Source organism: Crocodylus siamensis, chromosome 7 (assembly GCF_052110815.1).
Source record: "Crocodylus siamensis isolate JL-2025a chromosome 7, ASM5211081v1, whole genome shotgun sequence".
NCBI lineage: Eukaryota > Metazoa > Chordata > Crocodylia > Crocodylidae > Crocodylus > Crocodylus siamensis.
The window spans coordinates 88,562,656-88,678,257 of record NC_143401.1 but is presented as its reverse complement, the minus strand read 5'-3'; the positions used below and the strand labels follow the sequence as shown (position 1 = coordinate 88,678,257).

The 115,602-nt window shown below is 42.9% G+C and overlaps 1 protein-coding gene and 1 long non-coding RNA gene across 4 annotated transcripts; one reads left to right on the top strand and one right to left on the bottom strand.

The window, feature by feature from the left end:
- Positions 1 to 11,297: 11,297 nt before the first annotated feature.
- LOC149860099 (uncharacterized) lies at positions 11,298 to 34,252 on the bottom strand. 2 transcript variants are annotated; one of them, XR_016443439.1, is made up of 5 exons: positions 34,114 to 34,252; positions 25,114 to 26,174; positions 19,150 to 19,264; positions 15,486 to 18,734; positions 11,298 to 12,722 (listed from the first exon to the last, which is right to left on the bottom strand). It is a non-coding gene; the product is annotated as an uncharacterized LOC149860099 (long non-coding RNA). The 2 variants fall into 2 exon arrangements; XR_016443438.1 differs by having other exon boundaries at positions 15,486 to 19,264.
- Positions 33,906 to 83,352, top strand: FHIP2A (FHF complex subunit HOOK interacting protein 2A). Of its 2 annotated transcripts, XM_090056829.1 has the most exons (18): positions 33,906 to 34,213; positions 44,649 to 44,727; positions 51,369 to 51,538; positions 54,685 to 54,789; positions 55,391 to 55,513; positions 58,677 to 58,715; positions 60,295 to 60,588; positions 61,082 to 61,278; positions 62,573 to 62,687; positions 62,807 to 62,883; positions 62,973 to 63,165; positions 64,517 to 64,686; positions 66,028 to 66,171; positions 68,749 to 68,839; positions 70,335 to 70,478; positions 77,074 to 77,214; positions 78,576 to 78,679; positions 78,790 to 83,352. In XM_090056829.1, exons 1-18 carry the CDS (start codon positions 33,956 to 33,958, stop codon positions 78,893 to 78,895), a joined length of 2,550 nt encoding a protein of 849 aa, XP_089912955.1. In that variant the 5' UTR covers positions 33,906 to 33,955; the 3' UTR covers positions 78,896 to 83,352. The 2 variants fall into 2 exon arrangements, with proteins under 2 accessions (XP_089912955.1, XP_089912956.1); XM_090056830.1 differs by lacking the exon at positions 58,677 to 58,715 and having other exon boundaries at positions 33,908 to 34,213.
- Positions 83,353 to 115,602: the final 32,250 nt, after the last annotated feature.

The following is a 115,602-nucleotide window of genomic DNA, read 5'->3' as shown; positions in this document are numbered from 1 at the left end:
TTTCAGATTCTTAAAACAATTTATGGTTCTTGAGCATCTAGACAGTACTTCCAATGCTTCACTGAAAGTTATTTCCACCCCTGAGTTAATTTTCACCAGAGTTAACACTTCTAGCTAGAGTTAAAAACAATCTTCAGGGCTGTGAAATAAGAGCTACATTACCAGGAGCAGCTAACAACCAGAAGAATTACAAAAGAAAAGCTAGCTTGATTAGCAGAACTATTACAAACAATTAAAAAGGACAGAGGGTTTTTAACACCTATGGAATGAAGAGTTTAGAAGGAATCGAGATGATAATGAATCATGAGACCAAGTGACTTGGTCACTGCTGCCTGAATAGAAATGCTGCAGCTACTGCAAGGCACTTTGTTTTAAACTTGGGTGGTCCAGGAATCACAGGGGAGTGCAACTGCACCACTGTACCCCCCTTGGATCTGTCACTGGGCACATGACACACTAACAAACTCATGTCCTCCATCTGAAAAATGCAGCTCTGAGTCCTCAAGGTCTCTCTCTGTCCACACTGGGCAGTAGTGGATGTCCCTGGAGAGGTTTTCCCATGGCAAGCAAGCACAAGTGGGCAGGGCTACACTTTTCACAAGCAGCCTTGAGAGTACCAGGGATGTATGCAGACAACCATTCAGGAGGCTAGATTGATATCTAAATTGCCAATTTAATCAGCCAATGGGAAAAAAACATTCTTTTTAAAGCCACAGTAATGTAGATTGCAACAGGAACCTGCACAGAATCACTTTAGTAGACTACCACAGGACAGTAAGAAAAGGAATAAAGTCAGGGCAGATTCTTACCAATTTCAGAATGAGAAATCATGAAGTAGAGATGGAGAGCAGAAAACCCAAAGCTCAGTTAGAAACCAGCGAGGAACCAACATGCAGCCAACAGAACACAAGAGGCTGGGACAAGTGAATAAGAATAAGTACAAGCAAACAAGGAAAAGACACAACGCAGGAACCAAGAAAACTTTTAATGAAAACACAGTAGGGAACATCTGAGTGAAACCTGGGAGTAAGGAGAAAGATGGCAGAAATAGCATCATGCTATGCACTCTGCCCCCCCAGTCTGCAGACTGCAGTCTGCAATCTGTCTATCAGAAATAGATGCTGGGATGATGTAGCTGGGGATGGGCCTGCTTTGAGCAGGGGGTTGGACTGGATGACCTCCTGAGGTCCCTTTGAACCATAATTTTCTCTGAATCTACTGAAAAGTGGATGCAGAGGTCAAATCTGCCAGTGTACAGGCCTGTACTGGTGGATCAAACCTGCGCCTGATGCATAACTGAATCTGCATTTATTCTTTGGGGGTACATTCATGTTAGAAGCTCCTCTTGTTACTCACTAATCTACACATGTGTAAAAAGTCTGGTCTACAACAATAATGCATGCATGCTCAGAAGGGAACTGCGTGCAAAAAAACCCAGTTTAACCATTTCTGCAACAGCTTCTGTGTGCGTAAGGTTGTATTTCTGCAAAAGTGGCTTTTAGAGATACCCATTTCCATGCCCTATCCATTGTCCTCGGTGCCTTATATAATTCACTGCAATTGTATTCATTGTGTCACCCTGTTTTCTTGCTATTGCAAATACCACTGAATCCTGAAGCAAGAGTGAAATAAATAATCAGTTCTCCTCCTTCCCTATGCCCCAGGCACCCGCCTGGGCTGTTGACCTATTGCTACAGTAAAGCCATGTGTGATCATGCATTAACATCTATTTCAAAACCAGTTCTCCTTGCCATTTTGCATGTGCAATCATTACATTTTTTCCAAACAACTCAACTTTACCTTCTTGAGCGTTAGGATTTTCTTCAGTCAGCATGATAAGACAATAGCCATTTTGCATTTTCAATTATCAAACCATTTCCTCTGCACTTCCCTGAATGGGTTTCTAACTAGGTGGTATCATAGGTTATTTTCAAAGTAGCCTTAAAAAGAGGCTTGGTAACAGACCAAATGTAGCTTTTCAATATGGAATCTCTTATTTTTTTAAGGTTGCCTTTGTTAAAGGTCAAAATATGGGAGTCATTTATATGGAGGATATGGATAACATGAAATACAACTAAGTCATTCCCATAAAGTCTTTAATGTAAGCAAGTACCAGCACAAAGACTGATCAAAAACACTTTAAAATCGTGGGTGAACTCATTGTAGCAGCTCAGGCAATCATTTACCAGATATTTTTGTCAAGCACTTAAAACTGCTGTTTCTTGAGAATAACATCAGGTGTTTTAGCTTAACAGAAAAAGTACATGATAATGTAGATGCATAGTAAAATTATGTATTGTACAGATTTTTATCTAAAGCTAATCAACACATCTAATACACACATACAAAATCTGCTTCATTTGCAAGGAAAAAAAGGAATGTATTGCCCTTACACAATCCAGAGATTTAAATACCAAGAAAGGACCCAAAGGGTCCTGACCTGAAACAAAGACAATTTTGAATTTACGATGACCCTCCAATAATTACATTCTATCTATGGAAAATTATAGGCAATTAATAACTTTCCATGTATCAAATCTAATTATTGGGAAGTTGTCTTAATGTGACTCCCCACAGGAGCCTCCTTGTCCTCTCCTGCCTCCCCCCACCCACCTGCTTGCTATCCTATGCAGTGGCTCTGGCTCTGGGGATGGAGCACACAGTGGTTCTGGCGCAGGCTACGGAGCACTGCTGGCAGCAGCTTCAGTCCCAACCCAATCCCAGGTTGAGGTCAGGTCCAGAGCTAAAGCACCTCCCCTGCTGCCACAGGTGACTGGTAAAGGAGATACAAGGGGGCACCCCCCACAAGATTGGCCCCCGACTCAGCACTGCTCAGGACGAGGCATTTTTTTTGCCACGTGGGCTGGCAGTGCTTGTGTGTGTGTGTGGGGGGGGCACTTAGTCGTAGCACAGAAGTATAAGAGTGGATATGGGGCTTTTGGCCTGCCCCTGGGCCAGCCCACAAACTGTGTCCCCCCAGACTCAGGAGGCACCAGTCACCCCTGCTGGCTGCTGTGCAGTCTCCCTTGTACCCCCAAATCCCAAACCATGTGGTCTCCACTGGACCGGAAACAGAGTTGGTGCCAGAGCAGGAGCTTGAGCCGGAGCCAGAGCTACAGCCACAGCCACAGCCGTAGCCACAGCCGGCGCCTGCCCTGGGACATACTCGAATCCAAGATGAGGTTCCCCCCCATCTCCATATTAAATGGGGGGGAGGCAACTGTCTTGGATTCTAGCAAATATGGTACATACTCTTAAAATACTCAAGTAAAACCGTCCCTGAAAAAAATCAGACTTGCATTCTTAGAGCATGCACAAAAATACTACAGCACAAAAGTTAAGACTTTTGGAGGCCCAATTGTAAATTGACCCCATATAAGTCAAGTGCAAATTTTATGGTTCTTTTAGAGAAAAAGAGGTGGACTTATAATCAGAATAATAGAGTATATGGGCAAGATAAGATTTAGCATTTTAATTATTCATTCTCCTGCTTTCGAGTGCCTGACTGCTTTTCAACAAGGTGTTAGGATTGTGATATTCCTCTCTTTCACATATTTATCCTCAGAACCTTCCTATGAAGAAGGGAAGAGCTATTTTTCCTATTTTACAGATGAGGAAACAAAGCTCAGCAAGACTGCAAGTACATTCATAAGGCACAAGACAGTAGCACAGAGATGCCCTGAGCTAGGTCAGTACGTGCATCTCCACACAGTGCTGCCTTGCATTATGTAGATTTTGCAAACATATGTTGGCACCTAAAGATGGAGATTTTAAAATGCCATAGTGCCCATCTGCATGTCAAGGTATCTAAACACCTTCAAGGCCCTAAGTGGTGTACTGAAGGTCACCCAGGAGGTCTATAAAGCAGGAAACAGCACAGGGGTTCCCCTAATCCAGCAACTGGGGTGATGCTCCTTCTTCTTCCCCACAGTATATTTTACTGTTGCTTAGCAGCCTTAATATTTTTTAATACAGCTTTAATAATTTTCAGAATTACCCAAGAATTATTTTACCTCTCCCCCCCTGCCCTTTTGTGTCGCTAAATGACAATACAGCTCTGTACCCATTAAATAAATTGGTTTCAGGGAACATAAGACAATTAAAGGAATAAAAAGGTTGTGCCAGTCCAATAAAGGTTGAATACTGACATCCCTCATCTCTTTGTAGCTTTAAACTGTTATGGAAACAATACATCATTGCCACTGGAATGTCTACATTGCCCCATTATCAGCCTGATTCACTGCCAATTGATACTGCTGAGAGTCTTTCCTTGGATTGCAAATGGGCTTTGGATCAAGGCCCACGTACTTAAAGGGCATGCGAGATGCTTACTGACAGGAGCACAGCAAACAAACAGTACAGCCCCCAGTATTTTTGCTTCAGTCTTTCACACAATTTGTTGCTGTCAGGAAGTCTCAAAAAAGAGACTCTTCAGAATGGACTTTCTTTTTTCTCTGCTAGTTTTGAGAGAGAGAGAGTTAGTTTTCAGGTGATGGCAATTCCTTAAATATTTGACCTTAAACATTTCCCATTGTATGATTCAGTATCAAAATTAAGGCTATCAGCACATACAAGCTGTTCATCACTGATATCCTGCAAATTATAATGCACGATTTAAAAACAAAGTGACCATACATCACGGGCAAACCAGAATAGTCTTGGCTTCCTTAGTTCAGTCCTGGCTGGTTGGTCAAAAGTCCCAGAGTGGAGTCCAGCAAGGATGCAGCATGGCATGGCACACCAAGTAGGCATGGTGCACTAAAGCAGGTGCCACCCCTGCTCCAGTCCACCCACCTGGCTCCCACCTGGCACCAGCAGAGCCTGCCTGCTCCTCTGCCTGGCACATCATGCCGCTCCACCACCAGACTGCTCCAGGACTTTTGACTGACTGGCTGAGACCCGACTACAGAAGCTGGGACTGTCCCAGCTTGCCCAGGATGAATGGTCACCCTAGTTAAAAATTAATAGTGAATGTGGCAGGAACAGCTTGGAAAGTCTGCTCTTGTTTTGAGTTTTGTAACATAATGGGATGTTAATGAACCAATAAGAACATTAGACATTTCAGTTATGACATGCAATGATAAGAATATGTATGTGAAGGCAATGAGAAATCAAAAAAATCAGACCTGAAATATTAATGCAAAACCCAGATTCCACAATATTAGGGGGGTTTTTTAAAGCCAAGCTACTAAAATCAAGAGACTGCATCAGAGGTTCAACTTCATTTTTAAAGGTATGTTTTCAGTTTTGCATGGCTGTAGTCAAGGTTTTGAGACAGGAAGTGAATGTAGCCCAATGGCTTAAAACCAGAAGGCAACAAAGAGAATCCATTGCAACAAAGCAAATGTGAACATGGTTTCATACTGGGTTTTTTTCTTCTTTTTCTTTACTGGATACCTTTACCTCTTTATCATAAGATAGAATTTGGATCCAACATCTGCAGAAACACACCTCTACCATTTTGAATACAAGTAAGATCTCTGTTAGTAGGGAAGGAGGGTGGCAGACTTACCATGTATCAGTCTGAACCCTTTGAAACTGTTTTGTATCCGCTCTCTCCCACAATAAGCAAAAATTATGCAATAGTACTGCCCCCTCCCTTATGTTCCATCTCCATCCTTAAGATCAACTGAGAGCAACCCCCTGCAAGTACCATCTGTGCACCAGGATGGTTCAGTGAAAACATGTGGAAGGTTACTCCCAGTACCTGCTCCTCAATGTTGCAACTCCTTCACCTTTAAGGCCCGCCGTAACCTAAGCTTAGACATCTTCTGGAAGTGCTTTAGGACCTTTTTCTTTGGGCAGTCCTAAGTTCTGGAGCTTGGGAAATTATTATTATTATTATTTGCTATTTTATGTTTTAATTTATCTTTGTAAGCCATCCTAGGCCCTTTTTGGTGGAGGGTGGCATATAACTCTAATAAATACATACATTTAGCTATTGTTTCCTACCTGCATCAACTACCCAGTTTAGCTTCCACTGAAACAGGCAGTGAGGACATACAAAACAGTTGCAACAGTTCAGCTGCTGTGCGTTCATAAAAGGTAGCCCTTCCCTTCTCTTCTTTAATTCAGTATAACTATTTTGTTTGTCCACATTCAAGATCTTTGTTCTATGGCCAACATTGGGTAACACATTCACATAGTATAAAGACTTCCACTGATTTCAACAGACTTTGGATAGGACCTGTTTTCACAGAAGTTATGGCAAGTCCCCTGTTTATATCAAGGAGTGCAGAATTAATACCAATACTATCTGCAACAGTCAATACTTAATAACATTTTACTTAATAACACTTACTAAAGCTTATTTAAAGCTTATTAAGCTTTACTTAATAACACTTCTTTTTCTTCAAATCTAGCCAGCAAATTAATTTAAAAAGTGAGATATGGCTTTCTTGAGTGAGTACAAGTCCTGTTACTACATATACTAAATATTAAACCTATTACTAACACTACCCAGTCAACCCTATTACACAACCACAAGACAGTACCCTAGCCTGCCACAAGTAAAGCAGTGGGACAACGGTGACCAGTGTCCTGCTGTTGCAAGGGCTGTTAAAATATACTTGACAGATCCAGGGGAGAGAACTGAATTGAATTTTCCATGCAATTTCTCTACTTTTGTATGTTTTTGCACTGAAAGAGTGCAGCGGGGCTGATATTTGGTAAACAAGATTTATCCAAGAAGCCATTTTCTTTCGCCTAGCATCAGTCTGAAGCGCACAGAAATTCTACAGTAATTCCCTGCAGTGCCTTCTCTTATCTATTCTGGACAGAGTCATAGCAGGGAGGTAGAGATGCCAACGAATTAGTGATTTCTCCTGGCTTAGTATGCTGCTAAAACAAAAAGTGTGGTCATACCGCCCTCTGCAGGACATGTCCTCATGCATGATGGAGAGTTACTGTGAAGGCTGCTCTGAATTCATGCAGTACAAAACTTCTGTGCACAATCTACATTGCATATCAGTTTGCACAAATAATAAGTATTCTTAAATATGATCAACCCATTTCCTATCCCATAGTTCTTGATATGGAAGATCTAAAAAAATAGATTTGCTTTGTGTAAAGAAAGTCAAAATACAAAGTCCTGCAGCAGGCGTATACATTCTGGCTCTGCAAAACCCCAGCCAAACCAGGCTATCTTGACATTTACAGTTTATTATGGGCCACATTATCCACACTGCGCCATTTATAAAACACACTATCTGATCTTCTCAAGATATATTTCTGTCATTTGGGTTTGGTTGAGAAGCCCATATAAAGGAAAGTTACCCCCACTCAGAAATGTTATACGTGAAAACAAACATTATCCTTACATTGCAGTTCTGATAATGAAATATTTGTATTATATGAGCATCCAAAGGTTCTGATCAGCCATAAGGCTCTATTAACATAGGCTCTGTACAAACACAGGGCTGCCTACATTAGCATTTCAGAAGCTGGGGTGAGGGCCACACTGTTATAGGGTATCAGTAGAAAAGGTAACCAGGTTTGGGGCAGGGACACGGAACAAGAAAATTCAGGGCTACTCCATCAGTTGCAAAACTGTTGAGTTCACCTTCCTGCCTTGCTCCTGCTACGGCTTCTAACTCAGCCTCATGTAGCTCCAAAAAGAACTGGACTGGGCCTTTATGGATCAGCTCACACATCCAGGATTTGTGATGCATCAGGAAGCAATTCAAAAGGACCAAATTCTGTGCGTCTGTACTGGAAACAGAGTTTGGGTACGAACAGCCCCACAGTGTTACTAACAGGCAGCCCTCACTTTGATCAGGAACAGCACTAGGTAACCGGAGTTGGAAGAGTGAATAAAAAAACCCCTACAAGTAAAAAACCCCTATGTAACTGTGTGTCTACTTAAAAACCCCTTAATAATATTTTCTGAGCACATTGCACACAATTACAAACTACTATTAGGGATCCCAGCGCATGACAAGAGAACTCAATTAGGTGATCTCAGGTTGCCATTGCCTCGGGGGAAGTGATTTTCACAGTTCAGTTCCACTTCCCATGGAAGATCGATCTCCAAGCTCACAAGTCTCCCTCCACCTTGTATCCCTGGCATTCATTACCAAAGCTATTACAGGAGGTCATGGTCACAAGGACAAGACAAGGTCTGAGGTATTCACACCATGGAGGACTTATGCAGCTGTGTGTGAATGTGTGTCTGATTTGCACAGACAGAATGGGACAGACATGTATCCTCCCTTTATGCAGACCATAATTCCTGTCACAAAGACCTGAACTTGGAATCCAAGCTTATTTTACCTAAAGAAATTTCTTCCTTCTGGAAATCACAGAGTCATAGAAAAGTAGGGTTGGAAGGGACCTCACGAGGTCATGTAGTCCAACCCCTGCTCAAAGCAGGACCACCTCCAACTAGATCATTGCAGCCAGGGCTTTGTTGAGCTGGGCCTTAAAAACCACCAAGGATGGAGATTCCACCACCACTCTCAATATCCCATCCCAGTGCTTCACCACTCTCCTAGTGAGAACGTTTTTCCTAATATCCAACTTAAACCTCCCTTGCTGCAACTTGAAATGACTGTATACCCTGCTACTTACAGTCTAAAAATGAAGTTTAGCTGAGCACTTCTGTCCCCTTTTGGTGATAATGTCTCCCTGTTAACATGCCATGAAATAACTAAACCAAGTTACCATCTGATGCTACTTGCTATTCTAAAGCTAGGTCTACTATAAGACATTGCCAGTATAGCTATACTAGCTAAGAGTACACCCCTAAATGACACCAGTATGCATGGCAGTTTGAAAACCCTTAGGTAGATTGCAACATACCCCAGCAAAAGAGTCCTACTGCTAATATAGCTTATGTCATCTGGGGAGAAGACTTTCATAGTTTCTAGGGTCGGAAGGGACCTGAGTAGATCATCTAGTCCGACCCCCTGCCATGGCAGGAAAGCGTACTGGGGTCAAACGACCCCGGCAAGGTGTTCATCTAACCTCCTCTTAAACACCCCCAGGGTAGGAGCCTGCACCACTTCTCTTGGAAGTTGGTTCCAGACCCTAGCCGCCCTGACCGTGAAGTCGCGCCTCCTGATATCTAGCCTAAACCTACCCCCTGCCAGCTTGTGACCGTTATTCCTGGTCACTCCTGGCAGTGTTTGGGGGAACAGGGACTCCCCCAGTGCCTGCTGATCCCCCCTGACTAGTTTATAACAGGCCACTAGATCCCCCCTCAGCCTTCTCTTGTGGAGGCTGAACAGGTTCAGGTCCTGTAGCCTCTCCTCATAGGGCCTGCCCTGCTGTCCCTGATCATGTGCGTGGCCTCCTCTGGACCCTCTCCATGCTGTCTACATCCCTCTTGAAGTGCAGGGCCCAGAACTGGACACAGTACTCCAGCTGTGTGTGGCCTGACCAGTGCTGCATAGAGGGGGAGGATCACCTCTTTGGACCTGCTCGAGATGCATCTGTGGATGCATGCCAAGGTGCGGTTGGCCTTCCTGACTGCCTCTCCACACTGTCGGCCCATGTTCATCTTGGAGTCAATGATGACCCCCAGATCCTTTTCCGCCTCCGTGCTGACACGAGGGGAGTTCCCCAACCTGTAGGTATGGTGCCGGTTGTTCCTCCCGAGGTGCATCATTTTGCACTTGTCTGTGTTGAATCCCATCCTATTCTCGTCCGCCCACCCTTGTAACCTGTCTAGGTCCGATTGTAGCCTGTTGCTTCCTTCTAGCGTGCCCACATCCCCCTACATCTTACTGTCATCAGCAAATTTGAACAGGGTGTTTTTACCCCAAAGTCCAAGTCACTGATGAAGATGTCGAACAGTGCGGGCCCAAGGACCGAGCCCTGGGGGACCCCACTGCCCACGTCCTTCCAGGTTGAGAAGGACCCATCCACCACCACCCTCTGGGTGCAGCCCTCCAGCCAGTTGGTGACTCATTTGACTGTGGGGTGTCGACACCACAGCCCCCCAGTTTCTTAATGAGAACAGGGTGAGAGACAGTGTCAAAAGCCTTCTGGAAGTCCAGGAAGACGATATCCACTGCTCCCCCTGCATCTAATGATTTGGTGATCTGATCATAAAAGGCCACCAGGTTGGTCTGACAGGACCTGCCACTGATGAACCCGTGTTGGTTGCCCCAAGCATGCAGTCCCCAACTATCCTCCTTAGCTCGTTGAAGTCCGTCCTCCTGAAATCTAGGGCTGCTGCCTTACTGCATGCCTTTGCCACCTTGTGCTGGATGGTGAATTCCAGCAGGCGATGATCGCTGTCGCCCAGGTGGTCGAGCACCCACAGCCCCCTCACCAGGTCATCTCCCGTGGCCAGCACTAGGTCCAACTTATTCCTATCAGTAAAAGGAACAACTTTGATTCTCTGAGCTATGTCTCCAATGATAGAGGTGAGGTTGGCCAATTTTTTATAGCTTTGACTCACCTTTGGACTGCTTGTGCTTTTAGAGCATTGAAAGTTTCCCAACTATTTAACATACAAGAGGGGTGACAGAAGTGCAAGGGAAAATTTCAGTTAAAACTATGCACAGCTGTTGGAGGCAGGTGACAGCTAAAAGCGCAGTAGCTAATAATGGACAAAACCAGGCTTCAGCCCAAGTTATTACAGCAGGGCCTTTACCATGGCCTTAGTATCCATTTCAGCAACTCATATTAGAGTATGGCATGGTCCATCCAGCATCCTTATGCCAGGTGGAGAAGATACAGGTATAAAACTGGATGCACAGACTTCACAACAGATGAAGATTGCCCCATGGCAGGGAACACTTCAGCTCACAATTTAGAGCTAGCTCAAGCCCATTTACACTGCTAGAGTCCAAAGATATAGTTCAAAGGCTCCACTCCTGCTCCCAGAAGATTCCAAGACCACTGATTCCTGGGTTACATATACAGTAAAGAATTTATAATCTCATGAATAAAGAAGGCAGGGATTTTTAGGCCTCTAAGATTTTAGGATTGCTAGATAATTGTACCGTGATTAATAATTTAATATTTGTTATAGAGCTACTGCCAAGTAGTTCCATTGTGTATACTGTAGGCAGATGCTTCAGTGTTAAGACATTTTAACAATGCCTAAATTTAAAGAAACCTAGATTTCATGAAAGAACATATACTGTGCCTCCATACAAAGGGATTTATATTTTGACTCAGACACATATTTCCTCTTAATTCTGAACTATGCTAAAAGGACGCTGTCCCGTTTCTGTATTCCAATAGCTATGGCTCACAACAATTTTGTACAAGTCAAATTAGATTCACTATCTGGATCAGAATTTGCTTATGATGAAACAGATTATCTGATGATGTTTTAGGGATTGAGAGATTACAACCCTTAATCCAAAGTAATGATAAAATCTTACTACACATTATAAAGGAAAATCCATACAGCCAGAACAGAATTGGATGTTTATTCAAAGCTCAGGAATCTCTTTGCACAGTAAAGACTAGGACTAAAATTCTCCTCCCAGGTCCACATACATTCCGATATACTGCACCACCCTCCCTGGGGGTACAAAAGAAGTATGGCTTGGAGGTAGGGGGCAACAGAAAATCACCTCCTTAATCTGTAATATTTTCAGCCATTGCAAATGCTAGAATTTCAAAAACAACATTAATCCTTAACTCTGTCACCTCATTTTGCCTGATTTAAATACCTCATTCAAGGAGTACTGGAGTGCTTAAAGGATCAACATCTCTACAGTACCTTTGTGAAAACCACCATATATTTTCATTAGGAAAGATAAAATAAATAAAATTTCACCACGCATCCTCAAAGGCAGAATTTTTCCTCAGTGCTACTTATGTGTACTGAAGTAACACCCAAGGATATTAGTTACAGGTAGTGCTGGGCCCTGTACAAACCCACCGTACGAGACCCACAATTTCTCATTATTCTTTCCTTAAAGTTTTAAGTTTCGTGTTTTGGGGGACAGAAATACAGCACCATCTTATTCAATTGATCTGCTCCTTATGTGCATTCAGAGGCTTATCTGCTTATTATACTGACCAAAAATGTATAATTTTTATTACTTTTACACAGTCCTGTTCACACAGAACAGCACATACATCTCTGGCTTCTCCTTTGGCTTGTGGAACACCAATACAAGGATAGGCTTATCTGACTGCACAAAGTGTTCAGGTAGGCAGTGGTGATAATGCTTATTTTCTGGCTTCTGCACTTTCCCTTTCTTCAGATCTCAGATTCAGTTTGTGGGCAGTAACAAAACATCTATTTATGTAGTGATTCCCATGTTATTTTTTAAGTTATTCTTCACAAGTGCTCTGATTGCTACTTTTCTGATTTTCCTTGGGAGAGGTTGATAGCTTGATGTTTTCTAGCCAATCACTGGCAGGGGTCAGAAGAAAATGTCTTCCCTGCATGTACAGATTTAGCCAGAATTTTTTTCCACCTTCCTCTGAAGCACGGATCAGCACAAAAGTAACTAGAAAATATTTCATGGCATGCAAAAAAACGGAGATCAGACTAGATGACCTAATGGCCCTTTCTGACACCTTAAATTCTATGCTATTGTGACAGAGGGAGAAGTTTTAGATATAATATAGCCCGTAATTGGTAATAAACAGTAAAACTTATGTATGAAGTCATAGTGTCAGATATTCAGGTGGTGTCTACCAGCTGACAGCGCTCTGTTGATTTCCACAGATCTACTTCAGTTTAGAATTTCAGAGTATCATTTGTTATTCTTCTAATAGGTGTAGGTTTGTCTCTCCCATGGGCAGATCTAGGAGTTTGAAAAGAAGTGCAGATGGTGTGGTGTATCATCACATGTAGCACAATGCATATTTTTCTCCAAGTAAAAATAAACTAGAAGTTTTGCTAATATGCTAGAGGTCTAGGGAAATAATACTAAATACTAATAAGATTGAAGCAAAAACAAATATAACTATTGGAATGTGCATTAACTTGCTATAACATATATTTTGTATAAAAAACCCCACAACAAACTAGGCAAAAATAATCCAAAGATGCTGTTTCTTTAATCCGGTTGCCATTAGAATTAAATCCACATTTATTTGAAATTCCTAAAACAAAGTATAGCCTTCTTGAGCATGTTGACAGTGTAATGCTTCACTTTAAGTTATTTCCACATTAGTTGATGTTTACCTGAGTTAACGTTTTTAGTTAGAGGTAAAAACAGTCTTCAGGGCTGTGAAATAGGAGCTACATTATCAAGAGCAGCTAATGGAGAGAAGAACTGCAGAATAAAGGCTGGTTTGAATAGTGGAACATCAGGACCATTAAAAATGGAGACAAAGTCCTTAACATCTGTGGGATGAAGAATTTAGAAGGAATCAGGTAGATTATAAGGAACCATGATGTCAGGTGACTCCCTCACTGCTGCTGTCACTACCAAGTGGTTTGTTTTAAAATGTGGGTGGACAATAATCAAAAAAGAGGTGGAAGTGCACCCCCCTGAATCCACTCCTGGTCCTTCCTCTACTATTTATTGTCAGGAAAGTGAGTAAAAATAAAGGATTCCTCAATTAGTTCTTCCTGAGAAGTTTGCATACACTTGTAGTTAAGCTGCTAGTAACAATGAGAGGCAGAGCTGGCCTAAGGGGTGAGTGGCATGGGAGAATGCCTGTGACGGCTTGGGCAGGGGGCTGCCAATGGCATGGTGCAGCTCTGCAGGCAGAGGGTGGGTGGGGACAGCAAGGTGCATCTCTGGTCTTACTATATAGGCAGTTAAGGGAGTTGATTGTTAACCCTGTGAAGTAAAGAACAATGGATCTGTAGAAGACCTAGCTGTACCATAATAGTCTCTCTCTGTCTCTGGACCAGAAGAGAATTTAAGTCTCCTTTAAATTCACCCACCACAACTTAGATGGAAAGGAAGGAGCCAAACTAGTATGGCCCTGGGAGATAAAGTTCATGTTATTCTCTGCAATTTAACAAGCTGGCTCCTCTTCACAGGGCTCCACTATCCCCATACCCCATCCTTACCACACCAGATATTGTCAGCATTGATCACAATAGCTCTCCCCCAGGAAGCTGTAATCTCTATGCTACCTTGCTTAATGTCCTGGCAGCCAGTCTCTTGCTACTGACCTCTTGTCCCCTTCTTCACCCCACGGGTCTAAATTATACAGTCACACACAAGCTCCACACCCTTCTCCTTCAGGCCAATGCCCCAAACTCACATTTTTGCTCAGTCTTTCTTTCTTCCTTATTCAGGTCTCTGGGACAAAGACCTGCACTCACTGGACTCAAACCTAATGGCTCAGATGCAGCAACTCCCTCTTCATCCCCACTCCTCAGGTAAGTCCAACCACAGAACTGGCTTTCTGGTCAGGCCCAGAGAGTGATAGTCAATGGAGCCATGTCAGCATGGTGGATGGTGACCAGTGGCATCCTGTAGGGCTCTGTACTTGGACCAGTACTCTTTAATATAGTTATAAACAATCTAGATTCATGTGTTAGAAGTGGAGTGGCTAAATTCACTGATGACACCAAATTATGGGGGAAGGTGGTCACACTAGAGGATAGGGACCAATTGGGGCTGACCTGGACAGGCTTGCAAGGTGGGCAAATCAAAACCTGATGGCATTCAACATGGAGAAATGCAAGGTGCTCCACCTTGGGAAATAAAATCCACATCATACTTATAGGCTCAGCAGTGCTACACTCGCTAGCACCACAACTAAAAGAGACTTGGGGTCATGACTGACCACAAAACGAACATGAGCGACCAATGCGATGCCTCAGCTGGCAAAGCAAACAAAACCCTGGCTTGCATCTACCGATGTATCTCAAACAAGACCCAGGAAGTCATCCTCCTGCTTTACTTGGCCTTGGTGAGGCTGCAGCTGGAATACTGTGTCCAGTTCTGGGCTTTGTACTTTAAAAGGGATGTGGAGAAGCTTGAGAGAGTCCAGAGGAGAGCCACACACATGATTAGAGGACAAGAGAACAGGCCTTATAAGGAGAGGCTGAGAGTCATGGAACTCTTCAGCCTGGAGAAGCAAAGGCTCAGGGGGTCTTGGTGGCAGACTATAAGTATATATGCGGCGTGCATCAGGAACTAGAAGAACATCTGTTCACCAGAGCACCCCAAGGGAAGGCAAGGTCTAACAGTCACAAACTCCAGGAAGATGGTTTTAGACTGGACATAAGAAAAAACTTCTTTACCATCCATGTCCCCAGAGTCTGGAATAGATTCCCCACAGAAGTGGTACAAGCACCTGCTCTGGACACTTTCAAGAAACACTTGGATGCCTGTCTTGCTGGGATCATTTGGCCCCAGCTGATTTTCTGCCCCTTGGGCAGGGGGCTGGACCTGATGATCTAGTAAGGTCCCTTCCAGCCCTAATGTCTATGAAAACTATGAAAGTCTGTGTGCCAAACCCTCTTCTGCCGATCTCCAGTTGGCCCTATACTGTCACTGCACCTCCATCCTCCCTCGTACTTCCCCTTATGCTGCGCCCCTCTCTGGGGGAGAGCCAACTGCTCGGTCTGCTCTCTTTTAACTTCCTGCACCGATTACCTGTGTGCCTGGCTGGAGCTTTCCATTTGCTGCTCTTCTGACTTCGCCAGCTGATCACATTAATTACCATCCAGGGACTTCCGTTCGGCTTTTCTCCTGCCCAGGCTCACTGCCACGGTAAGTTTCCTTTTCCCCTTTGTTCCTTCAGAGTTTCATGACAGGGTATGCTTATGGTCCTGTCACAGGGTCATCAATGGGCTATTAACTCCCTTAGCTGCCTGAATAGTAGTATATACTACTACTATATATGCTGTATATGCTGGGGGAGGGTGGCAGTAGGAGCAGGACCAGAAGGGCTAGAGTAGAAATACTCATTTTAATTTTCACTGACCATGACCCCTGCAAGCATCTGAGAGCGTGTCCAAGGGTGTGCTGGGATGCTTGTTGTAATTTTCACTAGCTATGAAATCTGGAAGGAAACAAAATGTCACAAGTACCTAAGAAGAGGAAACAGGAAATTAAAAGCTTGGTTAATGACTGCAATGAAAAAAGATGTAGACATGATGAAAAAATACTTGAATTCTGTTAACGACAACCCATGCAGTAGTAGTGAGACGGTCACAGTGGAAACATCAGATGAAAAATACATAGATGATCCACGATTCTACTTCCAAGAATCATCCAAGAGAAACAAAGAGACCCAAGCAAAACAGAAATTCTTCACCTGGACCAGAATAATGTCGATGCCACTAGTGACAGATGAAACAACTCCCATTATAAGTGCTGGCGATGCCATTTCTGATCCTGGACTTCTGATCCAATCTAATGCCTGAAATTCAAGGTCTGCTAGTGATCAGTGGTCTACCAAAAGTAAAGGACATGGATTTTTCTGTGGATGATCAGAATCACCATTTTTCTATGATGTTTTTATACAAAAAACTTAAAAATGGTGAAGTTCTGAAGTGGCACTGGCTGCCTTACTCAGAGTCCACTGACAAGGTTTTCTGTTTCTGCTGCAAGCTCTTCAACTTGAATGCAAAATCATCCCTCTTGGGCTTTCTATATATCATGATGCAATTCCCTGACAAAGAAACTTTGAGGAAGCACTGTAAGGACCTTCATTGTGCACCGACATATGGAGAGAGCTCTGACATTAATCATGTCAACCCCTCGAACAACTTCGTTATCTCCAAAGTCTACTTCCATTGGACTACAGTGCTCCTTAAGAAGTTTTACAATCTATTTACAGTGGAGGTGCACTGATATATCGGTGCCATATCAGATTGGCACCAATAAAAGGAAAATGAACATTATCGGCTATCAGCTTTTTTTGGCTGGTGTAGCCAGTAATGTTATCGATAAATATAATATGCCTTCTGGCCAGGGCCCCTGGATACCATGTGCATGCATGCACCTGCATGCATGCACTTGGCCAAGAATGCAGCCAGGCAGTGTGGAGAGCAATGCCCTGCCAGTAAGTCTATGGAGGGGCAGGAGCATGGGGGTGGCAGATCAAAGCCACCATGGGGAGGGAGGGAGTTCAGCAGGGGCTGGGGTGCTGCCCAACCAGGGTGGTCAATGGGACCTGGGGTCAGAGCAGAGAGTAGGATAGAATTGTGAGCAAGTTGTGCCTCCTGCTGGTGGATGGGCAGGGGACATGCACCTGATGCAGGGCCCCTGGGCCAAAGTCAGCAGAGCAGAGAGCCCTGAGCCCAGAGCCAGCAGCCCTCATCTGCCCTCACCCCACTTGGCTCCACTCATTAAAAGTGTCCCTGCATTTTTAAAAAAGGTGGCGATGGTGCTTGAACTTTAGTTCATTTGATAAGCTTTAGTTCAAGTGCCCCCGCCATCATTTTTAAATGCCAGGACACTGGATGAGCTGCCTGAGGCTCCGTCCTGCTCCCTACCCCCGTCCCAGATCCCATTCACCACCCTGGCTGGGCAGCGCCTCCAGCTCCAACCATTGCCCCTGTCCCTGCCCTATTCCTTCCCTCACCAAGGGGGGTCTCAATCTGTCCCCCACCCCACATGCCCCTTCCCTTTCCCATGCCCCTTCCACTCCACAGACTTACCTGCAGGGCACTGATCTCCATGCTGCCCAGCCGCATTCCTGTAAATCAGTTATCTGATTGATATCAGTCGATACAGCTGGTTAATAATTGGGTATCAGTGTTGGCCAAGAAAACCTTTCAACGGTGCACCCCTAATTTACTGCAGTGAACTTCAAGACAACTTCCCAAACACATGAATAGCACTCAGGATCCTGTTAACCATTCCCTTAATGGTGGCAAGCAATGAACAAAGCTTTTCAAAGTTGAAGCTCACAAAAACATATTTGTGATCAACCATGGGAGATGACAGGCTATCTTTGCTGGCCATCCGATCTATTAAGAATGCTGTGGCTCAAAATATAGACCTGTCACAAACAATATCAGAGTTTGCAGCAGCAAAGGCACTCAGAGTTGTCTTCCAAGCCTTGGAAACTTGGTGAACAAAGTTTTTCATTTGTTATTATTCTTTACTAGGTTAGTGCTTTATTTAATGTCTAGTGTATCACTTAGCTATAATGCTATTTTTATGACTTGCAAGCATGTGCAAGCATTTGCCAGCAAATTTTATTTTTATCCAAATTCAAATGCAATTTTATTCAAATAACAATCATAATATTATTTAAATCAAATTTATTTTATTTTAATTTAATTTAATTTTGTGTCATTTCCTCTTTTGTATTTTTTTCAATTATGTATGAAAACCTGTTGAGATTACCACTTAATTTCTGAACTGGGGGTGAGGGGAGGGGAGGGTGGTGTAGAACACCAAAATACAAATTCACCCAGAGCATAATTTTCCCTAAAGTTGGCTCTGATGAGACGCAAGGATTTTGTGGGATGATATCTTTTATTGGACCACCTGTATAATTGGGAGAGATGTTAAAATGGGGAGTTAAAAAGTCAGAGGTATTCATGACTCCTGGAAAGTTCTGATTTGTTAACTAATATTGCAATCCAACAAGATCAATTTTACACCTGCAACAGATAGAACTTGCCTCAACATCAGTGCATATTTTATGCATAAATTAAAGCATAGGAGTTTTCCTTATCCAAGATATATATTATGAGAATCCAAGCACCACATAAATCAGCTACGACACCACACCCGTACTCATACACCTTGGTAGACAACACCTGCAGGAAAGCAAGAGAATTCACAGAATGCTTTAATGGAGACTTACCATAATCTGGAAGGTGTTTAGTGGGAGTGCAAGGAATTCAGAGGGTTCTTGACTCAAACAAACCTGGAAGTTTAGAACTAAAATAAAGGTTAAAGTCACTTGTGTTATGGCTAATTATAATAGGAAAATGTGTTTGTAACTTTAATCATTTATATTTTCCACTGATTTCTTACACTGAGGTGGCCAACCTACATCACATGTTCTTCAAGTGGCACAGGCAGTCTCTGTGGCAGACTGGGGAGGGGACAGACAGCACAGTGGCAGAGTGAGCAGAAACCAGAAAGCAGAGCAGCAGATCAGGCAGTGCAAGGGGCTCGGAGTGGCACTCGGGGAAGATGCAGAGCTAATTCATGACACACTTGCCTAAAAAGTTTGGCTCTCACTGTCTATTGCCATAAATACAAAGTGACTTCCAGGTATTGCCTTATAGAGTTAGGCAATGTCACCACCAATCTGGTAATTGGACAGCCACCTGTAGCAATATCTACTTACCACAGCAAGTTCAGTATCCATTTCTCACCATTCCAATTTATACAATCATGTAGAAATAGGGTCTAGGTCCGGAGTAGAAACAGGTCAACAGGACCCAAATCTGAAGCTCTAGATCCTGAAGCAAATATAGAATAGTCAGATGTAACTTATCAATTACACTGTAAAGTATCATCAAATTATGCTCATTTTCCTACACACTACTGTATACCAGATGCCAGCGTTACCCATCTAGAGTGAGTTGTCATGGTACAAAGAGTTGTGCGGTTGGATGAAATTGCAAGTGATTTGCTGGAAAGCAGAAAACATTCTGGAAAGCAGAAAACAGCCTGGGAAGCTTGGGTGGCTAATGAAAATTTCAGCATGACTGTAGTATGGCTGCTTGAAAACAAGTCTGAATTGATGTCATACCTCTAAACCTCCCAAGGCTCAGTGGGGCCCTGGAAGTGTAGAAGATGCAAAACAAAAGACAAAAAAAATATCCAAGCAGGAAGCTTAAAATGCTGTGGTATTTATTCCTTTAATGTAACAAATCAATTTTCTCTCCTCCATGGTCCTTTGTTACACATTTTCATCAATAAAGATGAGGGGACACCAAATCTGAACACTGCTTATTTGGGGACTTAGATGACTGACTTTCTTTGAAATGAAATAAGCAAGAACCCCACACTACAGAAAGGATGTGGACAAATTGGAGAAAGTCCAACAGATGGCACCAAAAATGGTGAGGGGAGCCGGGGACAAGACTTTTGAGGAGAGACTGAGGGAACAAGGCTTATTTAGTCTAAAGGAGACTGAGAGGGGACTTAATAGCAGCTGTCAACTGGGTTCTTAGGGGGTTTCAAAAGAGGATGGAGCTGGACTGCTCTCAGTGGTGGCAGATGACAGGACAAGGAACAATGGGCTCAAGTTGCAGCAAGGGAAGTTTAGGTTAGCTGGCTAGGCAGCAGTCAGGAGTCTGGCCTCAGCTCAGTCACTGCCTACACGTGTGTTTCAGTGCAGTAAATAACCCTGTTGTAAGACAGTACTGTCCCTGACAGTACTATATTATGGCTGATTTAATTAGTTTACTGCACTCTAATACTGGCACATGTGTAGATGGTGATGCTTTCCTGTGGATCTGCAGTAAAGTGCACGTGTAGATGTACCCAGCATGTCTTAACAATAGTAAGGATTTGATGCTTAGAGTCTTGCCAGGGGCTTGTGGGGGACCTATTAACACAGGAGCCACAGAAATAGTTACTTATTAAGTCCATAGTTTGATCCTTTTAGTTGCATCTTACTTCTTTTGCAGCCTTACTGACTTCATACAGTGGGATGCTACTCAGTGGACACATCTACACATGCCTCTGACTGCGCATTTGGTACTACCTAGTCCCAGCAGCACATGGTTATTTTTAGATGCTACATAGCCAGGCATCACACTTTATGCCTGCTGACGCTACATTGCCATAGCTCATCATTATGGCGATGTAGTGTCTCATGTAGATGTGCCCAGCATGAACAAAGAGGGAAGCAGAATCTCCAGTGCTTTCACTTTCTGTTTGGAGTCAGTTTGCCTAATGAGACTTGGCTGCCCATTGAAATACTTCAGTATATTCCAGGCTGTGAAATTTCAGGATGCACTGTCACAACCTGTTGCCTCTGAGACCTACAGCTTTCACGGTCTCTCATTTTAAGTGACCTGATGGGTACTGAAAGCTTGCCTACTATCTCTCCCAGCTAAGCACCAAATCCTCGCTATCATTAAGACATGCTGGGTGCATCTATATGTGCACTTTACTGCAGAGTAGACTAATTAGCTCCGCAGTAAAGTATCACTATCTACATGTGTGCTGGGATTAGAGTGCAGTAAACTAATCAAATCCTCCATAATATAGTACTGTCGGGGACAGTACAGTCTTACAGCAGGATCATTTAATGCCACAAAACACACGTGTAGATGGTGACTGGGCAGGGGCCAGACTCCTGACTGCTGTCTAGTTACCTGGCTCTGCAGGACCAGCACCTTTGTGCCTCAGCCAATCCCCCCACCGCCCAATGCCACCACCCAGAGCCCAGAGTTGACCACCACTTGCCAGCCTGGCTCTACTCTGCCCTGGGCTCGAATTACTGTTGTCCCATGTGCACATGTACATGCTTTGACAAGGAGCATTTTACTAGGGCTGTGTGAAATGGCACCATTCCCTTGAGTTTTGATGGTTTGAGGGAACAGTGTTTCGTATCAAATTTCATTTAGAGTCGAAACAGCTGTTCCATTCCATTCCGTTGAAACAGAAAGCTGTTTTGACACTGTTTCGAGTGTTGCTGGAGATGGGAAGTCAGATCAGCTGGGCTGACTTCCCATCCCCAGCACTACATTGCAATGGGGTGGGTAGCAGCCCAGCTGGGCTGCTTCCCGATAGGTGCCCCCACTAGATCACACTGGGGGTGAGAGGCAGCCCAGCTGGGATGACACCTGCCCCCCGAGTGATCAAGTGTAGGGCCCCGAGAAGTAGCCCAGCTAGGCTGCCTCCCAACCCCAGCGTGATCAAGCCGATGGAGATGCTGGATCTTGTGCTGGGAATAGGAAGTCAGCCCAGCTGGACTGACTTCCCATTCCTGGCCTATGGTCAAAACATTTCAACTTTCAAAATGTTCTGACCAGCCGCATTTTGTTTCAGGGCTATTTTGACCAGCTTTGTTTTGTTCCAATTTTGCTGTTTTGACCTCGAAATTGGTTGAAACAGTGTCAGAACAAAATGGCTGGCAAAATTTCACACAGTCCTACATTTTTCTCTGGCCCAAACTGGTCTGAAGTTTATCATGTGGCATTAATTGCACATGTAGATGCACCCACTTTCTTCTATAGGTAGACCCATTGTTTTATTAGTCTTATTTTTAAGACTGATGCCTTACTCTGTCTGAGCAAGGGTAACCCAATCTAATGTTAAATGAATAAAAATGTAATTGCTGCAAGTGGTAGAAGGTACCAGAATCACTGTTAAATGAGCAAGTTCATTCTGCATTACTATTGCCCCCCATAATTTTTTATTTTATTTTTTAAAACACTTCTACCAAAAGACTACCTAAAGTAGTCTTAGCTACTTTTAACTACAACACATAGTAAGAACAATTATACAACACTGTACAACAAATGTCAGGAACAGATTAGCTGCATTTGGATAACAATTCAATGTAAAAATACAGAAACTTCCCATTCAAAATCTTGATAGGACTAACACCAACTACAGCTCTTTAGGGCAGGGAAGAATGTTTTGCCAAGGCAGAGTTAAACAAGGCAGAGTCCTTCAACTTCTTCAGAATGATATTTGCAATCTAAATATGTGCATGCATTTCAATTAAAAACAGCTAATATGTTTCAAGTTCATGTACACTCATGCCTTACTTAGATCTTCTGTTGAAGATTTTCAAACACCAGATTAGATTTTTTTAAACATGGTCTCCTGTTTTGCAGCTGCAATTATGGACAGATTCCAGTGAAGTCATTTAGATAACTACTGTGAGCTCAATCCAGTACTAGACATCTAACTAAGTTTATTTACACCTGCATACAATTGTAGGGATAAAACTGTAGATACTTAGAACTGCTCAGAGGATCAATATATTCCAAGGGAAATTTGCTGAAATCTAAATGCACGGAAAAATAGATTCACACAACAAAAAAATAAGATCTGATCTATTGTTTGTTCCTACCATCACTAGCGTATCTGTCTGTGACAATAGATAAGAATACTGCTTACACCAATTTGAGCTGTAATCAAAAGCAAAAACTGCAATAAAAGAGAGCCATGAATCCAATTACCTCCTTCTCTGTATGTTCATTTGACCATATTGCTAAACAAAACTAAAACTGACCAGACTTGAGAGTGAGTGCGTGTGCGTGTGCGTGTGCATGCGCATGCGCATATGTATTTGCTGAAAGTAATTTTCCTGTATTAATGCTTGTGGAGAAGGTAGGTAATATTATGCTGGACTGTGTTGATACAGGATTAGGATGAAAGTATTTCCAATGGAATAAAGATCATGGTTCCTATGCAAACTGCACCTTAGATTCCCTTATGGTCACCTTAGGGCACCCCCATTTAGGTAGCACCTGGTAGTGACACTCGAAACAGTAGCACCCCCATTAGTTTCATAGTTTCATAGTAGCTAGAGTCGGAAGGGACCTAGGTAGATCATCTAGTCCGACCCCCTGCCTTAGCAGGAAAGAGCACCGGGGTCAGATGACCCCGGCAAGGTGCTCATCTAACTTCCTTTTAAAAATCCCCAGGCTAGGAGCCTGCACCACTTCCCCTGGAAGCTGGTTCCAGGCCCTAGCCACCCTGACTGTGAAGTAGCGCCTCCTAATATCTAATCTAAACTTACCCTCCGCCAGTTTGTGACCGTTATTCCTGGTCACTCCTGGCAGCGCACGGGGGAACAGGGACTCCCCCAATACCTGCTGATCCCCCCTGACCAGTTTGTAGCAGGCCACAAGGTCCCCCCTTAGCCTTCTCTTGTGGAGGCTAAACAGGTTCAGGTCCCGTAGCCTATCCTCATAAGGCCTGCCCTGCTGACCCCTGATCATACGAGTGGCCCTCCTCTGAACTCTTTCCATATCGTCCACGTCCCTCTTGAAGTGTGGCGCCCAGAACTGGACGCAGTACTCCAGCTGCGGCCTGACCAGTGCCGCATAGAGGGGGAGGATCACCTCCCTGGACCTGCTCGAGATGCATCTGTGGATGCATGACAGGGTACGGTTGGCCTTCTTGACTGCCTCCCCACACTGCCGGCCCATGTTCATCGTGGAGTCAATGACGACTCCAAGATCCTTTTCCGTCTCCGTGCTGGCAAGAGGGGAGTTCCCCAACCTGTAAGTGTGGTGCCGGTTCTTCCTCCCCATGTGCAACACCTTGCACTTATCAGTGTTAAACCCCATCTTATTCTCATCCGCCCACCGTTGCAACCTGTCAAGGTCAGCTTGTAGCCTATTGCACCCTTCTAGTGCACCCACATCCCCCCACATCTTAGTGTCATCAGCAAACTTGAACAGGGTGCTTTCTACCCCCTCATCCAAGTCACTGATGAAGATGTTGAACAGTGCAGGCCCGAGGACCGAGCCCTGCGGAACCCCACTGCCCACATCCTTCCAGGTCGAGAAGAACCCATCCACTACCACCCTCTGGGTGCGGCCCTCCAACCAGTTGGCGACCCATTTGACCGTGTGGGCATCGACACCACAGTCTCCCAGCTTTTTGATGAGGACAGGGTGAGAGACAGTGTCGAAAGCCTTCCGGAAGTCCAAAAAGACTACATCCACAGCAACCCCTGCGTCTAATGATTTGGTGACCTGATCGTAAAAGGCCACCAGGTTGGTCTGACAAGACCTGCCACTGATAAACCCATGTTGGTTGCCCCTGAGCATGCATTCCCCCGCAAGGCCCTCCTGGATGTGTGCCAGGATAATTTTTTCAAAGAGCTTACCCGGGATTGAGGTCAGACTAACTGGCCTGTAATTTCCTGGGTCCTCTTTTTTTCCCTTTTTGAAGATAGGGACCACATTGGCCCTCTTCCAGTCCTCCGGCACCTCGCCAGAGCACCACGAGTGCTCATAGAGCCGTGCCAGGGGTCCTGCAATGACCTCAGCCAGTTCCTGTAGAACCCTAGGGTGAAGATCGTCCGGACCAGCGGACTTGAACACGTCCAGCTTCTCCAGAAGTACCCTAACTAACTCCTCGCTAACCCTTGGCCCAGGCGTGTCTCTCCCGGGGCCCGAGGGGGGCCCAGCAGGGAGGTGGCTGAACTGGTCCCTACTTAGGAAGACAGAGGCACTTCAGTTCAGCACCTGCAAATCTTTTCTCTAAAGGACAAAAATAGTGTTAACCAGTGAGCAGACAGCTTTCATAAAGCAAAGTATTAGTTATTTGGAACAAAGGCCTTCAGAGAAAACAGCGCACACAACAATAGGCAGCACATCTAGCTTACCAGGTGTTCACCCATCTTCCACATGGAGACCCTGGCAAATCTGCAGTACTCTGTACCCTCCCACAGGGCCCATTTTTGTTTCTCTCAGTCTCACGCCTGTCAGTTTTCAAATAATGTCTCTGTCTTGTAGGTCAGGGGCTGTTATTTCACACAGTTTCAAGTGCTTTGTCTCCTTTGAACTTGGTTGAGTCAGTCTGCATCCCTCTTCCCCAGGGAGGCGAAGCTTCAAGACTTGTCAGCTGCATTGTTTTGCAAAAAGGGATAAGCATCGTCTTTAGTTTCTGGATGAAGCATCCTTTATTTTACCAGTCTAGCCAGGAACAGGATTCCTAATGAGACCATAACGATCCATATACACATTGTGTATACAAGCAGTCCTTGGGCTTACGACACAGTTGGTTCCTGAAAACTGCATCTTAAGTAGAAACGCTGTAACTTGGAACCAATTTTCCCATAGGAAAGAAGGTTATAAATGGGGGATTGGTTCCTGAACCAAGACTCGATACCCTATTTTCACCAACATAACCCAGAATTTTGTACTCAATTATAGATGAGTAACATAGCTACATTAATGCATTTATATTGTAAATAGCAATCGTACTGATTTGGAAGGACTTCTTTGAGGTGACTTCGCTGGACTTTTTGAAGGGTTCTTGGCTGGAGTCTTCTCAGGAGTCTTGGCTGTAGGTTTTTCTGGAGTCTTGTCTGTTTTCTTAAAGAAAGGGTGCACAGAAGTTTGGACAGATGTTTTCCAGGGAGATGGGCGACGCAGCAAACTTGTTCACTGGTGTGGTGTCGTGACAGATCAAGCATTGTAAAGTCGAAACTGATGTCAGAAAGTTGAAACAAGGTGTCAATTTATAAACATTGCAAGTGTGAAGCATTGCAACTCGAAACATAGTAAGTCGAGGACTCCCTGTAGTCAATACTTCTGTCTCTAAGAATTCCAGAGAGTCTATCACATTTCAATACAACAATCTTTGAATGGTCCACGACTCCAGGGCTTCTGTCAAATCATAAGTCACCTTCTGAGGAGCAAATACTAGCAGGAACATTTCACACTGTAGGGGAAAAAAATCTAGATGTTTCAAGATGTACACCCCAAATCAAAGGCCTGTATTGAAAATTAGGGCTCGACTCCACACCCATACTAGAATTAGACCTTTTAATGCTTTCTGCAAACACAAAGCAACTCAATTACCTTCTTAAAAAGGTTTTTTTTTGATTTGTCAGTGTCCCATGAACACAAGTCCCTTTCACTTAAAAAAACTTTAATAAGTTTGGAACCTGATGTCAGATCAATTTATCTATTCTATTAACCCCCTCCTGTGAGAAGAATGCCAGGCCCTGTTGTATCACAAACTCTAGTTTTAATCAGGATGGGAAGTGGTGGGATCAATGAACAGAAACAAAATAGAACATCAAGCAATAAAATCTGCACAGCAGGGGAAAATCTTATAATGAATATTGATGTGAAGCTCAAAAGGAGTAACAAACCAAACTTCCTCAGCCTGGGGATTAATCAAGCCATCCAGGCCTGCATAAAGAACCTTATCTTCCCACAGACATCTTCAACCCTTCTCTTTAGCAGAACTTCTTATACCCCTCCCCCTAAACAGCTGGGCAAGAGAACAAGCCAGGGATGCTGAAGCTTGTATACTGTATACTTGTATACTGAGAAAATTCAAACAGTACCATACAATGATTCTAATATTCACAATGAGAACTATTGGGTGGGGCAGGGAAGTAAATTGGCTCTCTATCACCACATGAGACTTTTATCAAGCATTCAATCTTTTTCCTCTTTTCTGTTCAGCTGTGACTTTTTTCAAATTTTTCACTTGATGCAAATTTATTCTCTGCCCTTTCTATCGAATCTGCTCCTTTCCTACATGTGCAATGTTCCCTTATGCAACAATGTTAGGTAAGCAAATGTAAGGATGCAAATGCATGACTTTTTCATGCTGTCAACCTTAGCTGTAATCTAAGACGCGTGTACTGTCATTCCAAGATAGTACTGTTCTTGTTACGCAGACATCATCACACAGCTTAAGTGCCAAAATTTGGCTCTTACACACATTTTTAACAAATAGTTCTTCTTTCAGGGCTTTTAGAAATGTCAGAGAATCACAGAAAAGTAGGACATTGGAAGGAACCTCCAGAGGTCATCTAGTCCAACCGCCTGCTGGATCAGTGAAAGCGGGTTTGGTTCAAGAGACAGAAATGGCTCCCTGCAGGGCTGGGAACTTAAATTGTTTAGCACTGTGCTAGCAGTGAACAGAACATGAAATGGCATATAACAGACAGTGACACCAACAAGTTAGCTTCTTTGCCCAAGGTAAGAAAAACTTACAGCTTATACAGTAAAAGGTCCACCAGATTCTTAAATTTCTGTACGATTATGGTTTAATAATTGCAGCTCATAGAATCAGACTCATAGAAAGTTAGGGTTGGAAGGGACCTAGGTCATCTAGTCCCAACCCCTGCTCAGAGCAGAACCATCCCCAACAAGATCATCCCAACCAAAGCTTTGTCTAGCGGGGTTTTGAAAACCCCCAAGGATGGAGATGCCACCACCTCTCTGGGTAACCTGTTCCAGTGTTTTACTGCTGTCCTAGTGAGAAAATTCTTCCTAATACCTAACCTGAACTTTCCTTGCTGCAACTTGAGACCATTGCTCCTTGTTCTGTCACCTGCCACCACTGAGAACAGTCCAGCTCCATCTTCTTTTGAACCCCGCTTCAGTTAGTTGAAGGTTGCTATTAACTCCCCTCTCAGTCTCCTTCCTCTTCTCTAGACGAAATAAGACCAGTTCCCTCAGCCGCTGCTCATAAGTTATGTCCCCCAGCCCCTCACCATTGTGTCACCCTTCCCTGGACTCTCTCCAATTTGTCCACATCCTTTTTGTAGTGGGGGGCCCAAAACTGAACACAATATTCCAGATGTAGCCTCGCCAGTACTGAACAAAAGGGAATAATCACTTCCCTTGACCTACTGGCAACACACCTACCAATGTTATTAGTAACGCAGAGAAGGAGTTTAAAAAGAAGTGTTAGGAGGCAGTCTCTCTCCTACTGCAGCCCCTGAACCGGCTGGGAGAATTCCCCCATCACAGACAAGGCGTAGGGCCATTGCAGCTATCCTATAGGGCCCACCCTACAAAAACAGACATAGGGTGGGACACCCATTGCCAGCGGAGGGCAGGCTGGCAGAACTCAGAAACTCCACCGAGGGCCACGTCAGCACTTGGAGCACTGATTCTCAACCAGGGTGCTACCCTGGGGTGTCCTGAGATCCTTTCAAGGGCGACGTGGGGAGCCATGCAATGTCAGCATTGTTAGGTGAGCAAACATGATTCACAAGATAAACCCAGAGATTTCAAATAGGATTCCATAGTGTTAAAACCATTCTGACATGCTGTGGTCTTTCCCAGTTCTTTGCAACAGACAAATGGCTCTATCAGTTTTCACTTGCTTTTTGACTACAGAAAAATAAGAGCTGGCATTTTCTGAGGGGTGCCACAAATGTGTTATGAGGTTGAAAATCACTGCCTTAGAGTAACCCTGAATCAGAAAGAAGCAAAAGTAGTTGAAAGCCACCCTAGGCCCTTGGTATATGTTGATTTAATGGCACAATGGGATCTGATCCCCCATTCCAACCATCACACCTTCTGCCATGCCACACATGCCTGGCAAGAAGTGCAATTTTGGGATTAGGCATCAGATCCCAGTCACGTTGTTATTACTTGACAGTGCAGTGGGAACCTGGGATAACAATTCTGGGCTCTACCTGCACTGACACATTCAAAGCCAGATATCACAACCCTTCACACAAAGCTAACAATTATCTGACAGATTCTAAGACTTATGGCTGTCTGGGGACTGAGGAGAAAACTCAAATTATTGTCAGCCCCAAACTCTGAGACAGTCCCAGCTCCCAGGTCTGATATACCCAGGGGTGTCAGGGAAGACAACTGGCCGATTCTTGGGTCCGGCCAAAACAGACCTAGGTTTGACACTTGGGGCTGACCAGGCCAGGGCTGATGGTCAGCCAGCTGTAAATAACATCTGCCAAGAAAGATGCTAGGTGCTGGTTTTAAAGTCCCCAGGGAAGATCCTTCAGCTCCCCCCTCAATCGAGCCTAGGGCATGGGCCCACAATCAGCTGACTGCCTGTCCTGGCCACATGTTAGTTAAATTTAAGGTGCCATTAACTAGCCATAAGTATGTTCTACATCATATTTAGAATACTTTAGTAGCTTGTTTCCCATTTTACGGTGCCTTAAGTTGGGGGTACATATAGCACCCTACTAATTTCTACTGCAATTAATATGCTAACCATGGCATAAATGTAATGCATAGAGAGAATCTTAGTTGGCCCCATAGCTGAGTGTCTTGTGCTAAGCCTCTGAAAGGTGCAGCACAAAAATCTCACCTCAACCTATACATTATTTCGCATGAACCCTCTGACCATTTGTTGAAACTCTGGGTGTTAACCTAGTTATCAGGGACATAAACAGTTATGGTGCAGTTACACATGACTCAGTGAATGTGCTTTTATCACTCCTAGACCTCTCTTTAGCAAAAAGCTAAACTATTTGCGTTACAGACAAATGTATCCATTACAGATTGGGGTGGGGGCATCAGGCAAAATGAAGCTCCTCAAATGTAAGAGGGTAGTTCATTATTTCACTCTATTTAAATTCATTTAATCCGAGCAATTTCATATTCAAATAAACTTTTTGACTCTCCACCACATCTTAACCTATCATCAAACAATAACTAAGCTGGCATGTACTCCAGCAAAGAGGAACAACCCACGCTTCAAAATATTGTGTTGCCCACAAATGCGATATACACTGCAAGGCTCTGTTCCAAATGAAGTTAATGGCAAAACTTCTGTAGAAACAGGATCAGGACCTAAACCAGGAGGTGAAAACAGGATTGTTACATGACGTATCACTGACTCTAGTTTCAAAAGTGAAGCATCACAATGTTGTTTTTTACTTTCATTGATATTAACTTGGCAGCAGTTTGAAGTGGCATAGTGATAGTTGTTTGTAACTGTACTTGCCTCAGCATTTCCAGTACTACAAGGCCCTACTTTTATATTAATTTAAAGAGACATAAAAATTAGGGCTGTCAAATGATTAAAAATTTGATCGTGATTAGTTGTGCAATTAAAAAAATTAGTTGCGATTAATTGTGATTGTAATCGCACAGCTGGAAAACTCAAAATTAAGCACAGAAAAACTAAAGGTATGTAAAAATAATGCAGGTACTTTGTGTGGGTGGGGGGTGGGGGGGCTGTGGCTTGGGAGCGAGGGGCAGACACACACATAGACACTGCCTAGCAGATATGAGTGGGGGAGGAAAGGGGTGTGCTGGGGCAGATCAAGGCTGCCATGGTGAGGGAGGAAGTAGGACAGGAGCAGGGGGCAGGGGCTGGGGTGAATGGGACCCTGGGGCCGGGGCAGGTCATGGGATGGAGCTGCGGGAGGCTCGTCCAGGGATGTGGGGGGCCACTCCCACCACTACATGCACCCCCAGGGGAGGCTTGGGGGGCATGTGCCCCCTGGACTTGTGCACAAGGCGGAGGTGAGTTGCCACTATGTGCTGGGCTCTGCACCCTGTTCCCACTGAGCCCAGCACACAGTGGTGGGAGTGGCCCCCCCTGCAGGCGGCAGCTGCTCATCTGTGTCTATGTCCGTGCACACCCTTTCTGCCCCTGCTCCGGCAGTCCCAAGCCTGTGCCCAGGCTGCCCTGTGGTACCCTGTGCTACCACCACTGCCTGGCAAGCCAGCTTGGCAGTGGCAGCGACAGCAGAAGAGAAAAGCCCGGGCACAGGATCCAAAACCATGAACACAATTAACGCGTTAAAAAAATTAAACACGAACAACGATTAACGCGTTGTGTACATTAACTGCAATTAATAGCCCTAATAAAAATACATGGTTATAACAGGTAATGTAAGCTTTGAGGAACACATTTTGCCAAGCAGCTACAGATCCAGGCCCTATGTACTGGAGATTAGCTGTAGTTATTCACAGTAACTCAATTTATTGTGTTAATAGGATTAGGAGTAATCATATAATGGGAAGATTCTTTCTTCTTTACAGGGTGAGATTCGGAGCTGAGCAGTCTTAACGTGGTCATAAAAGTGTCTCCTCAAGCTGGATTCGAAGCACATTTTAATGTTCCAAGTGTTTTTAAAACTGTTTTATGCACATCAGGCGCTCCTAGAATAATAAGAGGCCCTCAAGCACTTAGAAAAGCTGTGTTTTACCATCTGTGATCAAGTGATTTATGACTTCATAAATTATGAAGTATGCTTAGAAATACTCTCATTGTTATAAAACTGCCTCATTGTATATCTTCATGGCACCTAAACTCCTCAGCTTTTTTTGTTCATTCTGTTATCCATCTAGATGGAAAAGTCTCAGTCAGGAGCAAAATGCTATTTTTGCAAAGACAAATGCACTTGCAAGTGTCCTTTAAAGACAACACATTCTCCCAGACACCTCAGTAAAAAGAAAAATATAAGACCTCAAGGATGATCTGAGAAATGCGCACAGAAGAAAACATGTTCCGAGAGAAGACAGTATAGAGGACCAAACACCACATTTAAATTAGGATTCATGAGCTAGGATATAAAATCAGAATGTCATACTCCCCTACATCCACAATAATCCTTACCAGTGTCACAGGGAGGTTTGCTGGGGGATCAAGGAAAGACCCTAGCCTTGTGATATCCCAGCTGTTACATCTTGTTTATTCAGGACCTTATTGTCACATTCAGTGAGAAAAATCTGCTCCCCTATACGGTTCTCTGTGTCCAGTATTTCTCTTCCTTTTCTATTTTTTTTGCCTCCCTCTTTCTCCCTCTACCCTGCTTGTGCTTTCTTTGTTCTTCCCTTTGTGCTTTCTTCCCTACAGCAACTCAATGCGCATTTCACTAAAATAATTGGCAATAAAAGAGTTAACGCTGACAGTGAGATATCAACACTGGACTTTAAATGTGACACTCCAATCAGATAAATGGAGGCTAGGAGTTCACACAGCCGACTTGTTGTCAGAATTACTGCCTGCAGATGCAAAGCGGCTTCACTGTGTCTGCTCTGTTTGGAAATATTTCTTCCAAAGTGAAGGCTAGAAACAAACTTCTTTTAAAAAGAAATTATCCTTCTTCTTTTATTTCTTTTAAAAGAAAGCTGGGGCTAGGTCCTGCTGTCCATATAAATGCATCAAACAGGCTGAATTTGGCAGATGGGCCATTCTGTTGACATCCCTTTCCTGGATAATGTATTAAATGTCATTATTAGTAGCCTCTCAGCAGCACTTAAGTGTCACAATCTTGTGCCAGGATCCCATCAGGTGAGGCGCTGCATAAATACATGCTAAAGAGATAGCTGAATAGCAAGCTGTCTGGGGCAGGGACCATGCCAGTGAGCAGACTGAAAAGCTTTTTATCTTAATCACACAATATAGACACTTTCCACCATCTGATCAAATGGTTTAATTACTACAATAGAGCGTGAAGACATCTTGATTTCCTTAGTTCATTGTCCATGTTCAGCGCTGACATCTACTAAGAAAATGCTGTAAACTAGGGACTGAGAGTAGACAAAAATTATGTTGAAGCTTTTTTAAAACAAAAAAAACTCACCTGTTTCTTTTACTTACATTCTTTTTGGGAGATCATTTACAATATCCACCACTTTTTTTACACAAGGAGCAATATACAACTTGTATTAACTCCCAAATAGTAGTTTTGCTCATTTGTAACCCTCACTTGTCACATCATAGTAAATTTAGGCCCCAAACCCACAAAACTCTTAGTGGCAAAATTAAATAGCTTGGTGTTGGCAGCTGCAAGACAACAAAAATCAGGAGTCAGATCTGCTCAAGAGATTTAAAAATCATAGTTACACTCCTGAAACTCACAGTATTTATTTATAGCTATGGGTAGGTAGGTAGCCTGTTGATCTCTCATTTTTAAGTGGCGTGCTGAGGCCTAGTGCAGGTCACAATTAGCATCCCTCAGGCTCCCAGATGCACTGAAAAAAATAACGTTGACTTTTTGAACACTACAGAAGCTCTTGGACCTGTAGTAGTCTTGTCACCTAAATAATACTGCTCTTCCAAAATCAACCCTAATCTCTTAACCCCAGTATCAACCCAGCATCCACACGCCCCTGCCCCCGCACTCAATTCTGCCTCTTCCTCACCTTCCCTTTACTCATTTTAGGGTTCTCCAAACACCCACTACAGCCTGGAGGAGACCTGGGCAGCAAGAGCAGGGTCTAATTCCCACCTCCAAAGCTGGAGACCTCCAGGCAAGAAAAGCAGAGAAGGCTCCCCCTTATTCACAACTGGGAGCAGAGCAGCCCGGAGGGCTGGGGGCTCCCCTCTCCCAGCACAAAGGCGCCCCAGCCCGGCTGCTACTCCCCCAGGAGTGGGGCAGGCCCAGGGCAGCTCCCCTGCCGGCAGGTCGGATGCTTCCCCTTTCCAGGGCCCCCTCAAAACGCAGGCGGACCCTTCCCCTCCCCTGAGGTTGCTTCCAGCCCCCCTCAAAACACAGTCAGATGCTTCTCCTCTCTCGTGGCTGCTTCCAGCCCCCCTTAAAACATAGCTGGATGCTTCCCCACGCCCAGGTTGTTTCCAACCCCCCTCAAAACACAGTCAGACCCTCCCCGCAGGTTGTTTCCAGCCCCCTCAAAACACAGTCAGACCCTCCCCCCAAGTTGTTTCCAGCTCCCTCCAAACACAGTCGGACTCCCCCCGGGTGTTTCCAGCCCCCTCCACATGCCGCGGACCCGCTCCCAGCCCCCCACACGGCGGGGATGGCGGCCGGGCCAAAGCGGCGGCGGTGGCGGCCCCTGCAGGCCGCGCGGGGGGAGCGCGGGGCCTGCTCGCAGGCGGGCGGGCCGGCCGCAGTGCCACGGTGTCCGGGGGCGGGCGTCGCGCTGCGCCGAGCCGGGCCGGGCCGGGCCGGACTCACCCTGGAGCAGCTCTCGCGTGCGTCGCGGCAACGGCTGCGGCAGTCCCGGGACAGGATGCTGTCCAAGCTTACCGCCATCCTGCAGCACGCCGTGGAGGCGGTAAGGGCCCCGCGCCGCCTCGGGCCTAGCGCGGCCCGGCCCGGCCGGCTCTCGGGCGCCGCGGCCTTCCCCCGCGCCGGGCTGCGTTTCTTTGGGGTGTGCCAGGGTTTGGGGTTTCGGAAAGAGGGTGTTTGTGTGCGAGTGAAGACGGGCCGGGGGGGGGGGTGAAACCAGACCCAACCCAACCCCCGCGAGAAGAGGGGGCCGCCGAGGGCACAGACGCACATTTATTTGGGGTCGGGACAAATTCAGCACAAATCGGGGAAGATGACGGCAACCCATGAAAAGTGTGTGAACAGGGGGGCAGCCGGGTCCGTCTAAGGTCACTGGCGGACGAGGGTCTCTGGGTGAAACCGATGTCTTTTAAGACATAAACATGAAATAACCTTTTTATTAGACTATCCTAAACTATGGAAGGGTCTTTGGGTGAATCCGGTATCTTTTATTACATTATGAATCCAGTATCTTTTATGACATAAATATGTAATAATATACTCCGTTTTGTGGTTCATTCTTAGTGTTTATAGGCCTAAAAATCAAGAGCTTTAATGCTAAGAATGAACCACAAAAACTAGAGGATATTATTACATATTTATGTCATAAAAGACATTGGATTCACCCAAACACTCCTCCATAGTTGAAGTGGGTCTAATAAAAGGTACATGAACTGCAGAGAGGTCGTCAGCCTGCCAAAAGCTTGCTAAAAATAATTTTCCCCAACTATTTAAGTTGGTTTTAATACAAGCTATTGGAGTCACCCAAAGAGCCTGGTTAGACTGACACAGCGACAACCTCCACCCCCATCCACATGTAGCATTCGTAGGGGTCTGCACCTCTGTGGGAAATTGTTTAGCAGATGGGGAAAAGGTTGAAAACAGAGTAATCCTGGTATTTATTAAAGGTGCTGCTTTAATATGTAAATACTCTCTTTTAAAAAAATTTCTATCTGATGTGAGATGCTTCTTTCCGTGTCGATTTAGCTGTGATCATACATACGTTTAAGCACCTGCTTCACTTAAGGCAGGTGGGGGGGTCCCGCTGACTCCGGTAGGATTGCATAGGTGTTTTTTAATGCTTATGTGTTTGAAATCAATGGCCTGGTGGGCAACAGGACTAGGTGTTTATTGTCTTCTTTTTTTTTTAAACCCACCATTTCATTACAAAGTTACATTTTAAGTTAAGATAGTGGCTTCCTTACAAGTCCTGTGTTTATGACTCTCCCTATGCAGCTGTATATAGGGTCAACAAAAATTGGTGATGGCCTAAAAAGTCTGTCAACATGAGTGTTTAGTATGATTACTTGAATAAGTAAGTGCTGTAGGACTGGGCAAAAAAAGTGATCATCTTTCTGGCTCTGCAACAAAAGGTGGCTATTAAATATTCCCAGGATCGTGTTTACTTGATTGATTAGCCTGGTGCACAAAAAAGTAAATGAAAAGACCTGATTTCATTTTAGCCCCATCAGAAGAACTAGGAAAAAAATTGGGGTGGCAAATGGGAAAGGATAAAAATTAACATATAAACAAGGAGCGAGACAAATGACAAAACAACTGTAAGTCTGTGATTTTTTGTATGACGTTGCTGTGCACCAGTGCTCCACTTGTTCTTGCTCAGTTGGTCACTTCCCTTTCACAGTTTGCTGGCCTCATTCTGCAGAAACTGTTGTGAAACTTCTCGGAGTAGGAAGGACTATGGTCAGTGATGGGTAGGGTAGAGGCCTAAAAATCAAGAGCTCTAATGCTGAAAATGAACCACAAAGTCACAGAAACTAGAGGATATTAGGTATGGCTTTAGTACCTTCTGGGAGTCAAGTGGTTTAGGCACCAGAAACGTATGAGTTACTTTTCAGCTTATTGCTTCCCTCTACTTCACAGTTTGGACTTGTTTGATTGTAAAGTACTCTGAAAATGAAAATCGTGCTGAAATTTTAGATTACTGAAGCCTGTGACTGTCTAGTGTTTAGAACTGCAGAGACCTCCTCAGCCTGACAAAGGGTTTTTAAACCTGAAAGCTTGCTAAAAAATTGTTTCCAGCTATTTAAGTTGGTCTAATAAAAGATATCAGATTCACCCAAAGAACTTTGTCAGGACTAGAAGTTGCTTTTTTTACTACTTACTCCTATTTTTGCTGCTGCTGTGGCAGCCCCAGCTGAGATCGTTTTTAGATCTTGCCTCATCCGACAGAATTGGTAACTAACACTTACATCCTCAAAGCTATTTAGGTTGAAATTGGAGTGATTTCAGTGAGAATTTGGCACCTAAATACCATTTAAAGGCCCAATGGCAGGACCAGGGTCCTTCCTAATTGTGCAAATCTGTGAAGAAGAAAGGGCTAGAACTGGACCTGTCTGTCAGGGGACTGTGAATATTGTGTAAGCCAGAAAGGAATTTAGATTGACATTCTGCTTTTAGTTTCAGCTTGTAAGGCTGGCTATTAAAAATTACTTTTTTTTTCCTGTGAAATGTGCAGGCTCTTGGAAGACAAATGTGGTGGAATTAATTTTTTTTTTCCAGTCATTTCTCAGGGTAGAATTTTAAAGGCTTATCAGTGGTTGCACATCATTCCCAGGTAGGGTGGCCATCATAGAGGACAGTCCGGTTGTCCTCTGTCCTCTGCTGATACGAAACCAGATACCTTTATGAAAAATAGAAGACATAAAGGTATCCAGTTTTGTATCAACAGAGGACAGAGTAGCAGAAAACCAGAATGTCATCTATGATGGCCACCCTATTCCCAGGACAGTGAGGAATGGCATTGTCTGCTTTAAAACTTCTCATACCATTTGTCTGCTACTAGCAGATGAAAAAAATACCACCAGAGTGGTATTTCCACTTTTCCAGGTCTGAAATGGTGCTCCCTCTGTGGGTAGCCTGAATCTCCTCTCACATTAGAAAGGAGCGCAAAAAATTCTAGCTGGAAAACTTCTGGATTAACCCCTGCCACATTCTCCTGTGTTCTAACTACTAGGAACTACTAGGAATTTTCAGGATTTATTTTTGCAGTGTATCCAAATATTAACACATACCTTTCCCAAGCCCTCACCAAGCCAACAGAGTGAAAGAGCAGCATAAGCCATTAGCAGCAACAAGCAAGAAAACTAACCCATCCCATCAAATCTCACACAAAACTTAACTGCTGGCAAAACTTCCCTCTTCAGGAGCCCAAGCAAATTGCCCTGAAAGTCAAGAAATCGAGGACTGGTTCTGATCCAGGGGTTGGGGGAAGAAGATGCATTGGTTCCAGAGTCTCCCGTCTTTGGAAAGCCTGTGGAAACAGGATTTTTTGGAACATACTGGCGCACTAGTGCAGTAGCTTGTCTCTAGACATAAGCCATAGCTGGTGCTGGAATGCAGATTTTCTTCCTCCTCTCAGGAATGCTCATAGGTGTAATTGTACTTGCAGGGAGGGAGGGGGTGCTGACTTCCTGACCCTTCAGGTATGCAGTTTTATTCATCTTAATTAATGTTTCTGGCCTATAATTTAGGTACAGGAACAATTAACTTTGAGACACGTAGCACCGCAGTATGAGTTTCCACTCTGCCAGCTAAGAGCTGATCACCCTAATTATCTTAACTTTTATATATCAAGTAATCTAGCCACAGTGGCTGGCTCTATGACCCCTGACAAGGAATTCCAAAGGTTGATTGTGCAAACTAGCATTTGCTTTTAGTATGTCCCAAATGACTGACCTTTAATTTCATTGTGTGTCGCCTTTATGCTGGCAGTGCGATGAGATTAAAATGAGGGGCCATCATTTTTAAATTAAATCTTTCTTTCATTTTGGACACCTCTATCAAACGGCTTTTAGTTTTTCACCATTTTTTCCTAAATAATCTTGGGTTACAGTGACTCTCTCTCTTTATTTATGTGTTGAAGTGCTTTCTAATATAACCTTAAAAATTCCTTCTTTTACAGTCTCTTATTATGAGTTGTTTCTGCTTGCGCCTCGGGTGTCTTTTCAGCAGTTCCCAATTCCTGCACAAGATTGAGATGCTATCATCTGGATGACCACGCTCCGTTGTGTGATACATTATCCTGATGGAATGATCACGGGGGCTACAATAGCCTTGTACAATAAAGCCAGCTAAAAAGAGATGCATCCTTAAATTGGGTGCTGGGGAAGAGAAAAAGGTTCCTGTTGGCCTGTGTTATTTTTAGTGCTAAATTGATAGTGGGGCTGTTGTTATTTTAGTGCCAAATTCAGTGGGGCTGTTAGTGTTTGATGAGGTTGGTTGTAACGAACCAGTGAGAGGTTCTGTCTAGCAAGTTGCAGAGATGTTTCTATCCTGTCTTTTACTCAGATGTGCTCCCTAAATGTAGATATTTAGGGAATGCTGAATCTTTAGGATTGTCGAAAAGTAAATTACAATGCACGATAATTGGGGCTGCAAGGTGGATTTTCTCCCTCTTATCCTGTGAAACTTGTATCTGTTTCCTTGGAAGGAAATAGCATCTCTGTGGAGTGGTAGGTCTAAATTCCAAAGAGGACACGCTCTTAGTTTTCTTAGGATTCATTTGTTGAATGGCTAAGTCTCTCTTAATGGCAAATATTTGGAATATCTGTCCAAGACTAGGCAGTGCCTTACAGAGGCAGGCTGTGCTAGTGGGCATTGTGTTGGCTTCTGAACTGGAAGCAATACGGCCCCGTTCGTGCAGTGTTGTGTGTGGGCCGGTGAGCTCCGCTCCAGAGGTTAGCGAGCTTGCATGAGGTGTTTTGGCACTTGCAGTGTATAGACATACTCCTGGAGGCTTTTTTGAGACATTTACAAAGAAAACTGTGAACTTTGAACGCTTGGAACTGCTAGCCACTTCACTCCTAAGCAGGATTATTCGGTGTCACTGTAAAGGTGTTTGGCAGCAACACCAGGTTTTAGCTGCTGGTAGGGTCAGTGAATGCTTGTTAAATCACCTCACAAGGCTTGTCTCTCAACTGAATCTGATTATAAAGTACCTTCCTCATTTCTGGCACTGTTTTCCCTCTGTCCTTGCCATGCCTGGTTCCTTCTAGGCAAAACTGATCTTTAAAAGAAAAGCCTGGTCACTGGTTAAGAATTACTTCAACTTGTTTATGCTGCTCTCAGGTCTCCGACTGGAAGTGCTCAGAGTAAAATTTTGTCTTCTCCATCTTCCTTTGACACAATGGCCTCACCTGGTCTCTGCTGCAAATAAGACCTACACCTCCTGTTGCAATTCATTAGTGAAATGGGAAGTAAATACACATACATTCAACTTTACATTTGACACTAGTGGACCCTTGCAAACCAGTGGGTGACTTGGCCAGGTGAAGAAGGGGCAGGAAGCTCCAAGCACTAACTCCTTGTCAGGCCGGCTGAGGAAAGAGAATGTGCACTTCCCGGTCATCCCTCATTCACCCAACTTGCCTTTCTTGCTTCACCCTGGGTACACATACTATCAGCCTTTACCCATTGCTGTTTTAGTGCCCAAGGAGCACTAAAGGGATATCCTTACCCCCAGTGTCCATGGCACCCCGCAGGCATGTTACAGATGAGCTGAGACAGCTTTCCAGAAAATATGAATTAAAAATGTGCGAGCAAATATTTTTTAAATCTATGAAGAAACCGTAGGTGAATATTTTCTAATTCATTGGCGTCTTGTTGCTTTGCGTGGGTTTTTTCAAGTCTCAGTTCTGTAGTTTTTAAGAAACGTTTGGGCAGCTTCTAGCAGTTGCCAAAAAGATCAGTAATTCCCATTCGATCACTGTGCTATCTGGGATGTCTGAACGGACTACTGACTGAGACACAGTCACCCAGATACTGTACTGAAAGCTCAGATGACAAATGAGGACACTGGCTTGCTCAGGGAGCCTTGGCTGTTGGAGATGGTGACTAGATGGGCTAGTTAATCACTGCCCTCTGTAGTGGGCACTTCTGCTTTAACAGGTAGTTCAGTGTGTTCTGGTCATCTGATACACCTACATCCATGTCTTTCTGTTATAACTGGGACTTTTATTTTTTTTCTGCGGGAGGAAACCTTTCCTTCGTAATAAAGGATTCTGGCTCAGCATTGGTGGTAACATATGGAAATATAAGTATTAATAAAAATGAATAGCTTTAATTCGCATTCAGAGAGATTCCAAATATGACTTAAATGAACAAATGCAAAGAGCCCATTTTTCACTTCTAGCATCTGTTGTATCTCCTTGAAATTTGAGTAAGGGCAACAGCTTGTTAGTGGCCTTTAAAACCAGGCCAGAAACTTGGCAACAAGTGTGTTTCAGCAAAGAGACTGATGGACATTGTGGCAATAGTAACATCCAGTTAGTAGTAGCAGACAGCAAGTGTTTAATGGAGAATGACCTTGCCTTTTGCTCTGATATGGGATGCCACTCAATCAGTTAATGTTCTTGGGGTCCTTGCACTTATGTTAGCTTTGTCCCTGCTGTATAAACAGATATGGGGAATGGTAGGCCTGGTTTACATGCAGATTTAGTACCAGTATAATCATTTCATTCAAGGGGGTGATGTTTTTTAATGAAATACTTATACAGATGGGACCCCTAGTACAGATGTGGTTACACTAGTCAAGATTATTCCCCTTCCCAGAATGGAGTAGCTATACTGGTATACAATATCTTTATGTTGAGGTAATTGTGTGACAGGGGTTGGTGCTGCTTTAACTATACTAGGCTATTTAACTATTTAACTATACTAGACCTGTGGCTACCAGTTTGGCACCATTTCCCAGCACCAAATCTTCTCTAAACAAACAGGAGAAAAAATCTGAAACCTTCACAAGAGAAATACTTGCCTTCAGATTGCTGTCTGAATCAAAAAGGCCATGGTCCAGTAAACCAGTTCTCTCCTTGTCTCCCTGCCACCTATTCCTTTTCCCCCCTTCTCATTCTCTCTCTCTCAAGATCAAATCATTTGCGAAACCAAAGCAAACCTCTTAAATAAGAGAAGATCCAGAGGATGTCTGAGCACTGTGGACACGTTCACAGGGGTTTGAAGGCTCAGTCAGGCAAAACTCAAGGAGAATTTTAACTGAGTAAGAAGATCAGGATGTGATCTAAAGTTACCTTTTCACCTCTACAGAGCAGTCCCTTGAGGCAATGTGTTGCAGAGGGCCAGTGCTGCTACTGCTCCTGCTCTCTCCATGGATAAATTATTATCCATGTTGGAAATTGCAGTCCTCAGTCCAGCACCCTTCAGAAACACTGAATTCACCCAGAAACAGAGGAGGCTAGAGTAGAGGCAGAGAGGAGAATCGCATCCATCAAGGATACATTTTTAATGTCATCTGTCTGGAGTTACTTTTGAAAATCATGTGGTCTGAAAAGCCAAGGGCAGAAGCTTTTTATTCCCAAGAAATGCTTTCTGCAGTGATTTCTAAAGCACAACTAAGCTTTGAATATATTTTATTATAGAAATGTGTAAATTGATAACAGTGACTCCAGCCATCCCTCCTGGTTCAGTAGAGTAAACAAAACCTTATATTTACAGAAGTGTCCTCTCCCTGCAATTACACCTGTGTGCTTCAGTAATGAAAGGAGCTGTGTAGCAAAATAAATATCCTTTTTTTTGTTCACAATGTAAGGTTCCCTGATGCCTTATATTTCATGATAGTGGGTGCCCTGCCACGTTGTTCTTGCTGCCCTAGGCAGGGCAAAAAAAACACGGAAAAGTAATTGTGCGCAGCAGTGGCTGGGAATGGGTAACGAATGTAAATTTGATTGCTTAGTTGACATTTGTGAGGGGATGTTTTAATAGCACTTGGGCAGTAGTTAGTTATCATGTGCTGCTGTTTTTTCTTGTCTTGCATTTCAGTGCCCTAGTGCAAAAGGTCAGCAACATTATGAACTCCACTTCCATTTTGGCGTACAATACACTGTTAGTATATTGAGTTTGACATTTTTATCAATAATTAATGCAAACCTCACTGACTAGAGAAAAATGGGGTTTCTCTTTCGCAGCCGAAGCATATAAGGTGCTGTTACACAAAGGTCTGAGGCCCCACAGTTCCTGTTGACTCTTCTGAAGGTTGAAGACACACAGCATCTTGTGGAAGCCGGCCTTACTGGGCCAGACTGGAAAACCAGGGAGGGAGTAGCCAACCTGCAGCACTTCATTGTATGGCACTACACTCGTAAGAACAGAGGCTCCTGCCACACCTACATGAAGTGTGATGAATCAGTTAATCATGTCTTAAGTTGTAACCCAGCCACACATTAGAGCAATTAATGGTGTTATAAAGCAAGGAATAAGCCACAAAGTTATGCCACAAAAAATGTGGAATATGTAGCTGGTTTCTATGATGCTGTTAATTGGATATGTTCACCCCCATGGCTGGGAGCCTAACTCAGTTGGCAGGGCTCCCAGCCACGAGAGTTTGCTACTTGAGTTAAGGATCCTGAGGAAGGGAAAGGAGAGGAGCAGAGACTCTGGACTTCAGAAAAGATTATTTCGACTCAGGGAACGGAGAGGCAGAATCCCCTGGGAGGCCAGTCTTAGGGGGAAGGGAGTCTGGGAGAGTTGGCTGTACTTTGAAGAAACCTTACTGAGGGCAGAAAAGTGAACCATCCCAGTGCGCAGGGAGACTAGCAGGCAGAAGACCAGTGTTGCTTAGCAGGGAAGTCTTCAGTGTGATAAAACACATAAAGGAAGCATATGAGAAGTGGTAACGTGGGCAAACAACTAAGGAGGAATGTAAGTGTATTGCTCAGGTATACAGGGATGAAAGCAGGAAGGCCAAAGCACAATTGGAGTTGCAGCTAGCAAGGCTGTAAAAGGTAACAAGAAGAGTTTCTACAGGTATGTCAGCAGGGGGTTGAACTAGATGACTTCCTGAGGTCCCTTCCAGCACTAACTTTCTGTATTTCTATAATTCTGTACTTGCCAGTGCAGGAGGAGCCCAGTATCGTGGTCCTGGGCTCTCCTGCGCCAGCAATAAAGTATGATGGGATCTGATGCACAATTATGCTTCCTAATCATGCACAGCAGGCAGGAAGCATGATTATGTGGATCGTGCATCAGATCCCATCACACCCTGCGTGTGTGGAAGGGGCCCTTAGGACCCCTTTTAGAAACATGGCAGAGGCAGCCGGTGTATGTGAGGTGCAGCAGATCAGGGAGGGGGAAAAGCAGTACAGTGGCAGGTAGGGCAAGGAGCAGAAAGCAGAGCAACAGATCAGCAGGGAGCATGGGGAAGGGGGCAGAAGAACAGTAGATCAGGAAGGTGATCAGAGTGGCTCTTGGGGAGGGTGTGGAGCTAATTTCTGGCACCCCTGCCAAAAAGTTGGCCCCCACCAGCCTAGCAGGGTTTGCACCTCGAGTCTGAAATATGTAGACACTAAAAACACACAAACTCTTAACACAGGCCTTTCAAACACAGACACTTGATTCAGCCTTTCACAGGTCTAACAAATATAACTAGATATATTTGGGAATCATTTTAAAAAGGTCCTCTCCTTTCTTGCTGTTGTGCTGCATTCTACTGAGTGATTGTGCAGCCTGCCCTAGAAGAATTTGGATGTCTTTGTCAGCAATGTGCTGGGTGAATTATTCTGGTATTCTTTCCTTAGAAAGATGTATAGGAAGTAGAGCCCAATAACAGTATGTGGAAGTCGTGAAATTTTTGTTGAGGGATGTTCTATTCCAGTTGTGAGTGGTTCTACATCTTTTCTATTATGATATGTGGTTTGTGAACCCTAAATGTTATATAGCATTTACACATGATGCACAGACAGCCTAACAGCCATGTAGCCCTTGATCCCCTTGTTTCCAGTTGCCACCGCAAGTGGCCAGACTCTTCATTGCAAAGCCAAGAAGCTTATAAAAGTATCTGGAAATTCAGAGAAGGAGCTAATGTATCAACTTTTATGAGGGGGTGTTGCTCTGCACTGATGTATAAAACTAGGACCTGCTTTAGGAACCATGGGTCCCAACAGTTAGCAGGGAAGACTATCTGGGCAAGAACTGAGTGAAGTAGTGCTGCAGTTTGTGCTTTGTGTGGAAGAGAACTAAAGGGAAAGGGTGAAAGGAGTTTAGCTTGTTTTCTTTTTTCCTTGCCTCTTCCCCCTCACAGATTTACTGGCCGGATGCTGCTCTTCAGACTGCAAGCTCCATATCGGCCATCGGTTCAGCGCTGGCCAATATGGCTGGTTAATAATCTGCCATTGGTATTGGCCAAAAAAGTCTTTATCGGCGCACCCCTAAAAGAAATGAAAAGTACTCTCCTACATATGCAATTGCTTTAATTGCTGGTTTAATTGTGTGGTTACAAGTGGGTATAGAAGTATCTGCAGGACATTGTGTCTGTAAGATGTGGTTTTCTCTGAATAATTTTAAATGCATAACAATATGGGAAAAGATTGTATTCTGTAGCACTAGTCTCCTAGAGCTATTACTCCAGTTCACTCATACAGGAAGTGTATTTTTATCATTTCTAACCAGTTGTTTTTTTTCTATTTCTCTAGCTTGCGCCTTCTCTTCCATTACAAGAAGATTTTGTTTACCACTGGAAAGCAATTACCCATTACTACATAGAAACTACAGGTAAAAGAATCCATTTTTGCATCTTTACTATGGCAGGAGGGTAATTAGAATACTGAAAAGTGAAGATCTAAAAACCTTTCTGTATTTCCCAATTAAGTGAGTTTTTCTTACTCTTGTCAAAATAACAGTAAATAATTTTTTTTCAAATGTCCTTTACCTGTCATTTCATCAGCTAGCCCTCGATACGAGGATGATGTCTACCAGGGGGGTATTACTGGTGAGTTTTAAGGTGGCTGAAGAGTCCAACCATGCTCTGCAAGTTTGTTCGCAGACATGACAAGGAGCAGGGAAGTGTTGGGGGGAGTGGGAGGTGGGGCACAACTGTTGGCCAGGATGTTGTGTGCTTTTCTTCCCCCTCTGCCGTTTATTGGCTTTCTGAGCAAGACGATTCTCTTCAAAGGGGGCTGTGGCTTGATGTATGGTGCAGTGCCATTAAGACCTGTTACCAGCCAGCACTTCCCAATGTGTAGGGTTGATACCACCTTTCTTAAGATATGCTTTTAGGGTGTCCTTGTAGTGCTTTCTGTGTCCTTTGTGGGTTCTCTTACCATGTGTAAGTTGAGAGAAAAGGACTTGCTTCAGGAGACAAGTGTCAGCCACCTGCATGCAGCGCCCAGCCCAGTGGAGTTGATGTTTCATGATCTTTGCCTCAATGCTGGTTACATTAGCTGCAAAAAGGATGCTGGCATTGGTGCAGTGATCTTCCTATGTAAGACAGGATCTTTCTAAGGCACCGCCGATGGAACCATTCCAGGTCCTTAAGATAGCTTTGATATGTCAGCCACATCTCACACACGTAGAGGAGCACGGGGATAACCATTACATTGTACACCAGGATCTTAGCTTCCATCTATTGATTACAGTCAGCAAAGACACAGCAGTGGTCTAAAGCCACAGTGGATTTCTGGAAGGACATCTTCAGCAAGGGGGAGGAGGTGATTCAGAAGGATGCAAGTAAGAATCTTCCTGGCAGAGGAGACGATGGCAGTGCTTCTGTAATTCCTGCGCACTGACTTGTTCCATTTCTTGAAGATGGCTACAAAGTTGGTGTTGTTTAAGTCAGATGGAACTTCCATGTTAATTCATATTTTGATGAGAAGTTGGTGAAATATTTGCACTAGTGCTGTTCCATCAGCTTTGAAGTCCTCTTCAGGGGTGCTGTGTGGGCCTGGCACCTTATTGTTCTTGGTCTGAGTGGTGGCAATCCAGATATCTTTGAAGGGTGGAGGATCAGCAAGAGGTTCTGTTACTGAGTGTTGAGGGATGGCTTCCATCATGGCAGCTGAGACCTCAGATTCATGGTTGAGTAGAGTCTTGAAGTACTCCTTCCAGTGTTGCTTGATGGATAACATGGTCCGTGAGAAGAGTGGAAGCTGTCCTGAGATCGCAAGGGAGTTGGGCCATTGACATATCGCCCGTGGATGGCTTTTATTGCTTGAAAGAAGCTTCTCATGTCATATTGATCACTAAAACTTGGAATTTTTCTGGCCTTCACTTGACATCTCTGGTTTGTGATGTCCCATAGTCTCCTCTGAACTGCAGTTTTGAGCCAGTGGTAAGTCTCTCATTTTTGCTGGTTGAAGGGTTCATTTTGCCAACTACAGAATGTGAGTCACTTTTGATGGGTAAGTGCTAGGATTTTCTCATTGTTCTTGTGAAATCAGTGTTGATGATGGTAAGTGCAGTATCCAATTGATTCAGCATATGCCTTTTGAATAATGTTTTTAAGCTCCTGCCATTATGCCTAGATGTCCATGTCATCAGGTAGGTCAGAGAGCCTCTCTGTAAGGTGTTGCTGAAGAGCCTCGCATCTAACTTGGTCTTGGAGTATCTTGATGTTAAATCTCTTCCACATTCCTTTTGGTTGGTTTATGTTGTTGTGGTGTATGCTGCATGTCCATGATTGATCTTTCTAAACAGTGGTCCTTCCAGCAGTCATCTGCGCCTGTCAGGACTCAGGTGATATGGACATCAGTATGAGCACAGGTTCTGACAATATAGTCAAGAAGGTGCCAGTGGTTGGAGCGTGGATGTTTATTATATTTGTCACACTGTCTTAAGTTGGTATTCGTGATGAGCAAGTCATGCTCTGAACATTTGCTGAGGAGGAGGAGTGACTTTCCCCACTCCCTCTTTCCCAATGATGCCACTCCAGAGTTTGGAGTGTTACCCAACTCTTGCGTTGAAGTCACCCATGAGGATGAGCTTGTCTTCTTTGGCAGTGGCATTCAGGACTGTTTCAAGAGTGCAGTAGAACTGTTCCATGTTGACCTCTTCATTGTCAAGTGCGGGGGTGTATGCACTGATGATTGTAGCATATTGGTTGTTACTGAGCTTGAGGCAGAGAGCCATAAGACGTATGTTAATGCCTATAGGGAGTTCTGAAAGCTGGCTGACAATCTTGTTCTGGATGGCAAAGCCAACCCCATGAATGCCTCTCTTCAGATGACTTTCTAAAAAAAGGTGTAGCCACCTCCTTTCAACTGGCCTTTATCTGCCCAGTGGGTCTTGCTTAGGGCAGCAGTATCGATGTCATGTCTTGTAAGATCTCTAGCTTGTGGTTCTTCTTTCAGGACACTCGCTATTCAGGAGGTCCATGAGAGTGCAGACATTACATCTGGTGAACTTCAGTACTTTATTTTGCTGGTTTGGCTGCAAGGAGAATGATCCCACTGGAAGTGGCAATCCAGCCAGGGGGGTTTGAGACGGTCTATATTTAGGGCACCTTTTCTAGTCCCTTCCCCATTCAGGATGAGCAGAGGGGATCCTAAAGAGGACTGCTTAGTCGCGGCCGCAGCTGGCCAATTGTACTTCTGTCTCAGTAAGTGCAAAATGACCATCACATGACTGCAAATGTGCAGATTTGTGACTAGGGAGTCTCAGAAATCACTGTTCGTGCCCCCACCATGACTCATCCATCACCATAAGACTTGGTTTGTGGGAGATGTTAACATCCTTGGCAGAGGCCTGCACATGACATCTTTTAAAGTGAGGAGGCTGGTGCGCAAGCGACATCTACACAAGTTTGATAGGAGGGAACCCAGTGGCAAAGACATCCAAGACAACTGGAGACCTCTATCCTGCTGCAGCCCTCATCTGCCTTCACATCCACAGAGAAGCAGCAGGTCCTCAAGTACGCCTCTTCCGCTGTTGGGGTCTTTAGGAGTTTGGACCATGCTTAGTCTGGGACCTCACTTCAGATCTGTTCACCAGGGGACACCCTACCAGGAGTACAAGACTCCAGACAACTTAACTCTGAGGGTCATTGGAATACACAAGCCTCTCCACCATGACAAGGTTATGGTCCAAGGACAGGTCTTTACCTGTAATCCACTGTTGGCAAATCACTTTGGTAGACAAAGGCCATGAGCAGGAGAAATTTCCACTACTAGAAAAGTTTCCAGGAAAGGGAGCAGTATAGGCATTCAGCCTGCAACGATCCCCACCCCCTGCTTCTCACGGGATGGGATGTTCGCAGCCTGGGGAAGGCTTAGGGGGTGCTGGCTACTCCATTCCTCCCAGTCCCAAGGGGGAGTAGAGTGGCAGGGGAAAAGCTCCCCCCACTTCTCCAGACTGAGGACTCCTGGGAGTCTTTCTCTACCACCCCACTCTCTACCCATAAGCTGGTCCAGGAAGGGGCTGGAGCAGTGGGGTGGAACTCCCAGCCTTTTCCTCAGACCAGTTCTTGGTTTGGGGAAACATGGAGAGCATTGCCCATTACCCTGGGCAGCGCAATTTAAAGCCCACGAGGCCAGGACCTGGGGAAAGGAGAACCCATTTCCTACCCACACTGGCATTTAAATCACTGCCCAGGTGCAACGTGAAGCCAGAGGTGTGAGGAAGCAGGCTTGGCGAGAGCCTGGTTCCCAGCCTTGCCATTGCCATTCCCACTACCCAGCTGCAGTGCCTGGTTTGAGAGAGGCAGGGAGTAGCAGTGGACTGGTCTGGGAGGGGAGGGAGGCAGTAGGGCAAAGCCCCCAAAGGAGGCAGTCTCCATGCTGGAAAGAGGAAGGGAGCATTGCCCCATTGCTTCCTGACCAGACCAGACCAGACCGGGAGCGGAGTGTACAAGCATTCATTCTTGTGGAGAGTTTTCTTGTAAAGGAAATCTTCCAACTTGACACCCAGATCTTCTGGGGCCATGTTTCTTCCAGGAGGGATTGAATGAGTACTTGTTTCTACCAGGGTAATGGCAATCCTCCTACTTGAAAATTCAGTGCCTTTTCATGGCCAAAGAGTGAATAACAACAAAAAATAGGCAGTATACTGAGAAAACTACATTTTTATATCAGACCTAATTTCTGGTCTCACCTGTTCAGTACAGTCATAACACACATCTGAAAAAATGTAATCTTCCCTGATAAAAATCCTTCTGGTACCTGGTATATTTTCTTTTCTTTCTCAGGTTTTGCCAAATACCTTAACAGCCTAAGTCAGTCCATGCACTGTTCAGTATTTGGCACCTTTCTGTTTTGGTAGGGTTTTTTTTTTTCATTTCAACATAATTTCTCTCTAGTAATGGGATTTTTAAATTGCAGCTCTGGTTGCTTCCTGACCAGACTGAACCATATTTTGTAAAAGATGTAGATGCTCCACTGTGCTCTTTTCATTTTAATTTAAAAGCTGGATATTCAGGTGAATTATGGCTCTGTTAATCACATTTCCAGTAGTCCCATGATTTCTTAGAACAAATACATAAATAATTACCATTCTAATCACTGATTCCAGTCTAATGTTCTGAAAGACAAATATTACCCTCCCTTATTCACTGTATTACATCTGCATATTTATTGGAGTGGCTAATGAATCTCATATTCTCATCTTCAAAGCCTTCAGGACTTTTGTTTTCTTGTTTAAATCAATATTTACCTCCTAAGGGCTGAAAACCTGACCCTTTTGTTCAGATTGCCAGGTTTAGTCATACTTTGTGGGGCCTCCTAGAGTGAAGACAAGATGATACATGGGTATTGAAGTATGCTAAAGACTTATTTGCAAAAATCTTTCTTTTCTCCCTGTTACCTCTCCTTTACCACCAGCTTACCCCAAAAAAGAAAAACTTCCTGAAGCAGCAGTTCTCAACCTTTTTTGTACCAGAACCCATTTGTAAACATAGATTGCCAGTCCTGACTCAGTGCCCCTCACTCCTGACCCACTGCACCTTGCCCCTAAGCCCCAGCCCCACAGTATGGGACAGAGGGGTGTGGGCATGGGGGTGGGGCATAAGCAGCCCCTTGCAGGCTGGAACTCTTTCAGCCTGCAAAGAAAAAGCCAGTTTCCCACACTTTTCTCCTTTAAAAGAGAATTCATTTGTAAAGTTTGTTCAATCCATATTTAAAGTTGGTCTATGACCCTTTCATATATTCTTGCAACCCATTTTTGGGTCGTGACTTACAGGTTAAGAAATGCTGTCCTAAAGGATCTTCAGAGTTATGGGGTTAGGCATATATTGCCTTTGACCCTAATAGGAATTTTACCATGACTCTAGTGGAAACAGCATTAGGTCCCAGAAGATCCAGTTTCACCAAATTAGTGTAAGATAACTGATGCCTATGTGAAAAGTTTTGAAACTGCTCTGATGTGGCTGTTGTCTACTGTGACCTTGTTTCTCTCTGTATTCAAGGAAGTTATATTTAGGTTGTTGCATAAGAACAAATGACTAATTTGACTGTTATTTGTCCAATCAGAATCTGGCTCAGGAAGTGTTGTTTCTAGATTCCTAGAGATAAGATTGTGCTGAACAGTACCTTGGGTTAATGCCATCTCCCAGTTATGTTGGTGTAAATTAAGAGTAACTCCATGGATTTCCATGTAATTGATTGGAAACTTGCCCTTTTCCATTACAGAGTTGATGGGTAAAATTTAAATAAAACACTACAGTGTTTTAATAAAGAGAAGATAAGAACCCTGCCCAAGACCCTCATTAAAATGACCTGTATTTACATTATTTGTGCAATAAAAATATAAATAGCTTCTCTATCTCCCTTGTGACGGTTGAAGCTAATCTTCACTGATGTCCACAGATTCCAAGCTATTGTGTGAAGGGACAGCACAGCAGGGAGCTGCAGTAGATGAGCTAGATAAAAGGTGTGATCTATGCTGTTAAAACTGAGGCTGAATGGTAAAAGTGAGGTAGATGCTATTCTGGGACCTAGAAGAGCAGGGTTCAATTCCTGTCTTTTATTACTGTCCACAAACTCCAGTCTCTTTCTCCCCGTCTCTTTGATCATGTGAATAATGTCTCAAAATGTGCATTTCACATTAAGATTAAACCAATACATAATGTGTACAGCTGTCCACATTTTCAGAACCAACGGGGAGACCAGTTTAAGGGTCCACTTCCAAGGGTCCAATTTTTCAGGTGGTAGGTTGGTAACACTTCTGGAAAACTGAGAGCCTTTAAGGTCTTTCAGGTTGAGCACCAGGATCTCTAGTCCATACTGAAAATTTAGGCTGAATGTGTTGGTACATAGGAAGAAACTAGGTAATAAATGAATACATGCTCTAACAAATTTTCTCCTAATATTCTTTAAGATAATTTTGAATAACACAGTGGTCATTTCTTAAGCAGGATTTTATAACAGAACTTGAAGGAAAGTAAACATTCTCTTTTTGTCATTTTTTTCTCTGTTTGTTTTATTTAGATGACAAAGCTCCTGTTACTGATACCAACATTCCTTCTCATCTGGAGCAGATGTTGGATATCCTAGTTCAAGAAGAAAATGAGAGGGAATCGGGAGAGACAGGGCCTTGTATGGAGTATTTGCTACATCACAAGATCTTAGAGACATTGTATACTCTAGGCAAAGCGGATGTAAGTTCTCCTCTAACAATGAAACTTCACATTTGTAGGAAGTGATGCTTCAAGGCACTTAACATGTTTGTCGTTCATGAATTTAGTAAGTGTTGAGGATGCTCAGCTTCTGGCAAGATGGGACTTTGAGGCACTATGAAATCCTTGCACTTTGGTCTTTAGATAGTCTAAAAGAACAGAGAGAAATTTGAGCTAGGTGTTTGGGGTTCTCAAGTCTTCTTGTTTTCTCAACTCCAGTGGTACAAAAGGGATGTTAAGTTGCTTAGGGGCTCAGAGTTTCCCAGGCTGCATTCTCCCTGCTCCTGTGTTAGGTATAGAGCTAAAATGCAAGTTGCTCTAGCTTGGAATTTTGACATGAGAGAATCTGGTCCCGAATCTACTATAATACATGTCAGGCTGGTTTAACATCCCCAGCAATTGGGAGTGGGAAGATACAAAGTCACTTTTGCTGTATGCTCAACTGGCAGGTGTCTAGAACTATGCTGTGTTGCGCATGGCCATACAGCTCAATATATTTGACACTGCCTTTTCAGCTTCCCATAATTTAGGTTTGCAAGAGGCCAATTATTTTTAAGCGTAAAGAACTGATGGTTCCAGATTTGTAGTTAGATGAAGATTGCATTAATTAACACTTTTTACGTGTAGGAAGAACCTTGCGTCAACAATAATTAAATTTGTCAGTAGTGAACTTTTATATATCTGGAGCACTAGTATGAATCCAGCCCAGGTCAGTAACAATAAGCTTTTTGTGGTTCCTTTGTGACTTAACATGAAATAGGTTTAGTAGTCTCCGTGTACTTCCCAGTACCAGCTGTCCACAAAAACCACTACCCCTCTGTTGACATTCTCCTTGATTGTCTTGTCAGCGGAAAAGCCAAGAAGTGAACAGATGATGAAATTAACTAGTAGTGTTATGCTCATGTCACAGTGCAAGTGCATTAGTTAGGCACCGCTGCAGTCCCGTGGCCTGTTCTGGGCAAATGGAGAGCTGTGCTTGTCAGTCTTGCACCTTACACAAATTCACACATATTCTTTGCTTTGTCTGCTTAAGTTTTATGTACATTTAGAGTATGTACTAGCTGTCCGATCCCAGAATACTGCAGTGTCTTCCTTCTGAAATCACTTTTACCCGTATCTCTATTACTGGACTGTCCTGCGTCTTGGCTAATGAAGTGCCATAATGGATGCCTTAATGGGCAGATTCATTAGCTCAGACATATGGTTGGGACAGCAGAGCAACACAATCTGTGAGAAAAATGTAATGCAGTTGAGATGTGCAAACTTCATAGCTGGCAAGATGCTTCTAAGAGTTGAGGGAAGTCATGACACTTAAAAGAGTAGGCCTGCACAAATGGTTCCTATACAGCATTTCATTTAGACTTCATCGCTCATGAATTGCATGTAGGATGTCACAGGTGACTCCAATTAAAGAATAATTCACTTCGTGATAAAGATTTAGGTCATTGGCCAGCAAACTTTTATAGGCTACAGGATAGAATGATGCAGTCTGGGTCAGAGGTGGAAGTGTGGGTGCCAAGCCCCAGCCATGGGTGGCATTTTCCTTGCAGCGGCATGGGAAGAGTGACTGCTGCCAAAGCCCCCACTGCTGAATACTGCTGAAGTCCTGCACTTGCAGGCTGGATCAAATGGCTCCATGGCCATAGGTTACTAACCTCTGATTTAGCCTTATTCTTTTGTTCCACCATTAGGGTGCATCTCCACCAGGGGCCTTTTGACTAATTGTTTACCAGCCAACTCAGATTAGTGGATATGTTAGTCTGGGCACTATGAATGTTTGCTTTGGTCAGCAGTGTCAAAGCACCTGGGTGAGAGCAACAGTGCTGGAAACCTAGCAGCACCATGGGAAGAAGCCCAGCACAGCAGCTTTACTGCAGCCACTGCCACGCATCTAGGATGCTGGGCCTCTTCCCGCCGTGTCCTAAAACAAGCGTTGCGTGTGCTGGATCCAGCACTGGGGGGAGGACAGTCCATGAGCATGATTCATTTAGTGGGGCAGGCCCCCATATCATTCATCCAGCCTCTGAACCAGTCTTGTACCCCCACAGGGCCAGATGTGTTTGACACCTTTGCCCTAGGGCAAATTACAAACATTTATTGAGATTACTGTACAAATTAATTAGTTTCCAGTCATGTGAACAGAGCTTAAAACTAACCTTACAGTTTAGGTAGACCCTTAGATGAGCTTCATATAAGTAGGGGTCGTGTAACCGGGAACTGTAACCCTGTTACATGGAAAATAGGGCCAAGAAATAAAAATCAGCAAAGCCCCTTTACAGCCAGAACTTTTGTAGCCTGAAGGGGGGTGGTATCACCAGCAGCAGAAGCAAACCCAGCCAGAGCAGCCAGAGTGATAGAGGTCCAGCTTTTTGCTGCAGGTGAGAACAGAAACCTCCTGAGGTGAGATGACTGACACTGGGCTCTGGACTCACACTTGCAGAGCCCAGTTTATAAACAGCTGGCTACCAAACACAGTAGCAAAAGGGGAGGGGAGATTAGCAATACCCGGGGGCGGAGAACAGGAAGCCTGGCCAGCTGGGACTGACTGGGAAATAAACCAGTCCAGAGCAGAGGATGGAGTGGGACATATGGGAGGAGACAGCGCAGGGAGAAGAAAGCAAAGCAGGTTGGGTAGGGGAAAGGGATGGGGGTGGGCACTTGGGGAGGGCGCAGAGCTAATTTATGGCATACGTGCCAAAAAGGTTGACTTCCATGGTGGCATCAGCCTAAATTTCCCTAAAACCCATTCCCCATGTTCTGTTATGTAACTGAAAGCGATTGATGTAAGCCCTAGGATATCACGCTGCCAAGTTTTGTGAAAACAATAGACTAATCAGAAGCTAGGGCAACTCCATCAAAGCTAGTATACCTGTCCCACTTAATTTGGACATTGACTTGCCACAGTACAGACGACTGAAAATGTCTATGTTCACAACAGAAAATATTTAGACTTAGAGGTGATATTTTCCTTTGGTTTTGCACAACAATGTTAAAAATAACTGGTTCATTTATGGTGAATTTATTCAAGTAATTTGGTTAAAAATATTCAAATTTAATGTGAACTTTTGTTCAGATCAGTTGATGCGTTGTTTTTATTTCATGTTCATTGTATTTCTCTTGTGCTGTAGTGTCCTCCAGGAATGAAACAGCAAGTTCTGGCTTTCTATACAAAACTTCTAGGGAGAATACGACAACCTCTTCTCCCACATATAAACGTACATAGACCAGTGCAGGTACTGTGCACATCAGAAATATATACTTCATCTCTCATGTGACTTTTTTTTTTAAACTTAAACATAATAACCATTTTAACTGTCATATCTACTTGAATCTAAGATGACCCTAAATTTAAGATGCCCCCCAGTAGTTATAATTTTTACACGGAAAATGTATGAATTTGTTATAATTTTTCACGAGTAGAATCTAATTATTGGAGGGTCATCTTTAATTCATCCCTACCACCGCTGCAGGGGGGACAGGCAATGGGGAGGCAGGTGATGTGGGGAGGTCAGAGAGCTTGTGCCTGTCCCCCTGCCGCCTCTGCTCCCTGCTTTCCTCCCAAGCCTGCTCCACACCAGCAGTCTTCATCCCCATTCTATCCTGGGGCACAGAGCACAGCTACAGCCTGGCCCTGGCCCTAGTCATGCTTACTGCTCACCACTGCTATGGAGCTATGCTCGGTGCCCGAGGCTGCAGCATGAATGGAGCCTGCCGGTGCAGAGCAAAGGTAAACGGGAGAGAGAGAAGGGCAGGTGGGGGGAGCAGATGCTGCATGGAGGCTATGTGTCCATGCGTGTGTCCATTTTTTAATCCTCCCTTTTCATTTTTTGACAGAAATTAATCCGGCTTTGTGGTGAAGTTTTAGCAACACCAACAGAAAATGAAGAAATTCAGTTTCTCTGCATAGTATGTGCAAAGCTGAAACAGGATCCATACCTGGTCAACTTCTTCCTTGAGGTGAGTAGGTCAAATCCCTAGTTTGCAGGTACATTTAAAAACAAGTATACTAGAGACAAAAGCTTCCTATGAAATGGAGATACTTACTGTATCCTATCCTGAAATAAGCAAGAGAGTTTTCTTTATTTTTGCTTGTAGAGGCTTGAGTAGTTTCATTCTTTTTTGCCACAATTTCATTCAGAACTCACAACTTTTCCAGCTTAAATCTCTGTAGAGCACAACCTTTACAGGCCACAAATTAAAATATGTAAGTAAATAAAGAGTCCGGTGGCAAAGTAACAATGTGACGGGGGACTCCTGCCTTCAGGAATGAACTTGGGCATTTGCCTTGTTTTTCCTCTCAGGCTAGTTGAGACCAAGGAACAGGTCCCGTATGGCATTGAGTACATCTTGCAAGGTGCTGAATGCCTTGCAGGATTGAGCCCTTACTTGGTTGTGAGACATGGTTTGAAGCATTAACTACAAAATTGCTGACTTACAGTCTCCAACGTGGCATTGTTTTCTAGCTGAAAAGAAGATGAGTTTCTACAGTCTGTCCCTGTAACTTAATATATAACATTGGTATACATGAGAGTGTGAGTAGAAATAATTTGTAAGTTGAATTCCTGCTCTTATCTGGACGGAATAAATAAAAGCATAGATTACAGAATGTAGCCTCCATTTAAAAAATCCTCATGATTATTTGATCTGGTGTTTACTATTTTGTCACAAGAAGCATTAGATATAACATATGTAAAGATATATAATGTGTGCAAGGAATATTTCATAGGCTTTCCCAAAAAAGGATTCATTTTCTATTTTTCACCCCAAACAATAATTTTATGCTTTCATCTCCAGTGTAGTTATTACTGTTCAGACCTCAAATAATAAGGGGATTCAGGTTTAAAGTTGCGTATTACAGCTTTCTGTAGAAGTTACCCAGATAGCTGTCTGAGGTCACCAGACCTGTAGAAGCTGTGCAGTCAGTACAGGTGTTGCTTCTATTACAATGCTAGAATTGCTGAAATCCGGGCAGCATTCAGAAGCCAGCCTGGAGGGATGTTACTTGGAGACTATTCCAGCAGGCTAAAATGGGAAAACTTAAACATGGTTGGGAAAAATCATATGATCCGCATCGCAACCAAGGTTTGGGCGAGCATAATGGTTAAAGCAGGGGGAGGGGGAAACTGCTGACAAGATATAGGCCAAAATGGAAGTCCAAATAAGAAGATCAGATTCAGAAGATTCATGCTGAAATCATGGAGCTGCAGGCAAAGCTGGTCACCAGCTGGAGATGGCAAGAGCTGGAGACATGACATAGTATGGGGCTTACTATGAAGGAGTTTTAGAAACCAACAGCAGACTGGCTGCCCAAGCTGTAAGTCTGTGACAAAGTGGGAAATGACACAGCAGCAAGAAACACTGATGGTGGCCTTGTCCAAGGCACCTATCATTTACGACTAGGTAGAGAAGTGATGTGGTCCAATAAATGATCATTGCACACAAAATAGTTTTTTGTGATTGCTGAAACACTGCCTTAGAATGACTCAAATGTGCAACAGAGACAAATTAAATAGATGCTTGCTGGTAATCGGATCAATTGTGTGGTCACATGGGAGTAGGGTTTCCTTAGATATGGCTTTGCTAATTCTTCTCAGCCTAATCAGAATAGAGAAAATAAGACACTCGGTGATTGCTATGCTAATAATCTCACTGAAATAAAATCTGAGACTCATAAGAAGCAAAACAATTTATCAAATGTGATTATGCTGCTTGACTTTCAGAATATCAGAATGAGAAGAAGCTTTAGCATGTGGCAGATTTAAAAAGCAGGATGATACTGAATTGCCAAGAGAATTTTAGCTTCACTGAGTTTTGTGTTAGAGTTGCGTCTTAGCTTAAAGAGGTGACTGGAAGCTCTGTAATCCTTGAAATGATACTTTTAAATAGTGGCCGGAAGCAGAACTCTTTACCAATTTCAGGAAAGACATTACTTTATAGAGCATTTTACATGTCCCTATTCAAGAAACAGACCTTTCTTGAAATGCACACTGTTGGGTCTACCAGTCATGCTTCAAGGAATTTCAGTATCCTTATGTTGTGACTTGATATCTAGCTCACCTTGAAAGACCTGAGAGAGTAAACTTTCTGCTTGGCGTTTTTCTTGCAAATCCCATTAACACAGACAGTATTTGTAGCTGAAACTTTGGTATCACATTCTTCATCTACACTTCTGTACCTGCGTGCTTATATATAGATATAAACGTACCCTCCTCTTGGAAGCTTCTTACTGTGCTTGTACTATATTTTATAGACCTGTACATATGAAAAAGGTAGTCATGCATTTGATTTTGTTTTCAGTAGTTTGCTGTTCACTACTTTAACTGACGTACTTTGTTACAAAATCTTTCTTCTATTTTAGCTGGGAGCCTCATGGCACATCTGCATCTCTTGGGAAAATTAAACCAATTTAGGTAGACGGCAATTGATAAGACTTCACGAAAATACTTTTTGAAACCTACTCAAGTCTCAGCCTCTAGGTTCTAATGACAGCCAGTTCCAAAGGCTAATTGTGTGTTGTTTAAAAAGAGCTTCTGTTCCTTGTTTTTACATTCTCTCATTTAATTATGTTTCCCCTAGCTTTTTTGCATCAAGAAAATGGATAAACAGGAATGCATGATTTATCTTCTTATCCGAGTTATTATTTTATACACCTTTTTTTCATATCCTGTCTGTCTTCAGCCCTTTCTAAATAGTCCCCATTTTGGTAATCTCCTGCTAGAGAAGATATTGCAGCTACTGATGGATTCCACTTCCATCCTCTTGATATTTTGATTTCTGCTGTGTCATTTTAGGGCTGAGCTGACTAAATGGTTGGGGGTGAATTTTGGATATTACAAGCTGACAATGCATTTATTTTTGATCCCAGCCATATTTTGAGCTGACTGTCTCACTAAGCTTTGATGCCACAGCTTTTTCACAACATGTTATTAAATTAGTTTTAACTTTCGTAGGGTGGAGTTGTATGAGCTGCAGCAGAATCTGGCTTTCTGATGTTATATGTGAAGAAAATGGATCACTGTGTTTTTAAGTTGCCTGTTCCTCACTGTGTTTTCTGCTCACTTAGAGGAATAGTATGATTAGAAAGCATTAAACATATATTGTATGAAACCTTTTCTATTAGGTCATTCAAGATCCTGTCCTGCACTCTTACAGGAAGCAGGTGAGCAGCTCACCTGCAGAACTGCATGACTAACCAAATGCAACTTATATACGTGTCTGACGTGTAGTATGCTGTCTATTACCTGCTAGAAAAATATGTGGTGAGCCGTCTTCAAACTGAAAGGGGTGCTTATATCTTTGGGGCCTTTTGCCTTCTCATACAGGGGTCATAGTTCATGTATGATAAAGGCACTTTCCATTTATAGACAACATGAGAGATACTCTAAGAACAAGTAATTTCATTGCTAAAAATAGTTGATATAAAATATTTGGCTTTGTACACTGATCACTTTGTGTCCTTATGCTATTGGCAGTATAGGAAAGCCCTTCTTGGAGAAAAGACCATTTTTTGTGTATGCTAAAACCATAATTTTTCCAGTGGATCCCAAATTAATTCTTCTGTACTAGATTGTATGTAGCACTGCTGTACAGTGTATCCCAAATTCGTACTTCTTGTACCATGTACTAGATTAATTCTGATATTGGCAAACCTGGGTTGCTTTTCCTCTGTATTACTACATCGTTTCATTCACTATAATCTCTTCACAAAGAATGCACATCAGTTGGGCAGGTGTTCAGAGCATTTCTGTAGTTGGCATCTGACTCCCATGTAGTTAGGACCTGCTGGTTTTGTATGTAGTAAAAACTATTAACTGATCTGCTAGCTCTTTAAACTTGGTAATACTTCAGACTTGTTTGTAATAATCAGGACTTTATTATAGATGAAGGAAACCCTTTGGATTTATAGTCTTTTATTATGGTCTGTCTTGTGGTAAAGTCTTAATTTACGAGTATAAAGCAGTATTACACATTTATGCATAGGGCAGAAGAAGAGGCTCCTTGCAACCAATCTCCTTGGTTCTGTAGAACACACAGGTCTTAGTGTGTCTTCACTTATTTGAAACAGAGAAGTAGGGTTGTCTTCTTTCAAGATGACAAAGCGGGTAGGCAAACACCTGAGAAAGTTCTGTATGATGGTCTTATAGTCCCAGGTGCCCAGTAAAGGATTTTAGCTTCCCTTTCTCATGAAATTTAGAAGGAGACAGTAAAAGTACAGCATCGATTGAGAGCAACTTGTAGGTCCTTTTTTCCCGTGCTTCCATTTGAAATCAAACCTATAGGAGCAAACAATCAGTTTGTGACATGCCTGGAGTTAGAAATGGTTTTTGCAGAGTCACAGAGATGAGTTGGATTGAGGTCTTGTCCTGAAAAAAGCCACATTTTCCATCAAATGTGTTGGGGTCAAAATGGACTGCCTAGAGTAAATATAAATTCATATCGGAGATGGGATAAATCAAATGACTTTCCTCCTCAGCTGCTTGATAAGAGGGGAAAAAAAGTCATCTCTTTGCAAATGGCACAGAGATGCTTTAAAACAGATTGACATAAAGTTTGGACAGGCTACCAAGCTGTGTTAGCTTTAAACAGTTACATGCTCCTGCCACTCTTAATGTTCTGTATGGCTAACGCATCCAGCCTTGTAGAAAACTGCTTCATATGTTATGGTTGGAAACCCTTTTTTTTAAGTAAATTTCTGCTCTTAGACCAACAGAAATTTTACCTAGTAATGTCCTTTTCAGAATAAGATAAAAGCAATGACTTCCAGAGGATCAGCAAGTGTAATTTCAGAAGAGGTGCTAAAAGGCCAAGATTCCTTGATAACAGGCAGAGGACAGTCTGTGCAACCTGAAGAGAGATCTGCTACTGCTAGAGCAGAGCACACAGAGAAAGCTGATGACCTTCCTCAACAGGCAGATGATCTATCATTCAGTCTGGATGAACTAAATGTCACTTCATCTCCTGAAGCCTCAGCTGTTCGTCCAAACCACGACTACAATTTAGTGAATTCTTTGCTGAATCTCACAAGAAGCCCGGTGAGTAGTTTTCATTCCCTTTCAATGGGACTGAAAATGAGTAGAGCATTTGGGATGTTGCAAAACCTCAGAAATAAGTTTAGGATTTGTGTCTCAGTCAGCTTTTCCCCTAATTCATATTGAAGTAAAAGATTCTTTCTGATAATGTCAAGGAAAGTTGGGATAGACTTGACTTGCTATTAGTTACCGAATATAGCAGGGAGTATAAAACTTTTTGGACTTCCCTGTAATTGTGAGGTGATGGTTGGTTTAAGCCTAATCTAATGTGCAACTGTATAGATTTTAGGTTTACAATTACCATGTCAAAAACCTTCTTCAAGAAAGAAGTTTTTTAATGGTAAGATTTAAATCCAATAGAAATATTTGTTCCACATTTTGAACAAGAAACATCAAGAAATGCATTCAACCTGTTTTTTGAAGACTTTTTTCTGATGTTTGGCTTTGAAAGAGTTTTGTTCTTGGTTTGTTTAACTATCTTGTGTTTGCTGTGCAGGATGGTCGAATAGCAGTGAAGGCATGTGAAGGACTCATGCTGTTAGTGAGTTTGCCCGAGCCAGCAGCAGCCAGGTGCTTGATCGAAAGCACTTGTTTATGTGAATTGCTTACAGACAGGCTTGCCACACTCTACAAAGCCCTGCCTCAATTGGTAGATCCTTTAGATATTGAAACAGTAGAGGCAATTAACTGGGGGTAAGTATGTTGTTTCTCTTTTTAATGTGTGAGGACTTTGCATCATGCACTGAAACAGAGTTTCTATGGTTAGATTAGATATTTAGCACAGGTAAAGCAAACACACAAGCAGGTTCAGTAAGAGTTTGAATATTATATGGAACTTTGAAGACTTGGACTATCCAGTGCATTTCTTATTTTTGAGAGACGGCTACTAGTTTATGGGCAGTTGGTCATCCTAAGAGCACATACCCCATTGCATTTGGTTAGATTTCAGTTAAAATCTATGATAATTCATGAGTCTTCTGCCTTTGAACTAATAGCATGCATAGTTTGTGCTATATATAAGTAGATACAAAAGTGCTGCTTAAAAGTATATTTATGTTTTAAGTATATTATGCTTATATTAAGTATATTATGCTTAAAAGTATATTATGGAGCTCCTGTGCTAAAGTAGCAGTAAAACGCATCAATTCTGGATGAACTAAGTATATATTACTACAGGCATGATTATTTCAAAGGCAGTGTTTTCAAATTTGCCCCTCAATTCCATATGCTTAGAGAAAGCAGGGTCTGACAGGTAGGGTGTGGGGCTGCAGGGGAGAGAAGTTGGGGAGACAGTGGGCAAGGGGGCCACTTGCCTCCCCCCAGATTTATTTTCTGTGCTGTAGTAATGGGAGAGAAACAATTTCATGGAAAACCTCCAATAATCAGATTCTGTGCCTGGAATTTGTTATAATACATTTGTAAATTGTCCATATATAGAACCTAATAATAATATAATTATATAAATATATAGTATATAATTCTATATATGGGAGGGGGATTTTCTTACGTTAAGGGTCATCTCATATTTGGCTAAATACAGTATTTTTCTTAAAGAGATCCTTTAGGTCAGCTACTAGGTGTGGGGTTGGCTGCATGGAATTCTCCTATGCAACAAAGAAGAATTATTTCCTTTACCACACCACAGGAATTAATTTGTCAGTTTAATGAAAATTTAGTGTAATGGGATGATCAATAGTCCTTGATGTTTTAATAGATTTTAAAATCAATCTAAGTATTGTGAAGTAGAATTATTTGGGTGAACGTACTGTGTATACTTGAACATGTCATTTAAGTCAATAGAGTGGTTTGGTAGCACTCCAGTATAATTGGGAGGCCAAGAGCAAAACCGTTATCCCTCGTCTCTTTCTGCGCAGTGCTATTAGAAGAGATAGGGAATTTTGCCAGTGTGTTCAGTGTGAGCAGTATTGGGTCCACTATTTGTTTAATGCACCTAGAGTAAATGTGTCTGTTTCCCTTTGTCCTCCAGTTTGGATTCATACAACTACAAAGAAGATGCTTCTGCATTTCCAGGGAAAAGAGCCCTCATTTCCTTTTTCTCCTGGTTCGACTATTGTGATCAGCTCATTAAGGAAGCGCAAAAGGTTTGAAATGTTTTCTAGCCTAAACATGGATAATCCAGACTAAGTTCAGAAAAGACATTGTTCCACTTGTTCTGTAGCCTTTGAGTTTGAAAGCTAGTGTTTTGTACCCTGTGTTTCAGACTGCTGCTGTCACTATGGCAAGAGCCGTGCGAGAACGATTTTTTGTTGGTGTCATAGAACCTCAGCTGATGCAAACGTGAGTGGCCTCTTCCATGTGGAAAACATGTCATGTTGACATTTTCAGAGTGAATCCCTTATCTTAATAACATTTAGCTTATTGTTCAGTTCAGAGATCGGGATCCTCACATCAACTGCACTTTTACATCGTATTGTCCGCCAAGTCACGTCAGATGTCTTGCTGCAAGAAATGGTTTACTTCCTACTTGGAGAGCACAGGGAGCCAGAAACCCTGACAGACATCAATAGACATCCATTGCGACATAGGTTAATTGAGCACTGTGATCATATTTCTGATGAGGTGAGCAATCACAAAGTCAGTGTGTGTATCTCCAGTGCAGTTGTTGTCTGAACAGTGACTGCAGAAATGGCATTATGAAGTTCCATGCTTAGTTGTGTTGTTAATATCTAGCTAAGTTTTACCAGTGAGAGGCAGGGGAGATTTTTTTCACTGCCCATCCTATACAACTTCCACTAGAGAGTGAAAGTCGGACTGTTCTGTCTGACCAGCACATCACTACCAAATAAAGTGCTTTTTTGCCTAATTTGCATACACCTATCCATGTCTTTTTGGGGCTTGCATTCATGTAAGTTGCTGCAAAATCTGGTCCCTCCTTTGGAGTTCATTTTAGATTTTTGTTAATGATGTCATATTCCCTTTTCTCTTTGCCATGCTGGTTCTGTCAGGCTGCCATTAAAGGACAATAAAACTTATTTTTGTTGCTCAAGTCAATAGATAGAACTGAGAATGTGCACACTGTAGATATGCTGACTCTAAAGTGCTAGAGTTACAGTAAGTGCTGATCCTTCAAGCTACTCCATTCAGAGATCTGTTGAAATAATCTGACTTCACTGAGACTCCCCATGGAACAGCTTGCAGTCACCCTTTTCAAAAAGAAATGCTTATATGGTAAATTCTTATAGAATCCATTTTTCCTTCCTTGCACATTCCTGAATTTGTGTATTCTGTCTTATGTCACCCCTTGCACTCTAAGTTTAAATACTGTATGCCTTTGTCCTTTCCTTTTTCAATGCATCACTCAGTGCTTTACATGCTCATTTTACCTAGCTATTAAATGCACTAGCAGACACCTATAAACCAGGGCATCAACATAAACTGATTTTTCAGACATGAAAAGGCACCTCAGAAATCCCTCTGCAGCCCACTGGAGGTCAGCTTTCAGTCCTGTTGAAGATCATTCTCCTTTTGTGTAGGTGCCTGGTTTGAATATTTCAGATCACAAAGCAAATCAGAGTATACCTGTACTGCTTCCCTGTTGCTTTTAGGCCTTGAACCCAGTGTGTGCGTCTGCCGTGGCTCATAGAATTGAAGCTTAAGTTTGTGAGTGCTTTTGCAGGAGCACCATGAATATGGCACAATTCATCTGTCTTAAAGAGCTGTGTCAATCTGCTGCTGTATAAAAATGAAGGTTTTAATTAATACACAGACCACTGTATTCTTTCCCCACATCTGCATGTATGCAGCACCTTGCACAATGATGTTCTGCTCCTGATAGGCACCTTTTGTAATACGTATGAATAATAACAGCAATATCCCAGTCTTAGTAAATACAGCCACTCTTATTAAGATGAGAAAAGCAATTTAAAGGTGTTATGTGGGTTTACGTGAATAATTTATTTTTATGTTGCAGATCAGCATCATGACTTTAAGAATGTTTGAGCACCTTTTGCAAAAACCCAACGAACACATTCTTTACAACTTGGTTCTAAGGAATTTAGAGGAAAGAAATTACATGGAATATAAACCACCCTGTCAGGAAGACAAAGATATAGTGGAGAATGGGCAGATAGCAGGAGCAGTGTAAGTTTTCCTGTTTTGTGAGTGAGAAACTTTACATCAGCCGAGCACTTTTCAGTTCTTTACTTTCAGAGTAAAACTCCTTTATGATCAATGCTTTTGTTTACTGAAGGAGAAGGAAAAAATGATTTATCCTTTGTGTTAGCATCATTGTAGTAACTACTGCAGTCTGTAACCATATTTAAGATACAATTTACTAGATCAACAGCAGGTGGAAAAGAGGCTAGCAAGTAGCAAAAACCTCTTCCTTAAAGAGTAAGATACACAAAGGTCCGCATTTAGCAAGTTACTTGCATATATCCCAGACTTTAAATTCACATAGCCCCGTTGGCTTCAGTAGGACTTATCATTGGAGGTTAGCCCCATGTCTAAGAATCTTGCTGAATCTGGACCATAGTGTCCTTTAATCTTTAAGCATTTCAAACACCCTTCAAAGGTGGTATACAGGCAGTCCTCAGACTTACGACACAATTGGTTCCTGAAAAACCATGTCTTAAGTCAATACATTGCAACTCGGAACCAATTTTCTCATAAGAAACAATGTTACAAATGGGGGATTGGTTCCTGAACCAAGGCCTGATACCCTATTTTCACCAGACGTACCCCAGAATTTTCTACTCGATCAATTATAGAAGATTAATATAGCTACTTTAATGTATTTATATTGTAAATAGCAATCATATTTATTTGGAAGGACTTCTTTGAGGTGATGTTGCTGGACTTTTTGAAAGGCTCCTGGTTGGACTTTTGAAGGGTTCTTGTCTGGAGTCTTCTCAGGAAACTCGGCTGCAGGTTTTTCTGGAGTCTTGTCTGCTTTCTTAAACAAAGTGTCCAAGGCAGTTTGGACAGATGTTCTCCAGGGAGATGAGCGACCCAGCGAACTTGTTTGCTGGCGTGGCGTTGCATCTGATCAAGTGTCGTAAAGTCGAAACTGGTGTCATAAAGTTGAAAAACTTGAATTTATAATCATTGTAAATGTGAAATGTTGTAACTCAAAACGTTGTAAGTCAGGGACTGCCTGTATAAGTATTATTGTCCCCTTCATATGTACAGGGGGAAACTGAGTCAAAATATTAAAGTAACTTGATACAGAGGGATTCATTGTATCAGAATTAGATACAAGAAATTCCTGGCTCTGTAGCACAGACCACTAAATAAGCCTCTGCCTAAAAAGATGGGCATCATTTTTCCCTCTAAATACCGATACTGTTGCATAATCATTCATTGAAATTTTGTCCAAATTGTGGCAACCTAGAGAGCCTATGCCTGTCAATTAGAAGTCTTCGTATCTTCCATAATATATTAATGAATTATTCTGTGCTTGTGTCTAATATCATGTTACAGAGACCTGGAAGAAGATCCATTATTTACTGATCTCTCCCCGGATAACACATTGTTGAATCAGGAGTGGCTGAGTGCCTCTCCACCAATCAGTCCAGAACATCCAAGAAATGACGGGAAGACTGAAGTTCACAAAATTGTAAATAGGTGAGTTGGAAAGAAGAAATAAAAAGTGTGTGTGTGTGTGAGTGAGAGAGAGAGAGAGAGTGCATAAAATAAATTTAATTTAGATGGTTAGTTGGCATCATGCTGTTTTGTGTAAGCTGGTGGAACGACTCAGTAGAAATAAACAGTTTAGCAATTTCAGTCAGTGGGTTCCTCCTCAAGGGTTAGAGTTTGTAACAAACAAGTAAAATAATTCAATATAAGGTAGCCAGCTAACATAAGGCAGAACTTCCTAGCCAGAGACTCTACATAGTCTTTTTGGCCTTTTAGCTATGAAGCTGCTGGGTTATAAAGATATGTCCCCTTTCATGAGCATTTGTTGTGTTCATCTTTCCCTTAAGTAGCCAGTCTCCTAAATCTTGACAATCCTGCACTGAAGACAGTGGGAATTTTGCATAGCTCAGCCCATAGTTGTCCCCTGAACAATTGTAGTGGGTGCAGTGGGTAGTGGAGGATGAATTATAGTTCATCCATTGTTCCCATTCTCAGGAAATGATGCCACATCTCTCTCTCCTGTAATTTATGGCTGTGCATACTCTGAACTAGAAATGAGAAGTCTTGGTGTAATTTATGTCAGCTTGTCTGTACACACATGGAGATTGCAGTAGGATCTAAAATAGTAAAATGTCCATCTATCCTGATAACCTGCACAGATTGCAGTATTACTGTGCTTTGCAGCTAGGCAGCAGGGGATAGGTAATATAACTTAGTTGTCGTTAGCAAATAGCTGTCCTTGAATGGTTGCTGACTGACAACTAAAGCAGCATAGCCAACACTGATAGAGTTTTACCCCTGATTCAGGAGAGATTCTTCACTGGATTAGATGGAGTGTTATCCCTGTCTAAGGTGTTGCATCTTTTTTTTTCCCCACTACTTTTTTTACAGCAGTTTAATGCCAATTACATCTCTGTAAGTGTTCTGTCCTTCCATAGACGCAAAGAGGACAAATTATTAAAAGTGTTTTAGTATTGGTATTTTTCTTGATGGTAATAATATGAAGAGTGGGGTCAGATGCCATCTAATAACTTAATCCACATTAGCAAGGTAGCACCAGTGTTTTGGTGTTAGTCATATCATAAATTACAACATGCCATGAGCTCAGCTAATTTATGGTGCCATAAAACAGCTAACAAGCCACAAACATGTTCCTCATATAATGTAAAATATCTTTGCGGCTGTTTTCTATGGTGCCTTAAATTGAATGTGTAGCATGTGTCCTGGACCTGGAGCTGTCCTGACCAATGCAGATTATCACCTGTTTATTGGCTTTGGCACCAGATAGCCCTGGGCCCAGCTTGAGACCAGCAGATCTTGGCAGTCAAGCTGGAGACTGCCCTGGGTCTCAAAATGGCTGAGTGTCAGGATCAGTCATGGGCCATGCCTGGGGCTAAGATGTAGCTGCCCACACCCAATCTGTGGGATTAGGATTGAGGCAGCCCCAGGACCTGGTTCAGTCCAGCGGTTGCAGAGTTGGGACTGGAGGAATCTTATGCCCCATCTCATATCTAACCTACCAGGGTGCATGATTTTGGGAAGGAGTATACAATTCCTCTCATCCTGGTTGTGCCATTATTTTAACATCTGCCAGGGACCCAAGGGAAGTAAATTGTTTGAATACCAGACTGAATAGTTGTAGTGTGTTTTGTTTTGTTTTCCCCAGACACTGTTGTCCAGTTATATTTGCATTAGTTAGTGGAATGGAAATCTCCTGGGTATTTGAAATGCTTTGCAGAAGATTTCGCTTTTTTCTTTGTTAATAAGAAGCACATGGGGGATGTCCGCTGGTACTCTGCTTTCCCTTGCACACACAATTCTCACTGGTATCACTGGCCATTCTCTGCCTGTAGGGAGACACTGGCAACCATTTGTGAAAGTCAGATTTTCTTTAACTTACCTCGGATGGAGTAATTCTTGCTTATTTCCTTGTAATGAGTTAGCGTTTCCTAGAACTAAGACTCAATTCAATGTCTGCTGAAGGCTTATAGCCATTACACAAAACTCAACAAATGGCAGCAATATTTGTAGCTGGAACATCTACCAACAAATAATCCATTATCTTCTTTACTGTATTTCATCATAACAAACTGAAAATAAATTATTTATTCAATAAAAGCACTTAAAATTAACTTAATTTAGCTTTAAATATGGATTCTGTTCTCTTGGACTTGATGAGTGGACCAATAGACTTTCTCTGGATTTGGCCTTGATGTGGTTTAATCTTGAGCAAATGCTGGGAAGTGGCTATGATTTTCCACCTTCTTTTTACTAGCCAGCTTTCAGAAGTAACAAACCCTGCACTTTTTTCCCCGTATTTTGTACTAGAGAAACAAACTTTTGTACATCTAAGCACACAAACACTTCAGAATATAAACCAGTGGTTATATGACTAAATGTACTGACCATAGATTTCATGGTGCTATTTCTTCATGTAATGTTACCTTGTTAACCCACTTTGTACATTAAACAGATGATTCAGTCTTGTAACCACTGCTGATGAAATTCTGGCCTGCTATCATACAGACTAACATTTATTTATCAATGTATTTATATTTCTTTTAGCTTTCTCTGTCTTGTACCTGATGAAGCCAAATCTTCATACCACGTAGAGGGTACAGGTTATGACACCTACCTCAGAGATGCCCACAGACAGGTATGGTACAAAACTCATCTTTTCCTCTCACTAATCACTGCAGGAATTTGAATTGCTCATTAGAATTTACACATGGTTTTGGAAAAGTTTAGTCCTATGGAAAATATCTTTCAAAATAAGCTGGTGATAGAAGAATGCAAATTCAGTCGATATGGACTAATCAGAACTTACCTGTAGAGTTTTTAATTGAGTTGAAATCCAGTTACCACAAATATAATGGGAATTATGAATGATTTTAAGCACATTAATATTCATACAAGAAATATAATAAGAGGAAACCTGCACTGCAGACTGGTTCTTAAATTGCTTTTGTGTTTATTTGCATTCACTAGATGAATTGTCTGGCAGGATCTTTGGAAGAACTGAGGGGATGTAAAAATTCTGTATATGAGTTACAGAACCCAGGGCTTTCAAAACAAAGGTTCAGTGTAAATAACGTGTAGCCTCAGGCATGCAGGCTTGAAGTTGAGAATGCTGGTGGGAAGGGAAAACATCAATGTTTAATATTTTGAAATAACAAATGGAGTTTTTGTTTTGAAAATATAATGAAAAATCTCCTTGGGCAGAGAATAATTGACATTTGTTTGTAGTGTTCCCAAGGAAGGCCTGTGAATTCCTATAGAAGAACAAATTTGTACAAGAGAAATTAAAGAAACAAGGACAAAAATATGTGTAGCAGTGCTAGTAATATTTTCCACTGTCTGAATGGTGGTAAGAACACTTAAAAACAGAAAGCTCTGCCTTCTGCATTGATAGGAGAGTTTTATCCATCACCTTTCCTGAAGAGAAAGGAAAATGGAAAGTGAAAACTTGGGGAGAGCAGCTATTTCCATACAGTTCTCATAAAATTCTAATTTTGGATGCAGGAAAGTGCATATTATCTCCCTCCTTGGGGAAAAAAATCTTCTGAGAGCTATAAGAGAGGAGAAATGGTGTCTGCCATATATTCACAAAGATATGCCTGTTGTTTCAAATGTTTAACTTGAAAGGAAAATCTCCATGCTGGTATGATTCCACCCAAGTAGTTGTTCTAATTCCTTAAGTCTGTACTTTGAGGAAAATTCACAAGGGATTTTTCTCTCGCACCTGTTTTATTCCAACATAAATTCACTGACTGCCATTACTCCTGCTTCAGATGAATCCCAAGCAGTATGTATGCATCACTGTGACCATCCCATACTGGGATATGCCCGTATGCCAAGCCAGCAAAAATGTCAGGGCTCCATTCTCCCTGAAAGATGTTTGTAGAAGTCCCATAAGGTTGCACACATCATTGGGGGAAATGGGTATTTGCATGGAGGCTGATATTTTTTTGTCACGGAGTGTTTTCAAAACAGGATGGTTGTAAGAAGAGAAGTTCTCCCGTAGCCACCACTCATAGTTCTGTGCATCACTGGGTAGGAACAAGACGTGAAATGGTTTCTACAAATGATCTTGCTTCTGCAGTCTGCACTGTGTTTTGTTTAAAGTTAAGTATGTTTTGCTTTCTTCCTAGTTCCGGGATTATTGTGCGATCTGCCTACGATGGGAGTGGCCAGGTTCTCCCAGGTCTTTGGAAAAGTGCAATTTAGAAGCACCATTTTTTGAGGGACATTTCTTGAAAGTTTTGTTTGACCGAATGGGCAGGATTCTCGATCAGGTAACAGAAAGCACATTATGACTCTCATTTCTGATGCTATTATTTTCTTATTAACGACTAGTTTCCACAAGGTCACATCAATGCCTATACTACATGCTCAACAGTATATTATTGTGTAACTCCCCCACCATATTCTGTATAATTTGACTTCTCTAGGTAGTAGGAACATTAAGGTTTTAGTTTGGCAGTCTTCTCCAATTGCCAGAGGAGTTAGTCTACATCATATCCTTGCTGTTGGGATTTCTAGACTGGTAAGTTACGTAGGAACTGGCACTCTATAAATACTAAAAGTAGATTAACTTCACTTACACTAAACTCCATTTACTTCTGTTAACAGACTTTTTTGTGTATTAAATGTTTTCTCTAATCTTACATTTATTTAAATTAAAATACAGATTGTTAGAAATGTCCCCAAAGTTTAAGGTGGGTAAGGAACTACTGTTGTCAAATTAACAAAAATTCAAGTATTTCTTGCATGATTGTCCTCCCAGCAGAAAGTGGATGTTATAGGAAGGAATAAGGGATGGAAGAAAACATGTTTAATAGCTAAAAAGCTGCTTGTATTTTTAACAGGTTGTAAAAAATATGACCTTTGCATATGTTAGCTTCATTAAGCCTATTCTGATTTTTCCAGCATTTATATTTACATTTTTCTAACAGTTCAGGTCCAGTATATACTAATAAACTTTACTGTATAATAACTGTCCATTATATTAAAACTAAAACAGTATCATTATATATTTTACACCATGCTGTCCTTATACTAGAGAGCTAAGAACATTTCTAGAGGGTATGGATTTCCTCCCCACCAACTCCAATAGACCTAAAAATAAGTCTTTCCCTACCATTTCATTATATTCTAATATTAATATAGCTGTTACAAGCAGAAGAAATTGGTGATGCCTTTTTGTTTAACCCCATTTTATGATATTTTTTCCTTTCTCTTTTTTCTTTCTCTTCTCTTTTCTGCCTTTATCTTCTCTGTGGCTCTGTCTTCACTAGAGGAGGGAAAAAGGGTGATTTTTTTTGTGTGTACGAAAACTGTAGACTTTGTTAGGATTTTACCTCAAGTTCCTGAAGTTGAGCTAGCTCTTAGAGTTAAGACCCCTTGCACACTTCTTTCTCAAGAAAACAAGACCTGAAAGTCTATATTATCTCCAGAGTAGTGTTACATGCTATACAAGTGGTGCTTTCAAGTGTTCATTGAAAAGTGAAACCTTCTTCCTTGACAATTTTTGTAAGTGCAGATTAGACAAATACTTGTGTGGGATGGCTTAGTTGAGGGTGTTTTTGCTTTGAACAGGGATTGCACTAGACAACCTTCTTAGGTCCCTTCCAGCCCTGCTTTACTGTGGTTCTGTGATTCCCTGAAAACAACTTTGCAGCTAGCTCCATGTGTAAGATGGTGCTGCCAGGAGAGATGGGAAGAGCCAGAAGAGCAGATGGGGGCTCATAGACCCTGGCAGAAGGCAACAGCAGCCAGAAGCTGTGACCTGCCCATGTTTGGAGAAAAGACCACACATGAGTTGAATTTAATTTATAAAGTCGAGGAGATTTCAAAAGGAGAGGTGGTAGCATTTCATCGTTACGCCACTGAGAGCCTATACACGAGTGCAGAGGCTGCTCCAACCTGCTGGAATTCCAGCACATTGGAGCAGACTCGATGAATTTAGTCAAACAAACTTTAGTTCAAGTGCACCTGCTGCCATTTTTAAGCACAGGACCATTAAAGCATGAGATGCAGCAGTGCTTAATTAGAGCAGCTCTGAGAGCCACTCTAATTAAAGCACTGCTCCCCCCACTTTGTCTACATACTGCAGAATGTATCCTTATATCATGTCATCTTCAGTGTACTCCATCCAGACTAAGTAAGCCCTTGGGCAGATTTTGTACTGTAACACTGAATTTCTTTGAGTTTTATTATAGTTAGATGTTTATTGCATTAGATTAATCTTATTTTTCCACATTGGAAAAGACTGAGATTTCAAAGTCAGGTATGCATGCTAATGCATATATATCATTAACCACTTGATTTTAATACAACTATGTTTTGTATGACTTTGGGTGCATCAGAAATTCCATATTTTTGGGGGAAGAGGAAACATTCCTCTGGCAAATGGTTTTTGTATCTGTTGTACTTGTTGCATCCCGTTTAACTTAAAAAACATGTTGTATACTCTTAAGGTCTTGTTTTCAATACACACGTATTCCACACATCACTAACTGAAGTGTTATTAAAACTGAGTCATAAATAAATCCACGTATCATCAGCTCTTAGGAAGCATAAATCTCATACATTTGAAAATTTTGTTTGGGCAATGAGAGAGAAATAGTAAATTGTAAAAGGGACAAAATATATCCCTCTGGGACCCCTGAAGAACAAATGCCTACTATTGGAACAAAAATAGCATCTGTTATTGAAGCACAATGCCAATTTGATGTAGTACCTGTCAGCATGGCCCAATTTCAGAGTTAGTCAAGCAAGATGTTACGGTCTGTGGCATCAAAAACAATACTCGACTCCAAAAGAATTAAAACAAACAACCTGAACTGGGCAGCACGAGTAAATTGCTAGAGTGACTTCCTACCAGAACCTGCCCTTAAAACCAAATTGAAAAGTGTCCTGTGAATAATTAGTAGTGAAGTGCTAATGTAACCCAGAAAAATAACCCTCAGCTCTATCAGATGATTTTGACATGATCCATGCTATTGGAAATGCCAGCCCCAAATGGAAAATTTAGAAGAGCATTTAATTATGGACACAGCAGCTGCAGGTTGTGTTAATCGCTCTTTAAGCATTGTCACAATAATATAATACTCTTATGTAGTATTTTTTTATTTGCAGATCATAGAAGGCTTTACAGAGGTCAGTATTCTTAGCTTTGCTTTATTTAGTGAGGCAGAGAGACAGGTCCAAAGCCACCAAGGAGGCCAGTGGCAAAGCTGTGACTAGAACCAGGTCTCTTGAATCCCAGTTCGGTGCTTTATAACTAAGTTACGTTTCCCTCTGTTAGTAGTATAAACTGTACAGTACAACCCTGTTATAACAAACCTTTGCCTTCAGCTTCCCTAACTGATTGGAACCAATCCTTTTCATCATTACGAGACAGCAAATTGACTAACCCTATGATGGGAACACCTTTTAAAGAACTTTTCTCTCACTCTCCCACAGGGGTTTGTCAAATAATGAGGCTGAACTGTGTTTGCATGATGCTTAGCTCTTTGTTTCTTAAGAGCTCATGTGGTCAAGTAGTTTCTTTCCTTCCTGTAGTCTGAGTGCTGTGGAAAGGAGTTGGCTTGACCTGATTCTGGCTGGTACATCCTGGGAGTAATTTATTCACGATCTCACCCGTTCCTGCAGCCTCTCCGTGTTTCTTCAGAGTTGAGCTTCCAGCCCATGTGGCTGTGATGAAAACTGGGGGCTGGGTTAGCTGATGCATTGGTGCCTGACTATGTCTGCTGACAAGCAGAGAAACAAATGCTCTGTGAGAAGAAACTCCTATCCTGAAAGCTTCAACTACTTCAAAACCCAATACTTCCACCTGCTGAACAGGCATCGCTGCCATGCCTCATCCTCTGCTCTCACCTTATTGAATACTATGTCCCGTCCAGGGTTTCAGTCCTCTTCTCATCAAAGTCTTCCATAGGATTGAGCTCAGGTCGCTTTAAAGCTTCCTGAAGCAGCTCTGTTCCTCTGGCGCAACAAAACCATCAACCTCAAGAGGAGGGAAACACCATGCACAACGAGTTGTGCTTTCACAGTAGATGAACCCAGATTGTGCACTTGTTTCTGGAAGGAATTGGGATGATCTTGAATATCTGCCTTCAGAATAACTTGGCCTTGTTTGGGAACACCATCTTCAGCTTACAAACATCCTGATCATTTTTGCACTTTTGATCTAGAGGTCTTAAAATCCTTTACAAACGAAGATAAGGATCAGTTCCCTATCACATCGATGGAGGCTGAGGTACAAAAATAGTTCCCACTGATTGGGGGTAGAAAGAAAAGAGAGTCTTGTAAGTTCACTTCAACCAGTCTGTGAAACACCTGGCTTCCCCCTTGAGTGACATGTTATAACCACAGGGGAGAGGTGTGAACTGTCACCTGATGTCTCGGTAGGACGCAACTGAGAAGTGTAATGATAACAATTTAAATGTCGTTATAAACTGGTTCTCCAGTGATCATTTTAAAAAGTCAAAATATCACCTCAGTAGCTGAAGAATAAGTACCAGGAACAGATATATGAAAATACCAGTTTTATGGAAATGTATTCCACTAAGGGAATTCTTATTCCTACCCATTGTTTCCATGCTTTTCTCTGAAGGCTGTCATTACCAGGCCAGGCAGACACAGATTTCTCAAGTTCCTGATGGTGGTTACATTTTTATTTGCTCTTTAGAAAGGAGCACAAAATACCCTTCCTACTACGAGTTGGCCAAGCTGCTTTCCTGGCCCTGAATCCCACAGTGCAGTACTTGCTTTTGCCACGAGATGGCCTAGCCATCTGTAAATGTCCTTCCTATTTCGGAGTGAAAGAGAAGGAAAAGAAAGAAGAGATCAGCCCTAAGCATTGCATAGTTTCCTATCTGTATGTTTCTAGTGTGCGTATCATTGTCGTTCATAGTCATCCAATAAAAGTCAGCAGCCGTTTTATCGAGATGGATTCTATTATGCAATTTCTGAATAGCTTGGCAGCGGTTTCTCCTGAACGGGATGTAATCTGTTCCAGCAGAGACAAAAACTGAGAGAGTCTGCTAAAATAAACTGAAATTCTCAGCCTGACTGAGTCACGGCCCTGTTCACACTATAAAGATCTGTGAACTGATTCTGCACTGATGTTTAGGGGACACCACGTGATTGCCAGAATCTTCCAATATGCCGTAATACCTCCCTCTGAGATATTACTCCTCCCTAGATCTCATGGCTCTGTATAGGAGAGCAAGTATTATTATGTCCGTTTCCCAGTGCAGGACAGTGGCTTTGGATTGCATAGAAGATAACTTGTAGTTGACCCTATCTTTATTTAGAAAGGACCTGCATGTATGAGAGCCTGCTTGTGACTTTGGATAGGAAGAAAGCTAGTGCTTGAAGGCTGCACAAAGGCAAGAACTTTAATGATTTTAAAATCAGCACTGGAACATGCATCCTAGAAGGCAAAATGCTGGAAAAGGTGTATGTTATTACAGGATGCTTTCCAAGCAGTGTACCAACATGTTAATCAAGTTTTATGGAGAAGTTTGAGGTTTAAAATAATTGAAAATAGACTGTGTATGTGCAAAAGCTCCTTTTAAAGCAAAGGAGGATTTAAGTCCACTAACACCTAATGGCAACTTTAAAAGAGGATAGTATTTTTATTGCCTATGCTGCAATTATTCAGAAAGCTTTTGTGTTAAAAGGAACAAAAATACATGCATGTAAAGATATCTACATTGACGAAGCAGCTAAAACTGGAGTTTAGTTGACCTGAAATATTGAGGCCAAATCCTACAGGAAAATAGTGCTCAACCTTTCTACAGGGTAAAGTTTTGAAAGTTAGGACAGGCCTCCTTGATTCTTCATCACTGAGCAGCTCTGCCTTGTTTTAAACCACAGCTACAAACTGCACTCATTTTGCTGTAGTCAACCTCTCCTGTCCACCCCTCTAATTCTCCATCACCAGCTTTCATGCTCATCGTAGCTGCGGCAGCTGTTGAAGCTGCCACTTCAGCACAAGTCATCTCCTTCGTTCCTTAAGACTTCTCTTTGACACTTGGGCTGATGTCAGGCAGCATCACTCCATACATGCCTATCATGCTAGTTTTCTGCTGATTCTTTACTACTCCAGATACTCAGTGCCATCAATACTTAAATATCCTGACATGGACTTCTTTAGCGATATCCCTGCAGCTCCTCAATCTTGGGGTCTTTGCAGTTATATTTCCTGTATCAGTGAACTACTCCCATTGCAACATGATGGATAGTGTGTGCTTTGTTCAAAAATGTAATGATAAGATCAACAAAGGCTATGGCAAAACTAAGGGCACACCCATGGCTAATAAAAAGATTGGAAAAGAGAATATTTCAAACATGAGATCACAGAAGGAGAACATGTAAAAAAGGTCAGGCACATTCAGTTTAATGGAAAGGTGTAAAGCAGTCACAATTACTGCCTGTTCCAACAGCCAGCCTTTGGGGCTTTTTCCATTTAGAAATCTGTTGATGCTGATTTGTTTGTGACTTAACCTAATTATTTTATCTGTTCCTCTCAGTCTGTTTTAGGCCCTTAGATGGCTCCCAAGCTCCTGTAATCTCAATCAGCTTCTCAATACACAAGTGATCAAATATTTAGATCCTGTATAATCTTTAGCTAGCACCTCACTATATTTATTGTCTGTTTATTTATTTATGTGCGTGGGTAGCCTGATCTTCTGAATCAAAGACCTTGAATAATGATGATATTTGTTGCAGAGCAGCGTGCAGTGTGTTGTGGCTGGGGGATGGCAGGACTTCCCTGCTATTTTAACTGGATTCCTCCCTGCTTCAGTAGCAACCTAAACATGGATTATAGGAAGAAGAGCCGTAATGAAACTAACTGATGACTCCTTTTGTTCACAGCCATACGATGTAAATTTACAGGTTACGTCTGTGTTGTCCAAACTCTCCCTGTTTCCTCATCCACATATACATGAATACCTTTTGGATCCCTATGTAAATTTGGCTTCAGGTTGTCGATCTCTCTTCTCTGTTATTGTCAGGGTGAGTAAATGAAGAGGTAATGTTTATATGTGCTTACGCCATGGTGAGAAACTTTGAATCTCTGTAACTAATTTTAAAGGGTGGGTAATGTTGACTTTAGAGTGGCAACAGTTCAGTCTCTTGCAAGGAATATAAAGATTTTTTACATGTCCTACAAGGGAAATTCACTTTCCACTGAATCAGCTGGTTGTATCTGAAGATGTTTCATCGCCATGTTCATGCAATCTCATCATATGGATGTAGAATTCCCCTTACATCTTCAGTAATATTGTTTTAATGCTGGGTAGGCCATACTGCTGTCATTCATGTGGTAGTGTCACATGCTGCTGTAAGTACAAGCATCCATCTGTCCTGAAACTGGATTATGAAGGAGTTGGCTTGGATTCAGGCCCAAGTAAGCTCCACTTCTGAACACTGCTTTGCATGCAGCACTATAACACATGGTCTTGTGTCCTAGCCAAGTGAGACTCCCTCCCTCTGCCCTGCCTGTAGAGCCCAGTCCACTATAAAATAGCTCCTACTTATCTCCCTCCAATCTCATCTCTCCCTATAGCACACTGCCATCTTCACTTGACTAAGCAAGCCTCTTCTCTGACCACAGTCCCTTCTCTCCTGAGCCAGGGGTGAATCCTTTGATAACGCTTTTCAGAGGGAGCTGTTCATTCTCCTACAGTGCCAAGCACATTGCTGGCACTTAAGTCTCCTGTCCCTTCATGTCACTGACTTCACACCCCCTATAATGTTGCACCTTAATACCTCCCTTTCTGCAATCTTATCTAAAACGATTATAATATTGGCCAACTCTGTTTACCTGTGTTAGTTAGACACATTCACCATGGCTACAGGAAATTTCCATTTGTGGTAGCTATGAAGAAGGGTTTACAGTGCTTACACCTTACATCTGTCTTTATCTGCTGTCCCCACATCTCTAATTCTTTCTAAGATTTTTTGGGTTTATGCAGTGCAGTTCTTTTGTCACTATCTAGTGACCAGACCTCATGGGTTCATAGTCTGCATGCGACCACGGTGCTGATCTTTTCAGCTCAGGCATTGGTCACTCGTGCTTGAAGATACAGAAGTCTGCCCCATTCAGTCTTTGCTGCCAGCCATCCATCTGGGGTGTCAGATTGCATCCAGATGACTCTGTTGGTTTCTCCAGTAATTAGAAGAAGGGCATGCTGTCAGTAGCTGACAAACTAGATAGAGTTTGGCCTGAGAATCCAAGGGCAGAAAGCTGCCCTTGTGGAACAGCTGTGTAGCTGAAATAACCACACCACAAGCTAAGTGCTATTTAAGGACCATTGTCTGGCTCTTCATTTGCATCACTTCATACAGTATGTCTCTGCCTCTGCGGTTTGCAGGTCGTTGGAGACCTTATGGTGAGAATCCAGCGCATTCCAGATTTCACTCCTAAACTTCTGCTGGTCAGAAAGCGTCTTCTTGGCTTAGAGCCTGAGGGGCCCATGTAAGTAAACTAAATTGCAGTCCTTTTGTGATATTTCTTTTGCTTTCATGTGCAGCTTCTCATCTTGTGTTGTTTTTTTTTCTCTTTTGTTTTTTTCCCCTTGTTCCCAGCATTGACCACATGACATTACTAGAGGGAGTGATTGTACTGGAAGAGTTCTGTAAAGAGCTGGCAGCAATTGCATTTGTGAAATACCACACCTCATCTACACCGTAAATGAACGTGTCATGTGGCTGAGCTCCAAAATCTTCTAGTACGTTTCAGTCAAAAAAAACAAAACAAAACAACAAACCCATTGACCCACTCAGGCAAGCAGGGATAAAGCCTCCCACCAAAGTGCACACGATAGAATTTCTGTTGGGTGATGGTGAATGGCAAGTTCTTGGTCATCGTTTCACAATTTGTCAGTACAAGCCGTGTTGTGAAGGAAATGAAGATCTATCCATTCAAGTTGACACTGAACCCAGAATGCAATCAAAGAGTCTTCAGGAAAATCAAAACATAACATTTCTAGCCATCGTTTGAAGAGCTGCAAAAACTGATGAACCCCAGGCTCCGAACTTTGCTCACTATTCTCTTGTTTTAACAGTGTTTTAGGAGTTTGGGGTTTTATTATAATCTGAGGCTTACATGCTTGCTTCTGTCTTGTGACCTTTATTATTTTTAAATATCAAGCTAATTTTGTAATGTTTTCATGTCTTAATTATTTAAGGGGCTTTTTTTCTCTTCAGCTGGAAATATGAAAGGAAAAGAGTGAGTCAGCAAGCAGAGAACAAGTGTATTATTTAAAATGGAGAGAGGATGAAAAAACCTGCAAATGCATATGATCTGTATGCGATTGATTTTAATTTTTTTGACTGTTCTGCAAAAAAATTTCTGATTCACTACTGCATTTTTCAGAAGTTGCATCAGTGTAAAGCTGATCTTAATGGAGTTGCACTGTACAACTGTCAGTAACGCAATGTTGAATCAGATCCTCTCTGTAGTTGGGAAGTATATTGTAAGAGTGGGTATTTGTAGTATGGTGGTCTTTGACTTTCCAAATGGTTTGTTGTGTTCATCTGTGTAAGTAGATTTGCTATAGACTTCTGCGTGTGGGCCTCAGTTTGTCTGAGTTATGTCCCTTTCTTAAGGCTGTTAATTATACAGGTCGTTAGTAGTAGTTGCTGAAACAGTATTCATTTTGTTTTAAAATGCCATTTAGCAGATGTTGGTTTAAGTATATTTCTGTGCCTTTAAAATTGGCAAAGGAAATCTTCTGTCATTCTTAACTCGTTTTTTTTACTGTTCTCATCCTAATGGTAGTGTCCACGCAAAAGATGGACTCATGCCACATGAGGCGGCACTCAAAGGGCTGATACTATTCTTAGGACCAAAACACCTCCCCTGGTTTCCACAGTGCTAGGAAGCAAACCTGCTTCCCAGTGCACCCTTTGCAATATGAAACCTACTAGCCAGCACAAGCTATGGGGTACATGTACCAGCCGGAGCAGACACTGAAGGCTCAGGAGGATGGACCCCTCAAGCACCCTTTGCTCCTGCTCTTTTTGAGTGATTGCAACTTGCACCTCAACAAGCTCTTGTTGCTGTCAGTGGCATATGCACTAGCAAGACAGAGGGGCTGGACATGCTCCTTAACCTTCCTCCCAGTCATGGTGATCTTTGCCCTGCTGTTTGCACAGAACAGTCCCCCTAGCCCCTCCTGTTGACATTGAAGCCAAGACAGACAAAGCAGGATGTAGCCCTGAATGTTTACAGTGTTTCCCTTTGCTTGTCTTGCCTAATACGCTATTTGCACACAGAGTGCCAGTTTCTAATCTGATTTACTTCAGTGTAAATTTGGACTAATTTAATCAAGTCACTTGAGTTCCTCCAGATTTGCATGAGTGTATCTGGCATAAGAATCTGGCTGCCCCTGATTTTGCTGCCTGTTTTGTTTTTTGGATTTTACATTTGTAGACACTTGATGGCGAGTACTTCTTTAAATTCGCAAATATATAAAGCGCAACAAGAGCGTTCTCCCCAGTCATGGGCAAAAATCGCTCCCAAGTATGTTTAGCAGTGGGAGGGTTCTGCTGGTGAATACTCCTGTAAGGTTAATGGGTTGTGGAGGCTAAAAAAAAGCAGGTTTGGCACCACTCCAAAAGAGAGAAGCATTGCCCAAAGGTGACTGCTGTAACACAGCACGTTGATTCACCAGCTCCCTGTGCTGCTTGCCATCAACAGAACTACAGTGTCTCACAACTGGCACGAATGATGTTCCCAAGAGAGCGTGGCTTTGGCTTTAACTGTTACATGGAAATATTCCTTTTAATTCCCTGTGCCAGATTTGCTAAATTTGGCCAAATAAAGTTTTCATCAGATAGGTTAATAAGAGCAGATTTAAGGAAGAATGGTTTCTCTTCATTCCTGTCCTTTTAGACAGATGTTTTGTGAGTAGCAAATGATTTTTAGAGTGGTGTGCATTACAATCAGTTCATTTGAGAAGCTTTGTTAATTTAATGCAACTGCCAGTACACAGTGCACATAGCACAAATATATATATATATATATTTGTAGATTTATATGTAATACGCACAGTTATGTTAACTTAGGCCCTCAATTAGCCAAGCATTTAAACATGAGCTTAATTTCAAGTATCTTCCCAAATCACAGTCATTTTAATGAAACTTAGGAAGATGCTCAAAGATAAGCAGTGGAGCTACACACACATTTAAGTGCTTTGCTGAATTGACACCTTTATTGTTTTAGCTTGTAGTTTGAGTTTAATTGTGTTTTCCTCCCAATTTAATTACTATTTTCATTATTTATTGGGAAACAAACCCTCTGACTCTTAGAATTTGCCTAATTTCCTATTAGCAACAAACCGGAAGACGTAACACTGTTAACATGAAAGCAAGAAAGATCATAAGGTAAATCTCCACTGGAGCAGTCTGAATAATGCAATCACAGTAAAGCCATTCAAGAAGTGCAGGGTGGAGACAGTGGCATTATTTTTTTAATCAGTTGCTGATTCCTGAGCTCATTGCACAGTAAAGGGTTGTATCCATCACTGCATGCAAAGACAGCAGCAGCATCTGTGTCTTTTAAATGCAAAACAATCCACCTAGCTGCAACTCTGATAAATTAGTGCTTGCACTGCAGAACAATAAAGGTTCACTGCAAATACTCTTAAATCGGAGATGTAATTGTTTAGTGTTCGGTCTTCAGTAGCCATGGTGATGCTATCTGACAAACCAAATGTAATTCAGTCCATAAATTATAAAAAGTGGATCTATGCTGATACTTAAAGAATCAATGAAAAGGAAAGCGTTAGCCTTTACTGCTTATGTGGGCGGTCCTTAGGAAACCATAATGACCAGAAATGATGACAATGACTTTATTTTATATATAAAAAAGACCATTTGAATTTTCCTTTAGAGATAGAGCTTTCTTTCTGTTTAAGTTTTTCATGCACTTTTATTTTTTAAAGCAGAGAGTTAAAGTCCACATTTTCATTCATCAGATCTATGTCTGTCACTGAGATGCCCGTTTTGGTTCTCTCTGTTTATACGTGCGTTTGTAACTAGTTATTTATTGCCCACAAGTGAACACCTGAGAAACACCGGCCTTGGAGCGAGATGTTCAGTGGATATGCAAATCCCTCAGGTGTGCGTGGGACTGGCAGGTGCTGCTCACTACCCTGGAAAATGTGGCCACTAGTGTTAGAGTGATATACTTGGGGGGTAAATAGTGGGAGTAGTTGGTTCCAATAAGCAGATCCAAACTGCATTTTAACCCTAATGCACATTTCTGTAAATAAAGACATTTTTACTTTTTTGCCATGTATTGTATGTACCTGATTTGGAAGCTGATGTAGAAAATTTTGTAATAAGTAACATATACGTGCTAGAACAGAAGTTTGTCCATAGTCTGTTTCCTGTAGTCTCCCTAGCATTCAAATCTTATCAATGTAACGTTCAGTAATGTATTCGTCTGTGCAATATGAGAGCTGTGATTTGATACACAGCTTCAGTCTGGTTGTACATCACCTGTGTATATACAAGGACCGAAATCCTGAGCTCGCTTACACTATTGCTAGTGTAAAGATTGTTACACTTGATTTTACAGGGCACCGGTAATCATGGAATTGCTTTGTACGTGCATGGTAAATTTCTTACCATGACTTACTATATGAATGCACAGCTGCCATGTGATTATGAAATGCATCCTTATTTGTCTTACTGAGAGAAATGTTACAGTGAAGTACTATGTAAAATCTACAGATTGCATAAATGTGCTTTGGGTTGTATGATAAATCCCAATCTGTAAACTGTATAATATACAAGGCTTTCCAACCATGGTCACTAATATTTTCTGTGCCCTGTAAAATAGTGTTACTCTATGAATATATTCTCTTTGTTTTGCCTCCTGCCTTGTTTACATTAAACAGAGGATATTCAGTAAACTTTTTCTATTGAACTTTGTGTAGGTCACTGACTGACAGTGTTGCCAAGGGTTAGCAGATGTGTGATTTCCAACAAAGGAACTGTTGAAGCAGCCACATTACAATACGTACAATACCAGGTTTTACAAAGGAGGTTGTGATACAATACAATTTTTGTGCTAACAATGCATGCAGGATTAAAAGGGATATTCTCAAAATAAATTAATCTAATTTAAATGAAGTGATTGCTGATTTATATTTTTGCAAAATTCCAGATGAGTTTTGGATGCTCATTTTTGGGAGAAAATGGCACAAAATCGCTGTGACAGAATGAAAATGTTGTATTTTGTATTGTGCATTTCATCCTGAAGGATATTCAGGCTCTGTACAAGTTTTGTGTTTCAACAAATGCAGCCATTTCTGGGATAAAGCGTAGCAGATGTTTGTTTGGACACAGCAGCAGTATGGTTTAGTACACAAAGTGAAACAGTACATCCAGTGTGCCATTTAAAACCTGGAGGTAAGTGAAGCAGACTGAATGTAATCACTCACTCCAGATAGGCTAGTGTCCCACTACTTTGAGCTTGCAAATGGTCAAGACCCTAGCTGTATGTCTCAGGTGACCTCCAAGAGCACAGTGCCTAGTTTACAGACCCAAATGCCTATGCCATCTACTTGAACAGCTGCCGTGAGGTGCCTGCAGCACCTTGAGGTTTCCATTCTCTTTCTCCCCAACTTAGCTTCTGAACTCTAATGAAAAAGCAACTTGAGCAATACATGATATAGATCCCCATACATGTGTATGTGGTACTGGGTGATTGCGGGTTGTCAGCATGGTACGGTATCTATCAGGTACCTGTCCTTGAAAACTGCTTCAGTTGCACTGTAATTCCTGTAAGCTCATTTACAAATCTTTTTATTTCTTGATGTCCATTTTTACTCTCTCTGTTACTGTGCTGCGTGTAAAGGAGAGAAACCACTGCAAATGCTTTCTCAGCTGTAACATAAAGATGGCAACACTTGGATTTCCTGCTGTCAAGATGCACTTAATAGATGTATTTATGGGTTTCTGTGATCTCCAGCTTTACTCTTAGGCCCCAGAAATTGTCATTTCCCATTATTTGCTTTGCCTACAGGAAGGAGTCAAAGATTCCAGGACTTAAGTCCTTAGCAGTATGGAGAGACTGCTTAAAATGCTAGTCTTAAATCTTTCTCAGTTTTGACTATATGGCTTTAGCATCTCCCAAATACCGTATAGCAATCCTACATTTCAAAGCCAAGCTGCTATATTCAGGCTTTTGCCATTCAGATGTCTTTCTCTTTTGAGGCTCTATATACCTTAAAAAAAAAAGACACAGTGGTCCATCTAGATGTGGCTTTTACTGTAATACTATTAACCTGTTTTGGGGCCTCTTTGATGCAAGTATGATTAATGCTGACTTACTGACTTCGTTAACCTCCTAATCCTTCTGGTGTCAAACAGGTGTGGAATGTGATCCAAGTGAGTTAAGGTAGATTAATGTTCAGAGAAATGAATCTCTCACAAACTGGATAAGTCCTGTGGGCCTAGACCCTGTGCCACTGACACGGCCTTTATCTGCTGAGCTCTGTTTGAAAGATGAACGGGAGAACTGAAGCACAATTCAGAAATCAAGCGAGGCACATGGTGGATTAGAGCCTTCAGGTGTCATAAGCTTCTGGGGAATCTCAAAGCAAGGCAAGTGTGAAAAGCCAAATGTTACAAGTTCAGACAGATGGCTGGTCTCGCTTTTGGAGATCTGTAAAATAGGATACTGAGGTGCATCTGGCTGACATTTTACAACTTGGCTTCTCTTCAAGTGGCAGGGCCCATTGATGCCACCCTTGGAGGATGATACCTGTGTTATGTGACTCACTTTTGATCAGTCTTTCATGGCCTGCTTTCTGCTTGTTTACAGGAAAGGCTGTCAGTTGCATGAAATTAAATACCATGATACTACAGGATTGACAGCTATGACATTAAAAAACAATATCTCATCACTTTGATAACATGAGCATACTACTTACTGCTTCTGCCTTTCTGCTCTTTCATATTATGGTTGTGTTTTGTCCTAGTGAAGTACTTTAAATGCTGAAAAATATAACTCTCCACAGGAAAGAAAATAAAGGGTGGCCTCCTCCCTTACCACAAAAGCATTACGTAATAGTATGCTGGATGATTGCCAAAATTGCAACCAGGAAAATTCAGGTTGGATATTAGGTAGAACTCTCTAATTATGGTGGTTAAGCACTGGAGCTGCTGACTTAGGTTGTGGGATCTCTGCCACTGCAAGTGTTTAAGTGCATGTTAAATAGTTGGCTAGAATTGTTTAGACAGAAATGAATCCTGCCTTGAGCTCGGGGTTATGACCTCATGAGGTCCCTTTCTGTCCCTATTGTGTGTAATATGATCCTATGATTTTAGATCGAAGATCCTGCAGAGAAGTACAAATCTATTCAGTTGACATATCTGGGTAACCAGATGAAATGGGCCTCAGTTGCTTCAAACAAACAGTTGCACAGGTGGAGAGCTGGAAGGGAAGAAATCCTCCATGGAGAACCCAAGTCAGCCCAGCCCACTAAGCACATGTCTACCTTAGGAATTTGTTAGACGGTTCCCAATCTGTGGTACGCATTAACAGATTTATTATCATTACTTTTTATATGGCAAAAATTTGCTGGTGATACTTAAGGTTGAATTGAAAAATTTGCTGGTGGTACTTAAGGTTGTATCATTTTAAATTGGTGATGTGCAATCTGTCAGGGTTTGGGGGCCGCTAGGTAAGATTAAGAAAAAAAACTCCAGGAAGGTTGGTGTGGTGGGGGTGAAGATGTTTTGTGTGTGCTTGTGCATTTCAGGGAAGGCGGTGATGCTACCAGTCTACATTATCTACTCCCAGCTTGGAAGGAAAAAGGATAAACTGCAGGTCTTGCTCCTGCATAGTAATAAATGACTATTTTTGCCTTTTGAGACCAGGGCTGGAGGGAGTTCTGACAAGAACATCAAAAGCTATTCAGGAAAGTGGGACTGACTGGCTGAGGTGGAAAGGTTAAAAGGGTTAAATGTGTCCAGAGTGCCTAAACCAATGGCTAAGGTGGAAGAGGAACATAAATCTACAAAGGTATGAAGGATTTAACTGTCAAGAACTGAGGAATTATTTAGCATAATTGATGGGAGTGAAATTGGGCATAATGGGATGGCACTAGGGAAAATTGAGGCTCAGTGTCAATGAAAACTCCCTGACAGCGAGATCTGTCAGCCTCCCAGGAGGAATGGCAGCAAACCCATCACTTGACACATTTGAAAATCAGACTGGACAAACCACTATTTAATGTACAACAGGAAGCCATCCTGCACTGGGAAGGAGATGAGCTCAGGGGTCTCTTATCTCTCACGTTTCTGGGCTTATTAAGGGCTCTTGAATAATTTAAAGCTGTCCTGCTAGAACATAGGAGAGTGAATTGGTCCCCCTGAAAGTCTAACCCAAATAATTCTCGGTGATCCAAGGAAAGCAATTTTCAGCCCCTACAATGAGATTTGCTTAAGTAATAACCTCATTCCAAGAGTTGCGCCCTGCACAAATAGCAGGTGGTGATGCCTGATTAGCTTTGCCAAGGATCCTCACACGCTGAGACACATTGTAGAGAAGAAACAAATTACCCAGGCCCTGAAACTTCATTATCTTTCACTCAAGAAACCCACTTCTGCTTCCCTCATCTCCCTATCCACAGGAAGCACCTGTCAAGTTTGTATTTCTTAATTTGAGTTTATTTTCTGGGTCATGAATTTTTATTTCCTCTGTCTTCCCTGAGACTTTTTTTTTGCCCTTAGCTGCATGTCCGTGAGCACTTTGTTTATTTCCAGAGTTTCAGTTTTCCTATAAGCTTCCTGAAAGGTGAGTAGGCAGATGAGGTTCTTTAGGTAAATCTGGTATCTTTTATTAGATCAGCTAAAATAGTTAGAAAAGTTCTTCTTTACACGCTTCAGGTGCAAACACGCTTCAGGGTAAGGAAGCATATGCAGTTGTTCTGTGCTCTTCCTGGATGGGAGGGAGAGAAGGGGAATGTAGTCCTGGTGATAAGATATAGCTGGTAAATAGGAGAGAGGTTAACTGGAGTATCAGATGTTAGGCAAGTTATAGTGTACCATAAATGCAGTGTCTATATTAGTCCATGATTTTTTGTATCCAGGAGATTGATGAAGTGAAGTTTGTAGGCTCGTCTGCAAAAGATGTTTTGAAAATTCCCTTTGAGGATTAGAACTGGGAGATTGGGGAGAGTGGTTTTCATGTGAGAAATGTGCCCCCACAGGTAATCGGGTATTCTTGTCTTTGTTAGATTTTCAGTGTGCAAAGAAGAATTTTTTCCACTATTTAGGTGGACTAATAAAAGATATCGGAACCAGTTTGCAACTTCACAGACATTCTCTCTAGACTGAGGAAATGCAGGCACATGCCTGCAGTGGCTCAAGCTAGAAGTGGGGGGCACTAGGGCAGCCCTCCCCTTCCCTTCCAAAGTGCTGAGCTCCAGGTGGCATTGTCAGGCCCCAGCAGGATACCCTGATTAGGGAGGGGTTTAAAGCCCCACCCTGCCTGCACAGTCCCAGGCTTTTCCCCACTTGCTGCTCAAGGGGCGGGCGTGTTGCTAGGCCGTGGCTAGCACTCTGAGGCAAAGGGGGTGTGTGCAGTGCATGGATCTGTTGATGATATGGAGCTTTTCATTCACCCTCTCCCTTCTTCAGACCATCTGCAACCCTGATGGGAGGGAGCCAGCAGGGGGCTGACAACAGAGCATTTATCAGCCCATCAACAAAACAAAAGCCTCTCTCATTGGTTCAAGCTCTTCTTAAACAGCTTTTTCCAGGGAAGGAGGGATATTACCAGTTGACCTGCTGATTAACTTCAAAAGCCCTAAGCAGACACTGTCCTGTCTGCCTTTGTCCTGTCCCAGTGAAATTGGGGAGAGACGCACACAGACGCCTCTCAGCATTCACTAGCATCCCATAAGCCTAGGGTCTGTGGGGCTGGAGTTTGTGCTGTGGGAGATATGAGGAAGGAAGGGGGGATCACTGCTTGAGCAGGGGGCAGGGGGAAGCCAGGCAGACCCTGCTGTGCCTCCAGTCTCCGCTAAAGATCCATCTAGGGAGCAGAAGAACAGGGCCATTCCTGCTCTCTGGACCAAACAGCCCAGTCCAGCTCAGCCCAGGGCTGCAAAGCATCTGGGATGCTGGGGGACTCTGGTTTAACTTTGGACCAGGAAGGGGTCTGGGACAGACATTGCATAAACCGGTTGACCCAAATCAGATAAGTCTGATACCACATTCAACCAGGTTTATTTTAAACCAGTTTCAGCCATTTTGAAACTGGTTTATATCCACTGAACTTATGTTCTGTTACAGGTTTAAATCAGTTTCTGATCACTTAAACCAGCTTATGTGTAATGTCTCTCCCTAGCCCCCCTATGTCCTTAGACCAACACGACTACAACCTATACCCCTGGAAGGTAAGTAAAACTTTTATAACATTTACTGCCTTGCCTTTTTACATTCCCTGTTCGTGTATCTCTATTTCTTCAAGTCTCACAGAATATCCTCTCTCTCTCTCTCTCTCTCTTCTCTTTACCTTTCAACTTCAGTAATTCATAACTATTTCAATTTTCTAAGTACATTAAGGACATCACATTCAAAAATCAACCTAATCCTAAAATCAAGATGGGTTCTCCCATTTAGATGCAGTTGTAGGACAGGGGACTAACATATCCATATCCATATATATGTGGCTATTTAGATAGCAACAGATCTATCTATCCATCTATCTCCAGGCTATATTGACAGAAGTAGGAATTTTGGTGCCAGGTCTTCACTTTCAAATAGTTCATGAACTTTCTGCAGTGGTTCAACTTTCTCCAAAATAACAACTAGGGGTAGTGTGGGCCAGGGAAAGAAAGGAAGACTCCAAGTGACAAAAAAGTGACTTTAAAACAAGCCAGGAAAGGACATTTGCTAAGAAGAAAAGAAAATCATGATTGTGCATCCTTCTTCCTTACGAAGGATAAAGAAAGCTTGATAATTGTGGAGGTTTTTGTTTGTTAGTTTTTCTTTCTGTCAGAGCTTTATGACAATTTAAGGGGTCTCTGTCTGAATCTATCTGAACTCCTGCTGATGTTCTAATGTTATCATGAAACTGCTGGAATGTTTTAATGCTTTTGTGAATGTGGAAACAACCCTTTGTTCACAGGGCCTGTGACATGGGCTCACTAGACTTTGGTCATGACCAAACTAACCAAACACTGGGTACATGACGGAGGTTGGCTAGAGCTGAAGAAAGCTATTCCTGACATCTTGTTGGCAGGGAGGGAGATGTAGAGAGAATGGTTAATTTCCGATGAGGACAAAGGGATGGAAATGATAAATCAGAGTTAGAGAAGGCTCATAGAAGGAACGAAGGGGAAGGCTTACAGAGTTGCACAGAGAACTAGGGGCAGGCAGGATGATGGGCTGGGCATAACTGAAGCAGGGTTGAAGCACATAGGGTGTGTATTGTGGGACCAGGCAAGACGAGCTAGCAGCTGATCTAGAAAGGCTCTAACGCCATCTAATAAGAGTTCAAGAAGCTTTGTTTGTTCTTCTCTGGCCTTCCATTGAGATCAGAAAAAATAATAATCCTAATGCTCTGAAATTTGCCTGTTCCAATGGTAAGCTTTCTGTTGCAGTCTTGTACTATAGATACACACAGAACCTAGCACAGCGGTGCAGTCATCTCAATGTCAGCTATGAAGATGTTATTTTAATAGCAAAATCAAATTAGACAGTTTTTTTCAACAAACAATTACTATAGTGGAAGAGTGACGTAACTATAATGGTCCAGCAAGGAATTCGTAAGGTATTGTCTTCTATTAAACTTACTGCACAGTTGGAATAGAATTCAATGAGCTTCTGAAAGTAAGTCATTCTTCATCCTTTTCTTGCATGTTACTAGACATCCTAAAAAAGCAAAAACTCGATGTACCTTTTCTTTGCAGTTTACTTTTAATTCTTTGTGCCAGTTTGGTTTCCTCAACTCCCCACAACTGTTAGACATCAAAAATAGGCTGCTCTTTGTTGTAATATATCAATTAGAATAATGTATTTTACAGACTTCCTTTAAAAAAGGCCAACATAAAACTAAATGTGATTTGTTCAACTAGTCAGGTGGTACCACCATTTCAAAATCGGTTGCTAAAAGTCACTAAACCCCAAACATGATCTTTGACAACCACAGTTCTGGCTGGTTCAGTATGAGAATGGAAAGCTGGAACAACTGAATGTATTTCTATACTGGTTGAAATGGAAAGAAAAAGTCTATTATTTGCAAGGCACTTTGGACTACAGTATAATTGACATTGATTCCCTGAGCTATGAGCAGTTGTATCAGAAAGCTGATATTTATCCAGTAGATCACTATTTGCTATCTTAATTTCATTTTGTTTCAGGAAGAACGAAGGATGTGGGAACTGCAACTAACCTGGTACTAATAATCGTGGGCAGAATAATGGAGACCATTTAAACAAATCTGTCATAAGTTTACTTAGTTCTCATGCAAATTTCCATTACTGTTTCTCTTGCTGATTGTTCACTCTACCTTGTTCCCTTCTCCATTTAGCTGTTTTTAATTGCCTTTATTATTCTCCCCACACTGGGATGATATAATATCTGGCTCCCTGCTGAGCCATTCCCTTTTGTGCCAGGAGTGCTGACCTCGTGGGTTTCTGTTTTTGAATGAGTGAAACGTTTTCCTTTCCATGTGAGAGCCAGACAACTTTGACCATTGGTAATCTCTGCAGCAAATGATGACACAACATTTTTAATGCTTCAGGACATAGACTAATGAGGGGCCAGGAAGGAGTTACTTACCATAAGGTATTTATTTGCATTATGGATTTTTTCAGTATGCAACATAGGCACAATCTGCTGCAAGATATAGGGCATCAGCCTTAGATTTGCATGTGGTGCAAAGGTGGACAGCTGCAGGTGTGCTGATTACTGTCAGGCCCATGACAGGAGGTGCTGTAGTTCCCGGGGAGGTTGTGCCAACCACCCTAATCATAAAGGAATTTGTTTTGTCTGAGTATGGTGGACCTAGCCCCAAGAGAAGAGTATGAGTATCCCTTTCCTAGCATCCACCATACTCCTATCTCCAACAGCTTTGAGGACTCCTGACCTCTAGCACTTCACCTAGCAGAAGTTTTTCATACAAAGCTAATCATGTGAATCTTTGAACAGTTAGCAGGACAGTTGGTTAATAACATTATTTAGCACTGGGGAGGGTGGCATGTTATAGAGCTCGTGTTTCTTTGAATGAGTTAGTCTATAAGATGCCACCTGCTCTGCCTAATTTCAGACTAACATGGCCAATAGCCTCTCTGGTTTTCGGCACTGACATTCGGCCAAACTTTGTTGTGCTAGCCCCTGTGCAACCAGAGAAAATTCAGTCCCTTCCCACCACGAGCTGACAACCTAGAAGATCAGCAGTAAGAATGGCACTTGCTATCTGGGACAGCTGTTGATTGCCTTACTCAGGCAGTGTCCTTTAAGCTGATGCAAATTCAGCTCAGAAAGGGCCTCAGAGTTAGACCCGATTCCTAAACTTAGAAACACTGCGCATTTCATTCCCACCCCCTGCCCCGTTCCCTGTGCCACCCCCTCAATAGCTGCACTTTCCCCTGCAAGATGCAATTCTATCAGAATAATCTTCTCTCTGCTCTCGGGTCCCCCGCCAAAGACATAATGGTTCATTGTTCCAGTGCCAACCTGGCAGGAACTGTATTTCTTCCTGACAAGTTAGTGTGCAGGTGGGGAGATAATTTATCAGTGGGAACTATTATTAGCTTGGCATTTTTCTCTTGGTGTCTTGACTCACTAAATATTGCAACGCATTTTGTGGGAGCTGATATTTGTATTTAAAACCATTCTAAGCCACGAGCCTATAAAGGTGGCTGAGTCAGAAATCATGTAGGGGATGCTGCCGCTGCATCTCTCGGGGACGATGTGCTGTAAAGAGCTGATGCTGCTCTTCTATTAAGGAAGCCTTCAGAGACACAGAGAGTGATTCTGACAGTGAGGTTGGTGGTTGCTCTAGGGCAGGAACCTGGTGGCTGGCCAATTTTAAGCAGCATGAATGCACCCCATTTATTCAAAGGAATGGTCTCAGTCACAGGTTGCATACGTGTGTGTAGGTAACACAAAGAGCTGGGTCCTGCAGACTCAAAAAAAAAAAAAAAAGGGGCTGTTCCTTATGTCCCAAACAGTGGTTTTATTGCAGGGTTGGCAAATGAAAAACTTATATTCCCACTAAACCGAGAAGGGTAATTGCACCCTAATTTTCTGAAGTACCTGTTTTTCTAGCGCGAGCACAGCACTTGACTGTGAGCGGACAAGCTGTTTGCAAGAGCGCACTGAGGTCAGATCTACTGTGCCAGGCAAGGGTGCAATCAAACAATCTTTGTGGTTTCGGGTGGGCTGCCTCTTATACCAGAAGCTATGTAGCTGCATCCATGCAGATCTGTGGGCAGGCTAGCTAGCACTGCTAAGTGATTGCAAGGTAGCCTGCCCTCGTGCTAATTAGCTCGCTCACTCACAGAGCCAAACACACATGCATACATACATGTGGCTCCACTGCCTTCAGGCACCACCACAGCCTGTGCACAGCAGTGTGGCATGCCTGACGGTGCCACTGCCTGTCATGGTAAGTTCACCATGTAAACACGGTATGAAGGGACGAATAATCTTGGGGTTCAATCCTTGATGTCAAAAGAGCCTGGCTTCTGTTCCTGGCTTGGCTTCTCGCTTGCTGTGCAACTTGCAGCCTCTGTTTTCCCCATGAAAACTTTTAGCTTTGTCACAGGGATGTAACCAGTCATAACTCATTCCTGTTTGTAACAAATAAGCTGCATTTCCTTCCATGAAAGAAAGCAGAATTATAAGTCTCTCTCATCTTTATCAGATAAACCGCAGTCTTTGCAAATGACAGCTATGGGCAGCTGAATGTGCAGGCAAGTACCATGGCAAGACATCCCTTTGTAAGGGCTTTAACGATCAAAGGCAATCTAGGGTTGACTGGAAACCAATTACCTACTGCTGGGTGGACTTTTGAAAGCTAACAAGATATTCATGCACTTTTATTCTTTGATCCCCCAAATAACCAATATAGAGAAAAGGAAAAATGGCACAAGGATGTAGTGAGAAAGGAGAAGGAAGAGAGCCTGCCCACAGGTTACTTGGACATATTAAAAAAAACCCCCAAAAAGCAAGCTATAAGCTTAATCAATGATTCTTTTCAGTTATTGATTCTTTAACTCAGCGGATTACTTAACCATAAGATTCCAATATGGATTAACCGTAAATGTCCAAAATAAGATCCATTCAACTCTGCTTTTATTATTAATTATGTATCTGAGGTGTGATTTAACCCCTGTCTTTCTGGGGTTTGGGGATTGCTAGGCTGTTCTCTTTCTCTCCCATATAATATTCCTTTATATATACTATAATGTACTCTCCTTTAGGCAACCCCCTTCTGCTTCGCATGCCGCTCCGAATTCCCGCGGGGTGAGTCCATGCCTGTGTTTTGGATTGCAGGTCTTAATTTATCGTTACTTCTGTTGTTATCAGGCGGTGGGCCAAAGTCATCACTGAGATATGCAGTGGAAGCATTTTTATAGCATTTCACCCACTTCTTTGGCCCTGTAGCTTTAATTTTAGTTTTGTTCTTGGGGGTCAACATTTGTAGCATGGCAATTAACACTGCGCTTCTGCAACCGAACGGGGATTTACAGTGTGGAGCACTTGGCAGCCACCCGGTGAGGTGGAAAGGGGGGGCGGGGAGGAAAAATGAGTGCAACCTCTCCCTTTTTCATCTGGCACACACCAGTGGATCAATGACTGAAATGGATGAGGGCTCGCCTGAAGTGTCACAACAGTGTAACAATGCGGCTGCTATCAATAGGTATTGCTACAACTGAAAATTACAGTGGGAGGAAAGGAAAGAACAGAAAAAGATTTTAAAAGGCTACAGACTGGTGATTCGCGGTTTGTAATGTTGACCTCTCTTTTTCTTATCTGCTAATGCTCGGCTGTCCTGCAGGCTGCTGGACCTTGAATCTGGTATTGATAACCCATGAGGCAGCAGGAGAAGCACCCAAGTGCATTAGATCCCAGCGTGTCCTCCATGCCATGTCTAAACAGGAATCAAACCAGTGTTTGCCAAGATGGGTGGGAGGTGTTACAGTAGTGGAAACCTTCAAAAGAAGACTGGTGTTATCGGCACTGATGCTGAGTGATGGAGAGTCTCTCTCAGCTCAAGGTGTTGAAGCTGTTTCCATTGGGTTTTCCTCCCAACCAGACCCCAAAGCAAAAGCTGACAGAAGGCAAAAGGTTTGCATTAGGAGTATTTACTGCTCAAGCCCTGGTTGCACTAAAAGTCAAAAGCCGGGTTGACTAGTGAAGTCAGGATTTGGCTGTAGTGCAAAACAAAGCAGTAACAACCAAAACCACCCTGGGTTGATAATTTATTCAAGGGAGTGTTTGATACTGTCAGTAAAATCTGGTCCCTTTTCTACCGAGGGGGCTCTGCCATCACGCACCGGTAGCTTCAAATACTTCATGGTCCAATGGATCTTTTTCATGGTCTCATGTCCTTTCTTTGTACCTTTCTTTAAGCAAAATAGGGCTTATTTCAGAAGACTTGCTATCCCTCCGCTCCTGCAGGCTTGTCCCACTGGATTAAAAATGTCCACTGTGTGTTCTGAGACCCATTAAAAAAAGGAAAATATTCAAGTCCTCAAAGAAAGGACTTGTCAGAAAGGAGCAACTATGATTCGATGATTTGCGTTCATACTTTGCAGTGCTGACCTGCATTCTGCCTCTTGTACAGAGTCCTTCTCCCCTTGTCCATCTTGCTGCAGAAGGATTTGGCTGCCATTATTATGCTGCTCAGAAATGCTGCTGCCCTTTCTGGGAGCAGGCGAGAGGTGAAAGGAAGCCTGGAGTCTATGCAATAACTTACCAGAACACTTCATGCTAGTGACTCGTTTTGAACAAAAAAAAAAAAAGTCTCCCAACTTAAATGAATTATGGTAAGTCCTGCCCCCCCGTCCCCAATGTTGCCCCCTGCCCATAAACTTGTTCTGTTTTTCCCTTCCCAATTCTTTTGTATTTGTTCAGTGGTCAGCAAAAAAAATGTTTTCCCCTTAATTTAGCCTTTTAACTTTGCTTTGTGCCTGTTGAGTAATGGATGTTGTCCAGGAGGGCAGCAAGTAGGGAGGCCAATGGGGTAAACGCTGAATGCTTGGGCATAAATATTTTAGAGAAGTGTGTCAGTGCAAAAGGCTTAGCTGCTGTTAGACACCCTTGGAGGTCAGGTTGCAAGAACCTCTGTTCACTTCCCGAGTGCCTGCCTCCCTGGCCATCCGGCATGGACAGATCAGAGCCAGTAATAAATACCAGGGATATGAGGGGGAACAGGAAATATTTACAGTGCAATAGCAAAGCAATCCCTGCAATCCTGCCATGTCACACACTTGTGCAGCCAGTTTGTCCTCAATCAAGGGCTACAAAACTCCTCCACTGCCAAGCAGTTTTGCAGCGATTAATTCAGGCCCAATGTGGTTTTATTGTAATTAAACTGTTTTCTGTGAGCCATATTATGCATGGAGTTGTGGAAGTTATCCAACCCAGTGTTTTATAAACAGGAACTGGCACTTTAGCACTTATGTCCCTTTCTAACTGATTACCTCATAGAAAATGCTTCAGTACAACTGGCATTTATAGACATAAAAATACCTATATTAAAAATCTACTACAGCAGTAATGATCCACACCACTTACATGTTATAGAGCAGCATTTCTCAGCCCATGGGTTGGGACCCAAAAGGGGGTCACAAGAATATATGAAAGGGTTGCAAACAAACTTTAAAAATGGATTTTCCTTTAAAAGAGAAAACCATGGGAAACTGTGAGTTTTCCCATAAAGGCTGGAAGAGTTCATATCCATCCATCCCCCCAGCCTCACACACCCAGTCCCTGCCCCATACCCTGGGGGGCTCAGGTCTGAGGGCAGGGGGCAGTGGATTAGGAGTGAGGGGCACCGGCAGGGCCAGGGGGTTGTTTTTGATTTAAACTATTTACTGGGTGTCACAGGCCAGCTACGCACTGTGAGTGTATCAGCTGCGAGGCTGCCGGGTTCAGGATCCAGGAGACAAGTTGGGAGTGAAGTAAAGGCAAATTACTTATAGCTTAGCATGCAACAGTTAACAGAAAGGTTAATGTGACAAACAGATAGTACAGTAATAAAAAGCTCATAGTGAATGATAACAACAGACAGACAGAATGACAATCCCTCTATGCCAGGTGCGCACCAAGTTGTTCCAGCGAAGTCAGGTGTCCCCAGTCAACGCTGTCCGAGGGGTCACCGGGAAAGTCCCTTGGTCAGGATCTGGTCCTTACTCACACTAGGAGTCCGGGGTCCAGGTGTGGTACAGCGATGGTCCTTCTGTCCCGTCCTTCATGCTGGTCACCTGACATACGTGCTTCTTTATACCTTATGCTAATCTGTTGACTTTAGAGCCACTCACAATCTTGCCCTATAGCTGTTACCCTATGGGATCGAAAGGTTACAGCCTGAACTTGGGTTCACCCAATAAGCAAATTATACCACATTACTTTGAGGTTTGAAATTAGCATTACCTGCCTAAGCTCAACTCCTTAGTTTTTTATTCCTGGATTCCTTGGAATGTGCTGATTATATTAGGTGGTCAGATCTGGTTACGGCTTGACCTTTAAAAAACCTGTTAGATCAGCTAATCTTGTAGCTCTGCTTATTTTGGGGGCTCAGTCGTCCCATGATCAGTGCAAACAGTTAGATTCAACACTTTGGTTAAATTGTGACAGACAAATTCCATTTGCAGGTTGCAAACTTACAAGCTTTGCATTTGCTAATCTTAACTGCTTAGACAATTACCAGATGCTTCCAAGAGCATATATTTTTTGATTTAACCCCTCTGGTTCTGGCTACCACAACTGGGTCAGGCCTGGTCAACAATGTTTACAAATGGGTCCTGTTACAAAAAAAGGTTGGGAACTGCTGTTATAGAGAACTGTAGTGTAATGGTGCTGTACTGCAAACAGATAGTATGAGATTTTCAAAGCCGCCAAGGAAATCTGAGCACCTAAGTTCCCATGAATTTTAATGAGAACTGGCATTTAAAGCTCTATTTAGGCACCTTTTAAAATCCGAGCTACAGAGCACAATTACCGAAGAATATTTTTATAGGTGCTGATTAAATACTCTGATCTATGTAATATTATGTCAGGATAGTTTGCAACCTGCTTTATTCATAGTGGATTAATAAGAACTGCCCTACTGGGTAGGTCAAATAAGTCCACTATCCTGTTTAGGTCAAACAAGCCCAGTATCCTGTTTCTCAGAGGCTCTAAAAGTTTTTTTGTGAGTCCATGCTCACAGCTCCTATGAGCACATCCAGACATGCGGGAACGTATGGTATGTGGCGCCACAGACTGGTATATGACACCACACGTCACACATGCTGCATATGCAGGCATTCCCTGTGCTGCTAATTTGTGGTGTGGGGGGTTGCCATGGGGAGATCCTGGTGTCAAAAAAACCCACACCTAAAAAAAGTGGGCAGCACACGTGGCAGCGTGCATCACCCGAAACCAGAGCCTGGCTGGCTGGAGCCATGCTCCAGCTCCTGGCCAGGCTCCCTGCTGCAAGATTGCTGTGGCTGCAGCTCCATGAAGCCCCCAGAACCACAGGTAAGGCTGCTGCGGCCTCCCCAAGCCCACCCAGGGCAATATGCCATGTGCCAGAGCGCGCATGCATAGGCATTCCCAGGGACAAGTAGCAATGGTACACATTGTGCCGCTGCTGTTTGTCTCCAGAGAAATGCATGTTCCTGCTCGTGAGGGTGCGCCCTATGCGTACTAAATAGTCTTGTTTCACAGTGGCAGAGCATGGATCTAAAGGGGAAACATTTATCCAGGGTCTCTTCAGACTGATCTGTCCCCTGTCCCTCCTCCCTTACAGCTTCCAGCATTTGGAGGCCTAACAAGCCTTAATTTGGAGGTGACATCCCTAAACTTTAATTTGGGTTGCTGAATTAAGGACAAACCACCCAGCAGCTTGCTGCAGACATTACTTTGCACTGCTCAACTAGAGCTTTGCAGTGGCTCCATACGGCTGACAGGAGAAGCAAAAGCTTGAAGAAAAAGATGAAGAGAATAGTTAGAGCATCTCAGTGGTGCTGAGCACCTGTATCCCCCACTCCCCGCTTTCCACCACCTGTTGCAATGCAAACCTTTGTCTTCACAGGAGCAGAAGGTACCTAACCCTGCAAAGTATCCAGGTTCTACTTTGTGATAAATGCTTGGAGATCATAATCCCTCTCTTCATATTAATTGCACATTTTCTGTGGGGGCCTTGATAAAGTCAGGTGATTTTTCTGTGTCTCTGTCCTGGATCCATTATATGGAGAATGCCTCTGTGGCATTTCAAGGAGACATTCAGTAAGGATCCAGCAGCTCTAAGACACTGCTAAGTGCAGTAAAAAAGCCTGTTAATAAATATACTGTATATCTTCAGAGATCAAGAAATATCCGATTCTCCAGCACAGCAGGACAGCAAAAATCCTAGTCCAGACACTATCAACCGGTCAAGTTGCTGCTTTTTGCTTACAGATCTTGGTTTCATTGATTGACCAGTGTCTCCGTGCTGAGCCCTGTATTGAACACCAGCCTCCTGTGTCAGCAATTTTATATAACCACTGGTTTCTGTAACTATGATTAGTCTGTTGTGCTCACTGCTAAATTCTTCCTCTGGTTCTGGCTATAAAGAATGATATCTCTAAAGAGGACATGGCAAAGTCATTCAAACAGTGTGTGTTACAAGAAGATACAATAAAGTATTGTTTGAAGAATTTCTCTCTCTCACTCTCTTTCTGGGGCAGTCAGCCCACCTGGGTATATTTATATTCAAGATTCATAATCAAGCATACTTTTATATTCCTTTGTGTTCGTTTCTGTTTTTGTTGCATCTGGGGAGATGATAACAAGTATATTGATTTTTCTCTGTCAGAGCCATGGCTTTGAGATTGTTTTAATATATGTTGTCACGAATCTGAGGGGTGCGTGGGGTATCATTCATGGTTTCTTGAGTGTGTTTTACTGATATGGTAATGTAAGACTGATGTTGTAACCATATGGTTTAGAAATTCTGCTGAAGACAAGGATCAGCTATGTAGTTCAGGTAAAGTTAAACAAGCTTTCAAATGTCAGACATTCTTCCTACTGAGGATTCCTTGAGCCTTACGTTTGAAAGCTTGTCTAATTTTATCCCAGCTACATAGTTGGTTCAATAAACAATATCACCCTAAGAAATCCTTGCCCTTTACTAATAAGGCATGTGTAGTCTCTACAGGTAGGTAGCATCAAGTTGTATTTAGCTGCGTCAACCTTAATTTATATGCATTTTGGTACTTGACATAAAATATATTTCTTATATGTTATAGTAGGGCTGGGATTGTGCAATATGATGATGACTTTCAAGTAATTAACAGTTGGTTTCTTTGGCACCTAGAAGAGGCCCATAGCCTAAATGACTGAGGAATAGTAATTACTAAGAATCAGCATTTAACATTAATTTGTTTACTCATCCTGTGTTGAGAATCACAGGAATCAAGCCTTTCCAGACAATGATGAATTTACATTTTAAAAGCAAGCAGGGGCTCTAAGAGTAACACCTGGCTTTTCAGCCTATTGTGGAAGGACAGATCTCAGAGTGGGGAAACTAAATGGGAAGCGGTATTATCAGAATACTGCTAACATGAGAGTTAGTATCCTCCAGGGCTGCTAACAGATGTGGAAAAAAAACCCAAACCAAAAAAAGCACTTCAATCTCATCACACCCCTGCACCAAGCGCAGAGCATGACCAAAAGAGGCGTCACATTAGTTTGACCCGGCTCACCCAAAGGCTGTATAGATCAGGTGCTTCAGCTGGACTTTTGGTGCTTTTATCTAATAGTTAATTGATAAATTGAATAACTGATTGAATCAGCTAGCAGATAAAATCACCAGAAAGCCTAATAGATACATACCTTGGGGAGCCAGATTAAAATGATGCACTTCCTCTTCCAGTAAAGCAGTTTCTTTTTTTTTTTTTTTTTTTTTTCCACGTCTGTCAGCGGCCCTCATGTCTGAAAGGATGCGAATATTTTTCTGGTCTTACTTAGATCTGGAAAATTTCTGCAGTGGTGAACGTGTGCACCTTTGGAGCAGAAGGTTATAGCCACAGTGTGGATGCCCCAGGAAGTCAATAGATGACATATGTGAATGGCCAGATAAGAAAACATATGTAAGCTTTGGCTTTAAATGCAGTTTGTCTTCAGTTTCCCTGGGCCTAAGGAAACAGTAGTATCCCTCACAGTGAGTAAAGCAGGCTGGCAGCAGGTCCAGACAGAGAGGCTTTCCAATTTGGTGAGCTGAGTAGGAACTGCAGCCTTGGATTGAAAATGCAGGGTAAGAAGAGGTTATTGTGCTGATATTTTCTTTTGTTTATTTGTTCTTATATCTCTGTCTGTGTCTCAGCATATGGTTCCTGACTTTCAGTGCTTGTTTTTAGAAGACATGTTTTTATAATTCACTTATTGTAAGCATTACTTATGCTCTCCAAGCATTTGACTATACCGGCAAGTGTCTTTTCCATAAGGGGGGAATTTGTCTTTTCTGAGCATGTGACTGGACAAGGCTATGATCCGTTTAGATGGCAGAATCCATTCTGCAGCTAAGAGGCGGTAAAGCCTAGGCAAAATGGGTATAGCTGAGGTACCACAGGTTAGGGAGGTGACCCCTGAAGCCAGCTCAGTCTGTTCTCGGTGGTCAAGCAGCAAACTGGCGCTGAAGGGCACCCCTGAAAGTGTGAGAGCACTCCAGGAGTGTGTCTCATCTGGGGTCAGGGCATGCTACATATGTCCTAGTCTCTGTTCCTTTGAATAGCATTTGTGAATTTTTAACTTTCAGTGCAGACACAGTTGAGCCTCTGGACAGAAGATTTATTTCTTTTTTAATCCTTGCCTAAGTTGCATGGGAATTGTAAAGTAAAATCTAATGAAGTCAACAAGAATTCCCTTCCTCCCCTCCTTGTCCTTTTTTTACATCAAATTTCTACACATAACTTAAATGACATTTTTTGAAATTTTATTTTCATAAAGATCTAAAGCTAAATTAAATAACAAATTGTCTTTGTGTGACATTCAGAGATGGCTGCTCTGAAAATGAACAACACCCTAATATCTTATATTTGAATAATACATAAAACTTTGCATCAAACCCAAAACAAACACATTGGACCATTGCTTCCTATCATCAAAAGATTAACTGTTGAGCATATTACACAATACTAAATGGACAATTCTTATACATTTAAATGGAGCTTTGATGAATTATGGGACTCCAGATAAGAATGCCAGACCATTCAATTTTCTGGAAATATTGCTTAATTGAATGCACCTAGATTGACAGGAACCATTAGCTACAATTTCAATATAGTAGAAGCAGTATCTGCAGTATTAATTCTGGATATTACAGCAGAATGGAATAAATTAAGTATAACTTTAACACTCTTAAACTTAGAGAAAGATTATGCCCTGCTTTAGGTTTTATGGCCGAGCCCCATCTCTAGACAAATACTTCTACCCCTGCAGTGGGCAAATAGCTAAATCAGCTTATCACAAGTTTTCAGAGGCTAGCTGACTATGTAGGCTGTGACCTATGAAAGCTTATGCTTCTCTGAGCTAGTTAGTTGCTAAGGTGCCACACTGCCTGTACACATGTTCAAATAATCTGAGAGAATTGTCACAGGTTTGTTTTCCTGGGAGAAAAACTTATCTGGAGATGCCTGAATGGGTATTAGTGAGCACCTGAGGAGCAGAGAGCTTGCAGTGCTGGCACTGTGCAGCCAGGGGGGCTCTGGTGCACGCATCTGAGTGTGCTCTGCCCTTAGTCTGCCTGGAGACAGAATTTCAGCAGTGCACAGAGCAGCCATGATTGCTCAGGGTCAGCTTGTCTCTTTCTGCTGCACAATGTGGGAATTGTGAAGAGGGTACACTCTGCTTCCTGCTCAGCTGGAGCTGTAGAGTCTAGCAAGTGATACATTATCTCCTGTGGGGAGGAGACAGGAGCAAAACACCCTGGGATGATGGAGCACTGTGCTGTGGCTTCTTTCAGAACAGAGCGTGTACAGACATTTGCTCTCCCAGAAGAAAACCAGTGACTCTCCCAGGAGAAATTGAATGTCTGTACATAGCCTAAGATGGCTAACTACCCCTCTCTCTACATAGTCAGAGAGCACCTTATCTACTTCATTCATGTTCTGTACTCCCAGCTACAAGGAAGAACCTGGTAAAGACCAACACATGGGATACAGCGATGTTTGCACAGCATGATGTAAGTGGGGGTTAAAGGACATATGGCCAAACTTCCAAATTTCAACTGTGTAGAAAAATCTGCTCCTCCAGTTAAATGGAGGGGGAATGCATGCTCAGGGGCAACCAACATGGGTTTATCAGTGGCAGGTCTTGTCAGACCAACCTGGTGGCCTTTTACGATCAGGTCACCAAATCATTAGACGCAGGGGTTGCTGTGGATGTAGTCTTTTTGGACTTCCGGAAGGCTTTCGACACTGTCTCTCACCCTGTCCTCATCAAAAAGCTGGGAGACTGTGGTGTCGATGCCCACACGGTCAAATGGGTCGCCAACTGGTTGGAGGGCCGCACCCAGAGGGTGGTAGTGGATGGGTTCTTCTCGACCTGGAAGGATGTGGGCAGTGGGGTTCCGCAGGGCTCGGTCCTCGGGCCCGCACTGTTCAACATCTTCATCAGTGACTTGGATGAGGGGGTAGAAAGCACCCTGTTCAAGTTTGCTGATGACACTAAGATGTGGGGGGATGTGGGTGCACTAGAAGGGTGCAATAGGCTACAAGCTGACCTTGACAGGTTGCAACGGTGGGCGGATGAGAATAGGATGGGGTTTAACACTGATAAGTGCAAGGTGTTGCACATGGGGAGGAAGAACCGGCACCACACTTACAGGTTGGGGAACTCCCCTCTTGCCAGCACGGAGACGGAAAAGGATCTTGGAGTTGTCATTGACTCCACGATGAACATGGGCCGGCAGTGTGGGGAGGCAGTCAAGAAGGCCAACCGTACCCTGCCATGCATCCACAGATGCATCTCGAGCAGGTCCAGGGAGGTGATCCTCCCCCTCTATGCGGCACTGGTCAGGCCGCAGCTGGAGTACTGCGTCCAGTTCTGGGCGCCACACTTCAAGAGGGACGTGGACAATATGGAAAGAGTTCAGAGGAGGGCCACTCGTATGATCAGGGGTCAGCAGGGCAGGCCTTATGAGGAGAGGCTATGGGACCTGAACCTGTTTAGCCTCCACAAGAGAAGGTTAAGGGGGGACCTTGTGGCCTGCTACAAACTGGTCAGGGGGGATCAGCAGGTATTGGGGGAGTCCCTGTTCCCCCGTGCGCTGCCAGGAGTGACCAGGAATAACGGTCACAAACTGGCGGAGGGTAGGTTTAGATTAGATATTAGGAGGCGCTACTTCACAGTCAGGGCGGCTAGGGCCTGGAACCGGCTTCCAGGGGAAGTGGTGCAGGCTCCTAGCCTGGGGATTTTTAAAAGGAAGTTAGATGAGCACCTTGCCGGGGTCATCTGACCCCGGTGCTCTTTCCTGCTAAGGCAGGGGGTCGGACTAGATGTTCTACCTAGGTCCCTTCCGACTCTAGCTACTATGAAACTATGAAACTATGGAAGTTTGTCTTTGGATAAGTAATTTTGATGGGTAATCGAGAAATCTTCTGACATTTAACCAAATGAAAAATTAATGGATTTATGGTCCATAGGAAATGGAAGACGGACAGTTGGACTGAACTTCAGGTTCTGATAGAGGGATTGATTGCTTTAATTACATAACCCCCAGTGAGAAGGAATTTCAGGTAAGTTTCCCACCTTGTGCCAGGAACTGTTTGCAGAAGTTATTTATTTGATTGAAGAGGAAAACAATATTTCTTTAACTACTCAATCCTGTAGTAATTATCCTGTGAGAACGCCCAATGAAGTCAATGTATATAGTTTCTATGTACTGTGTTTCTTCTAACCTAATTATTTTAAATAGCATTTTCCCCTTTTGCAGCAATTTATCTGAGAGGTTTTTTTCTGACAGGGGAATTCTCTTGAATTGAGTCCAGTAGGGGGTCAACATCAATGAATAAGAGTGGATAGACAAATAGCCCTATAGTACTTGGGGCAAGAAAACTCCCACTGATCTCATTACTGGGGAGTCAGTAATTTGGGTTGACCTTACTGAGCCACCTTTGTTTCTGGCATAGCTCCAGTAATTTCAATATTGACTTCATTGGGACTGGAAGAAGGAAGAACTTGGCCAATTCTGTTTATGATATTCTCAAAGGGTAAAATTTGCCCCTCTAAAGGAAACAAACCAAGCCCAATGCACAGTTCAGTGAATTTATGCAGAATGTGGGTGCTATACCCTGCTTGTCCTTAGCAGGGGCTGAACTTCATCCATAATGGAAAAATGACCCATTTCTTTTTTCTCCTCCAACAAATTCCAGGCTAGTAGGAACTGCAGATTTAATATTATGGGGGTTTTGGAAAACAATGATAATCTGTCTTACAAAAGTTCTCCATTAAGTCAAATCAATGTAAAACTAGATGTGCCCAGATTAAAGGATAAAGTTAAAATTAGCAGGCGCATGGGGAAGAAATGGTGTATGTGTTATCTGATGTGGGACTGTGTAGCTCCAAGGAGTTCTTTAAAGAGAGAGAAATCATTATCCCAGCAATCAGTTCAGAGCAGCCAGAAGAGAAGCTAAAGTTCCTGTATCTTTGTGCCACGTATACCTCTAGGCATCTTCTAATTGATGTTCTCTACAGGTTGAATTGAGCTCTCTGCTTCAGTCAGAGACACCAGGGGAAGTTTTGTCTGAAAGCAAAGAAATAGTTGAAATTTTGCATTAGATTTACTTTTAAATGAATTTTTTTTTAAACCAAGCATTATGGCATTTTTTTCTGATGAGCATTAAAGACACACGATACCTTGATGATTTAAGTTGTGACCATTATTTTCCCTGATGCACTTTGACCCGGAAGTCAGTATCTGAATTAATATCTTCCCTTTACCACTTAAACAGGCTTCTGGGAGAGATGGAATAAGGCTTGAATCCTCAGCCAAGGATTAGGACAGGAAGCTATAAAAGTTGCTTCAAGTCTAGTCCCTCCTCCCTTGATCCATTTGGTAGAAATATTTTTCATTAAAATGGGTAAACAGAATCATAGAATCATAGAAAATGAGGGTTTGAAGGGACCTCAGGAGGTCATCTAACCCAATACCCTACTCAAAGCAGGTTCATCGGCAACTATAACATCCCAGGCAAGGCTTTGTCTAGCTCGGCCTTAAAAACATCCAAGGAATCTCCAGATTCCAAAACCTCTCTGGATAACCTGTTCTTGTGCTTTACTACCCCTCTAATAAGAAAGTTCTTCCTAACTTCTAACCTGAACTTTCCTTGCTGCAGCTTAAGACCATGTTCCTTGTTCTGTCATCTTCCACCACTGAGAATAGTCCAGCTCCACCCCCTTTGTCACCCCCCTGCAGGGAGTTAGTTAAAGGCTGCTATTAAAATCCCCCCATAGTCTTCTCTTCTCCACACTAAATAAGCCCTGTTCCCTCAGCCTCTTCTCATAAGTCATATGCCCCAACCCCCTAAACATTTCCATTGCCCACTGCTGGACTTTCTAGTTTATGTCCTATGACCCAAATCTGGACATAGTACCCCAGATATGGCTTCACCAGTGGTGAAAAGAGGGGAATAATCACTTCCCTAAATCTGCTGGCAATGTTCCTACTATTGCAGCCCAGTATGCTGTTAGCCTTCCTCACAAGGGCATACTGCTGACTCGTATTCAGCTAATTATCCACTGTAAGCCCCAGGATTTTTTCTGCAGGGCTGCTGCCCAGCCAGTCAGCCCCCAGCCTGTACCGGTGTGTGGGATTGCTCTGTCCTAAGTGCAGGACTTTTCACTTATCCATGTTGAACCTCACGAGACTTCTTTTGATCCAGTCCTCCAACTTGTCTAAGTCACTCTGAATCCTAGCCCTACCTTCCAGTGTATCTAGTACTCCCTCCAGGTTGGTGTCATTTGCAAACTCAGTGAGGGTGCACACCATCCTATCTTCCAGGTCACTGATGGAGACATTGAACAAAACTGGCCCCAGGACACAAACCCTGGGGGCACTCTATTTAATACCAGCTGCCAACTACACATCGATCCATTGATTACTACCCTCTAAGCCTGATGCTTCTCCCTAGTCTTTTGCAAAGTTTCCACTTCTTGTAAGCTTCCTTTTTTGTGTTTTAACTCACTGCAGAGTTCCCTGCTAAGCCAAGCTGGTCTTCTGCCATACTTGCTAGTCTTCCTGCATGGTGGGGTGGTTCATTCCTGAGCCAGTCAGGACTCTTCAATGTACAACCAGCCGTCTTGGACTCTGTTCCTCTCAGACTGTCCTCCCAGGGGATCCTGCACATCAGTTCCGTGAGTAAGTCAGTAGGATACCTTTGCCAGGTGCCATACTGATGATATTGCTTCTTGTCCTCAATGTAAGGTAAAGATGTTTTATTTTTGTAGTAGTAGTACTACACAACAGAAGCATCCAGAGTCCCCAACTGAATTTGACTTATATGCACTGTACAAATGCATGCTATTAGAAAGTCCATACTCCATATAGCTCACAATATAAACAGACAAGGCAGACAAGGGTGGGTGAAAGAGGTAGACTTTTCTACAGTCCCACGGGAAGTCTATGGTAGAGTCAAATACTGAGCCAGATCCCAATTTAGTGCCTTAGGCACAAGATCATTTCTCTTTTTCTTCTTCTGACTTAAAACACATGAATTTGAAACACACAAATAGCTAAAAACTCAACCTTGCATTAGTGCAAAGAGCTGGACTCTGATCTCAGAGCAGAAGAAATCCACCTTTCAATGCAAGGCTGGACACTATGGGCGTTTATACACGTGCTCTGGGAGGTTGGGAGGAGGCGCTTTAATTAGAGTGGCTTGCTCTGAAACCTGCTCTAATTAAAGCACCTAGAGTGTCTCATGTATCAGCATCCCCATGCTTAAAAATGGTGGTGGGGGTGCTTTAACTAAAACTCCTTTGACAAGCTTTAGTTAAAGTACTCCCGCCACCATTTTTAAGGACACAGATGCAGATACACGAGGTGCTGGAATCTGCTGGAGTACAGTAATTACCACGCTGCAGCAAACTCGATTCAGCAAACTTGTTCCAATGCACTGTAATTACAGTGCATGAGAGCAGCCTCGCTGTTCACGTATAGGCGCCCTATGGAAATCCGATTTAAGCCCTATTTTGAGGACTTAAGTAGCAGATAGGCCTTGTGCTGTTGTCCTGAATGGGAGGGAAATGTAATCTATAGCGAGTACCACTCAGCATGAGTTAACTCTTATCTGACCCAAAGTATTGACTCACTACTTAGAAATAAATAATCAAATTATTTGTCAACTCACTGGTTTTCCAGTCCCTTCTTCCCAGTGACTGTGTTGTATAGGTTCCCCGATTAGGCTTCCAAGCAATTTGCAATAGTTTGTCTGTCCAGTTCTTTTCCCATGCACTTATTTTGCAAATCCTCTGGACCAAATGACTCTAAGCTTCTTCAGTTAATTTATCTGGACTCTGCATTTGGCAGGATGTCAGAGTGATACCATAGCAGCCACAGCCATGAAGGATTTTTTTTCCAGGACATTTAGTTCTTGCCATCTGCTACTTGGCTCAAGTCTAGGAAGTGTGGATTATGTGCCTTCCCAAAGTGTTTCTTTATCTGGATTGTTTTGAGAATATCCAATCTGTCTCTGTGGGTGTTTCAATGATGCAGCATTTGAGAAATGATCAAATGTTTTAGACCTTTAGAAATGCTGCTTTATTTCTTAATAATGTTAATTAGAATAATGCACAACACCTGAGAGCCAATGATCACAGAGTGTTTCCAAATGGTTGGTGAAGACTCTTACAGTGTCTTCCATGTATTGTACCATTTTTGTCATTTGGCCAGTTAGACATCCCTGCTTGTTTTATTAAGTCTCTCTCTTGCAGTCTCAGGAGGGATGTGTGTAGCTTACGTTTTTCAGGGTTGTTGGTTGCAGCTGTGTTGGTCTAAGGACACAGGCAGACAAGGTTCTTTGGGTAGATGTGATATCTTTTATTAGACCAACTAAATAGTTAGAAAAAAGTTCTTTGCTTTCAGGCACAAACACCCTTCTTCCGGCATCGGTAATCCAGTAGATTTATGAAGTGAAGTTTGTAGGCTCATCTATGAAAGGTGTTTTGTAAGTTCCCTTTGAGGACTGGTTGTCTTGTGAAAAATGTGCCCCCACAGGTAATTGGATATTTTTGTCTTTGATAGATTTTCGGTGTGCATTCGTTCTGGTGTGCAGTTGTTGTTTGGTTTCTCCTACATGCTTATGTATGTAACAGCTGCTAAGCTCACTTGGCTGCAAGCTGAGTGGCTGAGCTGTGTTTAAAAACTCTGCATGAAAAGGGCGGCAACAAGTTTGCATAGGGTGCAATAGCTTTTCCAGGCAGGAGGGTATGCTGTGCACCGTGCATGCTTTTTATTGGAATGTTTGAACTATGACCAGAGCCTCTACTGCAAACCGAGGGCTCTGATTGGCTGCTATTGAGCCATAAAAAGCTGAGGGAGGGAAAAGAGAGGAGAGAAGCCAACTCCAGCCTGGAGAGAGGGGGCAAGAGACTCAGCCTCCCCAGCCAGGGGAAACAGAGCTGAAACTTGCCCCGGGAGCAGGTATCAGGATGGGGGAGAGCCTATGTCATACCAGGAGAAGCTGATTCCCCACCAGGCTGGAGTTGTGGAACCAGGGACACAGGTGCCGGGAAAGAGCGGGGAGGGGTTGGTGAGCAAAGCTGGTAGGCTTGCTGAGCTGGGAAGGCTTAAGCTTGGAGAACTCAGAGCAGCAGCAGAGTCTCCCAATGCCTGAAGAAGGGTGTTTGTGTCCAAAAACTTGCAAAGAACTTTTTTCCAACTGTTCAGTTGGTCTAATAAAAGATCTCACATCTACCCAAAGAACCTTGCCTGCTTATGTTTTGCTACTTTTCTGGGTCCGGGATATTATCTTTCAGGGAACAGAATCCAGCCATTTCATCAACCAGTCCAGGTGATGGTGTGGAAGCGGAGGTGGGTGTCTCACTGCTGGTAGGGCAGTGCTGCTCATTTCTTTAGTCAATTTTATTTTTCATGTTTTTTTTTTCCTTGTGGTACTTTGACAGGAGGTGACACTTTATTCAAAGTAACATAACCCCTCTCACCACGCCTGTTTTTGCATCGTTCCATTAGACCACGCTTCAATCTAATGTTATGTTTGGACAGCAGACAGGCCTCCACATAGGTACTTTGGGTGATACACTCAGATTAGATTGCACTCAGTTTTAGGTTCATCAGCAACACAAACTTCCAATCTATTTTCCAGAGGGTTTTTACCTCAAGGACGGCGATGTCCAGGAGGTCAGCTGAGGTGATGAGGTTTTCATCAAGTCATCTGCTTTCACGAGGTCCTCTTGAATCAAATCTGAATGCAATCTTGAAAGCTGGTCCTGTTACGACTTGAATAAGAGGATTTGGAGAGACCTCTCTAGTTGTAAAACTGAGGACCTGATAGTCACACGAATTGTAGAGTGTGGGAGTTTAGATTGAGTACTTTAAGTGCTCTCAAAAAACAGAATAGCAAGCTTCTGGATGAAGGGGTAGGCAGAGGACTGTAGGAGACCATAATCATCTAGGAAAATGAGGGTACATCTTGTTAATATAAGTGTTCTTTGGCTAATTGGCTAAATTTAAAGAGTGATGCCTTAAGTCTGATGATTTTTTTCTGCAAAGAAGTGATCCTGATGGACCTGCAGGGGTGTTGTGCTCATACTTGATAGATCCCCAAAGTTCAGTGAAGTTACATTTGCATTTGGCTGCGTGCAATGTTTCTGCAGGGGATGATGACAAATCTGCCAGAGGTTAGGCCTGGACATTTTCAGCATCAAGTGAAAACAAGTTTAAAAAGGAAGTGAGAATAACAACAAATGTGCACAAGTTATGGCATGTAGGATTTAGACAAATTTAGGGTTACGAGAGCTCTCTTGCCCCCAGCCATTGTAGTTAATAATTTAAAGCTGAATTTAGGGGCACTCCAGCAATAAACTATTGCATTATCCAATTTCTGTTGTTGCTCAGAAGTGTAAGCAGCAAGCTTATTAAAAATGAATGGGGTAATCAGACAAATTCTATGACTCTGCGTGAGTTTCTCATTAATGTTTCACTAAGGAGTGCCGAGAAAAACTAAATAGGCTGCCACTACTTTTAAAAGTAGAAACGTACTTCAAAAGCAAAATAGCTTAATGACCTTCCTGTGAACACAAGGACTGGAAGGAAACGGATCTGAGAGAAGCCATTGGCTGTGCTCGCTAACACATGTAGATCTTTTCCACGTCCTTGTCAACCAACGCAGTTTCCCATTTGCCCAAATTTCCGTTTCCTGGCATGTCCCATTCAGTGCCTCGGTGTAAAATACTACTATTACACACCTGTCCTCCAGAATAGTACATTTTCCCTTCATCAATGCATTCATGGCTTCTGGGTTATTGTTTATCTCTGAAGCATTAGGGCATTAGCCACAGCTAATCTGGGAGTATTTTGAACGAGATGTGCTGTTGATCTTGGCTGTATTAGAAAACCCAGAAGTTCCTGGCTTTAAGGCGGGGTGGGTAATTATTTCAGGCCGAGGGCCGCTTACTGAGTTTTGGCAAGCCATCAAGGGCCACGTGAAAGGCAGCCAGGGGCAGATTATATATTAATTTTCTAAACTTTTTCAGGGCCTGGGCTGCATTTTGCCCACCCCTGCTTTAAGGTATTGCTTTTCTGTTCAGGGTCACGCATGTGGCATTGGTAAGGATATTTCCTCTAGGGCAGATTAACAAGGACTGTCAGGATGCTCGTCTCCTCTGTAGCAGGGGGCATGGTCCTTTTCCTAGGATCTTCAGAACATGTATTTATTAACTACTTCCTTGTCATTGGAGTGGGAAAACATTGGCAGTGCCCTCATCTCCCCAACTTTTACCTATGGTACATTATAAGATGCTCCTGGTGTTTCAGATATTATTCCTTGTAGTGGTGAATGAGGGTTTGAAGTAGTAAATTTGGAGACTCCCTGGATTACCAATCGCTTGGAAATGCAGGAAATTGACTCCGTGGCCTAGGAGGCCCTTCTAACCCCTAAATTCCCAAAAGACAAATACCATGAAACAGCAGAAGCGACTGCTGGGTTCTGTATTACACATTTGCCTTTTTAACATATAGATCTCCTTCCAAAGTGGCAGACAAAGAGTGTTTGTCCCATTTTGAGGCCGTTTATTGTTTATCACCTAGGTATGTAAATGAGAGCTGGATAATCCGACTGGTGTGGAATGTGGATCCAGTTTAGCTCGTGGATTTTAGATGTTCTGGATGTCGCGTACCGCTCGGAGCACTAGCCGTTAACCCCAGTTAATATGGGCAAGCTGAGAGAGAGGGCATATGAAACCCTATATTTACAGTCACCTTTCAGCACAAACTGCACATTAAAAGTATCCATTTTAAGGCCATATCTGAGCTACCTTTGCAGACATCTCTTCTTTTAATAAGAGGATTGTAAAATTAAGCTTTTTTCCTCTCCCACTACAATTCTATCTTTATGATAATAAAGGACAGACGTTGCCAGCTCATTGTTACAGATTTTAATTAGCATCTTTACAAACTCCAAAGCCCAGACAATTAAAAGTTGAATAATTCATGGCTAAACTGAACTATTTCTGTCAACAATAATGGAGTTCACATTTGAAATATGCTTTGTTCCCTGGAGCTGCTTGCTTATTGATTCTAGCATTCTCATTAGTGATGCAATTGGCAATTATAGACAGCATGCAATGGCTAGTTTTTGTCTATATGCACTTCTGAACTAATTGGAGCTAATCCATGGTTATTTGTGCTTACTTAGGGCTGGATTCTATCATGGCTATTACAGGGTCAGGAGAAATGTGGAGAGAGGCTATACCAAAGTTTGAATCCCAAGAGAGGTTTGGTGTCACCCAGCCTGAATGTCTCCCAGGTAGGACCCACTGATGTTACCATCAGAACATTTTTGCAGAGCTTAGTATTCTCCCCATCTCTTCCAGGTTAGCTCTGGACACAAGGGCATGGCAGAAGCATGGCTTGGCTTGCACCTTATTTCACACACCTCGAATGTGAAGGCGTAGACTTCATTCCTCTTGGAGACTGTCACGGAGTGGGGCCTAGGAGCGGCTGCGGTCCCTCTAGCGCCCCCTACCATGTCAAGTAGGTGATCCAGCACCCTCTTTTCTCTCCTGCCACGTCTTGTTGGTATATATAAGTTTCTATGGGAGGCTGCCTTTGATCCCCTTGTACACGGTGCTATAGTTTTCCGGGCTCCTACTCTCTATGGAGTGACCTGGTGCACCCCCCAGCCTTATGGACTATGTGTGTATCCTACCTCCCCTTTTAGCATGCCCCAAGCCTCGCAGCTCTTCCGGATGTTATCAGGTCGTTTTCCTTTCTGTGCCCTGCCCGGAGCCCCTGGGCTTGTCACGCAACCGGCGTCCCTCTATCCGTTAGCCCTCTCAGGCTTACTGACAGTAGTCTTCCCAGTGGGGCTCAGGCGGCCTGAGCCTTACCTGGCCCCTTTGACCCTTCGGGGTCCTCACCACTGTGGAGCCCCTCTGGGACCCTTTCCAGTCCACATCCCTACTGGGGTTTCGATCAGTAATATGTGCCCGCTCCTGGGGGCTTCTCTCAGTACACAGGCCCGCTCCTGGGGGCTTCTCTCAGTACAGACTGCATCCTATCGGGGCAGTCTCTTTGTGCTCAAGCACTCCTAGCCCTCACTGGCGTTCTCAATAAGCTCATTCCCCTTTCGGGGCTTCTCAAGTCCTTCTTACGGTTGGGACTCAGGTGGCTGTAGCCGTGCCTAGCCCGCTAGACCACCGTCAGGGCCTTTCACCCTATGTGGGCTTCTCCACTTATTGCCCCACAGGGCTGGGGTCAACAGCCCTCAACACCGCGCCACACCGGCACAAACAGCTATGCCGACCCAGCACCGCTCACTGTACCCCACAGAGCACCAGGAACCCCCAGATTACTGGGGAGCTCCCGTGAGGCCTCCTCGCACCCCTACAGCCTCACCCGGTCCTCCGGTCTGTAGCAATAACAAACAAGAAATGTAAAGCCGTGAGCCAACTGGCTATAACTGAAAATAAGCCTCCCGGCTAGAACTTCAGTGCCGTGCCCTCATGGCCACTATGTCCCACCTTCAAGCTTCCCAGTCAGGGTTCTCTCCCCCTTACCATGATGCAACCGCCTGGGTGACCAGGCTGCTCTGCTTGGCTCTACTGCAGAGCTCTTGTATCTCCGGTTGTCAGTAGGGAACTGCTAGCTAGGCTTCGGCCTGGGCTGTTTATAAAGGCCCGGCCCCGTCCCCTTCTGGTCACCTGACCAGCATGGTTGCCCCAGCAACCATCACCTGAGCTGCCCTTGTGATTGGCAGCTGCCCTTATTCCTGCCTAGGAACAGGGCAGCTCAGTGCCCCTGCGACAGAGACTCTAGCCAGGCCTTGCTCAGCCATGCAAGAGATGGACAACCAGATCTTGCACCCCTTTAAATGGGCTGGGCAGAAGTTAGCCTTTACAGAGAAGGACTGAATCTGTTGGTGAGCACTGCCTTTAAATATCTAAAATAATAGCCAATAAATAGGCAGGCAAGTTTCTTTGGGTAGATATGGTATCTTTCATTAGACCAACTGAATAGCTGGAAAAAAGTTCTTTGCAAGTTTTTGGGCACAAGCACCCTTCTTCAGGCATTGGGCGACTGCTGTTGTTCTGAGGTGCTTGTGCCCAAAAGCTTGCAAAGAACTTTTTTCCAACTACTCAGCTGGTCTAATAAAAGATCTCACATCTACTCAAAGAACTTGGCCTGCCTATGTCCTTCGACCAACACAGCTACAAACAACAACCCTGCAACGTAGCCAATAAATACACATTTATAGAGTACTTTTTGTCCAAAAATCCTAAACGGCTAGTTAACTATTAGATACAGCTTGAATACTTACCCTTGCTGGGACTTTGGCTTCAGAGACAACCTTCACATGCATCTCTGTTGCTTTAGATGGTGACAAACTCTGTTCCTCCATCACTGAGATGACACACTCCAAGGGCTGGAAATCCAGAAAAATATCACTATGGAAATATTGTTTCCATTGGCTAAGATAGGTGTAAGATGGACCTTACTTTGACAGATCTAGTGACTTATCCTAATCTGTTGCCCTTGTGGACAAGTTCAAAGAACGTCCCACATTATTGAGTCATATTTACTATACTAGCTGGTAGCCTTCAAGCTCTTCACACCGGTGATGACATCACTTAAGAGGGCTGAAACAATATGCCAAACCCGTGTATGCTAAACTAATAAATAAATCCATTGTACAATATCAGTGCCTGCCTTAGGGGTAGATGTTTGAGAAGATTGCCTTTGTTTGCAGTTGACTTCAAGACATAAATGAGGTGGTTTGAGAGGCAGGAACAACTCCTTATCTTACTTTAAAGGTTGCAAATTGATTAATACTTTTTATTTGCAGTGTATGTTTACAGGGAGACAGTACAGGTACTCCATGGCACCTGGCAGAGAAGGGCAAACTAAGAAACTAGACGCTAAAACTGCTGCTATTCGCATTAAAAATTAGACAAAAATGTAACCACCAGAATAATCTAGCAAGGGAAGCTGCAGCTTTATTTTTTCTTTTGATGCCTTCCTAAAAGGCACATTTTAGCCACATACACGTTACTGGGGGTACCAAGGAGAAATCTGACGACCAGGAAGTCAGAGCTGGTGAATCCAGGAATCCAACAGAAAATCAGGCCTCCAGAAGCTTTTGTGTCGCCTGCCTTGGTTTACACATCTGGAGAGAGGCCCTTCTTCTTTCCTAGCTAGGATCCAGCTTCTTAGAGAATTAGATTCCTTTGGAAGGAGCCGTAATAATAAACTAGCAAATTTCAGCAAGGGCCGAGAGTCTCGCTGGGCCTTCTGTTATGAACAAAAACCAAAAGGCTACAAAACACCTTTCGTTTGTTTCTTTCCTGGGCATATCTGAAATTTTTGATTCCAAACAATGACTGGGGCTTGTCTTTATAAGCACAAGTGGGCATATAGATTAGCTATTAAAAACGATATACTGATCAGTATTTAGTTCTATGTATCGTGCTCCATTTACTGTTTAGAAAAACTCT

Coding starts and splice junctions, on each gene's coding strand:
- FHIP2A (XM_090056829.1), top strand. CDS start 33,956: ATGGCGGCCGGGCCAAAGCGGCGGCGGTGGCGGCCCCTGCAGGCCGCG. Junction 44,728..51,368: donor TTACTACATAGAAACTACAG/GTAAAAGAATCC, acceptor TGTTTTATTTAG/ATGACAAAGCTCCTGTTACT. Junction 55,514..58,676: donor TGGTCAACTTCTTCCTTGAG/GTGAGTAGGTCA, acceptor CTTTTCTATTAG/GTCATTCAAGATCCTGTCCT.